At 42.1% G+C, this 144,179-nt stretch overlaps 1 protein-coding gene across 5 annotated transcripts; it reads right to left on the reverse strand.

Moving 5' to 3' along the window:
- Positions 1 to 832: 832 nt before the first annotated feature.
- gria1a (glutamate receptor, ionotropic, AMPA 1a) lies at positions 833 to 76,934 on the reverse strand. 5 transcript variants are annotated; one of them, XM_073486846.1, is made up of 16 exons: positions 76,847 to 76,934; positions 76,566 to 76,700; positions 55,153 to 55,392; positions 51,109 to 51,293; positions 44,246 to 44,299; positions 40,874 to 41,032; positions 40,193 to 40,360; positions 39,131 to 39,235; positions 38,540 to 38,650; positions 33,681 to 33,887; positions 32,084 to 32,529; positions 16,903 to 17,101; positions 15,254 to 15,501; positions 10,183 to 10,297; positions 3,756 to 3,890; positions 833 to 1,000 (listed from the first exon to the last, which is right to left on the reverse strand). In XM_073486846.1, the coding sequence occupies exons 1-16, from the start codon at positions 76,932 to 76,934 to the stop codon at positions 833 to 835; spliced, it is 2,763 nt and encodes a 920-aa protein (XP_073342947.1). The 5 variants fall into 5 exon arrangements, with proteins under 5 accessions (XP_073342947.1, XP_073342946.1, XP_073342949.1 ...); XM_073486845.1 differs by lacking the exon at positions 10,183 to 10,297 and adding an exon at positions 10,909 to 11,023; XM_073486848.1 differs by lacking the exon at positions 833 to 1,000 and having other exon boundaries at positions 3,621 to 3,890; positions 32,084 to 32,163; positions 32,239 to 32,529.
- Positions 76,935 to 144,179: the final 67,245 nt, after the last annotated feature.

Here is a 144,179-nt window from a genome sequence, read left to right on the forward strand (position 1 = left end):
GAGAGAGAGAGAGAATGGTCATATGGCACAAAGACAAGGCATGATGTGTTAAATGAGGTGTAGCAGCAATGCATGTTTGTTGTAGCCTGGTTAACAGCGTCAACCTTCAGTCGAGCGTAAATCAAATCAGACTACTTTTGACTAAGCTCTTTGCGCTATTACAACAGTGTAAACCATTCACTATATCATAAAAACTGGCTATGCTACACAGAGCACGTTGTCCTTCCGAAAATGGCGTGTAGATGTGAGAGTGAAAGAGAGCGGGAACGTCCCAAAACAATATCAAATCGTCGTCACAAGTGTTCGTCCTCCTCTGCCACACATCCGTGCAAAGACGTATTCCGTCCGCCATCAGAAAGCATCTAGGTAGTACAAGGTCAGCAGTGGAAGTGAAGATATTGCACACGCAGACTAACGTCAACAGCTCCATCGAAATGGCACAGCGCAGGCGTCACACCGAAGATTAAACTTTTTTCCCCCACGTAAATGAACACTGTAAAAAATTCAAAAACACGCCCCCCGGTGACGGCTTCTTTATTGCAGCACATTTCCCTTCTGTCCCCCTCCCCCACCCCCGATATCTCTTTGTCAAACATCCATTTATTTAAAAAAAACGTTGCGAGTCTCTGTTCGTGGTTTGAAGGAGCGTTTTTTTTTTTCGAGAGTGCATTTTGGCAGTAAGTTAAGTCTTATTCAAGTCGGGCGCGTCGACAGCCAGGAGAGTAGATGGGTCAAACCGGACAGCCATGATTTTTGAGGTCATTTAGAGTCTCGTGCTCCGTCTCCTGCCCCACCCTGCCTATTCCTCGCCGCCAGCACAGTCACGTGATGGTCACATGCCGGAGGCACCCAGTCCCATGCTGGCGGTGTGGCTCATGCAGGGCAGCGTCTGAACGGTCTTGGGGAAGTCGTGGGTGAGGATTCGTCCGTTTTCGCCGCCGCTCCCGTTGCCGCTCATCCGGGTCAGGGTGGAGCAGCGCATGGCGTCGTTGATGGATTGCTGTCGGGAGCACACAGATTGCAATTAGTCTACATGCCAGATTTCAGTCTCATACACACATTATCTCCTAATCAAGACAAAGAGATCTTATGCAACAGTTAGAGGTAGCAGCGCACAGATTTATCTGCAGAATGCGCATAAGCAGCTGTTTGTGTCACTATGTGAATGTGGTGCTGGCACGCCAAGAAATTCAGGAGCAGAATGAGCTGTTAGGAGTCCTAGGGTGCTGCTTTTCACCCTCTTTATCTGGGCCTGAGTGATAACCGCGGGTGGTAAACCGTGCTGCTGGCTGATGTGCATCAATGTCCTAATTTGTAACAGGAGGAGCAGAGCGTAGTGTGGGCAGTAAGAAGGGGAGCTGAGGCTTCACTCACTGCTTTAATAGCTCCATTCTCCAGTCTAGCGCAATAAAAGCCACTGGGCCCGAAAGCCGACGTAATGATGTGTGGCGCACATGTGCTCGTTTGTGTGTATGTGCCTTTTTGGTGCCTCGCCCGCATCCCCTATTCTATAGCTGATTAAATTGGTCATAGCGAGCGCAATCTGGAGCAACCGGTGAGTGCGTGGGGATTGGAGATTTACACCGGCCTCTAATTGGAGCGGGGTTGTTGTTTCTTTCTCAAGCCCAACAGTGAAAAGGCTAAGACTAATAGGGCTCCTCAACAATCTCATCAACATACGGATCAGGTGTCTCTTTGTGGGCTGATTAAAACATAAGAGATTCATGTAGAAGATCACTCCTCGTCTCGGTCCTGCCTTTTTCTTTTGCTGTTTACACAAAGAGCGGAGCAGCGCGGGGCTTTGATGTTGGAGGAATGAATCGAAGGGTTGTCTGTTGTAAATTGATCCACGAAGCGGGATGACTAAACCTCACATCTCCCAGCGAAGTATTACAAGCAACAAGTCCATGCCTTCAGATCTCCCAACACACAACAACTTGACTTAGACTGTTCTAGGTTAAAGCAGTGATGGAACACATGTGAGCCGCACCGGGCCTGCCTTATGGTATACATATAAAGGATGTTCACCACAATGGGCCCTGCATTTGCGAGACAGTCAGCAAACAGAGAGGAAGGAGCAGGGGAGAGGTTTGCTCAGAGCGACAGAGTAGATAGATGTACCACTGTGATTTAAATTGCCTTTATACCTGTGCTGCAGAGGGAAAGTTCTTCGTTTGTGAATGTGAGCTACGAGATCATTGTAATGAGTGTCGTGATGGGACTGAACTAGAAGACTGAGAGCAACATTTTTGTTGTTATGTTTCCTTTGCTTAAAAGTTCAGATTCTACATTATTCACCATTAAAATAATCTGATATACATGAAATATTTATATTGCATATAGTCATTGTAATACAGTGTTCTTTTAGTGACATCCAAAGGTCATTTTAAAGGGACAGTTCAAACCCAAAACCAAAAATACATATTTTTCCTCTTACCTGCAGTTCTATTTATCCATTTTCTTGACATATCGGCCAGAGAGCTGTCTGCCTTCTTGTTAATATAATGGAACTCGACGGCACTTGGCATTTCAGGAACTCGATAGCGGCGTGTCTTTCCAGAAATCATGGCCTGGATACTCAAGAGAATCTGCAGACCTCGTTGTGAGCAGTTTCATGTAGGAATCTTTCTGAAGCCTAAATTTTCTCTGCAGTTCTGTGGTTTATCAATCAAGTTTATGAACACAGGCAGATCGCGTTACACATGCTCGTTTCCTCTATGAAACGTCAGTATCCTCGATACGCTGCATTATTATTAACTATGAGGCTGTGTACCCCCTGGTATTAACATGTGACATTGACGGGTGATCCAATCACAAGGGAAATCCAAAACTCACAACATTTTGCGATTTTTTAAGGGAGTCTGGGGAATTTCTCTCCCTCTTCATCTCCTTGCCGTTGTTGACTGGAGTTGATCTGACTGCTTGACCTATAGTGTGCTGGTGTTCAGGTTTGCCATCTGCTGCAGTGCAAAATGTTCTCAAATTGCAAATTAAGTTTTATAAATTTCAAATTATTGTTACTAGTATTATAATAATCCTCCTGTTGAAAACTGCTCACGACAAGGTCTGGATTTCTGGAAAGAGACATTGCTGTTTTTTGAGTTTTCAAGTGTATTTTATATGGACGCTCCGAGCACCACGAGCCAAATGCCGTCTACTTCCATCATATTCAATCTACAACAATTACAACAATCTAGAGGTCTAAAGAAAAATATGTAGTTTAGAGTTTTCTGATTAACTCTCCCTAGAAAGCCAAACTGATAGAAAAAGCAATATGCTAACAACCCTAAATGCTAACACAAGGAAAATGATAGGTTTGTTCAGCCACTGTGCTTAAAATGTCAACTTTAAATAAGTAACAGGCATAATGGCAATTTTAAAATCAAGTGATTCAACAGCACTGCAGGAGATCAGTGATGTAAAGACTGAGTGGCAGAGGAGGAGAGAGGTACAGGAGAGCGTTTGCACTGCGGTGGAAGCCGTGAGAGGCCCTACTGTGATCACGGTTAGATGGGCGGGGGGGTGAGGAGGCGGATGTCATCAGCATCATCATCATCATCATCATCATCATCATCATGGCTTGATCACAGCATTTCCTACCCCGTGGCTGTGCTCTGCCCTTATATCTTAACAGTGTTGTTGGCGTACAGGCCGTAGCTCTGCAGCTCTGTGTAGGGGGCGCTAGCACCACTGTCTAAGGCTGAGCAGTGAAAGGCCTGAGCGGCTGAGGCAGCAGCAGCTCGCGCGGTGGACACCTTCATTCGGCGCGACTCAGTCCTGGACTTGTAGCAGAACTCCACCAGCGCCACCAGCATGGCCAGGCCAAGCCCGCCGATCAGGATGTAGAAGACTCCCGCCACATTGCTGAGGCTCAGAGCGCTCGTCTTGTCCTGGAGGATGGGAGGGAAGCAGGGATGGACAGGGAGGGACAGGGATTACGGTTAGCCAAGGGGTGAGGAGGGAGAGTGGCAACAAAACAAAATTCTGGAGTTTTACACACATGTGACCAAAAACTGAAGACAGACACACAGACTCTCACACACACGTACTTACAGACTAACGTTGGTTTTACAAACAGGAAGTGCAAGGACTCAAAAGTATCAGAGACACAATCAAGAGCATACACACAAACACACACACACACACACACACACACACACACACACACACACACACACACACACACTCACATCTAGGGTACAAGACACACACATAACTCCACACAAACAAACATTAACAATAAAACATATTTTAGAGGCCTGTCTCACAAAGTAGGATTTAATATGTTAGCTGGGAAACTTTGGATCAAAAAGTTGGGATGCTGCGTAGAACGTAATGAAAACAGAATGCAATCATTTTCCATTTAACTGTGTTTACCGACAGCTCTGTGTCCCTGAGCCCATGTGGTAATATCCTTTATACCGTCTTGCGTTTCACAAAGTGCTGAACCTCGTCCCATCTGTGCTTGTGAACGACTGAGCCTTTCAAGAAAGCCCTTTCATACCCAATCAGGATACCATCACCTGTTACCAATGAACCTGTTTACCTGTGAAATGTTCCCAACAGGTGTTTTTGGAGCTTTACACAGCTTTCTTTTGTTTTCCCTGTCCAGACTTATCTGAAACATGTTGCTATCATCAAATTCTGAATAAGCATACAACAGATTAACAGTTCTGACGTTATGGCATCTATGTATAGTGTTGCAACGATATATACTGAAGTTAGCATGCTAACCAGCTAGCCCTGACCCATCCCGATCAACCCTCTGCTAGCTGCATAGCTAACTGAGCTAACTAGCCAATGACAGCTACAGTAAGCAACAGTTAGTGGTCACTGCAATGATACACTGCCTCCTGTTTGTTTTTAATTCGACAAGGGATCAATTCTTACATATTGCACCTTTAAGCTGATTGGTAAAACATTAAATATATCGTCTTTGTAGTGTTTTCGATTGAGGATATGTCAACAAAGATTAGCAAGTTATCACACTCTGTTTTATTCATGTTTTCACACAGCGTCCCAACTTTTTTTGAATTATGGTTCCAGTTCTGGCTTTTCAGTGTCACTAACGATGAAGACTAGAACGGGAAATATCTTTTGTCCAGGCTAAGGATCGAAAACACATCAACTTTGAGAAAAAACTCAGCAGTTACTGAAGTGTGGAGGACTGAACCTGCTAAAGTCAGAAATAAATATATAAATGGCTAAATAAATGAATTAATATGCCATTGAATGCACCAAAAATAAAATAGAAAATAAATGTAGGCATCAATTAATCTATAAAATGTGCCATAAATAAATATTTCTGCTTTAATTAGTTTATGTATTTATTTACCTTTGTATTAATTCAATAATATATTTACTTTCCCATTTAATTTTCCATTTTATGTAAACAATTATACAGAAATAAACAAATACATACATTTACAGAACAAGAATAAGTACAATTGAAAATGTAATGTCATATCAATTCATTCCTGACAGTTTCAGTCCTCCATACTAAAGAGCACAGTGATTCTTTGACTTTACTGTATTACTCTGAGGATAATTATTTGATCAGAAATATACGTATAAAAGGTTTGTAGTACAGTCAGAGCTCTCCTCTGGCTATAAGACAGAGCTTCTAAGAAAACATTAAGTTTGAAGTAGAAACGATGCGAGGGTACAGTAGAGAAAGGTGTCATCCGTCAGATTTATGATGGCACCGCCTGATACGCAATGATAGGTCAAAACATCTATTAACATGAATAATAGGCTTCCATCGGACTGCTCCCTTAACTTTTGTCACATTAAACCATGTGTATTGATAAAATTATATCATAAATCGTCTGTAGTACAGCTAGTCTTCCTTTCTGGCTATAAACCAGGGCTTCTCACAAAACAGAAAGTACAGTGGGTGGCTGGAAAAGCCATTAATAAAATCTACTCTTGCATATTAATTGCATCGAAATTCTCTCAGTGCCTGGTTAAATGTAGACTGTTGGACTCGTATTCCATCACCGCAGGAACAGAGGATATGAGGCGCCTTCGTGATGACACTGTCATCCAAATAAGACGTATTCTGACGGCGCCCTAATGACGAGCAGCCATCAGACGTTTTAATTTAAAAAGGGAAGAATGTCTGCATGCTGAAAATGAGCTCCCAGTGATTTATTCAAGCTACATTTTGGTCACAGGCCTTTATCAGGCCTTTTTTTAATTTAACAAATCGTACTCCTGCAGTGCTCCTCTCCACGTCAACTGAAGCAACATTAATGAAACGTCTGAATGTTCGGTTTTTTCATACATTTATTCATCCTGAACTTTCTTCTTGATAACGGAAAGAGACAAACCTACTTGTTTTTTGTACTTATTCCAGGCTACAAATGAAAATGTCAGCCACATTATTAAGGCTTATTTATAACATTAATGGTTTTTATCTGTTGTTACTCTTTTACTTATCTTCTACAGCTTTTTATATCCTACTTGAGTATATTTGTGCTGGTCTTATACTAAAGTCAGTGCTCTTAAACTGTAATGTAATTTTGCAGTTTGTTGGATGCATCACCTTTTGCATGTGAAGATAGTTGCTAGTTATCGTCAATCATGACTGTTACATTAGATCAGTAAAACCAGATGCTAATTCAAAGACTGTATTACATTTGTGAGACAGGCCCCAGATGTTGAAAACAGATGCTTATCTAAAATTTTAATGACTTTTTACGCAAGTCTAAACATTTTACACAATACCTATATTAACCCTTTTAAGATACACATGACTGTTTCCTCAAAATGTAATTTCGTGAGGGAAGAGGTACAGGTAAAGTGCACAAACACCCCACGACACATGCATTCATGCAGCAACAACACAGACACGTCTTTAGTTTAACATTGCTCCTTATTATGGGTCATTGTTCTCCATTACAGTGGCACCCACTGACATTGATGCCTATTTATAGTCTGTAATGAAATGGAATCACTTAAATCAGTCAATCTAAAGGGCTCTCGTGGAACGATGGGGTCTAATGAGGATGTTATTTCATATACGTTCGGGGAATAAGGGAATGAATTTATGCCACGTGGAAAGCTATAGTTCTGTGAGGACGTTTTTTATTTGTTCTGATCACTTAAATAGCACCCATGTAACCCCAAGGGCAAATTTGCATTAAGATATATTAAGTCTGTATTTTATCCCCGTCACTCACTAGCATTATGTAATGTAAAAAAAAGGTTTTATACAGTGCATGTGTGACAGACTATGTGCCTCGGAGGGCTAAGAGTCTGCAGTTCTGCTCAGAACTCTGGCTGAATTTATGTTTATTCCCTGGAGCAGTATTCAGAAAGCTTCCTAGAGTTGGTCCTAGTGGCCCACTTTCGAAATGTTTTAGAGTCAATGTGTGTGTGTTAAAACTTCCTCCTTAAAAATATAATTAAAACCAACCAAAGGAAAAAGCTAATGAAGTGTCTCGGCCCTTCTCACAGCTAATAAATGTTTAGAGTAATGAGTTGGAGTTGTTTAAGAGAGTCAGGGAGTTTTTCTAAGCACATGATAACATTGCTGAAATTATAAAGTGCCACATATTCAAGCTGCGAGCGCTGCTCAGATATTTAAAGGATAGCTCATTCGCTTCTGGCTGAGAGTTAGATGAGGACATTGATACCATCCCTCTGTGGTGAGTATAAAGCCAGCGGCCCGTTAGCTCAGGGCAGGGCTCTCATTAAACTTTCATCAAGAAAGCAAATTTTCCAAAGTTTCAAATGATTCTTTTAATGTTCCAAAACACTTATTATAAACTTTCTATACATTTTTACTTTACACTGATTTAAAATGTCATAGTATATCCAGACTTAGACAACTTGTTACTACTGCTCACATGTTTTGACTCCTCGCATTAAGTTGAATGAAGAGCTCTCAGCTAATATTTGTATGTAGTGTATGTACACTATGTACTATGTACTGTATATTCCCTGGACACTGAGCCCGTTGTGGCACATGGTTTGACACCCCTGCACTAATCTCTATAAACGGATATCTGCGTATGAATGCAGAATCTGTAGGAAAGGGGAAACATTTGGTAACAGATACGTTGTAGTTTCCATTTGACTAATATTGACCAATCACGTTTGAGCTGACTTTGGTTGCATGCAGGTGACGAGTCCGTGTGGAGAGCAAAAGAGATGGATCGCACCAGAAATGCAGTCTCAGAACTCACTGGCTATGGTCTGACGAGCTTTTGGTATGGCAATGCTTTTAAAAAACATTAATCTGCATCTGAATGCAGATAAATTCAGAGTTGTCCCTATCAACTCCAACCCCAGTCTCCGGTCTCACGTTGCTAATTGGACTGTAAACAATGATCATCACATGGAAGAAGAAGTCCTGGCTTGGATATCGATTATCGATATCTACTGGCCACACTGGAAGCCCTGAAACAATGCCCGTCGCCCCAAGAGGCTGAATAGTCAACATACGATTGCTGATGGGTTTTGAGATTGCTCCTGCTATAAAGAATTAAAAAATAAGCAAGGGAAAGAAAGAAACAAATCTTGACACCTGTAATGACAGGATCAAAAGGCCAGCTGACATTTTAAACAGATACAGAGATACCTGAGCGAAAGAGCAAACGCTTTCCTGTCAGGAAGAGCTACCAGTGGATAACATAGAGAGCGAATGCATGCAACCACATTGTCAGACTTGGTATGGCTCGGGGTCGATCTAGCAGATTGACGGGGTTAGCATCCATACATGCACACTCGACAGTGAGACAGTTGGGGTAGGATTATTATTGGGGCCAGAATACAAAGGTTACTCCTCAACATGTTTGAAGGGTTCAGCAAAGTCCCAACGGCCTAATGTCATCATCTGTCTCCCTCACGTCTGTCCCTGTGTCTCTTCCTCCTCTTTCTCCTTGGGAAGGAGTTGTAGTCTAACAAATTGGTTTCAGAATGATTCACATTCAGACTCAAGGTTATCATCACACTTGATCTGTGTGTTTGTGTCTGTGTGCATTTGAGGGTTTGGACAATCTATTTTAAGAGGATTTATCCCACCAGCTTGGTAAGTGTAGTCACTATGTGTACAACAAGCCAAAGAAATCCACCACACGATATTTATGTAGGCACACTGGTAATGAACATTAAATCTCTGACAACACAAGCTAATCAGTGGGAACAAGTAGACTCCAGAGTACCACTAGAGTACTGGCCCGAATGTAAGACAACGTCTCTTCTCGAAGTCGTATCGCATCAGAATACCAGACATGTTTCTGCATTTACAACAGCAGATGTTTGTTCGACTATTGCAACGGCTCACGTGCTGCAGAATTGTTGCTTTAAGAGTAGGACACAACACAACACATGACCAGTAGCTTTTGGGGGCTAATGTTAGCAAAGCCCAGATACAGTCCATATTACTATGTGCTTTATAGCCTAACATTAGCAACCAGTTCTCCTACCCCTCCAGTCTGCACTTATATCAGAGGAGCATAGCCAACTGCAGCGACCTCGCTGCTGGACCTTAGTTTAATTTCAGCATCATGTAGGCTACCATTAAAAAGTGAATGCAACATTGAAATAAGTCAGAATTAGGGACTGTCATGCACAAATCAGCATTCATCATGTAGCCCTGACACTTCACTGTACCCCTCTCTCCCAACAAGAATCAGGACACCCTTCCCCTAGAGTGGTTAAGTGACCTTTCTGCACTATGCTTTTGCATACTGGACAGCGTGGTCTTCTAACAGACCCGTGGCCACAGTGGCTGCTGTTCAGCAAAAGTTACATCGGCTCACTTTAAACTATAGAGGTTTTCTGCTGCCTCAAGTTAATGTTACAGCAGACTTGGATTGGACAGTCACTTGTCAGGCCAAAAACACTTCTTAATTAAAGCCGAAGCCAAAGCGATTCAATCAAAATATGTGCTTCAGTAGATTTATGAATTGGCTTTGCGTCATTTTCAATTAATGAATAAAATAACCCCAAAGTTTAGATGATTGTATACACAGTGTATCTGCCTACATTGTTACATTCAGTGTGCTCGTCTTATGTTCGGGCCAGTTCAGCAGTACCGCTAGAGCCACATGGGGAGAACTGCTCAGTGTGACAAAGGCTGAGGGCTGGACTTGGGGCTGGTCTAGGATCAGGGCGGAGGGGGGTTGTGCTGGGAGGTGCTGTGAGGTGACAGGGTTCGGGTTGGAGACTAACCTTTCTTCCGGAGTCCTTGCTGCCACACTCCCCTTTATCGTACCACCATTTGTTTTTCAGTTTGTCTAAGACGGCTTGCTCATTGAGTTTCAACACCGCTAGGTTTACTGGGATTCTTCCAACCATAAGGAAATAACATAAATAACATATTATACCATGTTATTTTATGTTATTCATTCAGAAACAGCAAGAGCAGCAAATACATATGCACATACGACTTAGCACACACAGCACACACACACACACACACGTTTATATAAAACATCAACATCATTAGAAACATCAGAGTCAAAGTGATATGCATTAATACTCCATCTAGCTTGGCTGACTCCCTAAGGCAGTAGATGTGTATTACTATATCACTTGGGGTAACCGGCACACTGCTAACCCTCACTTATGCAACACGGATGTCTTGATTGTACTTTTTATCATCGAGCACGAGGGGGCGAGCTGATTTAACACCACACATTGATCAGTTTTAAATAATCGTTGTTCCTTTTGTTCAAGCAGGAGAGACGACACAAATGTCCCCCTCTGTGCTTCTCAAACTCGGCCACCGCTGGCCAAATAATCACCCCCCCCTTGGCACCTCTCCTTTGCCCTTCGCCACACCACAGAAAGATTGAGTGTTGCTTGAGTGGTAGTGCAGCGTGGGCCTGCCGGTTACCCCCTCCCCACTCCCAGTGGTAGCGGGTTACCCGCAGGGTTTATCAAACTGGCTCTGACCTTGGAGTCCCCGCCCCCGCTGCCGCACTCTCCCTTGTCGTACCACCACTTGTTTTTCAATTTGTCCAAGAGGCCCTGCTCGTTCAGTTTTAACACTGCCAGGTTTACTGGGTTTCTTGAAAATAATGTAAAATGATAGCCATTAGGAGACACTCTATGGGACAGATATAAAGAGATTGGTCGCATGGTGGTGGTGATTATGACACACTGACTTATACAATTAGAAACTCCTGCGTGACTATTGATATGAAGCAGGAGTACTGGCTTTGGATGCACATGTTAGCTGTATATCTGCGATGGGGCTGAAGTGCTGAGCACCCATACAGTAGCAGAGTCAGGTTTTACCAAGCAGGGGCCTCAGAGGCAGGCAGAGCAGACACTATAAATGGAGATGCCTTGGATGCGGAAGTCTGTCTACAGATGGTAATTTGCTTTCAGTGGCACCAGATTCAGTGGCATACAGATTGCTATGGTAACGAACCTATCAATATTCCACTCATAACGGCATCCTGGTGAATAGAAGCCTGTGCTGATTAATTTACAACTATCAGCGGAGACAAATGCAGACAGAAGCTTTGAATGTTAACTGTCAGTTTGTTCAAGTTGTTTTCTGAAAGGAAAGCCGTGCGACCGACTATGAGCCACCTCACCCGAAGCATCTCCCCGAGCTCTGCTCTCTCTCTCTGGCGAGTGTGTGTGTGTATTTCCTATAGCTGGCTGGCTGCAGACAAAGACTCTCTCCATCCACAAATAACCGAAAGGCAGAAACTGCAATCAGACTTTGCGTAAAAAGGGGTCAAGATTACAGCCTTTTGTCAGTCTTTTTCCTTCGAATCAGCGTCTATTCTTCTGTGGAGCAACAATTTAGTTTGGTGATGTTCTGCCTTTCTCACTAGCGGAGCAGGAGAGCCTTTATCCACAACTTTAAGTGCACAACACAGCTGTAGGGAACACAGGTATCCTCGGAGCTGGTAAAACCTCTGAATTCTTTCTCAGCCCAGTGGAGTCAGACAGAAAGAAAGAAGTCACAGTGTGTGGAGATGGATGATCCGGCGACCTGCAGGTGATCGGTTAGTTTGGTCAGTTAGTTTGTGCAGATGTCAGGGAGGTTTCTGTGCTGTATGTTAGGTGGGATGGGGTAAATAGGAAGGCATGGGGGTGGCAGGACATCATACATGGAAGAAATGAGGCAGAGAATATATACAGAACATTTAATAGACTGAGTCTGAAAGCAGGCAGTCAGTACATCCTGTAAAATGAAGAGTTAAGTTACTTTTTTTTAAATTATTTCAAAGTGCTACTTTCAATCAAGCCTGCACTACAAACTGAATATTAGAATATACATATGTTTTCATAAATCCAGTAGGGATGTGCAGATCTGTCGGATTGGTATTGGCCCACTGAAATTAACAAGTCACATTAATTACTGAATTATTTTCAGTTCTGCTCTGTTCTTTTGCTGCAGGGAACTCACTTCTGTTCCACTTGAGAAGCACAGTAAATGCATTTTTATGTGAAGACAGTGGTAAGCTTTTATTGTGAAAGCAGAAGTGTTGGAAGTGTCATTCCCAGTTTGCTAATGTGACCAAAAAGTGATATATTTTTCTTAACGCGGACACACTCAACTTTTCAAATCCCTTCCTCCTAGCAGTTCCTTGTGGTATTACTTTTGGCACGGCTGTCACAAAGACAGCGTTAGCAACATGGCTACCACTAGCAGCCTGGGAAACACATATCAGCGGGGGAACAGATCAATTCCAGTTCTTCCACAGTTGAATCTGATCACATCACCAGTCATTTTAAGAACTACACGTGTTACATGCATTAGAAAAGATGAACGAGCTGGCGTGCCTGTCCTCTGTCTGCAGGAGTCTGCAGCCTGTTTGAGGCTTTGGGCACAGTAGTGCTTTTATCTAAACGTCAGTAACCTAACATGCTCGCAATGACAATGCTAACATTCTGTTGTTTAGCAAGTATATTAGGTATGTTCACCATGTTCACAACAGCTAGGTCTGTACAGCTAGGTCTGATAGGAACAGGTAGGTATTGATCATAAACTAACGTATTGGACAACATTCATATATTCCTCTTACCTTTAATCTTGACTATTTAAATCTATATTTTCCATATTCATGTCTGGAAGGATCTTGTAATATGTACATCATTTCTTAACCTTGACATTAGTTGAAAGTCTCGTCCGCAGGCCTCACGCCACACCCATCAGCGGCTTGCGAGCCATCCTTATGTCTACGCTCCAGTGCCTTGTGCGAGCGACGCTGTAGGTTGATGTAAGTAGCTAGTCAGCTTGTTTAATACACTTTACTTTCTTACCCTCAGAGTTGTCTGAATCTGATAGTGTCTATGGATAAATGTTTGAAGCTAACATTTGCCTGGCTGCCTTTTCATTTCCAATGTTGGCAGAATAGCTACCTAGCTGTACTGTTGTAATTCCCTCTGTTTGATGAGTATATTTGGTCATATTTTGCTTCGAAGCCCTTATTTTGATTAGCTTGGTCCTGGAAATTCCAGATTGTCATGGTATAATTCGCACTTTAAATATTAATAGTTCTTAAAAGAAATATGGTGTAAGAACATCTCTATTTACACTTTAGTTATGAAGTTATGTTTTAGTTACAGCCTCATTTGAACTTAAATAAGATCACCCAATAAGTTCCACACAGCAAAAGAACATTTCCTTTTTTCTTTTTTCTTTTTTTTTAAAGTGAGCAGATCTTTGCTTGGTATCAGAAGATACCCTGTGGATAGAGGATTGGAATATAGAGAAAAATCGAATCGTTGCTAATATTCATCTGTGCACACTGATGCATCAACAATGCACTGCAGGTATGATCGAATCAACTCTTTGAAGTCATTGAACATTCACTCATGCCTGAGTCCATGTGAACAAGTCGTTCTGCTTCAGCAAATAAAAATGTTTGAAGCGTTCCAAACTCCCATCTTTTAATCCGACACTTGAAGTCCTGAATGTTCTTTATTCTGTTCGTGAAGCTCAGTATCAGACATGTGTGAATGGCAACCTGAGAATAACATATCGTTCTGATAACAATTAGCAGAAAGAGAGAGGGATAATTGGGCCATCCTCAGCAATCAGCAGTGCATCCCATTCCACTGTTGTAGGTTTGGGCCAATTTGTCTTTACGACTTTGGGAGCAGATTCATTTCACCACTCGTCTTGTCAATAATACAGCACTTGCTCCCTGTATAAAATGTAATTTGGATGGAATTTAAATGGAGCCTGTAAACGGGGTAAGACATAGGCAGCATTTCTAGCCAACGCGCTCTGACCTTTGGCTGTCAACCAAGGTGGAACCCCGAATGAATCCTCAGCGAGTTTGAATAAAATCTCCCCATATGGCTCGTTTCATTAAAATGAATGAGGCCTATTAGAGATAGATTAAAAGCTTCAGATGCCACCAGCTCCTGTGCTCTCTCTCTCTCTCTCTCTGCAGTTGCAAGAGAAACACGAATGGGAAGTTGGTTAAGGTGTTAATGTAATGTGAAAAGACAGCTGCTGCTCTTGGACACCGATGGCAGAAAAGTACATCCGCTATGAATAATCATTCATTACGTCAATTATCACATTGAATGTGGCAAATATAAATTCAACTCAGCTGACTTCACATTCAAGGTGTGAGCCCTGGCGTAAGTGGAAAAGTAGACATATGGGTTTGGTCCTTGAAGCTGTAATCCTGCTTCAAGGGCCCTGTTGGTTTGTAAGAGGCGCATTTACATTTTGTATGTGTGTTTCTGTGCGTTCGAGGGGGTGCTTCAGTTTGAAAGCACGCCGCATGAGACCATGACAAATGCTCATCAAGCAGGTTTAGGATGTAATTAGAGGGCAGCAGGAAGACAAGTGTTGCTTAAAGAGGTTGGGAAATCTCACAGTCATACTTTACACTTATGCTAGCGCTCACAAGTCAGCTATGAATAGGTTTGCTGCATACATTAACTAAATATGCAGACACGAACAAGCGTCAGTGTTGATAATGCGCATGATGAAGTTGTAAATGTCCTTGTGAGAGCATGCAAACACTGAAAAAAAGAAAAAGATGAATGACGTTCTGTAAAAGTAATGCCATGCCTTCTATGTTTCATTAAAATGCATTCAGATAATGCAGAACACAATGCAACTACTGATATGTTGTGTTATTGTGATGAAAAGATACATAAATGAATCAAAATGATTGAAATGAACATGGTGCAGGAACTGAGGGCGATGGAAAAATCAACAGGTGACAGATGATCAGACGATGCTCATGCACAAGCTGCCAATAAAAGCACTGGGAGGCTTTTATCGAGCCACGCTGCAGTGGCAGGGACTTACCTGAGAGGGGAGCCCTTGGGTGTGGCGATGCCATAACCTTTAGAGTCGAGGTTTCCTCCCACCTTCATAGTATCGCACGGTTTCCTCTGCTCTATGTACTCGTTCATTGTGGACTCCAGCAGGTAGGCATACTTGCCCTTGGACTTCCTGACTCTCATTACGCCTTCGTCCGTGGTCTTGACAAACACGGACGGGTCAGCCGCCTTCATGTAGGACCACATCTTCTCAAACACAGCGATTTTGGACCTCTGACAGCCAGAATTGGTAACAAGAGAGAAAGAGGCGATGTCAGTGGGAATACTTTATCTATCTTTATGCTGTATCGTACTGTGTTAGTTATGATTTGTAAGATTAAACGTAGGTGCTAACTACAAACAAAACTCATTACATCATAACAATGTTATGTGTTTAAAGCTGGTATCTTGAAGTAAACATGCATGTAACGCTGTGATCCTACCCTCCCACTGAAGTTACACAGTGCAGAAACAAGTGATAGGGGGGCGGAGTGGCTGAGACAGAGACACCATTCACCCTTTTACAAGACACTGTGCTATTAACATGATTCTGAAGCTGTTATTTTAAGGTAAAAAAAGATACATAATGTTGCTTTAAAATGCCAATTTCTACATAATGTTGCTTTAATGTATGTAAATTCTGTCATAAACTCTATACGGTAGTTGTCATTTTTACTTACGCTGGATTTAATGCACAGGAAATGACACATGCATGTAATCTAGCATCACTATTTACAATTGTATCTCACTGATATCAGCCTCACTGTTTACTGTGAACTGTCCTGATGCTGTAGTAGAGCTGATTAGAACCAATCACAATGCTTGTTTACAATAACTTGGGGGTAGAGAACCCCTACGTCACGGAGGCTCACATACAATTTAATTTTCTTTTTTTCATGATGTTATTTTTTGAGTAGATACATCTCATTCATCTAAAATGCTTGTTTGATGCTTATAATAACACTTTGACTAATGTTAGATTGGAGACCTTGGGCCACAGTTTTAGTATTCCTAAAACTAGACTGTGAATTTTAAAAGTATTTTATTTTACTATAAAAAAGTCAGGAAACCAAAACTCAGAATAACCAAGTAAAGTATTAAATATAAGTTGTATGAGCTAAAAAGTTTTAACAACTTAAAATCATTAGTATACTCTACTTGGTAACTTTGAGGTCATTGATTTCCTTGATTTTTTTAAGTTATGTTGTCAGATTTCACAGCGTAGGCACCACCTTTTATAAACCTGGCACCTACATTACCCACAATGCAAATAGCCACTGCATAACATCACTGGAGGCAATTTATCAGATTACTTGCAGCTTCCTCTGGTGCCACAAAATGCTTTATACTGCTGTTTTCACACATGCAGTAGTACTCCCAAGTACCCAAGACCTGTAACGAGTTGTCTACCTGGAATTGACAGTTGTTGCCGTCAATGCAATGTTACGTTTATTTGGTCTTTTAAGTTTCTGATAATGCAAACCCAAACTTCCCTAGTCCTGCTTCCTCACAACAAAAGCATCCTGCTGGTGAAGCAGTGGGACTTTATTGCGAAGGTAATGCAAAGTATTTGTCACACATAGTGAAGCGTTTTCAGCGATGGATCGCACAAATGTTCTAAAGTCGGCTTCTCACCCGGAAGAATTCTTTGGTGGAACCGGCATCCAGCGTTCCATAGGCGATCTCTGTCTGCTTGGCCAGATCCTCAGCACTTTCTATAGGAGACACCATCCTCTCCACAGTCAGGAAGGCAGCCAAGTTGGCAGTGTAGGATGAGATGATGATGAGGGTGAAGAACCACCAGACGCCTCCGACGATGCGGCCAGACAGAGAGCTAAAAAAACAGGACAGGATGTTTGCTTGGTCAAAAATATAGATAAACAGCGGCAGAGTGTATACATGTTCATGTATATCTTCAATCCACGACGGCTGATTCCAGCAGAAACAATTTTATGTTAACAGAGGCACTCGGAAAAATAAATAGCATCATTCTGTTTCTTCCTGGCCAATTTTGCAGACAATCAAGAACAGGAATCTAAAAGCCTTGTGATGTTCACACCATCCAAATGACCTACATTGCATCACACTCCCTCTGCACTCACACACTCTTCTCGTTCCACCATGCTTGGAGAGCTTAGCCCAATGTGCTAAGGAAAGATAACCAGCTCCACAAAGGCCCACTCAGCTTCCTGCCTGCCAAATTAATCTCACTTTAAGAAAGTTGCCAATATGTTTCATGGAACCACGCACATTAATTGTTGGGGATTAATAGGCAGAGGAGAACACTTAGCCACTGCTCTAATTGCACTTAAAATAAAAAAAAAACAAAAAAAAAAACAACTGGATGATTTGTGAGCAAAATCCCCTGAGTCAAATCCCCCGTCTTTCCTCTCCCTCTCTCTCTCTCTGTACATCTCTTCACCTCAAGAGAAGCCAGCTTGAGCAGCAACAGCAGAAATCATGTTGCGTTACATATCGGGTCCCCGAAAAGCGCACAAGGCACAGAGCGGCAGAGCTTACGCAATGAAAATGACACAAATCTGAAACAAAAAAGGCTTTCATGATTCACCTTTGTGCCGTCAAGCCAAATGGAGCGTGAACATGAAGGCGAGATTAAGTATGAAAAAAAAAGGGGGGAGAAGCTAAAACATAATCATTTAAGATGCTTTTCAGATGACGGGTGGATGATGAAAGAGCAGCCGGGGAGCGAGTGGAGAGCAAACACAGAATGGATGCCGAGCCTTTGAAAATCAGTGGGGAGAATGCAGAGCTGTCTGCAGGGTGTATGTGTGTGTGTGTGTGTGTGTTTGACTTGTTCACTGATCACTGTTCAAAAGGGGTGTGGGTAAGGTTAAGCTTTTTCTGTGCCGTGAGGAAAGCAACATGCTTCTCTAAATACCTCAGTGCATATTTAGTACTGCAGCAAGCGATTCACAAGCAAGTGGTTGATTCTCCTGCGTCAAAACTCGACATCTGAGCTCCCTACAGTTAGAGAACGAGAATCCACTTACATTCACAAATTTACAACATTTCGGTCTCCAGACCTGCTTTAGTTTAAACTCATATGGGCAAAGAACACTGGTATCATACAGTATGTATTTACGTAAACGAGACTATAATAAGCTGCAACTTAATTATCAGTTAACCGATTAATAGTTTTGTCCAAGGTAGCATCTTCAGATTTCTCGATTGCCCGACCAACAGTCCAAAAGCCCTTCACTTGAGTGAATTTTGGGCATTTCTTCTCGAAAACAAATTGATGACTATCAGTCGATTATCAAAATAAAGTAGTTACCTGTTCATTTTTTGTCAAGAAGAACAATCATTCATCGAGCCTGACACTGTATTCATTTATTTACCAGTTTATCAGACAGGGATAACACATATAGGCATTGTTACATCTTATTAAAATGCAACCGATGCAACGTATACAGGACTTCTGGCCATGGCTGATTTGCAGTCCTTGTCCCTGGTTAGGCTTTTGGTGTGATAACAGCATCACACCAAGAGAGAAGTGCTAATTGACACCTTTTGGCTTAAGAATAATTGATAATTTCTGACATCTTCTCGTCTTTTCAGGAGCGGATCCAACATATTTTTTACCTGAAGGTGGTTTGAGGACTGAAACATTGCAGATAAAATACGTACAACTGATCGACAGCGGGCAGGATCTTTTTGATTCTTTCACAGTTATGGTCACCTTTCTGTGTGCACGAGCTTTCTGACATTGTTAGCTGTGCAATAGCTATACTAACCACTGGATATTTTTTACAAGATGTCACAGCATTTTCCAGCCATGTTTGTGGCAACAGATCCAGGCAAGCCGCAATCTTTCCCTAACCCTAACCAAGCGTTTTTTGCGTCTAAACCTAACCAGATCCGAAACCTGGCAAAGTCACAACATAAAACTGAATATTAAACCCCAAGAAACGTCAAGTTACAACACAAAGAAATGTAAAGTTTCAACATATCCGTGGTTTGCAGAAACTTAAATTGCCAACATTTCTTCTGGCGATTGGGTGAGGGAAAAGAGACAAAGTGTGTTTGGTTGGAACAGCAATGCAAGTGTGAGAGAGAGGGAGAGGGTGAGAAAGAGAGAGAGAGAGAGAGACATGGCAGAGATGAAAAGTAAACTAGATAGTACCACCAGAGGCTGACAAACTCCTTAGCTTTGACTGCTGCTGGCCTCCAGAGATGGCAGTAAACAGCTGTCTAATCCTTCTCCTTCAATCGTCCTTTTTTTTCTTTCCCTCGCTCTCTCTCTCATCTCTTCCTCTCCTTTTCCTACGTCTCCGCTGTGCTCCCTGCCTGTCTCCTCGTGTGCTGGGGGGTAGGGGGCTGACAGAGGCTTGTTTCGGGCCAAGACAACAATGGCCTACACCTCGGCACTGACACTGATGCATTCAAGTATGCATGCACACGCACATCCACGCGCACACACACACACGTACATGCATACTTTTTCTTCCTGAGGACAATGTGTGAATGTGTGCAAGAGAACAACCGGGTCACCATTTGCTGTGCTGTGTGTGTGTGTGAGAGAGAGAGAGAGAGGGAGAGAGAGGGAGAGATGTTTGTACGGGTGTGTAGGTGTGTGTTGGTTCTCCTGCAGCAGTCCTCCTCCCTCGTCGAGCAGAGCGACTGGCAAACACAGACCTGTTTGTCTCTGTTTGTTTCCTTTTGAACTCGCTTCCTTTGAGCCCCCTTTCCGCTCCTCATACATTATTGCACAGCAGCCGACCTCGGCGCCTCGGTAAAACATTAACTAAGCTGTCTTATTACAGTGAGGGAAATCTTCCAAGCAGCACTGTAATTTCAAGTAGTCGTGTTCAATTCAATAGGTCTCGTTAAGGCAATGATTAATCAATTATTCACTCTGCCTCTTTTATTGCATTAGGAAGAAAAGGAATAGTAATGGGAGCAGCAGAGGCTCGAGCTCAACAGCAGTGATGTATCTGCAGGAACGCGATGCAACTGCGTGCGCACAACGCTGGAGCGGAGATGAATTTTCATCACTGATGTAACAAATAACCATACCAAAGGAACGCCGCTTAAAGCTTCTAAAGCTCAAAGATCTGCCCTTTTTCTCTTTTTCTATTGGATTAAATTTTTAAGACATCAGTCCCAGCTCTGGGATCATTTCAGTGATCAAGTTAAGATTAAGAGGGATTAATAAAAAAAGAGTCATATCTGTAGTTCAAGTCTGCTTATCAAATGTAAATGATTTCAACTCGCTTTTTCATTTTCTTCCTTTCTTTAAGTGTGTTATATCGGTTCTTAAGCATGTAAAAGGTCCTGAAAGTTAAAATGCCTTAAACCCGCACCAACAGAAGCTCCTCTTTCCCACAGAAAACACTGCTCCTGAAACTCCTCGTCGGTAGTCCCGCCTTTAATTCCGCGACTTCCTGACATCACACTACATCGTCATGTCACACATTTGCACGAACGAAGCCTATATTCATGGTAGAAGTGAAGCCGACTGGAAGCTGAAAACACAATAGAGCTAACTGGAGACATGGTGAGCAGTGCGGGCGCAGGCGTGTGTGAGCTGACTAATCAGAGGAGACTGGGTATTCAGGAGGCGGGCCTTAAAGGGACAGGAGCTTAAACAGAGCATCACGCGTTATTTTGAGCAATAAAGCATGTAACCCTAATCTAGTAGTAACCCAAAATAAACTGATGAACCTTAAGATGTGCAACACAAAAGTGACAGTCTGAGAAGTACTGAACATTACCCTTTGTTGACAAAAAAATAGATCAAGACATCAGAACTAGCTTACTTTTTGGCCACTTGGGGGCAGTGCAAAAAGGTAATGCTGACATATCATCAACATGTATCAAATGTTAGCAAACAAGTGCTTATTTAAACATGCAGCAAATATTAAGCAGAGTGTAAGTTTTACTTCCCTTCTGTCTCTACCAACCCCTGAGGGACATCTGTCTCTCAAGCTGCTAAACACTCCACCATGTTAACCAGCTAGTCAATAACTTTGTCCGTCAGCCGTTTAATGCTGGGCAGGTAGTCCATAGTAGTTTCAATAGTCACAGTCTATTAGTGTTCTTTGGTGAAACCTATAGGTTACTTAAGAAGCCCTGGTTCTCTGAGTAACATGAGTGCGATGGGGGAGCATATCCAATCCAACAGAGTGTCATCAAAACAATAGCTATGAGAGAAAACAGGCCAACTGTTGTGTTTAGAAACGGTGTTGATGAGAGTGGTGGGACTGAACCAGAACAGTGAAGTTGTGGGCTGAAATAGAAAAACAACGAGTACAGTATGTACACTATATGTAACTACTGTAGTACATGCTTGTGCGCTCACACGTAGCAGTGATGGACAGCAAAACGAATTGGACAACCTCTCCCTCTCATCTCTGTCAGATCTTCATCCTTTGCTATATGATCTCCACCCACAGCTCCCTGAGAATCTGCTGTAGCACTAAACTCTCATTAGAATTCCCCTGGCTGGCCTCCTCTATTCGATATGGTAATTAGCAATGACTAATGACTTTAGCAAGTGTAAAAAATGAGCCAGTAATGGCCATATTACAATGGATTAGGAATTACAGAGGTTTAAATGAGAAAGAAAATGGTCTCTAATTATGGTGTGATTCTAAGACAAATCAGGGATGGAAAAGGAGTTTTCTGCTACACTGCTTTTTTTGCTTCTTAAAAATGAGTGAGACAGCTGTACGTTCTCAGTGACTGGGCACAGCCACTCCCGACATGTCTGAACGGACAGGACTTGTTTTGTGCAAGTCAGTAGGAAAGCCAAAATGAGAGTGACAGAGGCTGGTGGCAAAGTGGAGCCTGCAGGCAAAAAGGCATGCAGAGAAGCAGGATGAGCTCCAAATACAGCACACAGGTAGGCACACACACATGTAGACTCAGTGCAGTAACAGAGTCTTAAGTGCTAGGAAGCATGTGCTGACTAATTGGCCACTGGTGAGGTGAGCTGCAGGAAACATCCTCAGCAACCACAGCTGAGATGTGAAAATGATGACACAGCTACAGAGAAAATACAAAAACATAACACCAGATGTATTTATATCAAGACCGCATGACCAGATGAAGTGAGACTGTGTGTGCGTGTATTCATGTGCCCTCACACAAAGTCCTCCTCGGGAGGTTCAGCCACATAAGTAGTAAATATCGTTATGCTGTATTGGTGGGCACATCAGACAACAGAGTCAAGGGCTACTCCATTAGTTATGTCACACAGAGCTTTACAGAGGTGTTTCTACATTGTGTGTATACAGCGGCTGTATTCTCTCTAAGAGTATCTACAGCCACGTTTCCACCCAACGCACCCGTAACTTTTGGTTCAAGGGACTACTTTTTATGACACTAAAAGGTTCCTTCAGCACATTGTTGTCCCACAAAGAAAGGCCAAATTAGTCAACAGATATATTGTTCAACAACGATGAATGTCGGTCTGTCTTTCTTATGCCACGTTGATGTGCCGGAGCACAATAAACAAAACACACTTTGTGTTTTGTAGCTGCAGATTTCTAAAAATGATGGCAGAAATAAAATCCTGCGAGTGCTCGACTGATCATAAATGTTCAGGCCCATAACCCCACTCCTTCTTCTTGTACATTTTTTTTTTAAAGTACTACCCTCTGAGCAGGGACTTCTGGAGTGTAATATAAGGTATCTGGAACTTAAAGGGCAACTCCACAAAATGTACACATTAATGTGTGTCTACAGGTCTCTCAGACCATACTGCTGCATATGTGAAAAAAATAGTATGAAGCCTCTTTTTAAATTGCTCCAGTGAAGTCAGTTAGTAGCTAAGTTGCATTGTGGGTAAGGTGCCAGGTTTTAAAGTACTGTCTAGCGTTACACTCCTTTAACACTGTTGGACTCATTATGGACTGTTTAAAAACAAATATTTAAAATTGATACACACATTCTTGAACCTTTTCGAAAACTGGTGCCCACATTACCCACAATGCAACCTAGCCATTGAGTGACATCAGTGGAGGCAGTTTATGAGATAACATGCAGCTTCCTCTGGAGGCACAAAAGGTTTCATGCTATTTTTTTCACATATGCATGAAGTACTCCCCAATACCTGTAAACACACCTTAAAGTGTAAAACTGACAGAGGTACCCTTTAATTCCTCCAGAGGTTCCCCGTCTCTGGGATGAAAACAAAGCTTTAAGGTCTGAAAACATGCCGCGATGATTTGAATGATTTAATCTTGATGTGTCGCTGCTGTTTTGTCATGTTTGCATGAAATTACGGCAAAAAATGTTTCATAATTTATTCGTCACTCAAACAAAACCTTTATTGTTCTACCCATATTTTCCACACACATCTCAGCATCTCAACAGCTCATATCACAGGACTTTTGTTAATTAATCCTTGGCTGCATGTAACTGTTATGAGTTGATAAAAGTTTTATTAAGCTCTCGATTCCCCGCAGCCTCCTCAGTGAAGAAAACGCCTGTTCAAAACAATGTGGGCATGTCAGGATAATTAACCAGAATAAAGTATTTATAAACCTGATTACCTTTTTATGTCATCCTAACGCCAAATAGGTCACCGTGGTCCCTGAAACCACAAGCAAAAGGGCAATTTTGGTCCTCTGCCGGGGTTTCAAAAATTGAACTGAGCTCTGCACAGACACGCCAAATTGGTTTGATGTGCAACACACAATGCTTTTAGTGCAAACCTGGCCACAGAAAAACAAAAGACACATTTTGCAATTGCACTTATCTGACACTAACGGTGTGTTTGTAGCTTTTCCACCACTTCATTCTGTCTGTCTCTGACTCAATATTGCTAAATGAGGCTCTGGGGGATGAGAATGTGTTATGGCCAATATTGTTGCAAAGTGGTGGGTTTACTTTGTATTTTGTTTGCTTGTGCTTTTGTTTTGATAGGCTCACGACTGTTAGATTGTGTCTTTTCAAAGCGCTTTCATCTTCAAGGCCAAAATAACATGCGAGCTTTACGCAGGGAGCAAGAAATAATGATTTATTAAAACATCCCTCTCTCCCCCTCTCTCCCCCTCTAAAGGTCAGCATTACCATGCCATTGAGTTGAAAAGAGAACATTATGGTAATGTTGTTACCAGCCTGCAGCAGCGACACCAACAGCTGCTTATTACACTCATTCAAGTAGGCTACGGAAAATTTGACACAAAGCATTAAGATTCAAAGTGCTATGAAATTGTTTAATGTGCGTTTGTTTCATTTAGAAGCAGCCGAGTTAAGTGGCTGCTTTGCAACATATGGCTCTTTTGAGTGGTTCTGCAACAGAACCCAACAATTTAAGCTCCCGGGCCATTTCGAATGTCGCTGCCGAGGAATCGATATGATTGAGATATGACTGTAATAACTGTATGTTCGGCTGTGCACGCTTTCCCACTGAATGATATCACGGATGCTGTCTTAGCCTCATGTAACCTGAGAGAAGTCAGCGCTGGTGAGCTGTGAGAGCGCTCGCTACGCGCCCACACACATACGCACAGCCTCTTAGTCACTCCGGCAAGAAAACAGGCATCCGAACACAGATGCACCACAACTGAAAGTCAGTAGCGTCGACACAAATACACAGTGACTTATAGTTCATGAGATCTGGCCGGATGAAAACACCAAAGGGATGACACGCATGTGCAGTTTTCGCCGAGCAGAGGCACTTGATGTGAAGCTGCACCGCTCCGACAGGAAAAATCTGTGTCTCTTTACGGTTGCCATGGCAGCACACTCTGCACTCCAAACAGTACAGCTGAGCTGAGAGAGACTTTAGTCATCTCACTTTTCCTCCTCCTCCTCCTCCTCCTCTCCGACTCTCTGTCTTTCTCTCTATAAGGGCATCGAGCTCTATAGTAGGTCAGAATTGCCATTTCAGAGTGAAAACTCTTCATTCTTTCAGCTCGCAGGCTCGCACGCAACACACAGCAGCTGACTGATAGGCCTCCGAGCATCACAATGCACATCTTTCCAGTCAAACTATCGGCATTGTTGACTTCGGTGCAGGTAGATTTCCCATGTGGCCTCGGGGATGGCGTATAATTCATGGTTGCGGGAGAGACATTCAGATCAGTCACAGCTTGATTACAGCATACCCCTCTCTGCTGCTGCAAACATATGTGCGCCTCTGCGTTTTATATGCAGATTTGAAAATGCATACGCCTCTGAGGGGCTGGTGTCTTTGTCTATGTACAAAGTGAGATACCCCAGTGAGATCCTCTAGGGGGGTGTGTGTGAGTCTCACTAGTTTCTGCTAGTGAGCGAGCATGCATGTATGATCAAAAGTTGCCTTCATGCAATTTCCAGATAAATAAAACATAAGTGATGCCGTGAACTAAACTGAACCGTCTCCTTATGAATAAATGATTCCTTCCTACCAAGTCTTCCCCAACTGCTTTGACAGCAACTCACGAACACACTAACAAGTATTTAACACAGTGGTGTGTAACACAATCTAATTACTTGTTGTTAACGATAATACGACAACAATAACGCAAATTGATACCTAATTGATATCTGTGCAAGATCAATAAGTCGCTTGTATTCACAATATTCACTTCTCCCCGGGGGCTTGATTAGCAACTGAACAGCCACTAGCATCAGATCATACAACACACCAGACAACATTACATTTATGACTCGATCGTGTTTGTAATGCAGGGTTTGGCTGCATTACAAAAAAACGGATGGGAGATTTTTTTCAGAGACACGTTAAGAACAGTGTGTAAATTTAGGTAAGAGGAAGAGAAACACCTGCTATGCAACAAGGTGAGTGTCTTAAAATAAATGCAAACACACGTACGGCATCAACAAGAGAAATCTGTAGGAATGAAACTGGTCGAAATAGCACCAGCAACGGCAGTGGTGAGTTATATCTGACAAGATAACATGCATTATTTTGCATATTTTAGCTCATGAACTTAACTGTAACAATTATTTTTTTCCACTAGTTGGACAGCCAGTGGTTTCCATCCCCATAACCCAAAACATGAATATCAAAGCAAAGAGAACTGAAAACTTCTGTTTTTTTCCCTTCATTTGTCAAAGTTCCATTACCGTCCAGCGCTAATGCAGTTTCAAGCAGGGACCATTTTGAGAGCTCTACATGGTGGTGCGTTCAAAGACACTGACATCTAAAATATAACAGTCCCTGTTCAGGGTAGCATTACTACAAGCCAAATATGTAATGTTGAGAGAAAGCGAGCGAATTAAGCTAACATCAGCCCCATGAGCTGGTTGAGAAGGCAGAAGATAAACATTCTCACAAGTTGATGATTCATGTAGAAGACGTGAAAATACAGAAACAGCTTTGTTCTCGTAGGCGTTAGTTAGTTACAGTATTGTAAGAAGCCTATGACAAAGAAAAACGTGGGAAGACTTTGAGGATGAGGACTAACTATTGTGCCGGCAAATATAACGCTATGCTAACATTGGCTGGGGTTCATTGAGAGCGTAAACTTCCCCAAATCCTAACAGACAGTTGGACAGAGTTGCTAATGTTAGCTTAAACTTTGATAGCACACATTGGAGACTACAAAGTGGATGTGCATCATCACATGTAGCCCTAATGCAAAATTTATTGAGTAAATGAGGTGCTTGGCCTCTGAAGCAGAGCTTGATTAATAAAATTAACATGTGGAAAAATCAAAAACTTGCCTGGTTGTAGCTGCGATATAACCGGACAAGTGTTGCTCAGGTTTAGGTGTTGTTGGAAATGAGTACCTACATGTGTGTACATGGAGGCTGCAGTGTTTTGCCCTCTCCTGTTTTGAGCTTCAAAGAGGTAAACAATCATCACTTTATGACAAAAAACTCAGTTTGAGAAATGCTGACCCTCCCCGGGTTACCATAATACACCACATACTCAATCCATTATTGAATGATTCTGGCCGCCAGGCTGAGAAATTGCTGTTGTGGCGGCCAGGGTGTGAGTGGCAGAGCTGATTTATTTCAGTCTACAATCATGTAATGGGAGCGACGCAGGCGCTGAGGAGAGGAGACAACTCCATGGGGCCATCACGTACGCACACACACACACACGCACAAACACACACACACAGACATCAGACATAGATATAAACACCTCAAAACACATTCACCGGAGGAACATCGTGAACCCAGGTCCTGTTACTCAAATTCGCTTCCAGCCAAGATCTCGCACCCGGCAAGCTTCGCACAGAAATTGAGAGACAAGTTCAAATCCACAAGGTCAACACCGATGCAGACTTCTGAATGTATATGCTGCTGCTTCTCCTGTACTTTCACTCTTTCTACCTTCAGCTAACACGCACAAGCCGTTTTTTTCCGGTTTGCCCCCGTTTGCCGTAAACTATTGGAAGTAAAATCCCTCTCTGGCTCTTAGTAAACGGATTTTAACCTCCTTTTTTCCCTGCAGCTGATTCACAGTGAAAGTATTCCATTGGTACTTCCCCGAGTAATGGTCCCATTAGATTTTGCAATATAAACAAGAAAATACAAATGTGAATTAATTGGGGCAAAAACATCTTTAAATATTGCACAAGCTCCTTAAATCCAAGCCTAAGGCATCATAACATGCTTTAAAATCTGGATGTGATCAGCATTTCTGATTCTGATCCCAGAAGCTGCGCGAAGCGACTACTGTACAACTTACTAACGCCAAAAATATTGTTATCCCATATGCCAGGTGAAACAGGAAGCTCCAGTGAATCTATGAGATGAGAGGGGATACGAGGCACATGATAAATTCTTACACAACCACCGGAAGAGGCAGAGTGATCTGCAAAGACCAGCGGGCAGAGCAGAGGAGAGTAGAAGAGGGCTGAAAAGAAGTGATTGGGAAAAAAGTTAATGGGTGGACGGGATGGATGGAGTTGTGTGTGTGTGTGTGTGTAGGGGGAGGAATCACTCTCAGAGTCCACCTGTCTGCAGAGATAAACACAGGGAGGGCCCAACAGCACGGACTGGGGCTTATGGGAGGGCCTGACTGACAGTGCTGACATTTAGAAAGAGCGAAGTAAACAAGGTCTCACAGAGAATAAATAGCAGTGGGAGCAGGGTGGCTAACACACACGCACACACACTTAAGTACTGTACACATTAATGCATCACGTCAATATATAAATAAATACACACATTTATGAGCACATGCACACACACACACGGAGCTGCCAGTATACCTTGACGCAGACATGCTGTCAGGCAGCAGACAAAGAAAGTGGCAATAAGAGCTTAACTTTAATAGAAGCGGTACACACACACACACACACACACACACACACAGGCAGACGAGGAAATTAAACACGCCTACTGATTAATCCAGGACAGAGTGGATCGTCAATGTTGTTCCTTGGCCTTTTGTCGCCGATTAAATGGAGAAGCATAAAGAGTGAAGTGCTTTGAGCTGCCTACCTCCGAGCTGAATGCACCTCCAGAACATTCTGTTCTCACCTCTTACTTAGAAAAGGCTCAGCGACGAGCGCTTTACAACCACCTGCTCTGCAAAAACGTCACCAAATTCAGCAACAGGATGATATTTCACACATTTTTTGTTCGTTAATGTTCTTTCACAACAAGGCTATAATAAACCTCAAATCAGTGGTTGAAAGTATGGTGCTGCAAAGTTTTGAAGTCTTTTAACTAAAGACCAAATAAAAATCACAGAAATCATTTCTATTGGAGTGGATGTTTAACTATTCAACATTAATTTGAACACTGTTTAGATAAAAAATGTACATGCAGCTCAATGAGTCGACACAGCATTGCTTACATGCAAATTCTTCATTAATAACTGTCAATTAAAGGGGCTCTATGTAACAATTTGTAGCATTAATTACTTTTTTATTGGCCAGATGAGAGCGGATTTAATGTGACCTGTAAAAGGGCACCTTTCCCCATCTTGCTAAGTTGCCTATACGAGCCTGTGTACGATTTGTTTAAGGTGTTTAATGCTGCTGAGCGCCACGTCTCAGTGCCGCTAACAATGAGCAACAGAAGCTAATAATAGTTTAGAAATGGAGTCCGCTAATGTCAACTAACAACCGGCTTCCTGTACGACACAGAAGTTCCACACAGCCCATTTAATACAATGTTGTTCGGCATAATGAGTACTTTTGCTTTTACTTTCTGTTATAATCATATATAATATATTTGAATGCAGGCCTCCTTATCTTAATTTGATATTTTCTCATTTATGGTGCTCGATATTTATTTTATGGTATAACAATTATCTAATAGTGTGAAACTAAATTCTAAATAAAGTCCAATTACAGAGTTGGAAATGGGTTAAGAGAAAGTGCATAAGGTTGTAAATGAGCTTAGACCAAAAATATCAAAAGAAATGAGCACACGCTCAGATGCATACGAGAACAAAAATGTTCCCACAAAAGCCTTTCTGGATTAAAAAAAAAAGAAGAAAAAAACTAATTCGCTCAAATCCCAGTAGCCCAAATGCAATGGCACACTGGGCTCATGTGAAACAGAACATGTGAGGTTACAAGTGTTGCTTTCATCTGACAAAACACAAGCAACACCATCACATATCCTCTTAAATCTAGCCGAGGAACTCAAAACGCTTTAGGAAATACATCAACACGCACCTCCGTGTGTTAATACACGCTGCGCTAACTAGAGCAACTAGGTCACCCAAATATTCAAGGGGAAGATGTTTCCTTCAGGGCAGCATTCAGCAGGGTGAAACATTCACTGTGTTGGTTTTTCAAGACACCAAGCAGACTCAACCATGCTGATCGCTACACAGTGGACTGCTACACCTGCTTACCCACTTGTGATGTTTTTTTAAAAAAAAAAAATGCTGTCGCACTGACTCCCACACTGTGTTCCACAAAGACACAAAAGGAGACAATGAGAGTCACCTTGGAAGGACATTGGAAGAAAAGGAAGATATTTGAATCAAGTCCTTGGAGGAAATGAGTCCTTACAGCTGTCACCCTTCACTGATGACACAAAGGAAATCTTCTGTTCCACCTGAACCTATTTAAATTAACCAATACCTGTCTGTGTGCACTTAAATATACCACAATACTTTAAGTAAAAATAGGTCCTGTTTCCTGACGAATAAAACAATAACTATTTTATTGCTACTGTTGTCGCATTTTGCCTCCACTTTATCTGTAAATGGAACCTCAGGCCGACTGTCTTGATACAGTTTTTACAACCAATGATGGACAACAATATGCGGCTACTTTGCAGTCAAAGGTGGCATGAGCAGAATTGCCTCGAGCACAGGAACAATCTGTTTTGTCCTCTTAAACTGAGAAAGGTCTTGCATCAGCAGACACTGCTTCCCCCCGAGCAAAACAAATGCAAATACTGTGCAAATATGCATGAACCCATGTGTGGTCAAGCCCACATACAGATACACAAATCCACACACAACAGAATGCATGTGTGTGTGTGCATGCAACGATGAACCACTGGGAACCAACAATATGCGGATGCATGGTGACATTCTCTCTGTCTCTGTTAGGCGTACAAGGAAATCGATAGTTATTGCCGATGCATTTTCTGGCTGCAAGAGAAGAAGACTCGGGACAATGGGCTTCATCCTGCAAGAGGCACAGAGTCTACAGGCTACAGAAAATGGTAAATGTCAGGTGAAGGCCCGTGGGAGTAAGGATCCAGTACCTACATCATGTACTGCTGAGCACCTACGTGCTGCCTGCAGGCTTGTAGGTGATTTTCTCCCGTCTGATATTTGTGTAAGGTAACAGCAAAGTGAAAATACATTTTGTAAATGTCACAAGATGGAAGCTGAGATAAAAAATGTCGGGAGTGTCACACATTGCTATAATTTCTTTAACCTTCAGCAACTCAATCAGGGAAGGCTGACTGAGCACTGCTGCTATTTCGCAGTAACACCCCTTGAGACAAATAACCACTTTATGGGAGCCTTGAAGCTCTCCCATATTGTTGGTCACTGATCAGCTTACTGAATATGATGCAGAGGTTTGTTCACCTAAATTACAAGATAACATGTCTCCTTACCTACATCTAGTTGGTGGTTTTATTTGCTCAGGCTTTGAAGGTATCCGACTCAAAGATTTTGAGATTTTTGAGATTTTCCCCAACACAATGGAGTTGAATGCACCTATACATAATGTACATGTAGCTTAATGTTTAAAGAGACAAGAAGCTCTGTGTCTGTCCATGACCTAACCTGTCTCTGCTGGTTCACAGCTTACAGTGATAATACTGACATTATCTTCTCATCTCCTTCTGCTAGTCCCTCTGGAAAGCTCAGAAAGTCGACCTCAGTGTCTCTAATTTCAGACACTTAATGAGATTTTTAATTGGTGACCTTTTGAGAATGGTTTCATGTCACAGCTCATGAGAGCACTCAAGGGGAGCCAACTCGTACCACTCAATACTCACACCAGGATCCTTCATAACACTCTGTCAAGGGGCTGGTATTTACATTTACCCGCCATATCGATAGACAGACAGATTGTTTTAAAGTCTGCAAACACCGGAGGAAGCAAAGTTTTTAATCGTCCGAGGAGTTCTCAGATTGTTTCTACCACCACAGGAGGACTCTGGAGACAGGAGGATTAAAACGCAATACGCTGCAACATGACCACATCATAAACTCCCTCCGCTGCTCTTCATCAAACTTTTATCACCGCTCTGTATGACAAGTGACTGGCAAAGAACAAAATCTCAATAAAAGAGCCCAACTGAGTTGAGCAAGAAAGCAAAGCAGCATGCTGAAGCGTTGGCAGACAGAAATATATTGTACGTAGGTGGTGCTTAGTGTCTCTTTGTGTACCAACAAACAAAAGCAGACTCAAAGCACCGTGGACGCTTCAAAATTTGAGGCCTGTTTGTCTCTTACCGTGGTGAAATATCACAGCCCTGCTGCATGAAGGCCCCCAGTGAGAACCAAAGGGAGTTGAAGATGCCGAACTCATTGGTCTGCTCAGGACTCTGCTGGTTGGGGTTCTGCTGCGCCGGTGTCTGGCCCTGCTGCACCCCATTGGAAGCCGACGCCTGGGTGGGAGTCTGCGGCTCACCTCCCTCTTCATAGTCCTCAGCGTGCCACTCGTACGGGCTGAACCGACTGACGAGGAACAGGACGACGCTCACGCCAATGTAGGCAAACACAATGCACATCCAGATCTCGTAAGCCAGCGGGTCCAGGAACGAAAACACGCCAGGTTTGGATTTGGTGGGTTTCTTGATCATGATGGAGATACCCAAGGACATGAAGGGCTTGGAGAAGTCGATCACTTCTTCACGGACCAGGGTGATGGTCAGAGGAGCCACAGCCACATCTGCTTTCTGTGGGAGGGACACAGAGCAGCCAGCCATGTAAACACAAGTACACAACATCATCAGTCGGTCTGTCTTTTAAGGTCTACAATGTCTGAATGGGATTAGAACGTTATCAAAACACCTATAGCAAAGATTCAAGTAAAGACTATGTGTAGAATTTTTTTGCCTCACTGGCCCGATGGCTCCATGAATGGCCATGTAGTCATGGCCGAAAACCTCAGCCATGCTTGGTTTCGGTTGCAAAAGTATGAGATTTTCATACAACGGTATACCTGGAAACCCTGATATGACTGCAACTATATAGGGCCAATTAGCAAATGGTAACAACAATGCTAACATGCCAAACAGATGGGTGACCATGGTAAGCATAAAACGGGGTAAACATCAGCATGTTAGGATTGTCATTGTGAGCATGTTAGCATGCTGACATTAGCATTTAGCTCAGTTGTACAGCTGTGCCTCAGCAGAGCCGAAGATAGTCTTGCCCGTGCCCAGGAAAACATGTTCTCCAAAGGCCTCCTGAACAGATTATTTTAAGGGTTAGACAGCCCTTTTGGGCCTGGGACAACTGACCTTGTTTCCCCTCCGCCTGTCAGCTGCCTCAGTGCAGCCTCACAGAGCATTTAGCACGGCTGTAGACATACAGGTTGTGTCCGAAAGAGAGTGAGTTTGCCATTTTGTAGCCTGGATGTAAAGTAGCAGTTATTATACCCTATATAACTGACGCAAATTATTCCACAGTGCATAGTGAAAAGTAGTATGCAACTGATGGTGACTAACCAAGCATTATACACCATCATGCATCGTGCTGGAGAGACAATAGAAATGACCTGAGTGGTGTCCAATCTGGTCTTTTTGACACTACCACTGAGGAGAGGGGGCAATCAGCACATTTCCGACTCTGCACAAAGTCACTTTAAATGCGGCAAAAGATCAAGACAGACAACTAAAACAAAGACTTAACTTTGGTTGATTGGGTTTTGTATACAGTATTGTCAATTTAGTCAACGGTCAACATACTGCATCTCAAAAAGAATAATCAAATGATCACATTCTGCTTCATTTATGTTTCAAACAGTGTCCCAACTCTTTTGGGTCTGTGTTGTGTATCCATTTTTAAATGTGCAATAATCCAACAAAAAACTCTGTCCGCTCACCCCATACACCAGTTCTCCCACCATGCCGTTCCACATCTTGGTTTCCGGATCCCTGGCTCCATATTTTCCGTCTGAAACAACCTTCAGTTTGTACTGGTAGCCCACATGTTTGGCAATCTCCGCAGCCAACTCGACAATGTAGCCCTCGTACTTATCGTTCCCCGCAAGCTGCTCGTGGTTCTTCTTCAGCATCACATATGGAGACTCCTGTTGGATGGAGGACAACCATGAGTCAGTTTTATTTCAGTTACATGATGCAAACAGAAAGTCACTGATCAGTTTCTGAACACATTTCTGATTTAACTGCTGCTCAAGCAAAATGCACAGTGATAACCATCACTTCCTGACGCAGGCTCTTGGGAGTAGTACACCTTTGACAGCAGGGCAGTTTGTTAAGCTAATAATGTCAAAGACAGCATTATGAGTGATAATAAAGCTTTAGCATGTAGTTAAGTTTTTATATTACTATTTAAGCAGTTTGGAAGGGATGTTATGGATGCATTTTATGCTTCTGTGCAATTCATCACATGTCTTTTTACAACTTGTTCATAGCTTAGGCTTCGGGAAAAAAAAATCTTACTTGGCGCAATATACAATCGTGCCAAGAAAAGGTTTGAAAGAAAGGATAATTGTAGGATATTACAAGGTATTATTTCAGCTTTGTTCCTCGAAGGTGTGGTGTGTAATCCAGACACAATAGGTGTCTAGGTATGATCATTACAGCAGCATTGCCGCATTGAAAGGAGAGTTGATAACATCATTACAGCTGAGAAAATATCAGAGCTGAGATGAAGTATCTGTGTGTGTGTGTGTGTGTGTGTGTGTGTGCTATATAGACGGCGACAGAGACATTGCTGACCTCTGCTCCAGACCGGGCTGCTCTTCTTGTTATATCATATCAACATTTGTACGTCTCACACTGATTGGGTGTACTGAGAAATCACAGCTGACACGACACCTGGGGCTCCGGTTTACTTTCAGAAAAATGTATTTCATAGAGAATTCCAGTCAACTCGTTCTGAATTGTCCACCAGCACTTGGAGGGCCTCAATTCCCACAAGTTGTTATGTGTGCCTGCTTTTAGCTAAGGCTGTGCTGAGCTGAGCAAATCCTGCCATCATATTTCATCAGGGTCTAGAGGCGAGGGGGGGGGTCCTCTGTGTGTTACAGTTATCTGGGTTCTCCTGCTCTTTATGGTTGAGGTGAAGGTAATCATTGTTACACATGGAAACCCGAGGCCCACTGGTAGGGAAACGGCACCCGAGGGAGATGGTGGTGAGAAAGGTCTGGCGTGCGCCACTCCGGCAGGGTATGCACTAGCAGTCACAGACACACACGTGCGAGTGTGCATGCATGCCCTCACGCACATAGACACAATCACAGTTGAACACAGGCACACATGCACACAGAGACATGGCACGGCATACACAAGGTCCTGCTGGACTCGGTCTCATTGACCTCCAATGGTTCTACTGAGATCTGCTGTCACTCAGCTATGCTTAATATAATACAGACACAGGAAAGAATTCATTTGAAACACATTCAAACTCACAAAAGTATATAATATGTTTGATAAGTTTTACCATTAGTAGAATTGTCAAAATCAACCTATTTTATTCCTCTGATGAGACCAATTTACCTCGAGGGAATTTTACAAATTACATAACTTGCTCTGGCATGAAAGCATATCAAAATAACTGCACTTATTTTAACACTTGCACACAGCGAGTACTCCATTAACTCCTAGCATGGCAAAACTAAAACCGAAAATTCTGGTCATGGCCTGGTTTTAGTGTAAAGCCCCGATTGTGAAGGCACCGAGCTCGAGTGCTCCATTAAACATGTTCTGCTTCACCCCTCTGGATCTCCTGCTAACCCGGGCCTGGTCTGCATGCGCAGGCTGGGACAGCAGGGATTGTGGGAAAGCAAGAAGTGTTACCTTCACGTTGGCAAAACAACACACTCCCTCAGGCAACGACTCAGTGAGCACAGAAGTTATAAGGTGTAAAAACTCTACCGCTGCCCCACAGCCCAATGACTGTTCACACCTTATCTCTTCTCTTAGGTTCCAAGACAGAGAACCAATTTATCTTCCTGGAAAAGGGGACACTGATAGGAGATTATGTCAGAGAGAGTTATTTTAGGTCCACACTCTTGGGAGACTGCAACCTTCGGGTTTAAATGAGGATTTTCACATATTTTTAAATTAGATGCCGATAGATTACATGTTAAGTTTTGGATGGTAGGCTCCCACTTTTCTGTCTGATGTTCCTCCAAGTCCTGTAAAGTTTCCCTTCATCAACACCACCTGTCGTTTGACAAATGTGTTAGTTCCAATTATTTTATTTTTGTTATTACATAAATAGTTATATATATATGTTTTAACATTATATAAAAGTAGATAATGTTGCACAATGTTTTTATACAATCTAATTCTCAATCTCAAAGGTGCAGTATGTTTTTTTGGGAAAGAAATTTTAATCAGAAGAGAAAGATGCCTTATCAAACTAAATAAACAATCTCTCTTTGTTTTCATGACTGAATAAACCGAATAAACAAACTGATCTTAAAGGACAACACAATCTCACACTGTTTTACTTTGTTTATATGTGGCGGACCCTGCCACCTATCTAGCTTCAAACAGTGTTCTGGGGACCTTATTATCCTCTGAGAACAGCTTGTTTATTCAGTTATGGACAAAAAATATATTTCTCAGTTTGTATTATTACCTCTTTAATATTGTAAATATTAAAATTCTTGGTTTGAATTTCTCCTCCAAAACTACATAGTGACCCTTTAAGGTTAGTTGCAATCATAAGTATTATTATACACAAAAACTATTTCAAGTATTTATTTATTTAATTTAGCCATTCAACTGTTTATTTGGTTTATTTCATTATTTATTGTTTTCTAATTAAATCATTTTTGATGTTGCCACATTTTCAAATCGCACAGGACTTCTTGAATCACGACTGAGAAAACTTTTATGACAGCTTGGGAGTATTCATACCTGATTACTCACATACAGCAGCTGACCCTGAACACACCAGATGAGCGCAAAAGTAGCTTAAATTAGTTTTTATTGAGGAACATTATCTTACCCCTTTGTGAGTTAAATCAGGAGTAAACAAACTGTGCAAGCTAGGCTACATAGCTCCTTTATAATCAGCTGAATTGGTTTGATTAGTTTTATTGCTGGGTTTATTTAGGAACGCTCACCATCGCAGCCATTTTAGCCCCATTTTGTTGCCTCTGAGGCAATTCTTCCCCCCCAAGTGGGAAATACAGTTAACATCAGAGATTCCCCATATCTTAATTACACCTAACTTGCTGACGTGAAGTTTTTCCAACCAGGGCGCTTGTATTTATGGTCTGCATGACATGACATGAATGCAGTGTTACATGACGATTCACATTGTTAATGTCACCATTTATTGTTGCATTAAGCTGCTTCCTGCTGACGCTACAAGGTCCCTGACTGAAAGCCTGCCTCTTTAAAAGGATTGCACAGATTCAGTGCTGCTAATGCTTTTTCCCCCATTATTCCATATTGTCTCTCAGCTCCATCACCTCCACAAAGCCTTTATCTGGTGAGGAGTGAATTTCTCTTAAGGGAAGTGCATAGATGAAATCTTTTACCCTATTAAACCCACACAGTGAAGAAGAGCTGCGCACACATTGCCCTGCTGGACCTGAAGACTGCAGCAGAATTTCTAAATTCAGCAGTTTTTTACACATTTCATCCATATATTGGACAGCTACATCTGCTACAAGTCCTACAAAATTACATAGCTGCAGCGATTCCCACAGATAAAAGACATTCCCACATGAAAGAAATATACCAGGAGCACAAAGAGAACCAGCGCCGGGCTCGAGGCATCTACAGACGTCTCAGTGTTCTCTGATATTAAATTTTCAACAAGATGCAGACACACTGAACATCCTGTAAAGGTATACTACCATCCTTATGACCCTTTACTGTATATGAATCAGATATTGCTAGCTGTGTTACTTTCTTTTAAGAGAATGTCATGATAACCTAGCTGCCATGTGAGCTGGACAGACTGAATCTTTGCCAGCGTGTTCTCAAACCTTAACAGAGCTCTGTCTGTGTTATTTAGGCCAGGAAACTCACAACAACCTGGACGAGTCGCGTCAAACACCCTGATGGTAACATCTGAGCCAAATAAAGAACATTAGAGTACAGAGAAATGAAGGACACACTGACACTTCACAGCCTCAGAAATGAGTGTTTTCCACAGCTATACAGTGCCTAATAACTACTAATATCAGTGGCAGACTCAGTATTTTTTGATGGGCAGGGTTGAAAAAAATAAAAGGACTGTATGTGGTGGGACACCAGCACCAGAAAGCCATGATGCATTTATGGTGAAAGGGAAGGAGTTTTAAGTTTTTGTACTCAAGTATTTTTTCTTTCTCTAAGTTACTTTTTAACGGCAGTAATCTTGTGAAAAAATACTTCAGCCTTCCAGACTGATTCCTTGTGTCTCTTCGCTCCTCGTGCTATCTTTCATACGTATTTTGAATTTGTGCAGTAGAACTCTGCGATCCTGTAATCTGGTGTCCCCAAGACAAAACTTGTTACTTGTATTGTACTTGCCAAAATACAGTGATTCTGATTCGAGGCAAGCCTTAGTCCAACAGACAGAAGTTCGCAGAACAGAGTTGGGAAGGGAGCGAGATATAATCACAGATGTCTGCTGAACTCTTTCAGGGGCCTGAACTTTAAGGAACTCTATCATAAAAGAAAATGAAAAATGTTACCCTTCCTTTCTCTGTCTCTCCCCTCTCACACACACACATAAATCCCTCCACCTTTCTATTTTACACGGACTTACCAAGATAGTGGTGACTATGTAAGTCCTGTTCTGCAGGCCGTAAGTGTCGTTGCTGCCTCTCATGAAGCTGGCTGTAGTCACGTACTTCTCATCTTCATTCCAGTAGCCGACCTAAGACAAAGAGGATACGTCACAAACCAGGGCCAGTATTTACTGCTAACAGTGACAAATTAAATCAAGCAATTTAAAGCGAAAGAAATCCACATGAACACAGTGGACCTCTTTAGAAATGACAATCACACATGCTTTAGCAGAAAAGCCTGTCATTATTTTTTCAAATAATGAAAATTGAGGCAGATTGTAGGATAAATCCTCGTCTCTGATTGTTTTTTTCTGTGATTAATCACGTGATCACTTGAGAGCTGCACTGAAAGGTTACTCTTTCACATCAGCGTATGCATGAGTAAATGCGTCTTAATCTGCAGTCGGTGAAGAACTATTTTACTCCTAAATTGTCTCTTTAGATCATTCGTAATTGCCCATACTTCTCTTGGACCTAAAATGGGCCACAGTGTTAGTCCTATAAAAAGCTTGCGAGCACATTTCTCCAACAGCAAGAGTAAACATCTTAAATTGCCGCCTCAGGCGTACCTTCTTGGGTCCAGAGGGCGCCAGTTCCATGACGCTTACAGTGTAGTTGGTTCTCCGGCCTTTCTCATTAAACTGAATGTGACCGGTCAATCCATCAATACGGACCTGTAACGGTGACACAGATGAGTAAATAATGGCTTCCGTGAAGTACGTCATTCATACAGACAATTTTCTTCATGTCTGCGCTGGAAGCAGGCATTTGCATGTCACGCTTACACACGATGCATGTTAAGGCATGGCTTGTATGGGACTCATTTGTGAAAAGCGCCCGGGTCCCCTCGGTGAATGGCAGACGGACAGCGTGCGTGTATGTGTACAGTGCAGCGTGTTTGTCTTGGCTGTGTGATGGAGTTAATTGAGCGAACATGGCTTCAATCTCCAGTCTATCCGCAGGCAGATGGCTAGATTGACTCTGAGCAGGCCTCTGCACAGCCACTCTGCAGACAGAGCCTCGGGCTGCACACACACACGCACACACACTCACACACATTCGCACACAATTATATGTATGCCCTCGCAAATATAGTGCATTAACTATACGTCCATACTTCATGTAAATGATGTTCCAGAGTAAATTAATAACATATTTGACTCTTAATTGTCTTTTTAATTGGCAGGTCTATTTATGCAACATCTTTTTTAAATACAAATTTAAATATAATAAATTACTCATCCTCATACATGCATGAGTGTCTGTGGGTCTCCCCCGGGAATGAGAAGTCTCACAGCCGGCCCAGCATTTCTATTTACATAGCCAAATATTACATTCCTAAACTCAATTGCTGATGTCATATTTCATGATGATCACGGCGGAGTGTTATTGCCTGCAGGTTTTGTTTACTAGCCACCATGTCACATTTGATACTGGAGATCTCTCCTACGACTTAATGTGAACTTTACACGACAGAATGAGACCTAATCTGTTCAGCCAGCCCTAACTCAGGAGCTGTTAGCCAATGTGCCACTCAAGAATTTGCCCAAGTGTGTGCGGGTCGGTGGCTATAGCTGCACGTGTGCGCACGCATTAGCCTTAGCGCGTTCCGATGTATGATGAGCGCGGACCTGCTGCAGAGCTCTCTGGATGTCTATGCCCTGTCCCCAGGGAGCTGGTGGGTTTGCAAGACACTCTCCAGCGTTGCCCCTGCGAGAGATGTCTATCCTCTGTCTCCTTAGGTTCTGGAAGGCTGTGGACATGACTTTCACCCCGTCGTATGTCAGAGCGCCCGTGTACTGCGAAGAGAGAGCACAACATTAAAACAGAGGCACTTATAATTTTGTGATAAAATCTATGAATTTTAAAAGCAGCTTCAAATCCTCCAGCTTTGCTTTTACACCCACTGACATTGTTTCTATTACTTTAAGTTTGACTTCCACACAAACTGTGTGTAGATTTGCAAACAGTCCTCTGTCTCAGCTGGTTGTTACGGCAAAAATCAATAATCATTTCACAGCAGAGATCCCAGATCTGAATCACCAATCTCGGGTCGGATCAAGGGTTATCTGCCCACCAAATTTAATAGAAACCCTTTCATAACTTTTTGCAATATGCTGCTGATGGTCACAAACAAACTCACTGACATGGGAAATAACAACCTTCTCGGCTGGTAACCAAAACCTCTCACAGAGAATCGGTTATCATGACTCTCTCTGAGAAAAATCATGACTTAGCTTAGCATATCTTTTTAGTAGCATATCCTGTACGACCTCTTTTATTAAGAAAGAAGAAGGGAAAAGGAGTCGTACTTTGAGTCCACTCTTGGGCACTTTGGAGTCTTTGTTGTCGAACTCCATCCACTGCTGGACGACACGGCTGACGCTGGGCTCAGAGTTGTTGACGAGCTGGAAGCCGGTGATGTTCGCCCCACCTTTCCTCAGGTCTGTCAGATCGATGTCCAGGAAACCCTGAGACAGGAAGTGGGCAGGCAGAGAGGTGAAGTGAGACATTCAAGGCAATAGTACGTATATGCAAATACAACTAGAATTTCATTTATAAGTGCAGTGCACGATTACCTTGATCACATGCAAAGCAGAATATTGCACACACAGAGATATTGCATTTCATCAGATTCAGGCCTACTAGATGTTTTTTAAGTGAAGGACATTTTGTAATAAGTGACCATGATATCTATCTCGATAGATATCATCTATCTCGATAGATATCATGGTTTGGATTCGACTTCTCGCACTACAAAACCGATACATCAATGATACAGACAATGATTTGGAATGCAGTCAGGAACATGAGAGATGATCCCAACATGGCCACATCAACTCAACTGACAGGCGGTCCACGCATCAGTTTAGGAGACACAAGACAGATCTGCGGGGTCACTAGTCTTCATAGATTCTTTCATTTAAAGGGAAATAATGTTTCTGAAATATTTTGACGTTATGTCAAAGATGTCTATGGATTGTGTCACAAAGATAGCTACTGAAATTAGCATGCTAACCAACCCCTTTGTCCCATAGGTCCAAAGCTCTACTGAGCTTAAGAGCTAACATGTACAAACAGACTACAGTTCGCATCATTTAGTTACTCTGGTAAAATTCTGCCTCTAGTTTTTGGAGGTAAAAATTCAACAGTTGGCAAATTCTTACATACTGCAGCTTTGAAGGATTTTCAGAGGCCTAAAAAATGTGCTAACTTTGAACAGAATGGCACTCATTATACCCTGAGAAATGTTAAAGTTAACTTCCCTGGATCCGTCCCTTTATCCGGATCCGCACCAAAAATTAATGATCCTCCATCCTTTATCCAAGTTCCGTAGAAATCTGTTCAGCAGTTTTTGTGTAATCCTGCTGACAAACCAACCGACTATTTTCTTTCTATTCAATCATCTTGTGACTCCCCTGAGCGGGTCACAACCCCCAGGCTGTGAACCAGATCAGAGTCAAATATATACTTTGTATTCTGTATGTATTAGTGCAGCACTAATTACTGTTTGGTTAGCAGATGTTATTTTCACCTTTTGTTGTTTCTCTTGAGAATTTTACAAAAAAACATTATTTTGGCTGAATTGGTCCTGATCAGTGACGAGGTGTCAGAGTAGGCACTGCTTCGTTTCAGAGGGTCACAAGCCTAAGCGGTGGCAGTTCAGCGGCCTGGCATTAGAGGGTTATTCTTCAGAACGTTGTGTCTTATAGTTCCTGTTTTTAACTCTACCATCAAAAGCGCAAGGGTTAATAGCATAATGAAAACGACAAATCCTCCTTTTTACTTAGAGAGGTTATCCCATTGAGCGGGCTTCATCTCTGTCTTTTTCCTGAGGGGCAAAAATGGTGAGAAAGAAAATAAAAAAAAATTCATTTCATGGCTGGAGCAGGCCGGAGCTAATCTCCGATAGACTGAGTCCTCATAGGCTGCACTGTTAACAAAGGCAGGATCAAAACCTTATAGGCTACTGTGAACAATTGAAGGGATGCCTCAGGCAGAGTAGAATGGAGACAGAAGCGATTTACTGTAATGGTATCTCTCCTACTTGTATTTTTTCCCCTGACTATTATGTGGAGACGACGGCTGTTTTTCAGAGAGCTGGAGAGGCAGATTCGGTCTCTCTGCAGGCTGCCTGTCAGCGTGGGGAGAAGAAGAGGCAGACGAGTGGGGAATGGGTGGGAGTAGAAATGCCGCTGGAGGGAGGGGGAGCAGATTTGTCTGTGATTTGTCTAAAGATTTAAGAGCAAACTTTTTGACTGATGAGAAGAAAAGGTGCCCCTCCGGATCGTCTCCCACTCGCCAGGCATCCGTCTGACAACACACACCTTTCTATCCTTTCCCTTTCTTCTCTGCTCTGATGTTTGTTTCATGTCGTTTGAAGCTTCGGCTCTCTCTCGGCCACGTTTCTTTACTTCAAACTCTCACTTGTTTACACTCTCTGATCTTCATATCAAACGCAGTAAAGACAAATGGCCGTTAACTAACATAAAGTGCAAACTGTTTCATGCCCCTCTGGTTTTGGGGAGGGTCCGCACGGTGACATGTAGAAAATGAAGGCGAGCTCGAGCTTCAGAAGACAAATGCGAGCATAGAAAAAGGGTGTTGAGTCTCCTCAGCCCCCTCCTCTCACCACCGTCTCCCTAATGTACCTGTGTGTGCTGCCAGGTGTCCATATTTCTCGGCTGAGCAGACAGAGTTTGTGTTTTTTTTCTGCTCCATGTATGAGCTAATGCAGTGCAGTGAGCTGAAGAGGTTACTATAGAAACTAGCTGTTGCGAGCGCCGGACATGGAGGGGGGTATTTCCGACAGATAATTTAACCACATTTGAGCATTAACTCAAAGTCTTTTTACTTTTTCTCCGTCGCACTGTGCTTTGTTTTCACACAAACAGCAGCAGACGCACACACAAGTTAAGTCAATTAGAGACGTTTCTAAAAAAGGTGCAAGGACAAAGAAAAAGTAATTATTTTTGCGCAAACCTTTTAATGGAGCCATTATAAATGACTGTGGCCACTTTGCGTATCAGCTGTTATTAACGTCCGAGCCTTATCATTTTAAATTAAATCTGGCAAACGGGCCAGACAAGAGAGATTGAGCCAATCTTAAAGTCCAGCAGTGAGAGATTGTTCACGCCAGCAGCTGCATATTAATGCTGTTATTAGTACAGCTGCTGCTGATGTCAATTTTCTTTTCATTTGGTTGCATTTAGTGAGTCTGAGCAGTGCTGTAGGGGCCTACATACCATTTGCGCTAAGAAAATGGCAGCAGACAAGGAGAGCTAATGGATATAAGCTCGCACACATTGGCTGCCTGAACTTTTTCTGTCACTGTGAGTCTGCAGAGATTTCTGTCTGACTGTCACACGTTTACTGTTAGTCGACTACTGTGCGGCTGTTATGTCTGCAGGCTTGACAGTGCAGCAACTGAATATATGATGTAGCTGAAGAGGAAAATGGGGATGAGAGAACATAAAAGACATAAAACCCGGTAGTTTTAGGCTAAATTATTCTGCACATGCGAGTCTATTAAATTGGCAATAAAGTACTGAAAGTCTGGAATCCTGTTAAGAGCCACGTTTAATAGCGACGCAGCTTCAACAAGGGATGAAAGTATGTAGACGAGCATGCGGAAATTTTTCTAAGAAAATCTAAAATGCAGAGATATAATGATGATTTCTTACCAGGTTGGCCAGGATGTAGTGGTAGCTCTTTGCATTCTTGCCTTGTTCAACAATCTGGAAGACAAGGTCAGAGGAGAGAGGGAGAATAAAACGCCTGTGATACACAAACCAACCTCCCGCCTGTGTGTGTTTGTGTGTGCGCGACTGAGAGAGAGAGGTTTTGACATTGTCTCAGCAGTAAACCTGCTACAGTGTACAGTACTTGACCTTGTGCAGGACAGAGAGAAGGCAGAGTAAAAGGACTGAGCAATGAACATTTGATACAACTTAACAAAGATCTCCTTTTAATACCTGAGTAAAATGTCAACATGTCAACAGATTATAACTCTATATAATATAATATCCTTTCCTCTCCTCCATCCCCAGTAATGAATGGTATTACTGACATGTACTGCAGAGCTGGCCCGACACTCCCACGAAAACAGCAACATACAAAGACCGCCAGCAGCTAAACTGACGAATTCACCTCAATATCATAATCATGAAGGCATAAAACAACCAGAGCTGAAGAGTGAAAAAGCAAGAAATTAAAGTTATAATCACAAAACAATTAACAATTCAATGGAAATAAGAAATAGACAGGGCTTAAGTTGTGGCGGACCCTGCCAGAACAGGATCAGGGGCCTCCCAGACTGGGACCGGCACCTATTTGATCGGACCTGGCACCTTCTTTGTCACTATCAAAATCAGTAAATACATTTTTTGTAATATTCGATGTAATCTATTCTGTTCTTCTTTTATTTCCCATCGAAGTGACTCCTAAAAGCCGCCTGTCTGCATATTTTGGATGCATTTTAAATCAGATTTAAAAAGAGACATAGACAGAGAGAGAGAGCGTCTAAATATCTAAAGCGTTAGTGTCTGAATATTTTGGCATATGATCATGTGCTGTGCTGTGTTATGGTTCAAGGAATATAGCTAAATTAGGACGAGTGTGTGTGTGTGTAGGTGCGAGCTGTCCAGAGTACTGAGACATGGCGGAGGAGATGATGGAGAGACAGACAGAACATGTCACTTAGTTCAGTTTCTTAGCCCACTGCTTTCCGTGCCCTAATTTCATTTCTCTCCACGCTTGTAGCAATCCAACACACACAGGAGGGAAACGACAGGAAAAAGAAGGGACAGTTAACGAGACAAAGAGAGAGAGAAAACAGTGAATAGCTGTTTCTATGCGCCTCTCAGTACTGATTTTGAGTGATTATCACGAATGCTGTGATTAATAAAAGTAAATAAAAATGCTTTATTTGTGATTTACAAATTAAGCACTGGAAATACAGTCGAATGAGCTGAATGCACGCTGTCAATTCGAATTAATCTTACTTAAAGGTTTACATTTGAGTTTAAAACATTCAGAAAATCAAAACATTATCAACAGAATGTGACGAAGACAACACTTTTGATGCTTTTTGTCAAAGTCGTCTATGTATTGTGTTGCAGAGGTATCTACTCAAGTTAGTATGCTAACCAGCTAGCCCCCGGCCTGAAAGCCTTTGTCCAAGCAGTAGTCCAGCTAGCTGCACGGTTACTGGGCTAAAAAGCTAACAGTAGCAGCAGTTCACATCACTCTGGTAAAATGCTGCACCCTATTTTTTGGGAGTAGGAATTCAACAGGAGGCCAATTCTTACTTTAAAGCTGCACCATGTTGTTTTGGTGAAGACATTTGAATCAGAAGAGAAAGATCTTCATTGACTGATTGTTTTTTATGCTTAAACAAACTAAATAAACAAACTGTCTTTGTTTTCATGAATGAATAAACAAACTGACCTTAAAGGACAACACAGTTTCATACTGTTTTACTTTGTTTATATGGGGCGGACCCTGCCACCTTTCTAGCTTCAAACAGTGTTCTGGGGACCTTATTTTCCTCTGAGAACAGCTTGTTTATTCACTTATGGAAAACATAAATATTTCTTCTCCAAAACCACATAGTGCCCCTTTAAACAAGCCTGAAAACCATAAAGTGCAATAGAATGACTATCCCAAAATACTACATCATTTCATATTGAAAAATCTGTCTGTGTATTCCAAAACACGCTCTTCTTCATCCTCTTCTTCATCCTATCAAACTACGCACAGTTTAGTGCCTTGCTGCCTCACGCTGGTGTAGAAACATAATTGTTTACCTTGTTGTAAGGTGATTGTTTTGAATTAGCGTCACTCAAAAACAAAAGTGATGATAAGCGCATAAAGTTAACTAATTCATGGATATCAGGACAGCTAGAATAAACAGTGCACATTACATATTCCACTTCATATCCTCTCGACTTTTACGTGTCGTAAAAATTGCAATCAGTCATCAATTTGTAAATGTAATACTGTTTACTATATTCGCCTCCCTCCCCCTCCTCTTTACTCTACTTTCAATATTGCTTCCCTGAGAGCTCTGATTTGATCTTTGATCTAATATTCAAACAACTATGATATATTATCCTAGTTCCCTGGAACTCCAACGTGGTCTAACAATATCTTCAAATAATAAAGTCAGTCAGCGCTGAACTGTGCCACAAGCCCCTCTCCCTCGCCTACGCTCCATCTCTCTTCTGCCTGCACTGCTGTCATTCTCTAACTGCAGGCGTCGCAGGTCAGCCGAACACCGAGGGTCAGGACAGTTTGAACATTACGGTTAGGGGGTGTACTATGGTGCCAAAGCTGGTTTATTTATACATGAAATGGGCACACTAGACACCACTTTGACTGACATTTGAGTGATTATGTGACGTAAGATGAAAAAAAAATAAATCTAGGCCGGTGGCACTAAAGGCAAGCAGTCTGGTCCAATGCCTAAATAGAGAGCCTGCTGTACTGTTCAACAAATACGTGTGTGTATGTGTCGTCGAAACACACTGGGCGGTCACACAGCAAAAGGCAGAGTGGGCATCACTTATTCAACGCCTTGCATCCAATTAATAGCCCAAGCACAGCGGACAGAGTCTGTTCAGGCACTACGCATGACCTCACACATTTTTCACTCGCGAGCGTTTCCCCTCATGTATACAACAGGGAGTGTACTCATTTGTTTGTGTGTGTGTGTGTGTGTTGTGTATGTGTCTAATGATGCTGTAGGTCATGACAGAAGGTGGCATTTGTTATTAATGGTGACCCCGGCACAAGGCGGGCCCTGCGGCCGGGCCCCAGGCAAGGAAAAACTAGAAGGAAGGAAGTGGGGGGGGGGGGGCAAGCACTAATGCTGACACCAATACACCCGACACCGGGGGAAAACGCACATTACTGCCACAGTGGAGCTTCAAATGGAAATGTTTTGGATGCGAATAGCTTTTTAATTATACATGCAAATTTGAGGAGTCACTCAGAGTTCATCCCCAAGAGAACGGGTCACTTTTTTTGTCTCGTTTTTTGAGGTAGCTCTTCTGTCACAATGAACGTTCGCCATCAATATTCAGCTTATACGAGGAGTCACCCTCAGGATACTGTCGGTGACATTATCGTAAGAGAATCTGTGTACTGTATCAGATGAATGAGATGAACACAGGGGCGAGTTTAAAGGGCAGAGGTGTGTGTGTGTGTCTGTGTGTGTGTGTGTGTGTGTGCCATTGTTTGGGTGCAGAGAAACGTGGAGGCAGGGAGCAGATGATTGATGGTGGCCGTCTGAATGGAGAACTTCTCAGGCTCAGCTCCTGTAAACTGGTGAGAACTGATGCAATAACCTTAACTGAAGACACCAGGCCATCAATAACATTCACACGGAGCAGCCATGTCCTACACATACAGATGGGGACTGTGTGTGTGTGTTGTGAACATCATTAAAGTGCATGTGTGTGTTTTTTTTGTTTTTTTTTGTACTGGAACAGAAGAAAACTATACAAATTTGACAGAAAACAAATAAATCATGTAAGTGACATAAATGAGCAGAACTATACAAATGAGAAAAATTGCCTGTGTGGACAAAGTGGTTGCGGGTGTGTAAGTGTGTGACATTAATTGGCTGTCCCCCTTAGTTACTGTTGCTATGTCTGTCAAGATTTTCATTCTCACACAGCACATATGCATTCTTGGCAGACATTGTGACTCATCATGGCGGACGAAGCACAAGTGATACAAATTTTGTTAAAGGATAAGTTCACCCAAATATGAAAATTAAGTCATTGTCAACAAGGTTGAGCCCGCTGACGCTTACAGCTACAGTGAAGATTTCAGCTTTGTAAAGGGTGTAAACGTCTTTTCAAACCAATTTGGAATCTCAGGGCTTTTGGAGACTTATGCAAGCTGCACAGAGCCGTTTTATGAGCCATTCTCGGGTCTTTTTTAACGTTTTAAAACAAGTCCCTATTAGGGTTAGGTGATATATAAAAATTTTCCAACTGGCCACCGTCAGCCCATCAATCGGCGATTGCCAATATATTCAATTTTTTTGTATTTAAACTGGACCGCAACCGGCAAGCCAATGGAATGCAAAGGTATGGTACCGGCAAAGGACTCTAACACTACCAATTTGCACGAGCGTTTGTGAATACACCATCCTGCTGACACTGAGAGACGCTCGGCTCTCACCAAATCAGCGCTTCATCCCTGCACTCCTCAGCGCGCAGGGATTTATGCCAGGAAAAAATGGATACGAAATGCTGCGCGTTGCATTTTTCAAACTGTTTTTGAACTTGCGTATAGGTTAAATGTATTCCCAACTATTATACTCCTGAGCAACTCCTCGCCAACTTGCTCAGGCAACTTGCACACAGAGCCCCGCTCCCCAGGCAGTCTGTCGGCATTTCTTTACGCCGGTCAGTTCTGCTCCTCTCGACTCCTTTCTAATCACAGTAAGACAAAAAGAATTAGCCGATAGTCCAATCGCCCAACCCTAGTCCCCATCTACTTCACTTGTTTAGGAGAATGCTGCAACACTGTATGCCTGTGAAGCTCCATAAATGTTTTGCGGACTACAAAACTTCACCTGACTTTCCATCAGCATGAGGGTGAGTAGATAATGACAGAATTTTTGGGTGAACTTGTCCTTTAAGTGTCCCAGTAAGCCGTGCCAGTAGTGAGCCGGCGTGCACAATACGACGACCCTGAAACTGGTTCACCTAAAAGGAACGCACTCATTTTTATTGTTATTCGAAACACCTGCCGTTCCTGCCAAAATGTCTGCTCTGTCACAGTCTGTAATAACGGTGGCTGCTTCACCACTCATGTTTTTATTCTAATATTTGAGACAATGGGTGCTTGAGTTCAGACACAGCAGATAAATGCAGCCTTCTCATTTCTGGCTGGTCACCATCAATTTCGCTGGCTGGAAAGACAACTGGCACCAGCAAATTTCATTTTGACTTTTTAATGTTCGTTTTACTGTAAGCAAGAAACCCTGAAAGAGGTCTGAGAAGGGCAGCTGATGGCTACAAGATTGATACCACACTTAAAGACTGAAGCAAAAAGCTGTGTGTCCTGGCAAAAAGTCAGCGTCATCACCAGTCGATGATTGATGTAGAAGAAACAACTAAACAGCAACCAAAGAAACAGTTTTGTTCTTGTTTTGCAGTGCAGAGATTGTTAGTCCCAGCATTATAAATATGATGAGTAAAAATGTAAGATCAGATTTTTAATCAAAACGTAACGTGTGAGAGGTGCAATAAGTAAGAGTTGGCCACCTGTTGAATTCATACTCCAACAAAGGCAGGAAGCATATCACCAAGGTAACTGCTAGCTGCTGCTAACTGTATTCTATTCTGGCTGTGGCTGCCGTTAGCTTGTTAGCTCACTTAGCCATGCAGCTAGCTGGACTACTGGGGGAGTCTTGGTGTTTACACCGTTATTCCAGGAGCTTTGGACTGCCGGGAGAAAGAGGTTTTCAGGCCCGGGGCTAGCTGGTTAGCATGCTTACTCCAGTAGATATCGCTGCAACACAGTACACAGTGTCTTCGGCATGATGTCAAAACTGTTATTTCTTCACATTCTGTGGATCATCTCTAGTTTATTTTGGTTTTACATATCGCACCTTTGAAAGAGAAAAGGCTTTTAGGTGGAGGACCTGCTGGGATTGCTAGCCGGACAAAGCTGCTAACGTTACTCCAAACTCTAATAACAGGCCTGGACAAGTCAAACAGGGTTTTTTTTTTGTTTTTTTATGTAACCTGTAACCCCACAAACTAATGCAGTTAGCAAATGAAATGTTCCTTGGACTTGGAAGTAACCCTTGGTTACTACAAAAGGTAGTAAGCCAGTTAGCCAGACATGCTAACGATGCCAGCTAACATCTGAGCAGACTAACACTCTTTAATCCACTGCTTACACTTTCGGAAAAGGCTACAAAACAGACTCTACCTTACACTATACAGTATGTAATATAAGATGTACAGTTGATGTGTGCATATTAAAATAACTATAAAGCTTCGCCTGCAATACCTTATTTTGATCATGTAGCTACGATTGGACAATCTCTGTTTGGTTTGGCGAACAAGCAATTGTGACGCCAAGATCCTTCTCCTTTCAACAGTACAGAGGTGAGTAACTGATGATGCTATCACAGACAAACTGCCGACTCCAAATGCCAGAGCTGCGTTATTTATCTCTCCTGTCCTTGATGCTCCGGGAGACTAAACACCACACCAGACCACCAACCCAACCCCCACTTTCCATTTATATCCACCCCCGTCTCTCCTTTGTTCATCTGTTTAAAACATGCACAACCTTGTTCTGAAGTAGTGCTTTCAACTCCTTTCAAGTTTAAGTATGTGTCCAAAAGGTAATTTCACTGACAAATGTGACATTTCTACTTTGGAGCTAAAACATAAAAATACACTATGGTTTTATCAAATCATGAGGTTGCAGTCTTGAAGCTGATATTGCGCTACATATTTGAACATAATTACATAATCCCCTATCATAGCAAAAACAGAGAGAAGCTCTTCACCTTTTTCAGGATGCCAGTGAGCCTCTCAGTCTCACAGTCGATGATTATCTGGCCCTCCTTCCTCTTGTCCAAATCCTGGAACACTTTCAAGAAGGAGGCCTCCGTCATGGTCTCCACGTTGACCGAAGTCACCAGCCAGTTCCTCTCCGCCGCTGTGTCCAGAACCTTCTGCAGCACTGACAGGCCTGGACAGAAGAGTGGAGGAAGATAATATATTTGGGGATTGCAGAAAGTAGGAAAAGAGGAAATCTGGGAGAGAGACATTTATAAAGTTCTGCAAAAAGATAAATGAAGAGATGAATGACTTGTTGGGATTCCACTTGAGAGCAATTCTCAAGTGTCTGTATTCTATTAGGCAGCATGAGACATAAATTATGAGCAGGTTAATCTTATACTGTGTGTAGTGGCGTTATGAGCTCAAAGATAAATTAAAGTAACTCGAGAACCAAACAGAAGCTGTGCAGAAAACCAAAACGCTCTTGATAAGCTTATCCATCAGAATCCCCCCGTAGCGTCAGTGATATAGCACAACGAGTGGGACAGTCCATTAAGCACATTGACACGTACAGGTGTGCTTTTCCAGCTCGTACAGCGGCGGGCTAAATAATCACCACTTTCACGCTAACAAATAATCAGCCCGTGCATCATCGCGGACGACACACTGAACCAGCTTTACGTCCTCCGAGCGCCAATTACAGGCGGGGCTACTCAATTACACTGTCACCTATATGCTGCTTGAGCATCATGGAGAAAGAAGGTAGAGCAGCCAGTGAGATAAAGGCTCATGCTAAGACAGGAAATAAAAGGCGATTAGAGAACACATTGATCTTGAGCTGTGATTTACAATCTGACTCACTGTTGTACTCCTTCGCTGCTGGCAGTGGACCAATCAGATTTCTCTCGAGCTGGCAGCCACAGTTGTTTCACAGAGTAAATAAAGTAATTTCACCCGCAGCAGACTGGCAGCCATTACCCAAATGAATTATAGCAATTACAAAATTTAGAAATGTAAACTAATACACGATGTTGCCGTATTTGTTTTGCTTCCACTAAGCTCGCAAACACCGTTAAAGCCACCGTGGGCCTATACATGGTGTGTTTTGCATATCCTCCATGCTTGTTTGTTCATATTCATACAGGCTTTTAATGCACTGTGAGCAAATGTAAAAATGGCTTATCTACAGCAACAACAACACCACCAAAAACAACAACACAGACTCTGTCAAAAGCAGGATGAGAAATGCAGTGACAGCCTCTGAAAGATGATTGCCTGGCCTTATTACAATGCACACCAGCTGCTCTCCAGGCAATTCATGCTGGCTGTTTGACACCAGGTCATTAAGCAACACAAAGATGGATGGCGTTTCGCCTCCACACATGACCACAATACAACACATGTAAATAAATTAGACACCCTGAAAGCTGGTGGAGGTGCATTGCTGGAAAGGTGCATGGAGACGTATGGCACCTTTCACGGGGTCTCTTTCCTTACACTGCTGCCCGTGAGTGAATAATCATGGTCCTTGGTGCTGACAGATTTAATAGTAGCTGTGAAACTGATGATAGGCATGGGAACAAAGGAGGCAGTTAATCACGGCCTTGAATAAGGCCAGTGGGTCCTGAGGAGCATCGACAACTGTCTTTGAATGGAGTCGAGTCCCTGGTGCCGGGACTTCAGCACCACGGACAGCACCAGGCAAAGGAAGCCTCCGTCCCACTTACCATTTATTCCTTCTTTTAATCATCTTAATTTTTCCTCATGTCATTATGTGTTTATTTTATTTGTTAGTCTTGTTCTGCATTATGTACATTATGTTCCAGCACTTGAGCATACAGCTGGGCAACAGTCAACAGGAGCTAAAATTAGTGCTTGTATCTCATTATCGCTTCGTGTTGAGAATGTTCTGTACTGTACCGTATCACAGACAGACCTGTAGGCTGAAATATTACATTCCTTCCCCTCTCTCTTTCCCTTTTATGGTCTCACTATGTTCATACTGAATATCTTCTCGCCTTTTTTAAAATGTAACTATGTGGCTGATGCGCCCCTATAAATCAGAGCCAGCCTGACAGGGAGGCCTGTGGGATTGGCCAAGGTAAATATGGTCCTCCAAAGGCATCCTGCAAGAGAATAACATCATAATGGAATCTGGCTGTCATAAGCAACCTTCTGGCCAGAGGCAATACATGGAGACCTGGGCACGAGGCAATCGAGAGTAGAGAAAATGACACTTTGGGGGGGAACAATTTCCTGAATATTGTTTATGACGGGTTTAATGGGCTATCAAATTTGTTTTCCCGTTCTCTGCGTTTGAAAATAAAAAAAAGAAAGGCACTTTTATCAGTCGATGCAGCGCGGAAAAACAAATGTTAATAGGAAAAAAGGGGAACAATCAAATCAAAGTTCCTGAGATGTAAGGAAAGTGACATTGCATATGGTATATTTGTATTTCCCTGTCAACTTCAGATGATGGATGAAAGCACTGGAAAAATGTGGAAATATAAATGCATATCTAATTTCCACTGGAAATTAGATAACTTTTTATTATTATTATTTATTTGGCCTTTTGTGGCTTTATTTATAGAACAGCTGTAGAGTGACAGGAGGTGAGACAAAGGGGGAGGACATGCAGCAAAGGGACACAGGTTGGATTTGAACCCTCTGCACATGGTGTGCATGCTCTGTCTATGCACTATTATCTACAAGTGCTTTAAAAGAGAATAAGATAAGGTTAAGATGCTTTGATAAAAGAAGCACACACACACATACACACACATACACACACACACACACGCACTGAAATACCTCACAACTAAATACGATTTTTCTTAAAGGCTTAAAATAACCCGGTAGGAGGGGTGACTACAGCATAGTATCCAGGCAACAGGAGGACTACTGATACCGATTCCACTGGCTTCATCCCACCCCTCAATCACACAGGGGTGACCCTGAGCACACACACACACACACACACACACACACACACACACACAACAAACAGTTTTGCAAGTGGATAATAAAGGGATCACAGGGGATAAAAGAAATCTGAGAGACATGTGTGCCGCTACGGCCATCATGGATCAATAGGGCTGGAGACGACTGTGAAATCTCCACAGTCACTGCTCGGAGTGACATGATGGCATCTGTCTTTTAAAGCTGACTTAATTTAAGCCTGTTTACGTCTCTCACACAAGTCAGAAACACCAGCAGATGAAAGTTGCAATGAGCCGTCGTACTGTATGCATATTCAAAATAAGCAAAGTGTGCTTGCTTTTGGACACACACACACACACAAAATACACCCATCTGAGTCATGCTCCAAAACCCACAACACCTGGGACAGATGGCATGGCATTATGGGAAGGGTATAGCTGATTGGCTAGAGAGGAGAGGCAGAGGAGGAAGCAGGAGGCTGACAGGTGTGCTGCTTTATTTCTGCCAGCCTCTGCAGGAGTGTTATTAAGATGTTTAAATTGAAGGCTACAGCCCTGCCTGTGTTATTTTTTTTTCTTTTGGCATGCTACTGACAAAGGGACATTTGCAACACAGGTTACTGCTGAGGACAGCTCAATGAGAAGCGTAATCTTTTGTTCTATTGTGTGATTTATCCGCTACTCAGTGCAGGTCAATGTTTCTTCTCTGTGTTCTCCCTCTTTCTTCCTTTGGCGGTCTAAAATAAATGCTCTGATGGCTGCTCATTGCTGCACAATGGCTACAATTGACCCTTTTGCTGTCGCCATGGCAATATGAAGACGGCTAATGGTGGCTGCTTTAACGACTGGCTCTGCCTCCAAACGTCATCATGTGCATGTAGCGTAGTGGAACTGCGTTTTAGAAAGAAATACCATGTTGAAATTTTAAATGTAAGTGAGGGTGATAACATAAGAGAAAAACCTACATGTATAATCCTTTTCATAGTGATGTGGCAAAGCTACAAACGATTTGTATTTACCAAAGACAAAGATGTCCACTAAAAATGATGATACCAAACATGCAGTACGATGTGAAATGAAATAAAATGGAGGTGTGCACGTGTTTCCTACCCGAGTCAGAACTGTACATGTAGACGAACTTGGTCCATCCGTAGTGGTCGATAACTCCCACCAGAGCGTCCTGGAGCTCAGGCCTCAGCTGGATGACAAACTGGTTGGCCGTCTCGATGGGAAAGGACGGTGTGACGAAGCAGACATGCAGCGCTCCACAGAAGGACATGAGCATGTTGACTGTCTTCCTGTCATACAGGCCGATGATGGCATACACACCCTTGGAGAACTGGGAGCAAACTGCCAGAGAGAAAAGAGAAAAAACAGGGACATGGAGAAGATTAGTCTCTGAACTGATTACAGGATTTTGGAATATTTGTGTCCAACTGAAAACCCTGAAAAAAAATGAATTTATTTATTAGTTTATTTATTGTATTAAATATTTTTTATTTTAGAAAATAGAAAATGTATTACAAGCACACTTCAAGTTCAAATTCAATGGACTAAAAAAAATATACTAATTTAACAATACTTCAAGTGGTATTTTAGTGTACTTTAAAGTGTGCTTTGTTGTAAGTCCATTGTAAATTGTACAATATAGGTATATATTAGAAGATTTACAAACAGTGCACTTTAATGTTAATTTATTTTAGGTTGTACTTCTGTGTACTTCTAAAAAATATGCAAAATTTCAAGTACTTATAAAAGTCATTTACTGTACTTATAGAAAGAATCATTTTTATGTCCTTTGTAATTCACTGTCAGTATATGTCTTTTGAAGTGTACTGATGACTAGTCTGTCTACAAGTATACTCAGGTATGCTAAGATTTAATATACTTAATATATATATTTTTTTGCAGAAGTGAAAGTAAAGGCCGGGGCTGTTATAGTGAGCAAAATGAAATGAATACAATGACTTCACATAGTTTCACAAGGAGGCAATTGCTACTTTGGTGCACATCAAAATGGTGCAAAATCAAATGTAATAAGAATTGTCGGATGTGAAAATGTAAACTTGTTACTGTAGATTTAACTGCATAAACAATCCATTTTGCACAATGCAATAAAATCAATGACATTTGAACATTTGTTACATGACATCTACACTCTATGTAGGCTTGTAATGATTTGACTTGAAATTATGACCGATAGATTTCCTCGTGTGGGAGGGACAAAGATGTATTGAATTAAAGCTAAAATTATTAGTCACACAATTGATTTAACGGTCGATTCCAGCCTTTCCAAAGTGCTGCTTTTCCTCCATCTTACAGTCAATTCTAAGCGCTGTATCGTACGGTCAAGTATATTGAATATGTTGAGTGTTAAACTTCTAGTCGAGCAGAAAAAGCTATCTGGGGACATTCCCTTGGGCTCTGTGAAATTATGATGTTCAATTTCAGTATTTCTGATGCTTTGCAGACCAAACAGCTAATCAATGAATCGAGAAAATAATCATCACAAGTCTATAATGGAAGTAGTCGTTAGTTGCAGCCCCATATCAATTAAATTGAAGTGAACTAAGCTAAATTGATTTCCAGATAGTGTGAAAGTTTTCATCATGCTTTCATCTAACACCTGAACACCCAGATGTATAAAAGGAAGATATCTCTGATGGGAAAAAGTGGGGAAAAAACTGAAAACATAGAAAATGAGATATCTGTCATTAGTCACACTTCGTTAACCCTTTCAATTCAAAGCTGAGTCATCACACAGTGCTTTTGAATTTTCAGTTGAAAGCAGCTCTAATAGCTTTGTCCATTCAGCCACTCTGTGGCACGTTTATGCAAAGCTGGCCAGTTTTGTCCATCTGTGAACCACCAGTCTGTGTGTTTGCCTTCAGTGAGAGGTGGAGGAGGTGAAGGCAGATTAGGCGTAAAGAGGTTAATCAATGCATCCCCGGGGTTCCATTGACATTTTACAGACAGCTGGAGGCGGCGTCCATCTCTCATTTGCTTTTTCCCCCTCACTCTCTCCATCCGCCCATTGTCTGTCTGTCTGTCCGTCTCTAACAGACTCTGACTCCTTTTCACACCTTCTAATTTCTGAAAATAGCTCGTTTATGTCCGATGCGTCTCTTTGGAAGGTATATCCTCTGTGTGCTTTCAGCATGGCATGCTATCTTTGCCCTCGCAGGTCTGGCCTGGGCTATTTTCTGCCGTGGCGATGGGTGGGCCTTACTTATCTCAGTATTTACCAAACAGATTGAAGCCGCTGCCTGTCCCCGTGCAAGGGCCAGCTCACCGCTAGGAGCTGAGGGAAAGACAGTGAGGGGATGGCCCGCACCCAAAACGCCTAACCTGTCACAGACCTGCACCCTCCGGGCAGGCACGTGTGTGTGTGTGACGGAGATAGAGGGAGGGTGAGAACGGGAGAGAGAGGGAGAGAAATTCGGCAGTATCACATAAAAATACATGTGCACACACATGGATGCACACACACATATGCAGCCTCTAGTGCTCCAAAAGCCTGGTGACTCACCCTACTTAAAGCAAGCCCTGAAATAGACATTTTGAGCCTCGCCACACTGACTCAGTAACAGAACTATCTTTCCTTCACGGCCTGCACACGGTCTTGCTATTAAATCGACACTCTCTCCGCTATTGCTTTCCTCTAGCACACATTATATTTCCCCTTACAATTTTCTAGGACCAATTTCAGCAGTGGCCTCCATGTTCTGCCTGGATAAAAGGTAATGAGAGCTTGTTTGACTTTTTGTGCAGTGTCCCATTACTGTGCCCTACAGCAGGCTACCATGTTTCACTGAATGTGAGTCATTTTTTCATACCTACAGTCTGTCTGACAAAAGAAAAAAAACATATAGCCATGTGGCACCAGCCGCCTGCTCCGTGCTGGCAACGATTACCATGCGCTCGTCTAATTCGACATGAGCACGACACAGAACATTAGTGTAACTCAGCAGTCTCAGGTCTGGTTCGGACGGCGATAGAGGAGCGGCCTGTTGAGCGTGTTTGTGTGCGCGAGCGGCTAGTTAGCGCCGCTCCACACGTGTAACGACATTTGAGGCAGGGATGAGAGACCTAAAGTGATCTTGAAGACCCCAGCAACACCTGTCCACCCTGGCACAACGTGTCTCCTCGCCACAGTTACAGCTGCCATGGTGGCAGGACTGAGGTTGCCTGGGCAACAGTCAGTTTCTCTGGCAGGGATTACAGCAGCTCAGAGCTGCTAAAGGACTTTTGGAAGATGAAGTGGGAATTGTGAGTGTTTGGACATTTTGTCATAATTAGGTTGCCCCTCAAGGAATTAGCAAATTTGCAAAACTGACTTGGCTTTGCAGAAATCCCTCGATAATTTCTAAAATAATGAACGATTTGCAGCACATTTTCACCGCTCCGCATTTTTTATTTACACTCACAACAAACCATAATCATTTCCAAAAAGTCAACAGCAATCTTCGACGCTTGCATACAGATGATGCAGCAAAGCTCTCCTGACTTTACATTTTCACCCTTTCCAAACTTCTTCTATGAATGAACAATAAGTTGATTTGCATTTGGCCAAAGAGGTTTGGGCCGCGGGAAACGAGAGGAAAACTCCTAAAGGGACTGATGCTCGCACAGCAGGAGGAGCTGTCAGAAACAACTCACGCAGCTACTGTGTTCCCTGTTCTCTGTTTCCTGTGCCCTGCAGCTGTTCCTCTGCTTAGCATGAGCCAAACATCAAATGACAGACGTGTCTGTGCCGGCTGTACAAAGAGGGCGTGTTTGTGACAGTTGTTGCTGCATCTGAAGCTGTGGATGATGGGAGGGCTGTGAGGGCTTTGGTAGCTGCATCCTTCGTACTGCCCATGAATGTTTATAGCCCAGTACAGAATCACACAATGCCACTGGGACATCACTGGTTCACGTCTAAAAACAAGAGGTTGACCTGATGACTACATTAATCATGAAGCTGTAAAACCAAGGCCATATACTTGAAATAATGATGGATTTAAAGAACTTTAAAGCTGATTCTATTGTTAGAGTCTGAGACATTTATAAGCACTTCTAAGACACTTCTTAACAGTCACAAACTGTTTATAGGCCCAAGTTTGATTTCATCCTTCTGTTATTGGCAAAAGCCAATAAAAATAATCTTTTAAAATTGAGTTAAGCGCAGAAAGAAGAATTTCTTAACTTTAGAATGGGATTGTTTTTTCTAACTACAAAGTGTAGTTAACTGTGTCATGGTTAGTGTTTTTGATTTAGCTATTTTTTGTTTTATTTTGTAGATGATATCCTTGCGTGTCATGTTTTGCTTTCTACTTCCTGTCTTTGTCTTTTTCCCACAATTTTTCCGTGTACACCTGTGTTTTGTTAGTGAATGTATTCCTGTGTATTTAAGCCTGTGTTCTCTCTTCGTTGGTTAGTTTTCTTGTGTTCTCCTTGATGCCTTTTTGTTGCTTGCATTTTGGATTTTGGATGACTTCATCTTGTTATTGAGGCTTGCTTTTTTGTTGTTCAACCTGCCTGCCTCTGTGTGTCTTGCATTTGGGTCCCCTTATTGATAATATTAAAAAAAAACTGTTAATAAGTGCATGGCTAATTGCTAATAAATCCATAATAAAGCATATATTAAGTAAAGGTTTAACAATGACATAATAGGTAAGGTTCTTAAGCAGTATATTTAACCTGTTTCCGTGCTTTTAGTCTTATAATCTAACAAGAAATGTGTCTATGATGCTATTATTAACACTTTTTTTAGCTGTAGACAGGGAACAATAGCCTGATATCAAAGTGAGAACATTTGACTGGGCAATATGCAAATACAGCTCTGTTTTTTGCCAGATACATTGGCCAACTGTATCAGTCAAAGGTATCAAGGTGCCCTTGTGCATGGTAGCTGCCTCCCAGTTGCTCCACTGGAGCTGATTGCCAACCTGTGCACAGGCCTGTGGTATTACAGAGCAGCTCCTTCATGTCGGTGTGTGTGATTCGTTTTTCAATATCTCTGCATTGCTTGATACGTCAAGAAAATCAATACAGCTGGATTGAATTGTACCGTGTGCAGTAGCAAAACAATTTTTCAAATGTATTTTTTGGGGAAGTCAAACTCTAACCAGGTTTCAGAGAATCAATATAAGGATGTTGTTTTGAGAATGTTAGCTCAGTGAACACATGTTCTCTGAACTCATGGGCTTACTGTGACCGCATGCAATCCACAAATGTTCGTAAGAATGTTATATACGTTATATGCCTCCACAAGCACACACACACACACAGAAGGGACATGGAGTTTCTACTATTTTCCTCCCCTGGGACATGCATGCCATTATCCTGTGCAACATTAAGGTCAGCAGTACGGAGGGAATTTCACAGCAGCAGGATGCTGGGTTCAGCTGGAGGGAACGTACTGATTGGAGGGTTCTTGTTCAGCCATGCATAAAGGTCCTTTTTTAATAGAGCCCCTCTACTGAGGACTGACATGTCAGGTGACTCCACAAAATAGGACATCCGATTAAGTTGCTCATCTTATCCGCTCATCAGTAATAAGCCATTCGCTATTCTGTGTATTTTTACAACAAAACTTTTGTTTCTGTTTTCCAAAGATATGAAATGAATGTTTTTTGTTTATTTTTTTGGGGCATCCAGGGACAAAAAACATAGACTGGAAGAGAGAGCAGCTGAATCCAGCCCAGCTTTACTCCACCTCAGTATAACCCTGTCAGATTGATTCCCAGAGTCACACACCACCTTCATACAGTGAGTCTCACTCCAACTACTACACACCTGGGCTTATGTTGTCCATCCAGGGTCACCTTTATACCACAAGACCACGGATCTCAGACTGATCCCTAGGGAGCTCAAATCTGTCCTTTTTCAGTCAAAAACTGGTCGCAAAATGAGACACAACAAGGAAAACCACTGATGCTATATCAAAGGTGCAATGTATAAGAATCTTTGTTGGAAACATTAAAAAATATCGACAGAATGTGAAGAAATAACAGATTTCATGTCATGGTGTCTATGTAGTTTATCACAGATATTTACCGAAGTTAGCGTGCTAACCAGCTAGCCCTGGCCATTAAGGGTTCAAAGCTCCTGTGCAGGCAGTGTAAACACCAATACTCCCCTGGTCCCTGAGTTCCCAGTCTGTATCGTTAGCTGCATGGCTAATTTCGCTAACAAAATGTAAGTTAGCTGGTGACTCTGGTGAAATGCTGCCCCCTATTTGCTTTAAGTATGAATTCAGCAGGTGGCCAATCCTTAAATATATACCGCAAATATTATTTTCATAATCAGTTAATCATTTTTGTGATTAGTCAATTAATAATTTACTTAATAACACAACCAAATTTGTTGAAAAATGCCTTTCACAAACTCCCACAGCCTGAGGCAACAACTACAAAAGTCTTTTGTACCACTTGTCCAAAACCCAGACGTACGTACAATCACAATGAAATAGGGCTGCAACTAGCGATTATCTTTTTAATTATTGATTAATATGTTGACCATTTTCTTGACTAATCCATTAGTTGTTGGGGTTTTCTTCCAGTGGACAAAACATGATATAGTGCCCTATGGGTGCCCTTCAAGTACCCTTTCTGCATGCTGGTGCCGCCCTCGCACACAGCTTTTTATTTTTTTCGCCCTCAAACATCTCGAGTCCACCACTGTTTTCATAAAGTGAAGAAATCAGAAAATATCCACATTTGAGAAGCTGAAATTAGAGAAATTGGACATTTCTGCTTAAAAATTCATTAATTATCAACAGTTGACGATTTAATCAGTTATTCGACTTGTCATTGCAGCTCTTTTATGTTAGAAAAGGGAGAAAAAAATTAAATCCTCACATTTGTGAAACGCAACCAGCAAATGTTTCACATTTTTGCTGTATAGCTTGAATCGATTAGTTGATTATCAAAATTGTCTCAAATTGGTCAACTAATCAACTTCAACTTTGATTGATTGTTCAGCTCAGTTTTTGCAATGACCCATTTTTTTAAGTCCTCATAATAGCCGGCATCAAGAAATGTAAACGTAACATTACACATTTTTTTCCCACAATAAATATCCACTTTGACCTCATACAATCACCCAAAACATTGTCAAAAATTGCAAATGTTGAAGACCTTGCAAGAGACTCTTTTCATATGAGCCCTTATGTAGCCACCACTGTGAACCTAGGTTAACACGCCAACGTGAACCATGTGAACAGCGTATTTAGGAACCTCCGTTCACCCTCATTCCCTGTCATCTCTCTACTGTCAGCTTTCTAATAAAGGCATAAAATGCTCCCACAAAATAAATATATAAATCTGAAAAACCTAGTGCAGGTATGAAAGCAATTTTTCATGTTGGCTGGCAGGCAGTTCCTTTAGTTCGCTGGCTCATAATCACAAGGTATGCTATACTATCTTGTCCATACTTAGTTTAAGGTATCCTTTTGAAAGACAGAAGAGGGCTGACAGTAGCAGGAAGGTTGCTGTCACATCAGGCAGTAATATACACCACCTCAACAAGGGTGAAGGGTCACTCAATCAACCACAGAGCCCTTTGAGGGGGGATAAACACATCTGACACCAGACACTGGAAGACGCACACAGTCATCCTCCACTCAGCCACCCATGGCTAATAACTGTCAGATGATGTGTGTAATAAAAACAGAGAGCATGTTGTGGTCCCTCAGGTCCCATCCATCTTCCGGGGAGCTAATCAGCTATGTTAATGAGAGGCAGAGCAAAAGAAGTTGATATCCGATTCGCTCACGGGCACATGCACGTGCGCTCAGGAGCTGCTTAGGGTGCAAACGCACCCTCCTCGACACCTCATCTCAGTAAAAAAAAATGTCTCGCTGGTTCTGATGAGAGAGCGTCTCACACACAGCTTGTGCCTGTGAAGAATCCCTCAGGTGATGGGCGGGGGTGGCCTCCAACACAGCATGACTCACACAGTGCAATCAATCCGCTTCCATTCAGAGGACAGGGACCCGAGGGACGGAAACACACAGCACCAATAACGTGGATCTGCATGAATGTCCCCAGACCTGACTGAGTAGGAGGGTTTTCACTCTGGGATCTCCGGCTAATGACTTGAAATCTATTCTGGAGATGATTCATTCAACGATAACACGTCAAAGAGATCCTTCAATCGAAGCATATTGTCAAGAAACGCAAAACAGGTTTTAGAGGTTTAAAGGTGGAGGTTGGTTTTGCCTCGCTACCTTTCTACCTCTCTTGAGGACCCATACCCCATGGAATGTTGCACTCCAGAGAGGTGCGCTCGCTGTTCCCTGGAATAAACAGCTTTAGCTCCCCAAGCTTAAGGGAGATTTAGTACCTGTGCAAGAGCAATAAAATCGTGTTTATGTCGCTGCTGGTACCAGTGTGTGTGGCAAAAAAGAGAGACAATAATAGAGAAAAGGGAGAAAAAGAAAAATGTGGAGTTGATGTAGAGGTTGAGCTACTGAAGGTAGACAGAAGGAAAAGTGAAGAAAATAGAAAATGACAGGAAGTCTCTGTTGAGCTTCTCTTGAGCTTCCACCACTGGGGATAACGGTGATCAGAGCAGCTGACCAGCCAAACAGATCTCAGATTAAAGCCGGGCAACACTGAATACTCATGGGAGATTATATTACTTGAAACAGGGGGTAATTGAAGGTTAATAAGGACGAGCCAAAAAGCAAGCATGTCTTGGAAATGTAGGTGAGAGCGGACAGAAGGTGAAGCCGGCTTGCTTGAGAGGAGAAGAAACAGAAGCATTAGTGTCTGAGAGGGGAGATGATAGGGAGACTGCTGCGAACAAAGAGAACAGATGCCAGCCTAGCAGTGGGAAACATAGGGACCACACTGCGAAATCTAGATTTCTCCTATTTCCTCAAAGTAATAAAACAATGGCACGGCGTTGCCTCATTAAATGGGTAATCGAGGGTGTGAGAGCACTCCCCTCAGCTCCCAACATCCTGTGCCTCACTCTCTAACCCTCTCACGCTAGGCCATTGTCTCTCCTCCTCACTGTTTTGTCGCCATGTTTCCAATCTGGTTTGCAGAGGAGCCCTGCCGCCTGCTGAATAAATGCTTACCTGGGCAGCGGGTCAGAAACCCAGCTCAGACCAACTCCTGTCAGGGGGTATGGAAACTCCAATTATCTCCTTAACAATCATCCCTTAGCAATTATCTCCCCATCTGTGTATCAGTGTCGACAGGTGCAGAGGGACAGTTGCGCTCACACACTTCCATTTCTCTGACAGAAGAAGTGATGGAGGTGGATATGTGGAGCAAGAAGAGACGAACACACAATCTGCATGCTAATTCATTAGGAAACGTTGTATAAATTAACAACTGTCTTCGGCAAATTCCAGCCGAGCCGCTGGGAAATGAGAGGAGGTGTTCATGATGGACCTGAGCAGAATCTCTGAGTTACAGCCAGAAACGCTGCATTTTCATTTTCTTACAACAAACAACTAGAGGTGCAAGTAACAATTATTATTATTTTTTGATTAATCAGTAACACTGAAAATGTTTTTAATGTCATATAACACTGAAATGGCCGTCATAATTTCCCAGACAGTTCCTCAAGGTTACATCTTTATAAAAGAAGCAAATTCTTTCATTTAAAAAGCTCACATTTCACACTTTTGCTTGATTATTGAAAGTTTTATTGAAAATTGTATTAATGGAAATTCATTTTCTGTTTGTTGACTAATCAATCAGGCAGGGGTAGGGTATGTATGATATATATTCTTAGCAAGCTTAGCAACCGTAGCACAGCCAGCCTGTAGATCTGGGCATTAGCCTATACAAATAATTTGGAGGGTGTTGTTTTATTAATACGAACAAAACCCAAATCACAAGAGCAAAAAGTGTAGGGAATGAATTAAACAGTAGGCTATGTTTATCTGCTGCAAATGTTAGCATGCAGGGCTAACTGGCTAACTCCCTGGTAATGCTAACGCTAATGCTAATGCTAATGCTAATGCAAAGTTCTAAACCAACTCTCATGAAGCTAATGATAATGAACTAGCAAGCTAGCAACAACAAAATATGCTCAAAATATGGTTATTTCAGCCGACAAAATCAAACATTTTTTTGAATTTTCAACAGTAAATCTGTCACTGTTACCATTGCAAACTGTATGTGTCCTTTGTGTGAATTAAGCAGCAGGCTATGTTTATCTGCTATGACAATAAGCTGCATATGTTGCATGCGGGGCTAACTGGCTAACTACTTGGTAATTCCAAAAAAACACCAAAAGTCCACTTTTCACAGCTAGCTACAACAAAATATGCTCACGACAGGGTCATTTCAGTCAACAAAATTGACGGTTGGCAGCTAGAACTGAGAAACCTGCTTTAATCCACCTATGTCTGAGGTCAAGGAGCCTTTGTCTTGAAAAATGTGTGGAGGAACAGTGCGAAAACAGAAAACTTGCACTAGTTTGTCTCAGTGAAACTTTTAAAATTAGCCACAAAGGTCTGACACATCCATGAGACATATCGTCATGGAATTTAATGTCTTATTGTCCAACCGTAATGCCTGTGAGTGTGTTTGGATGTGTGTGTTTTATCTTGTTTGCTTTTCCGACCTCCAGCAACATGGCAAGGCAGTCATTTAGTACTGAGAGCATCAGCGGCTGTGCAGTTGACAACAGCAGTCTTGTGCTGTCATCGTAAGAGCAGTTACACCATGTCTCGCTGTTTAATATGCTTGTAGGCTTTGTTCCTCATTAAAGTACACAGAAGCTCCCGAGATGTGCTGTACGACAAAAAAGAGGGACTCCGCTTCTGTCTTTGCTGCAAAACCATGACAGCTGCCGTCAGCCGGCGCTCGCTCGTCCCTCCACCCCGCTGCACAAATCCTGGTCCTCATCCCCGAACACATTGTTTTCTAATTGCCAGCCCCACACGTCTTAGCTCAGACCTCCACGTCCCAGCTGCCATTACCTCCAGGGACGACAGATTTGTTTTAAATACTTGGTGAGTGTGCATGCATACAGAGAAGGGTTCGGAGCAGGCTTAGAAAGAGGAGAACAAATAGAACCAGAGTGGACACTGCCGTCGGTATCGCGTGTGTGTTCGGAGGCGTGTGTGTGATAAAGACTGGTTTCTTGTCAACACAACCGAATTGACAAACCTCGAGGCACCGGCTCGCCATCAGGGTTACTTTTATGTGGCGAGTGGTTCTTAGAAAATGGTCATGCAGCGGGTGGGATTAAATGACAGGATGCTTATTTTCCCCTTCCCAACCATTTCTGTCTTCCGTCACCCCTGCCCCGTGCGCACATCCCCTCTTCCTTTCTTTTGCAAAGCAAAAAGGGCACGCGCAACACAGAAACAATCTCTATCCCCCTTCTGCTCCACACTCTATCACTCTGCTGCTTGGGGAGCCGTTTTGGCTGATCTACATTGATTGCTATGGGCCATTCTCTATCCCTGGCGCTCCGGAGCAAAAAATCCAAGCCTTCTCATTCATCAAACTAGCACCTGCCAGACTCTAGCCCTGGAGAACAACCGTCAGTTGTTGTTTTTTTTTTCCTCCCCATTCTATTTGTTTTCTCCTCGACAAATAACTGTCATGTCCCAAAGAGTCAGGAGGGAGCGGTGATCTGCTATTCGTCCAACTTGTTCAATAACACGTCGAACAGTCGGTAATCCCTCTGACACGCATGCACTGTGGAAGTCAGTCACCACAGCTGTACCTCAATGACTGACACGGTAGCTACACAATAAAATACAACACCCCAGAGCCTCACTGACACCAGCCACTGGGTCTGGAAATGTGGCTTAACCTCCACCCCCCACCCTGTTCCTCATAACACATACATCCCAGCTGAGACACTCCTTTCAGTGGTGTTGTTTGCCCCTGGAGGGTGAGAATGGAGCAAAAAAGAAAGAAGAAAATGTAAGAAATACAGAATAAAATGTTGGATATTTATAGCTTCTAATTTTAAGCATTTCAGTGCTTAACAGAATTGGTAGAAATGTCTTTTTTTTAGAGATATTATTACATATTTATGCTTATAACTCCATGGAGTGATAGCTTTGGAAGTGTTGCATTGAATAATACATTAAAAGCATCTGCTCCAGCTCAGTCTCTTGTTAGCTATTGTGTGTGTGCAAGTGTGCGACCACACAACTTCACAATGCAGACTCACATGTTCGCACCCATTTCTGTTTAGTTGTTAGAGCAAGAAACTACTCTGATGAGGAAAACTAAAGGCAACTGTGGCAGTAGCCAGACGCACAAGGAAACATAACATGGCTACAATGGTTTTCTCACGCATGTTGAGGGATGGTGGATGGATTTTTATAGTTATGGCCAACATTTTGGTTCTCAACTCATTGAAGCAATTGATAAGATCTGGCAATACAGCTACAGTGCCACACTTAAGTCCAATGGAAAAAAATAGTATGGCATCCAGTAGAGTGCATACCTCCGCCAAGGCCCAACAGCTCCCTTTTATTAAATCAACTTCACACTTCATCACAATTGATAGCCTCACACAAAATTTGAAACCACCTGCAACTGCTTGACCATAATTCAAGATAGCCAGATTTAAGATCTGCATCAAATTGTACTCACTCATAGATACCAGCCAACTAAATACACCTCAAGATCCATGCGTAACAAAGTATCAACAAGTGATTCATTATCACTCAATGTTGAAGAAAATGAGAAAACTTCCTGGTCCGTCCCCATCCTCCTGCAATTTTTTGTGGAAATCTGTTCAGTAGTATTTGTGTAATCCCGCTGACAAACATACCATGCAACCAACCAACCAACCAACCAACCAAAAAACCAATAAACAAGGAGATCAAACAACAAACAGACAAACAAATGGACAAAAGTGAAAACATAAACTCTTTGGTGAAGATAAAAACAAAAAAGACGAGCAGTCAGCAAAGCCGACATTTAAGTTAGGTTATCTAAAACAGTGATTTCCAATCTCAGGCTTGGGAACTGCCCAAGCGGTTGGACGATAAATCTGAGCAGTCACAAGAAGATTAACAGGCTAGGAAAAAGAACATTTATCCTACAAGAAAAAAATCACATCTCCAAGTGAAAAAATATCCTCTTTTGGTTGACATAGTCATAACCCACTAACAGAAGCAGTGACTGTGTTTGAAGGGTCACAAGCTAAAAGGTTTGGAACCATTAATCTAAAATAATTTATTTTGAGGTAAAACTGAAAGTAAAATCACACGGAGTGCAATAGGTCAAAGTAGAATCAGAAGTTTGGGTAATAATTGGACCATTTCCTTTTTTTCTCTCTTTCTAATTGGTTTGGTTAACCCTGGGGTGTGTTTAAAGTCTACCCAACTGTCTGTGCCCGGATCTCAGCACTTAACTTGAAGGGTACAATGTTATTACTAGTCAAAAAGGAACGATGGACGAAATTACAGAAATAAGCTGTAATAACCTGGAATTATCCTTTTTATGTTGAGTCACACTTCGTCTCTTTGCCTCTCAGAGACTTTCGATGAACATTTTATTTCATAAACTTTGACTTGCAGATTTAGCATGGTACGTGAAAAGAAATCAAAACGTGTAGACACCAAGCTCAACTCCCTGATTCTTCTCATTTGGGAGTGATTGATCCTACCAGTGTCCAGCTATATTTAACATTACACTACCAGACTAACTGCAGCTTTTTGCTCAATATTCCCTGATTATCTACATCGATCTGACACCGCATATTTCTTTGCGATAAATGGGGAAATTTTCTCCTCTGCAAGCAAAACTTAACTGAAGACATCCAATTTGTTTGATATCTTCATAATTAAATTCAACACCATGAAAATATAATTATAACTTTAATTGTTTATACCCGTTATTAAAAGTTAATTTCGCTCGCATCACTGATAAAGTCTATTTCCAACCCTTTAGGACTTGATTTACCACTGACGTTTGACCACCCCTGGATTTGACCTCTACCTGTACACTCTCTCTGTGACAAAGAACTACATACATCCCATCACCCAACAGTAATTCATATCAATCCTATAGGCCTGCCCGGAGGGAAGCAACCCCCCTCCTCCCATCCTTGCTGTATTGATCAGCTCGGCAGGCCTCTGTACTCAATTCATTGATCATGGCTGCCTCGTAGATCTTCCTCCAGTCCTCTCTAACCGGCCTTCATAGACCCCAGGAAATACTGCTGCCTATATCGCAGTGACAACACAAATTGTCTATTCCATGAACACTAATTAGTCTCTAATGAAAGGTTTATTATCAGGGCGGCTGAACTGGACACAAAATCAAACGCAACCGTGCTAGTGACTCACAGCGCTAAATGTACATATAATTCAAATTCCATAGTGTGAGATGTTACATTTTGTTGCCAGGTGCAATATTCTGCAGGCAGTTTTTCAACCAAAAATAGCCAAAGCTTAGCCTGAATCTCACCACACACATGTAGGATATCAAAGAGAAAAGTAGATAATACAGGCGTGAGCCTGCAGGGGATTTGACATGAAGCTAGCGATTCAGTGACGTCCTTATTATAAACCAAGTCAATAGCAGATTATGGTAATGTGATATCTAACTGAGGGGGACTGTGACTAATATTCTCCATGTACACACAGCATCCCTAGCAGTTATTTTTAACCGCAGGAAACATGTAAAAATGAGTCAATCCAGCAAGTGCTTTCACTGAAATTGTGAAAACAAAGGCGCATATAGAAAATGAGCCATGATCCATACAAACAAGTGCCGAGAACGCAGGTGTACCAGTTGTTTTGTGTATGTGAAAGCCATAAAGAAGACAGGGGAATGCAAATGAGCTCCAGTATTCAGTCTCACATTATGCAGACAGTGTTGCCGTCGTCATTACTACCCTGATGACTCCACAGGCGGGAAATAAGATGAATCACTTCACCATCAACATTCAATGTTTCTATCTCTTATGTTTTGTTTCGTCTCTCCTCTTCGTTTTCTCATTCACCTTTGCCCTAGTCCACCCAACTCCCCGACCTCTCGACCCTTTTCTCCTGCTCATCAGGCAGGTGCCAGCAAGTATGTGTGTGTGTGTGTGTGTGGTGGGAGGGCTTGCTTGTGGAGGAAGTGGCTAGTCATAAGAGCCAGCTGATGAGTATCACCCTCATCCGGAGCTCCATTCATACCCGTGCACAAGGGCCCATTCACCCGCTGCTTTTCACACTTGTGGGCCCCAAGAGCCCCGGGCACGTTCCCACACTCACACACACTTACAGAGGTGAACTGTCACTCAGTCAAGACATCCTACACAGATGCCAGAATGGGCACCCAGATGCATACACACACTCCTCCACTCGGTCGCATTATAAAGAAATCCAGGAATAGGCTGCTTTTCTCATCTGACTCATTATAAACAGGCCCTGGAGCCCTTCTTTTCCCTCAAAAACATGTCTCTATAGCCTCCACATCCAATACTCTGTTAGAACGAGTGACACACAGCATGAAGAGGTGTCACTTTCATTCAAGCCGTCTCCCTCCGCTGTGAATCTTTCTGACATGCTTGTACCACAGCCCACCATCATACCCATGGACTGCAGTGATATGCGTGACACGATGAAGAAAAGATGTCATATTTGATGGCATCGTGCAGAGGACTGAGAGGGGTGACTAGATGGAGGGAAGATCTGTGGACATCCTGAGTGCTGAAAGTGACAAGATGTAGTGTAAATCAGCTAAAAACTGAATATTGGCAGTGAGCCCTGATCAGATAATCAGTTTCAAGATGTTTCCTGAAATCTTTCAGACCAGGAAAGATCTGTTTTTATACTTTTACCTGATTGTTAAATGGATTTTGAAAGCAATTAGCTGATTAAAAAGACAAAATAAAAGCAGTAAAGAGAAGGTACATGCTGCATGTGAGCTATTTGAGTCCAAATGGCCATATTGTTCTTTACCAACCTCCTGTATGTTTGCTGCTGCCTCTCCACTCAGTGTACGCTGTGACTAAGACATCATTGTGCTCTCTCTCCCTCTCCACATCCCTCTCTGCTGCTATAGGCACCATATTTGATCCACTAGCGACATCCCTGGAAATGTTCAGCAGCAGCCTGACCCTCATATTCACATCACATTCCCTTCCGAGCACAGGACCATCTCATTAATGAGGGCATCTTGGGTGTGTTTACATTTCATTACACAGCTATGCCTGGCTCCCTGGCCTAAATGGCTGGGGGGCGAGGGAAGGGTTGGGGTGTCGCTAGGGATTGTCCAGGTTTCTGCAGCTCTTATTGTATTTTCAACGATATCCTTGCAAATTATTCACACTATAAAAACAACTCTGGACAGAATGAACTTCATAAAGTCTGTGTTTTTTATGGACAGGTAGGAGAACTACACTAAATAAAGGGAAAATGCAGGGATATAGGCGCTATACTCTAACAGACAGGAGTAAATTTTCTTTTAGTGATCGGGCTCAACATTCAGCAGCAGCCAGCACTTAACGTCTATAAATCTGCATTGGTGCTGCTGCACATAATGCTTTATTTCAAATCCAATTCTGTGCTCATAACTGCATCTCATAAGAACTGCAACAACCACATTACATTAAACCTCTGTGGTAGACGTGGAGATTTGCTTACTTGTTAACATGTGTTTATTTACTTTAGCTCCTATATACTTTGTATACAGCTGTTCTTTTGTGTAGAACTAACACCAACAAGGGGGCAAGTGTGTGTTCTCTGGTGTTGTAACAGAATTATGTAATACATAAATATCTCAGAAAACCATATAATGCCTCACCCCTTACCAGACGTTTATGGCCATTCAACATTCAGAACCAGAACATTTGAAGGTTATACAGAGTCAGTTTGTAAGACTTTCTTTAAATTGGTTAAATCTAAATTGATCCTTTGAGCCTTCAATATCCATGGGCCCAGTTATAAAGAAGACTATGACCTTAACAAGGGACAGCGCAGATGTTGAGATTCCAGTGCATGAGAATTGTCATTAAGCTGACTAGCGACAGAGATGAGATTGCAAAGGCGCAAAGATGAGGTGAGGAAAGAGATTACAGAACTGTGCTGTACACAAGTGCAGTGTCCTTGAGTTTTTAAGATATTAAGTGAAATAGAACAAAAAATGGAGCAACTCATGGCAAGCAAGGCTGATCATCGGCTGAGGGTTTCTACATTGACAGAGGAGGAGCTTAACTTAATAACGGTTCCAGTTCCAAAGCCACGGCTTCATACACTACAGAGTACTAGAATGGGGGACCAGAAAGCCAACCAAACTGCAATAAAGGTGGAAGGTGGACCCCCCTGAAACCCTGGAACCTAATGAGGTGCCACTGAGTCACATTCAATCTTTAGTTCCGGCAACCCAAGCAGTCATTAAGTGTGAGGCCTGGGAAGAGATGAGGACATAGATTAAGAGCAATGACCGGTGCTGACACTGTGGTCGAAGTTATCCGGCTGCAAAATGCACACTGAAGGGAAACTACAAGACATTAAGCTGCAGACATCTCTTAATACAACATGATGTAAATGATAACTTGCCAGAGAAAGACAAGACACAGCAAATACGCCACCAGACAAAGACATAAATACAGTCGAGTAGACTCTCTGTGTAAGGCGTTCCTTGGGGAAATGGAAGGTTTTGCTCAAGGTTGCAAAGATTCAACTGACTCATGGAGACAAGCGTATGGAGGCTTATACTGTGATACCTAATGGGACTGAGAGTCAAATTCTGTCACACAGTGCGGCCTGTCGACTTGGATTGGAAGGAGAACCTGAAGAGTTACTCCTCCACGCAAACATCGGGAAAGATACAGAGACCATTCACAGGGCTACAGGGATCTTCGCAATCTCTGGATTGAGAAATCTCTCACGGGTAGAGCCCTGGGTCTCGCAGAGCAAACACAGCCCATCGCTGCTCCCCTATTGTCTCACTACAATCGCCTCAAAAACACCAAATGAATTGTGAGCAATGCTGCATAACAGCATATCAATTCCAGCTGGTGACCTTTGTTGTGTGTCATGTCCCCCTTTCTCTTACCCATTTCCTGTCTACCTCTTCACTCTCAATCTTTTCAATAAAGGTGAAAATTTACCCCAAAAAATATGTAACACTGCAGCTTGGCAAAGATTTTCTTTACCTTATCAGACCCACAGAGCCTGTCCGGATAGCGCCCCCCATGGATGCCCAGCAAGTCAAAACCCATTCAGGCTGGGCATTACAAGTACCTTCTCAGTGGGAAAAAATGTCCAGCAGTGTTATTTTACCTCCTTTCACTGTCCCTCAGCTGTCACAGCACCAAAGTTCTCCAGACAGGACAATTAGGCTGTCATCATCTTTGAGACTAAGACAGTAAGGGTGGACGCTGATAGGGTACGCCTTTGTGCCACACCGCTCCTGCGAGTACAGGGTATTGTTCCCTCACAAGCCCCCAAGATTGCAACTCTGCCACTTCTCAGAAGTACGTGAGGTGGTTGATCAAAAATCCTATCCAAACTCAAGCATTCAGGGCTGTAATTCCTAAACTGGGCTGTGGTTACATTGTTAGATTGCAGCCTGAAGAGGTGAAGCACACTATGGAGCCCAAACCAGTTAGTGCAACACAATAAAGGAGAACAGATCAGTATTAAACTACTAATCCCAGAACCAGGGGAAGAAACTAAACACAGTTTTGTGAACACAAGTTGGCCATCTCCAGCACCAAAATGGTTCTACCATGTGAGACCTCTCCCTGCAGATAAGACTCTTCTTTGGTTTTTATGGACAGATCTTCAGAAGGAAAATACACCCAGAGTGGCAGGTGCTCCAATCTGAGACCACTCACAGCCCATGTTGACCAAAATAAGTACTGTAGAACAGTCACACAGTACATTTGTTATCACAGCCAACCAAGAGAGTGTGTTCGTGAGATGGTGGAAAAGTAATTTTATGTGGGCAACTGTCTCTAGAAGGGAGAAGGTTTAGAAGAGTCCAAAGCCTTGGCAGTGAAGCCTTGCAATCTCTTGGCCACTGGAGGCTTCAACCTGAGGCAGTGGGCGAGAAGTAACCCGTCTGTCCTCAGCCACCTTCCTGCGGATGCCAGATCTACCAGCAGTGACGTTTGGATGAATCATGATGATATAGAGTCCTATGAATCCAAATTTGACTTTGATTGGCGTCAAATGGACAAGCACCATCCCACTGATGACACCATGATCACCATGCAGAGTATCTGTAAGATTTTAGCGAGCCACTTTGGCCCCTTAGGGTATATTGTCCCAACGTCTGTGAGACAGGAAAAGAGAATGTGAAAGAGAGCCCAAATATGGACACATCAGAGAAAAAGAGAGACATTCATGTCTTTAGCAACCCATCAGAGAGTTGCTCACTTGTTCAGGTCACAGTCCTTGCAGCAACATCTAGAGTAGCACCAAAAAACAGGAGTCTATCCAAAGGCTAGAACTGTGTACTGTTTTAACTGGTGCCCAATTAGCTCAGGTGCTGAAGACACGGCTCAGCTTTCCAATCCGTCAGGTTAAGCTGTGTCCTGGCTCCTCCACCGTCTTAACTGGGCTTAAGGCGAGTCGTGCTACTACAAGGTTTTTGTTAGCACCCAAAATCCTGGAGCTGAGGAATCACGAGGACTGGCAGTACTTGGATGGAAAGAACAACTCCACAAACGACAGCTTTTGTGGCAAGAGACTTGTCAGGCTGTCAACTCCAAGTTGGTTTGGTCACACTGGCCTCAGTTTCTCCGGCAGCCACCTGACGAGTGGCCAGCAATGCCGATATCCTTCCCAGCAGCTGGTGAGGTTGAACTCAAGTAACCTACCGTCTGCAGTGTCATTTCCAAGCTCCACTTCCCCGAACATTGTGCTAACTCCTGGTTTCTACTGCAAGCTCCTCGCACTATACGACCATAGTGTGTGTCATATATTTTGAAGTGAAAATTTGAAGTTAATTAATTTTCCAATGATAATGTTTGTCCAACCGTGTGTAGATATGGAGATTTGATGTTTATTAGGGTTTGTTTTCTTTAGGCTCAACGTGCTTGGTTTAGCTTTCCTTATCTGTTATTTTGTACAGAAACAAACTAATCAACAAGCAGACAAATAGAGTGAGTGTCTGGTGCAGTGACAGTATTCAATAATCAACCTAGAAAGCATTTTAATGCGTCGTCTCTACCAGACATCTGGCGCTATTCAACATACCGAACCAGGAAATTTAAAGGTTACAGCGAGGAAGTCCTTCAGATTTGCTTTCTCTCTGAGTCAGCCATGTGTGTATTTCTTGTATTTGTATAAAACTGCATCATTTTTTCCCCGCACATTGTTGATTCTGTGAGCTACGATTGATAACTGTGACTGCTTTCAGAGCCAGCGGATATGGAATAAAGATCCGTTTTTAAATTCTGCACAGGTTTCAAAGTTGAGATGCAACATTCAGTGTCTGAAAGAAGTAATCAAATGTCTGTCACTGAGGCAACATCACACCCGTGGCAGGGAGACAGGAAGGCTGGTTGTCAAAGGGTATCTCCTGGAAGTGTGCGCCTTCACGATAGTGAATGTGAGTGAGCCACGGGCATATTCAGAGGAGTCGAGGATGGAATGAGGAAAAACACGGCTGAAAGGTCTCGAGGGCGACCAAAATCTTGTCAGAATACAAAGGAGGGATAAGTGCAGGGTTAACGAAGAAGAAACAATTTAGACTGGCATTTCTTTTGTAAAGCTCAGACATGGAGTAATTGTTTGTCTGGTGTAATGGCACACATTATCACCCACAGGAGAATGGCGGCCCCATTGCTCAGACCAAAGACTCAGGATAATGATTTTTAAACTTGTTGACCATAAATCTGGCGTCCTGCTGCCAACATGCCACTTTTCTAATCCACGATGTCACAATTATTCCTCACATGAATTAATTAAAGATTTAATAAGATGTGGCTGTTACAAATCCATATATAGCCCGCATTAATGAAGATCGGATCAGCAAGATCAGGCAGGTAATCCTAAAGTCCTCAAAGTTGAAATGTGTATTTTTGCGTGTGCCTTTGTAAAGGTTTTAGGGGGGAAGAGGTTTAATAGTGTGTGTTCAGCCAGAAAGAGATAATCGGATTGTGATCCGTGGCTAATTAGAAATGCATTTAAAGTCGTTTCCCCTCTTTGTTCACATCAGCCTGAGAGCCCTGATCTGCGCCCTGGCTCTTTGTTTTCCACGTCGGTTTAAGGATGGAAAGACGCATAGGGATCAGTGGCAGCCGTTTTAAAATTCACATGGCTGTAAAAGCTGATGTTATATGACTGTAGGATCTGATGCTGCTGCTGCTGCAGAGGCTGATTTGAAATCCCCGTGGCTTCTCCCGGAGCGCAAAATCACGGTGCAATCATGCCGAGGAAAGCAGTGACAAGAAGTCCTTCTCGGTCCCACGCAACAGTTAAGAAACCCTACAAACACACACGGATCTTTGCAGTAGGCCTAAAATACTGTACATGCGACTAAAGCCGGTGCGGGTTTAACACCCGTGGAGTTTTTACGCTCTTTACGCAAGTCGATACACAGATCGAGAGGATGGAGGCTGAATGTGGGAAGATATAAGAGCCTACTTACAGGCATATGTCATGGAGAAGCTATTCCCCATCTTGACCATATCCACCTGCGGCACCAGTTTGGGGATGTCCTGGTGGTGAGACAGGGCGAAACGAAAGACCTCATATTCGTGCGATTCGGTTGGGAACAATCCTCCTGTTGAGCAGCAAAGAACGAGGAGTTAATGTTGGACACAACGGACTCACCGGGGGGACAGACAACGAGCAGAAAAGAGACACGAGTCAAACTTGAAATAGAGACAAGAGACAAAAAAGCTTCTGACGCGTGTGCGCCATTCTCACCTATATTGATGTTACTTGGGAAACTTGAGCTTGAACCCAAGCACATCCCCAGTAAACTGGTGTAGAGGATGGTGAAGCTTCGCTGCATATTTCCTTTTGCATTGGCGAAGGGAAAAAGAGCCGAAATCCACGCATAGGTTTGTCCGTGTTGTGAAGTTCAATGCCCCGCGTCTCTCTCCCTCCAAACTCCGGTCGCCTCCTGTCAGAGCAGCGTTCACAGCGACACGGAGACAGAACAGCGAGGCGGAATTTCGCAATGGCGAGAGGAGGCACCTTTCTCTCTCCTCTTTCCCCTCTCTCTGCTGATGCTCTCCTGTCCTTGGCTGCTGTTGTATGAGACGGAGAATGACTTCAGCGTGAGGCGCACTGTAAAAAATATGCCCGTCTTTGGAAAGCTGTTGAGTCTCGATGTGGATTTTTTTTTTTTTATCTCTCTCTCTCTCTCTTAAAACAGCGTTTTTCTCTCACAGGGCTACGATCTGATTCCACTTGTTCCTTGTTTTTTTTGCTTCTTTAAAGAAATGCCTGCACAGAAGTGTCACAGCAACAAGGCAGAACAGAGCAGATCGCTCACAGAGGAGCTGACAGATCGTCCAATCACTAATATTTAAGGATCCGTCACGCACAGAGAGCAAATGGCATCATCGGACCTCAACCAGCGACGTCTTCACCTCTAAAAAAAACAAAAACAAAAACAAAAACACTTTCACACTCAGTGCTTGAACATATAGTCTAACTGATCCATCCTCCAGGTGAATCTGTGGGTATTTTTTGCAGTGTGCACCCACAGGTCCCTCAGGAGACGCACGGGATTTCACGGATGTCCATTCATTCTCCCGCACTGCAAGAAGTATCCACGTTACTACCCACAGCATGTTTATGACGTGCTTTTATTTTGTAGTAAATAAGTGTTTGCATTTTTCAAAACAATAAAACAGAAAGAAAAAAAAAAAAAAAAGGTGTTCACTTGTGTCAGAGGGTGAATTCCCTGCAGGTCACACAATCACCCAGAGGAGCAACAGCACAGTGAAAATACACTAATATTAACTACTATATTATTTATTATAACAATTTAGACCAGTTTAATGGGATTTTCTTTTTTAAATACATGTTTATTTGATGTCACTCACTTTTTTGTCTGTTAAAAATGTAGATAAAGCAAGTGGTGGAACAACCATTGTGCAAAATCGCTGTAATCCAACTTCTATAAATTCCTCACATTACATTATGATCTTGAACCATTCATGCAGTGTTTTAGGATGTTTCCAAGGTGAAGAATGAACCTCAGTTTTTCATACCAATGTGTTCAGTAATAAATGGACATTTCATGATAATTTATTACGTTTGAGAACCCCTGATATTACATTTGAATTGACTTAAAGCTGTGGTGACATAATGAACACCTCATGTGTTTTGGCACCATTAAGAGGATCCATTTAAAGGGGCTCTGTGGAAACTTATTGTGCTGGAAGCCGGTTGTTAGTTTGTGTTTGCCGACTCCATTTCTAAATCGATGTTAGCTATTGTTGCTCTCTGTTAGCGGAGCGGAAAGAGGCACTCGAGAAACATATATACAGTTACATCCTTTGGACTGTCGCCGAACATCTTTTCAAGCCCTTCACAAAGAAATCCACAGTCAAGCAGCGGTAAACAACTTAAACACATCGTACACAGGCTTGTGTATCACAATCAGCTCACGTATGACCATTAAAAAAGGGATTAATACATGTAAATTGCTACAAATTGGTACATAAGGCGCCTTTGAAAAAGCAAATGCAGTCAGAAGTGGACTAAATCTAATTTTCTTGCTCTTGGTCCCAAGTCCAACAGTGTAACATGTTTGAGAAAACAATCAGAGGTCTTAAGACTTAATCATTCATTCTTGGTCAGTCATACAGGATTAGACGAAACAATACATGGATGAAAATACCTCCACTGGGGGATTATTGCACTTTGTTTTCCACTTCGGAGTGTGATTTTAATATTAGTGGGAGCTGAAAGCAAATGTCCATTTGAAATGAAAGTTTAAAAAAAGAGAAAGTTTTGGCTGTTTTAGAAAGGGGAAAGTAGACAATGGAAAATGGCCTTACCATTCCAAGATTCATCCTTCAAACCGGTTTGCTTTTTAAATGAAATTTCAGAATTGTGAATGTGAAAGAGGCCTTTTGCTCTGCATGCTGGCCCTGCTCCCTCTCACACAGTGCAGGACTGGCGGGCAGCTGATAAGCGGGGTTATGATTTAAACCATGTATTTACAGACAGCTACAGCCACTTATTCCCTGAAGAAAAGGTGCATGCTCCCAGGCTTTTGTGCACGCTGCAAAATTACCAAACACTCGAAATATTCGCATGAGATTGATCGCGACCGCACTATGTTGCGATGCCCTGGTGCTTGTTTAGAAAATGAAGTGGTAAATCCGGCCTTTGACACAATTAGGATTTTGGGATGAGCTCACTTATCAGACCAAGGCAGGGTACTTCATGTTTTTTAAAAATCACTTTCCCCACTTATTGTTTCCACAGTATGAAGGCAGGCATTAACCCTCTTCTCCCACAAAATGAAATATAGAAGATTAGAAGCTTATGCTGAATTATATTTTCCAGTGTTTCCAATCAAGCAGAAACATTTCTGATACAATCTATGACTCTGGCTGCAGCGCTTTACACTCCTGAGCAAAAGAAACACAGGAAGTAAAAGGTTATCTAATTTATGAATGATGGATGTCCCATAAATACAGGCCAGAATGGTCAATTTTACTTGCCTTTGTTCAAAATGATGAGGGTTTAGCTCAAACATGAATGGCTGGGCAGCCTTTCATTACAATACTTCAGTTTTTTTCTCTGCGTGTGAGGCTACATTTGATTAATGCATATTTTTCCCACCCTGTTTCATAGTGTCTAATTCAGTGTGTTTGGGGGTGTGTGTTTGCTCGCAGTGCCCCATGTGAAATGAGTGCCATGCGGTCTTTTTTAAAACCCTGATTAATGCAAATACATCTTAGAATAGCACGAGTAACGACGGCTAAATATTCTGTAGTGCTAAGTAGAGGAATAAAAAATCACGGAGCTTGTTGTTCTAGGTTAAAAATATCATCGCCATCAGACAGACACTATGTAACAGAAAGAAGGGAATACGCTGCCTTTCTGCTCCTAAAGATGTCTTCATCATAGATTATAATGTGAGTGTCTGTCTGGGGTTTTTTAATAGAAGTCAATATGAAGAGTATAATGAGGCTAATCCGTCAAAATCTGCTGGTTCCACTCCAGTTTGAGGGAGGAGGGGGGAACAAAAAAGAAAAACCTCACCAGCGTGTTATTCCTATAATTGAGACACCGCACTTGTGCTGTCAAGTCCTTGTGTACGTCACACTGCTGGAGGCACAACTATAAAAAAGTATGTTGTTGCATAGGTGACAAAAGAACAAAAATATGTCAAGCAGGGCAAGGAGTGGATGTGGAAAAGCGAAAACAATGTCAACCTGCCATGGATAGCTCTCCAGGGACGACCACAGGGACTACTGTCAGTGAGAGCAAAAATGCTGGTAGGGATGTTGTTGGATATGGCCCAAAAATTCATGGTTCAACTGTTTTGTCATATTTGCAGAGAAGCATTGCCTAGTGCGGCTAAATTCATCTACACCTATATTTTTGAATGCAAGCATTTTAGGTCTCTTATGGTGCTTAAAGGGACAGTTCACCCCAAAATCAAAAATGTATATTTGTCCTCTTCCCTGTAACATTTGTGCTGTTTATCTATCAAGATTGTTAAGATGTGAATATCTGAGTTTTGAGAGATGGCTGCCTTCTCTCAAACATAATGAAACTAGAAGGCACTCCGATTGAGGTGCTCAAAGCGCCAAAAAAAATACATTTGTAAAATTAATCCGCAATGTCTTTTTCCAGAAATCATGACCAGGTTAGTCTACTCAAGATAATCCACAGACTTGTTGTGTGAAGTTTTATGTAGCAGCTGTTTTCTTTCCCTATCACGGCATCAGTAGCCCCTTTTAGTTAGAAAATGCGCCACGTTTGCGGCCAGGTAAAGGCTGCAATTTGCCGCCTTGTCTTTGTGAAACGGAGGCGTAATATTCCTCCTTTTCAAAAAAGCCGACACGGGGTAGGCGTAAACATGTGACGTGACGTGAAGCACTAAGTTGGGCGTCTTCTTCTCCCGGCGAAAGCCACGTCGGCTAAGCTCCTCGGCGACCTTTTCGTACAAGATGCTATCTTTCACAGTCCCCGTGATCTGATTGTTAACTATTCTCTCGGCTGTGATGGTTAGCATCTCCTGGATCTCAGCGGCTTTCCAGTTGCTCATCTTGACGTCCACGGATGAAGTGATGAACTGATTGCTGTGATCAGCTGTTTCCCGCTTTTAAAACTCCCGGCTGTGGCTTGCACAACAGTGCACATCTTCGACGACTCTGCCCATGTCACGCAATTGCCGGCACATTGACGCCTTGGATTTACATAGCAACGGAGGCGGCAAAAAGTGTACCCTCCGAGGCGTCATATTGGCGGACCAAAACAGAGCCCCAATATGCCGCGGTCTGTCTAAATGCGCGGACCTAGCCGCAAAAAGGACAGTGTGTAGTTCAGAAGAAAGAATATAGTTCCTACATGACACTGCTCACAGGAAGGTCTGCTAGCTAAAGAGCCAGATATTAAAAACAAAGTATGCAACTACCTAGTAAACATAGTCAAGCATTTAGCTAGCTACAGAGCCAGATATTAAAAGGTCAGTAAATATTGCACTAACCTTTGTAAAGTGGCCTCAAACATGACTCCAAAAAATGTTTATCAGTGTCTACAGGGTGTGAAAACTACTGTATTTGCTAACATTAGCCACAGCAACATAAGCTATGCCTATTGTGCTGTATTTGTCAGCTTGTTTTGGTCTTTTTCTGTCCCCTAGGGGCCAAAAGTTCTGAAGAAGCCATAACACAATCAAATGTCTGTAAATCTTTAATAGATTAATCAGGTAATTCAGTCAATCAATGAATGTAATAGCCTATTTTGTTTTTTCATGGCCTGCAAAGAGTCAAAATTGGTGCAAAAGAAGGCCATGACATGACAGCCCTGATTTTAAGACATCACAACTAACCACTAACACAAAGCATGCTTGGTTAACATCGTGTTACAGTAGTAGCGGTAGTTTACAGTGTGTTAAGGACATTGGCCTTGGTAAACTGAATAAGACAGGACTGAGTGTCTTATTCTGTTGTTGTTTATCTGATCTCTGAGTAAATCTATGAAAAGAAAGAAAGATAAAAACGAGCGTCCCAAACATTTATTATAAATTTCACCAATTCTATGAGATTTTCCAGCCCATTTGCCTCTGAGGAAACCTAACTGTAACAGACTCGACCAATTGAGCGTGCTATTGTTTCATATCCTTCAAAAACAAATCAAAAGAAGCATCTCGAAATGCAATTCATAAAGCGATAGCGTGAGAATCGTCCTCCCATCTCTCTCAATGAGATCTCTCGGTCGTGCAGCAGTGATCAATCTTCATGTCACACACAGAAATCAGTAATGGATTCTGATGGTTTTGGCTTGTTACTCGCTTTATCTGCACACTTGATTACAGCACTTGTTGACTGACTGACAGACACTGTGGCAGTACACCAGCCTTGGACAAATGCCTGGCATTAGCACAGAATCAATAGGAAGCAGACCGGCCCGGACTCAGTGCATGCCTGATTTCTGCCCTGTACCTTAATTGGGATGAGTTATTGACATGTGGCTTAATTAGACAGCCCCATAATCGATTTAGCGGGTCTGCTCAGAGAGGCACTGTGCCTTTTAGAAGTAGGAGAGGATCAGGACTTTTGAAAACACTGACAATCTTAAAGTTGCATGAGAGTTCACGTGCCATGTGTATGAAAGGAAGGGAAGGCGTCTTTAGTCCTTTAAGCATGTCTTTGTCATGAGTGGTAAGAAACATTTACACATAATGTTCTTTGTGTCATTTTAAGCACAGAAAAAATAATTTTTCCATGTGGCATACATTTTTTTAATTGTTTTTCGTAAAGGATAAGGCAGCTGATGTTGTGCTTTCTTACTGGTAACAGATTCCATGAAAAGACTAAAGCCAGCCATGTGTGAGTCAACCATTCCTCTACCAGCCTGCTTTTTGTGTGCTGTTGAGTTTTTTCCAGCAGCAGGACATTGTGTAAGGGATCGGCTGTTCCATTGTAACGACCCCACTTGACAATAAACATGGGCACTATTATCATCCTTTGTAAGAGCTTGAGTTTTTTTGGACAACTATGGAGCTCTAGAGCACAGAAGCAGGGATAAGTTATCAGGCTTTGGCTACTTTAACTTGTTGCGAGGATACTTTCTTGTTGGTTATGGTCTTTTCATGGCAGTTGTTGACAATAATACCACTTTTCCACCAAGGTCTTTACGTTGATCATCAGAACCGAGGTGATAAAACCTCGGGTCTACTGCAGAGTCAATTGATCGGGTGTAAATGCAGAGTGTACACATTCCCATTTCCAGCCTTGGCTGGTATTTATGTTGGAATTCAGTAACTTTGTTCCCTATAAATGTATCTGCACTCCCAAATGCATTCCTACACAACCACAATGTAGCTTTAGAAAAATACATAAAAACAAACATGTAGTTATGATTCGCAGCAATTTTCAAGTCTCTATAAGTTTTTTTTTATATACTTTTATAAGAAAAAGAACTGGAGAGAGTGTTTGCTCTGCCTTCCTCTTTGATATTTATACCGTAGTGAATTGAGTGGAAATCAGTCGATGTCTGTAGGAGGAGGAAAACATTCACAGCAAGAAGCACGACAGTAGTACTGCACTGTAGCCAGTGAGCCACACCATGCAAAAACACCAGCGCGGTCCTTTAAGGCAGTCTCTGCCTTAGGGCAGTTTTCAGTTACCAAATTATGCAAAGGTATTGCAGATGGTCACACTTAATATTTGTATCAATCAGCCTCACATCCCCAGAGAGGCTGTTTATGCACAGAGAGCACAGTCAATCAGATAATGTCAATAATCACACAGGCATACGGTACAAAGAGAAAAACATTAAGTGGTGTGGGAAATAAACACGCTCCCTTCCTGCCTGTCCTGTTATTGCTATTCAGGTGTTCTCTCTCTCTCTCTCTCTGGCTCTGTCTCTAGCTCCCTCGCTCTCATGTGCTACCTGCATAATTGTCTTTCCCCTCTACTGGCCGCGGGGGAAGTGGAGCTCTCCCAACGTTACCGTGGTAATACTGATTGATGGAGTCGATACTTGTGTGGTTCCAGAACATCGAGCATCACCGCACACAGACATGACAAATTTCAGGGAACAAATTTTAATGGCCTGATTAATCCCTTCTGGGGAAATGGAAATATTGTGAATATCTATAAACTCATGAAGGACACAGAAGCGTACAATAGGACCACACTCAGGGGGCTTTTGTGTCCATTGTTCAGCTGCACAGACACAAGGGAAGGATGACGAAGGGGAAATTCACAGCTACGGCTGCCGAACAATGTGTGAAAGGGAAGTCATTGATAAATCAGCCAAATTTAAATTTTTCGTGACATGATTGGGAATTCATCAGTCTCTAAATCCTGAGAAATTAGTTTCACTATTCTCTTCCTGATTGATAGGAACTCACTGTGGTGGAATGGTCACACGGTTGACAGTAATTCAGTGTAAAGACAGTGTATTGTGTTCAAACCCATCTGAGTATCCGTAACCTGTCATTCAGACTTAGAATCAAATCAAATCAATTTTATTTATAAAGCCCAGAATCACAATCACACTCACGCTTTCTGACCTGATGTTTGTCATTGACCATGCAAAAAGATTTATAGCAGTATTGTGTAATATATCAACCAACAGAGAATCTTATAGGAAGTAACTTCTTCGTCTAATGATTACTGCTTTGTGTACTGGTAAGGAAAAGGAGTAAAAGGATTCCCTTTTTAACAGAATGTTAAATGCATTTATATGTTTTACATTAATAACTCAAAAATGCTTGGAAGTATGTGCCCCACTATGAAACTATATATCAGGGGTTCTCAAACGTATTACTCGGAGGTCCTCATCTGATTTTAATTGAAGATCAGGGGTCCGAAACAATTTGCAATAAAAATATAACATTTAATATTCTATTAACTGACGTCACATCTTTAACATCTCAAGTCTTTAGTGATTATATCTAAAAATGCTGCAGAAAATCAACTTGAAAATTATAGGTTGTACAAGAATAATAAAAAAATAAAAAACATATTAATATAATATGTGTCTGTGTAGAAATAAACAGGATATTATAAATATATTAAAGGTGCAACATGTCATAATTGGCCATCTGCTGAATTCATACTCAAAACAAATAGTGGGCAGCATATCACCATAGTAACCGCTAAATCCCGCCTACTGTAGCGGCAGTTAGCTAGTTAGCTCAGTTAGCAATGCAGCTAGCCATCGAGACGGAGTGTTTGCGGTTACATCGCTGGCATGGGAGTTTAGCATCGGGACGGGGCTAGCTGGTTAGCATGCTAACCTCAGTAGATATCTCTACAATACAGTACAAAGATGTCATAAAGTCAAAACTGTTATTTTTCACATTCTATTGACAATTTATTAAATCTTTTTGTCATGTGATTACATATTGCACCTATAACATCTAATTATTGAAAGTGCTGCTGTGAAAGAACAAGAAAGTCATGGTTATTTTTATTTTTTCGTGGCCACCTGACTGTAGATTTCTGAGTTAATGAGGTGCACCTCAACGCACCATGACTTCTATGATGTAAATACAAGTTAAATTAACCAAATTTGGTGGACTGAATCAAATAATTAATAAAAAAGTGAGAGAGAGGCAGAGAAACTTTGCTTATATCACACATACAGAGGCGTCACAATTACATTGAGACTAGTGAATAGGGAATAAGAAGGCCTCCCTTTTCACAGCACACATTTTGACTCATCATAGTATGAAAAGCACAGGTGTTACTAATAACATTAACAATGGCTCTGTTCTATTCAAGTGCCTCAGTAAACCATGACAGTGTGACAGTCAGCCAGCATGAACAGAACCAGGACCATTAAACTGAAGCAGCCAGCTAATCTTGTTATTTATATCCGTGCCTTTCATACAGTGACATGTCAAAATGTCTCCTGTAAAAAACACCTACTAGTAACTTATGAAACTTCTCTGAGCCTGTACGTCAAAAAAGCTTTCAGCGAGGAAAAAAAACAAAACACATTCTCTTCTCTACTGTTACTGTTTGAGACCCGGTGAACTGACGCCTATTCAAGATTATGTATGACAACTACTGCGAGTCCTGCGTGTAGCTGTTTCCAGCATTTAGAGTGGTCAAATTAATTATGACACCTTGGTTTAATTAGAATAAACAAATGAGACTGCTTGTTGTTCCTTAATTGCTTCACTGAGGTGGATAAAAACGTCTTGTTATTTACATAAAACCTTTCAGTCCCTCGCCCATCTGCTATTACAAGAAAACAACTGGGGGGAAATCATGTTATTTGCTTAAAGTGACAACGAGGAACTTTCAGTTTTTGTTGACCGTCATGCCCCTTTTGACCAAAGCGGTACAATGTTTTGTAAAGATCTTTGCTAGTGACTGCAGGATGAATCGTGATGAGGCAACGTATTTATATGTGATTTTATATGTGATATATGTGATGTGATCTGAGCACAGGCATCAATAATAACTGTATAAAAATAGCAGTCTTTTCACTGATGGTCTCGGTTGCTGTCACAGGTCGTTTATGATCATCAGAGGAAACACAAGACTGTTTCATAAAAACTTCCTCATAGGCACTTTAAAGGGGCACTGTGTAGTTTTGGAGAAGAAAATTCACCTCAGAATTTTGATATTGAAGATATTAATGAGGTACTACGACAAAGTCAGCAATATCTATTTTTTCCAGAACAACAAGCTGTTCTCAGAGGAAAATAAGGTCCGCTAGAAAGGTGGCAGGGTCCGCCAAATATGTTTATTCAGTCATGAAAATGAAGAGAGTTTGTTTATTTAGTTTATTTAGGTGTGAAATTCAGTCAATGACGATTTTTCTCCTGAATGAAAATTTCTTCCCCAATCTACACAGTTCACCTTTAAGTACAGTGTCAGTTTCATTAGATTTGCTTTTTGCATGTTCCTTAATGATAGCAGGGATTCATTTCAGGTGAATGTCCTGTAACAACAGTAAATCTGAGGGGGTGCAAATTGATATGTTACCTTGCTGTCTCACTATCTAATAATTTTGAATAGCAAGCCTGCCTTATCTGTGTGAATGTTCTGCCTCTGCTAACAAGCATTTAGGATCAATCAAAACAAATTAACGCTCGGCACGGCAAACAGGGTCAGCCCAAATGAGATCAGACACGCTTACAGGGACGGCCAAAGGAAAATAAATGATTAATGGGACCTCGAGCTGTCAATCTCGCTAGCCAGTGTTTACTCGTGAACTGCTTTCATTAGAACCATTTGAGAGTAAAAGTGGAGGCGGCTGCATATGATAATAGTGGTCTTGACTGTTTGGCCAGAGGGAAAGAGAGGGAGAATAAAAAATATAATGTTCAAAACTTTTTTAGCCAGGTGGACTGTAATTACAGCGGGCATCGGAGGCCTGAGAGTGATGAAGGAGAAGCAAACGCTCTGGCCTTTCAAATCTTCATTAAAAATAGAATAAGAAACATTTGGATGCAAAGTAATTAATTTTCTAATCAAGAAATCCCTCTGAAAGCTTTGAGGCTGGTTTGAGTAACCACTCTGTGCCTCTTTATTCCTCTGTCTCACACACACACACACACACACACACACACACACACACACACACACACACACACACACACACACACACACACGCCCGCAGTTCAATATCATGGCTCATGTGTTGCAGTATACATTGCAGGCGATGGAGCTGACAGCTCCTTCCCATGAAGGCAACCACGCATCACATATTTGCCCAGGGAAATCAACGCTGGCCCAATCAGTTTGAGCGTTTGTGTGTGTGTGTTCGTGTGTGTATGTGTATTTATGTCAACCTTTACTGCCGCAGCTGCACTGTGTGCTGTGAGCTCGTTAAATCAGCAGCTCTAATGATCTCAATCGCCGCCGCCTGATGCAGTCTGACTGACTGGATACTCGCAGAGAAAGTCTTGGTAAGTGGGAGAGAGAAGCCGAGGTGGAGAAGGTCAGTGAGGAGTCACGGAGGAGAGACAAAGGGAGGGTGAATAGAAAAACAGCAGAACTTGAGACATTTCAGCAAGTCCAAACTCCTCACACTCCTCACACAACACTCCAGCTCGGTCACAACCATCTCTAGCAAGCGAAGTAAACACTTCATCACACTCCAAAACATGACTCTTGGTCAAACCGTATGGAAAAATCACACTTGCTCGTTGCCTGTTAAACACCGCAGCCTCTCATCTGCAGCTCACATCTCTCTCTGCTTTGATCACACGGCAGAACTGTTTACAGCAACACTCAGAACAGCGCTTTCCCCCCAGGTGTCCTGCGGTTCGGTTGGAGTTATGATTCAGTGGTGAGCTTGATAGATAGCAGTCTGCTGTTGGGCTGCTCGAGCTGTGCGGAGCAGACAAGTGTGAGTAATACAGGTGAACATTCCCACCGTTACTGGGTCAGCAAACCAGGTCACACACACACACAAATAATAAAACACAAGAAAATGAAGGAAACATCTTCCCCGAGGTTCTGGTAGTTGTAGTTTGTTATCTGCGGACAGAGCCAGACTAGCTGTTTTACCTTGTTCCCAATCTTTATAAATTACAATCCCTAAAGGTAGTGAAGGCGATTCTAGAGAATGACAGTTGATCATTGAGTCTCATTCGCAGGTCGTCAAATACCGACACTTTGGGTGAGTGTTCGGCCCGAGATTCTAACCCAAAGCGCTGGTATTTGACAGTATTTTTTCCAGAATCGCCTTCCCTATTTTGAGGACCACCGTGGTAATGGCAATTCAGGCAAAACAGAGTTTCTATTGTGTCTTTACAAGCAAAGAAAACCAAGAATGTCCGCTTTATCTTGTTCCATTACTCTCATAATAAATCCAGGTGAAGCGCGAAGCAGCAGACAATAATGTTCACTTTACATTTGTAGTAACTTTTGGCAAAAAAAATGCTGCGTCATTTCAGATGCTGAAATCCTCGTTCATGCCTTCATGACTCCTAATGCACTTTTCTCTGGTCTACCGATAACAACAACAAAACACATCACATAACACCTACATTTATATCTTTACATCGGTTACCACTTCACGCAAGAGCTGATTTCAAAATCCTCCTCCTAACCTACAAAGCCTTAAATGGACCGGCTCCCTCATAGATCTCCAGCCTTATTTCCCCTTATACTCTATCACGTCCTTTGCGTTCCCTTAATGCCGGATATTTAACTGTTCCCCGATTCAGTAAGAAACTCTTTTGGTGGTAGAGCCTTCGCCCACAGAGCTCCAGTGCTCTGGAATTACCTACCACTGCACATTCAGGAGGCGAGCTCCGTTAACATTTTCAAATCAAGACTGAAAAGACATCTTTTTCCTGTTCACCCTGACCTCTCCTGACTTCACCAGCTGGGAGCTCAAATCACCGACTGTTCTCATTTTCAATCTGGTTAACGATACACTGTATGATCCTTGTTTTTAATTACTCAACCACGTTGTCTCATTGACACTTTTACCTGTGTATTTGTGTGCATTTTAAAATTTAATTTACAGAGATGTACGACTTAAATAAACTGAGTTGAATGGACAGATGTTAAAGTGGTATTGATATCTTCCGGCTTTGATCTAACTCTTACCGAGAAAGTGAAAAAGGCAAAAAAAAAAAAAAAAAGAAAAGCATTCCTTTAACACAACACACTAACATCTTCAAAATCTTTTATGTGTAAATAATTATGGATTTACTCGTATATTTCTTTGTAATTTAAAAGATACTGTTGTGGTGGGACAAAGTAAAGAAATCGAGCCCTTGGGTATCACTGGATACTCACACAGATTCCCATGGTTTAAACTACAATGAAGCCAATCGAGCTCTTCCATGAGCTGATGAGCCCAGAGTATTGACTAATGTACTATGAAATGCTGGGGGGTCAGCAGTGGGACCTGTTCGGAACAACAGACGGACGAAATCTAACTCAGTCCTCATAAAGTCACAAGAAAAAGGTCTGCGTAGGTTTGTGAAGGTCACAGCACATTCTGGCTGCTGAGAAATCAATTTCCTTTTGAGCTAAAATGTCCCTTGTGTTTTATTGACCCATATCTTTCAAGTCCCCAACCCCATTCTCTCGTCACCCCGAGTGTCTTATAGTGCCAAAAACGGAGAGTGGCAAAGAATGGCTGTTGAATGAGATGGAGCAGCGTGTCGCCTATGTATCCATACCTGCTCATGTATGTCATGGAACTGGATTACCTTCTTGTGATATGAGTGTACCGTGTACGTTTTGCGTTACCTTCACAGGATGAGCTGCATGCTTGAGTGAATTCTTTTACATGTGTGTGTTTGTGTGTTTGTGTGTGTGTGTATGTGTGTGTGTGTGAGAGAGAGAGAGAGAGTGCATGTGTGTCTCGGAGTGCTGAATTTGTGCTTTGCTTTGAAGGACAGGGAAGGAGGGATGGGGAGCCAATCTGTTCCTCTGCAGATTAACTCTCTCATTCCAGACCCCTCTTTTCTCCAAAACACCCACTATCTCCAGCGTCTGTCTTTCTCCCCTCCCCCTCACCTCCTCCTCGTCCGCCTCCTCCCTCATCACTCCCTCCAGCTTCTCCCTTATTGCTTCCGTATACTCTCAGTCTCTCTGTCAATCAGGCTACCTGCATGGGCTCCTGTGTATTTGTGTGGGAGAGCGATGAATCTGTAACCACGGAGGCGGCGTTCAGATCCACCCCCGTTTTGAGTGCGCATAGCCTCGCCTTCAAAAGCTTCTCTCTTCAGAAAGGGGCAGCGTGAGAGAGAGAGTGAGGGGACGGAGTAGAACTGAGGCCACAGGCTGAGAGGAGGCGAACACTTCCACTGGGTTTGGCCGCTGTGAGAAAAAGGCACCCACTTTTCACTTCATTCAGAGCAGAATGAGTGGAACTGAATGGGAAAGGCGAATATTGTTGCCTGTCCAATTAGCGGAGCATCCAGCCGCTTCCTGTCTATTCTGCGAGAGGCTAAGAGCCAGTGTTTACAGTGAGAGAGAGGCGGAGGGAGAATGAGGGCATGTGAAGGAATGAACAACACACCTTCATGACCCCTGGGAACTCCTCGCATCCCCCAGTCAGGCTAGAACGAGGAGCGGTGAGGAAAAAGGAACAATTCAATGAAAGGGTGAAATATGAATAGGGCAACCTTGGGTGGAAGTGCTGGTGTTGGCGGATGAAGAAAAAGAAAACCCAGTGGGGCTCTGCTAGCTCTCCCACGCATTTCTCTGTTTTAAATTGTTAGTCAGTCTTTCTGTAATTGAATTCGGTGCTCAAAAGGGAAAAGAGATAGAAAGACGGAGGGGGCTTGGACAGGTTGGGGGTAGAGGTGCTGTAGATTGTGTAATACGCAGCGGGAGATGCAGGGTTGGATGAGCAGAGTCGAGAGGAGGTGTAGGGAAACAGCTAGGGTGCTAGCACTCTGCGTGCTTTCATTAGCACTCTAAATGCTAATGAATAAGTTCATAGCTTTGAAGATGCAGCTATGTTAAATATGCATGGGTTATCCAACACAGTGCATAGAGCAGGGAGAAACAGGAGAAAGCGGAAGGGAGAGTGGAGATAAAGATAGAAGGGTGGGAAAGGAGGTGGAGGGGAGAAAGGAGGGAAAGGAAAAGAGGAGATCGGGGTGTCCTGTCTCCTCTTCTAACCTCTCTCTTTCCCTTCCCTCTCCTCTTATCTGCTCTCCTTCTCTTTCCATTATTTCCATCTCCACTCATTTACTCTCCACTCCTCTCATCTCCATCCCTTCTCTCTCCCCACCTCTAATGGGACATCATTTCTTTGTCAACGACCATATGAAAACCCAAAACATCCTCGTGGCAGCACTTTAAGAAAACTAATGAAATGAGAATCACCGTCTTAATTGTGGCAAATAAGAGTTAGCGTGACTTTTCATAGTGCTCTCGTCCGCTCTCATTCCCGCAGGGACAGATGCAGAGTCAGTCATTAGTGTTAAGTCAAAAGACATTAAGCCAAGCTGCTTGTGGTGCAGTAATGACCCAGCAGTTTGAAGTGATGACAACAGCAACGAGGGACACATCTCAGCGGAGAACGGCCTCATTTTCTTCTTCCCTGCAGGAAGGAAAAGTGTAGTGTTTGGTTTTGGGAAGCACTACTAGACAAATCTCGAGTACAGACACACACACTCGGTTAAGGTCTGAAAATGACAGAACACAATGACAAAACACCAGACTTCATGTACCATTAACATTATCTGCATTTGTTGCACGTTCGAGGCCTCTCATTTTCTGTTTTGCTCTTATGACTGAACTCTGCAACACAAATTAAATAAATGCATGTATAATGCCATTTAATTGACCATTATAGTGTGCTGGTCGTTAACAGGTTAATGGCTTTCCATTAATACCTCAGCAAAAAGAGGGGGGGGGGGAGTTGGAGGAGCTTCTTCAATTTGATTTCCAATTAATATGTATGAGTAGACCTGTATGAGAGAGATGAAATGAAGACACATTATCGGAGCTGAGCAGTGGTGACAAAGCTATCTGATGACTTGGCTTGAAGAGGAAGTGACCACACTATTAATGGTCTCACCACTGATACAACAGAGCAAGGAGAAAGGTAAGGCTGGGTACGTTTATTTGAATAGCACCTTTCAACAACAAGGGAATTGAATGTGCTTTAAATAAGACTTAAAGGCATTAAGATGCAGAGGAAGGAGACATAGACGAGGTCTGGGCTGTTCATAACATAGTCGAACCATTTAGTGCTTCATAAACCAATAGTAGTATTTTCAAGTCTGTTCCTTGCAACCTAATTACCAGAATAAATATTAGCCAAGTATGTTTCTGCAAAAACCACAGAAAAGTTAAAACTGGACTTTTCTTTGTGTTTCAACTTTTGGTTTGTTTAGGTCGAATTTTCTATTTCTCTCCTGTCACAACACTGTGCTCACGCTCTCTTTAGGTTTAGGCACAATAACCACTTGGTTAGGGTTAGGAAAGCATCATGGTTTGGCTTACAATACCTGTTTTGGTTCGGCACGATCACGGATGGAGATGGTCTGGCTTCCTGTGAAAAAAAACAAACAGTTTTGGTCTCTACAAAAATGAAAGGAAAGCTTGTAATGACACCTCCACCACCTTCCCCTCCACCTCCTGCTGCAACAGGTGGCTAATAAGCATATAATGTGAACATTATATGCACATAACAGCTCTGTGTTTGGTATACATGCCAACCTTGGACGTATCTGTGGTTTGCAGATACATTTACCATTGACATTATATCCTGGCCACTGGGCTGCTCCTTGACCAACAGAGAGATAAAGTAAAGATCTGAGAACTGGATTTACGTGATCTACTTTCCTGGTTTTATTGAGTTTTCCTGGTCTGGCAGCAGCACGAATCAGCTGTAGCTGTCTGATCAACTTTTCACAAAGATCTGTGAAGACAGCATTACAGTAGTCGAGCCAACTGAAGACAAACACATGGACACATTTTTCTTAATCCTACTGAGACATAAGTCCTTTTACTTTTTGATGTATTCTTAATTAAAGCGACAAAATGTAACTTTCTGGAGAAAGATAGTTGATTGTTGAGTCTCATCCCTAGGATGATCCGAGCCACCAACCCAAAGCATCAGTATCTGACTATCTGGGAATGAGACTCAACAAACAACTATCTTTACCAAAGGAACCTAAAAAAGAAGGAAGGGTCATAGTGTCACTGAATTTTGCTTTAATGAAAGAACACACTGGAGTAGGAGTGGGTTAACATCTGATTTTTTTAATTGACACGCTGTTCGTCCCTGTTCACAGTTGAAGTCTCATCAGCGACAGTTGGTCAGACCTGCCCTGTTTGGTCAAGATTTTATCAGCCCTGTCATTAACTACATGTGCTCTTTCATTTTCTGGAGGCATCTCTTCATCAGAAGTCATACGACATAGATATGTTGGGTCTTGGTGTGTTTCTCCATGTATCTCCCATAGACTTCAATGCAGCTGACACCACAGTCTGGCACCAAAGCGAGATTTGGTGATGTAATGACCCCTCCTTCCTATTTAGGTTCCTTGTTTTTACCCATGAAATTCCACTGTATTGCTTTAAGGTGAGAAACTTTTGCACTGTGCGTGCTCAGTACACTTACTCAATCCTGTATGGGACTACAGTCACTTGGTAATATTGTTATGGAGATCTGTGTGTTGCCTGCATACTTGGTAAGATACTTTCTTGTTTTCTAAAATCTGAGCTAGTGCGAGCATGAGGATGTTGAACAGAAGAGGCCCGAGAACGGAGCCTTGGGGAACTCCACTGTGTCATTTTCGTATGCTCAGATGCATAATTACCAGTCCACACAAAGCAGTCCCTGTCCTTTAACTAGGGCTCAAACACGCTCAGAACTGTGCCAGAAAGTCCCACTCAGTTTTCCAGTCTGCCTGTATATATGCTGTAAGCAAGGAAGAACAGAAGGAGCAGGGGAAGAAAGGATGGGAGAGACGAAGGGATTGAGTCTAAAAACAGGCATGCTCCTCATGGTTTCAGAACATATGGTACACAAAGCTGGATAGGTGACTGCTGAAACATGCTGATGGCAAGCATGAGAACCAGAGAATCTAGGGATGTTGGATAAAAGGTTTAGAAGTTGAGCAGAATTTGCATACGTAGGCAGTGGGAGCAAAATAAGACCCTACACTTCAGCATAAATCCTATGCAATGTGTCGTTTTGCCGGTGGAATACTTTGATGTCAAAAATACAGCGCTTACTGTAACATATTCTATGTAAATGATAAAAACACTGGAGCACCTACTTTTTTTTACCCATGCGTCAATATGGATGTTAATGACCAGCTATTTGTCTACTCACACTTGACAGCATTAAAGCACATTACTCCTCCATCTGCACTGCTGTTCTCTGTGTTATGAATTATGCTGTTTAAATGGGTTCCCTCCTTTAGAAGAGCTCTGGGCAGGGTCTGTGGAGAGGCATCTAATGGCAGCTAAATGAATTCATACCCAGATAAGGCGTAGGCTGCAAACACAGCAAAGCAACAACAGCTGTCAGAGATAGAGAGAGAGAGAGAGAGAGAGAGAGAGAGAAGGGGGGAGCAGCAACAGCAGAGGAGAGAGTGAAAAGGGACCCGAGCTGGAGAAAAGTACAAAGATGTAAAAACAAATGGAGTGTGTGAGCGGAAAATGAGAAAAAATCGGTGCTGTGCTATCTTGCCTCTCAACAAGTGAGGAGGTGTGTGGGAGAGAGCAGAACAGGGAGTGACATTAGTTGTGAGGAAATCTATTGATTGCCACAGCAGGCATTATTCTCTAAGTCAAGAGACTAAAGCAAATAAAGGGGGGGGATGTGATGGATGGCATTTGATGTGATTTTGAATTTCTCCTCCCGGGGACCATTCATTTGTCCCAGGTTGCCGCACACATATGATGGCTAATACTCGAAAACGTACATTTTTCCACATGCCATCCATTTACCAGTGGCCTTAAACAGTGGCGCCAGAGCTGTTGTCACTCTCTGTTAAGCCTAATAGGAGGAAGGAGGAGAGCGAGGCAGGAGTAAAGATGAAATCCATTCATTTCTTCCTGGAAAGATGTGTACTTAGCTAAACTGCTGTTGATGTGCATTCACGTTTTAGCCCAGAGTGAGCAGAGATACGCCAGAAGGGAGAGAAAGGGAGGCAGAACATATACCAACAAATGAGTAGGGGGGTGGCAGCTCGACGATTGAGGGGAGGGGAGGGAAGCATTTATGTATGATGGATGAGAGGTGGAGAGGGTTGCAGACTGTCAGATGTTCCCTTTATCTCTCTTATGCGTTTTTGATACGCAGAGTGAGGGAGGGTCGGACAGGGGAAGGATGGGAGGGATGAGGAGCGAAGACGGAAGGCGGTGATGGAATAAGGGGAGGGGGAGCAATGAGGGAACGGAGGGGAAGATGCTATCACATGTGTTACCTGGCAGAATGTAGCCTGCACCTCTACTCATCTTTAATGAGGCCAGGAGGAACATTATGCAGATGAGCCTTAATGGAGCGTGGACTTGCCCCGAAGCAGGGTCACCGATTACCACGTCTCCCTCGTCCTCCTCTTCGTCTCCCCAGCTTCTCTCCCTCTGTCCTCGTCATCCTCCAATTCATCTGCGTCCTTATCTTCCCCCTCTTCTTTTTAATTTTCTCCTTAATGCCTTTCCTTACTTCCTAATCGCCCCTCAACTCATCCTTGTGTTTGTTTCACCGGCCCATCCTAATCATCCCATTCTACTTTTCAGAAAGTGAGACTGTGTCATCGATCTCCACTTCAGACATGCGGGCTGATCAGAAGATGAATAGGGCCCTCATGATATAAAGATGGCATTCAATGCAGAGAGTGTACTTTAAACAAGCATCTGCCGAGGAGAGGAAGGAAAAGATGGGGAAAACACAAGCAATGAAGAGGAGGAAATGAAAGAAAGGGAGTCATGGAGAGGATTCGGCGCGCCTCAGATGGAATTTCGAGGGCCATTCCTGAATGATGGCTCATCAAGCTTCATTCTGCGCGTCATATCTAATTGCTTTTAGATCTGTTCCTATGGAAACTGCAGTTCTCCTCTAAGCTGCTGAGGGGGGATGTTTCATCACCTATTCTCATGGGGGTTGGTGCCACCGCTACACGTATGGTTTGGATGAACACTCTACATAACAGAGGGATAAGCTCACTGGGCCACAGAGGACAAGCATCACAAACCAGAAGAAGATATGAGAACAGAGAGTTGGATAAAGGCATCACATTTCATATACATGGACTTATTGAATGCATAAATTGTTGTCACATGAGAATGCAGAAAAAAAGAGTGAATATGCATTGGCTCGCATGTGCACAAACACTTGCTTGTGTGTATATGACATGTACACACTTGCACAAAGAGGCAATCCCCATTGGCTGACAAAAAGATGACTTCTTTATTCAGCTGCTGGCACACAGCACAATAACAGCCTTTGAGTTGCGCATGAATCTAGGAATCTTTCATCGGTTATATCTCGGAGCCACAAAATAACACTCCTGCTGCAATAAAACTGTTTGCCTCATTGTATGTTATGTGATAATAGTCGGGAGGTGCTATTACAGTGGGTTTGTTTGAGCAGATGTTATAGATTCTTGTGCTATCGCCTCTCTGCAAGCCCATTCTTTTATGTGTTTCTTTCATTCTCCTAGCACAAGCGTTTGTTGTTATGCAGCCACCCCCTAAAGTGATGGATGAATGTTTACTGGTAATTTGGGCATGATTGATACAAAAAAAAATCATGCTTCTTTTCAGGGGAAGAAAAACAGAAAAAAAAGCATTCATCCTCCACTTTTGTTTTACTTCAAAATGCCCTCGGAGTTTTGTTTCTTGCTTTGCTGCAAGGATGTCAAATATTTCCCATATTTGCGTAAGCCGTATACAGTACACTCTTGCCCTTGTTCATCTTCAGAAATGACAAATTTGTAGTGAGTAATGCCGGTTTAATTGCAATATCCCCCCCAAAGCCCTGAAGCAATTTTTTTTTTTTCGACTTAATATGCCTAGTGGGGTGTAAAACTCCAGGGTGGAAGGCAAATTGCAGTAATGTGGTTTTAGAGACTAAATTACCAAACGTATTCAGTTCATTTTATATACAATAGCATAACTTTGTGGTAATGGTAATGTTATGGTCATAGCTTCTCCGTTTGTCTTGCTCACTTATGGTTTTTGAGTAGGTTATGGTCTCAAGGAAGGTGAAGGGGTGTTTTTTGGGCAAACAGTGATTGTATCTGTATCCTGCCTCTGCTGCAGTCCTGGCTTAAGATTCCCACCCTATAAATTATGCATGGCTCTCTAAATCATTTGTTGGTTAACAAAGAGTAATGAGGCTGATGCTTAGACTGATAATTAATCTCTTAATGGGAATCATGTCACTATTTTTTGCTGCCTCAGAACTTCAGGTTGAACTGGCACTTGAGCCACCAAGTGCCAGTCAAATGTAGGAATTTTCACTAAAAGCCCTGCCTGAAGATAGTTCAGTCATGTGTTCAGTCCTTGTGCAGATAACAGTACATGCTGTGGCTCGCAAAAGAGAAAGCCATAGGGGCTTCCCCTCTCCTACATAGGGCTCATTTCCTCTGTTGATGGCCCTACATCCATGCCTCCATGAGCAGCATCACAGAGGCGGAAAGTAATCCCTTGTTTTTGCAGCCCTCCCTGCGATTGGCCACTGTAGTCTGAGAGGGTCATTGGTCGCTGTACAAGAGCACTTCATTTATTTCCAGTCCTCCTTGTGCTTATCTAAGCCACTGGGACTGATGATGAAGGAGGAAACATGAGGGCTTTCCAGCCTCAGCCCCATGGTAAAGTGTTTGTCTGCCTCTGCTTTCAGGGATTCCCAAAGTTTGCTTTCTGGATTGCCTTGTGTCCTTTCAAGAGAAAGCTGGCTCTGAAAGACGAGATGCCAATTAACTAATGATCAATTTGAATAAGATGGCACTGACAATACACACTATTTCTGGTAACCAAGAAAATAGGAGATGGGAGGCATACTTGGACTTGACCAACAGAACACTTGACTTTCACAAGGATTCCTCCACTGGCCAACTGGTTTACAAAGATACACTTGAAAACCACTTTTATCATGTATCAGTGGTTCCCAGGCACAGCAAGTTTCCTCCCCTTTACCTTTCAAGGAGTAAAGCAATTTACTGTTGGCTAGTCCCTAGTGCATTGCACTCAAAGTGCATGGACACAGTGCTCAAGCCCCTGTAGCACCCGGGCGGTAATGCCTGTCTACTTCCAGCTCAATACCCTCTTTTTCAACTTAAAAGAATGAGTCAAGTTACATACACTTACAGGCTGAAGACAACCAGAGCCGTGAGTGGAACGTAAAAAAAATTAAACTTACGTGTTTGTAACTGAATTAGCGGATCCACTTTGTAAGCGATGAGTCTTTAAAATTACTGCAGGGATTGAGACAAGTCCTTCACTGGGTTAAGACACACCTTCAAGCAGGTAGCCCAGTTGTGGTGGAAATGCAAAACCCAGGCCGGCAGTTGTAATGGAAAAACGGCACTGGTCACAAATAGTAGCCACATGCGCCCTTGTTCATAGCAGCATTATGGGGTACATGACAAAGATGCAGCTGCTGCTGGTCCTGGTCAATCCCCCAAAAACTAGGGAGTGTTGTCTGAAAGCATTGGTGCATTACGCAGCCTGGAACAGTGTTTTAACTCTTGGATCATTACAAGGAAACTTTTTTTGTTTTTAGATTGTCATGTGCAGTGGTACAACTTACTCAAGGTAAGCGGGTCCACGATTGAACAACAAAAACTGGTTGGGCTTCCAGAATTGGTCCAAGGAGACAGGAGATGTTCCAGTGGGCTTCTCTGTTGCTTCTGCATCCTTGTTCTTGCAGTTTCTACTTGTGAGAGGTCAGCTGCACATCTTGTTTATTCTTGTAATGATCAACGTCTGGGGTGTGATTGTTTTCACCGCCCTCTAAATTTGTTCCACTTGGGAAAATTAAAATGCTTTAATTCCTCAGAGGCAGTTATGGTTTATGTACTGTCAACCAGCGTGCAGGAATACAGTATTTGTTAAGAGGAAGAGAAACTCTTTCAAAGGTAGCATCTTTTCCCTTTCTTCCTTCAGTTCTTACTTATTTTATGTTTCTCTTTCTGTCCTTTCCTTCTCTGTCTCTTTTTGTCTTCTTTTCTGTCTTTGCTTCCTTTCTCTGTGCGTCAACCATCAGCAGTCAGCTGTTTAGATAAGCTGATGTATAAATTCCCCCAAGCCCTTCATCATGGCTGGTTGCCTTATCAAGGTCAAGAGAGTGCTTTGCAACACTTAAAGCATTTTATCGGCATATTATCCTCGTGAAGAGGAAGGCGAGGAAACAAGCCTGTGGGCTTGAATTCACTGGCAAAGCTTATTAAGCTCTTTACTGTTTTTGATGACAGGCCATGAGTAAGTTTAATGTTCCTTGTGCTGAAGCTCCACACAGACCTGAGGATCATTAGAGTCTAATCTTCAGCCCCTAATCCCTCCGTTCTAGAGTGTACTGGCCTCGCAAGCTAACCTTGTAGCTATGCCTGCTCCCAAGCAAATCCTCAACCTTGACTTGGCTTTGTCTGTTTTTACAAGAGCCTATCCCAAGGCTTAGCCTTGGCCTGGACTAAAACATCAAAAGCAACAGTCTTCCTCACTCCATCTTGAAGTGAAAAAGCGATTCAAATGCATATAAACACACAATGCATGTGTGAAACTCAGATCATTTTGCTTACCGAGTGTATTTACTACTTCCCGGTCAGTGTGGTTGAGCTGAGCATGAAACAGTTAATGGTATTTGAAGCCATGGCTATAATTGCTGGTTTAACAGAGCCAATCAACAGGGTGGTTAATGTAATGGAAATTAAAAACAAAACTGTTTCTTTGATGTCTGTCTTCTTAGCCTGACAACAGGGAGTGAAGGTTAAAACCCAATGAGCGCTGTCTCTTAACAAGAGGCTCTTTAAAAATCAAGAGCAACACAACTAGGAAATATAACACCAATCAGGACAGAAGGGATAAACGCCTCATTACATTTTAAAATGCAGTACAGCCTTTGAAGAAGCATAAACCCAAGGGTATTTGTTCAGTTGGAGGTCAGAGTCTGCGGCTGGGGTGATTGATTTAAAAATAAATAATGCTCTTACTGTGTCACCATGAGATAATTGATGTCATTTGTATGTTATGGGCATTACTGAAATGATCGTAATTATCATCATCATCACTTCTGTCGTCATCACAATTAATACTCTCCATGTTACACGCTTAATTACTACTAATTAATAAATCTACTGTATTTCCCTGTCTTCCCATGAGTACCCTAAGGCTGGCAACAGCAGCAACCCTTAATACTAATGCACTAATTTACAAATGCAGTGGCAGCTGGTGAATTTTTCTCCGGGGGGGGCTACACCAAACATCAAGCAAACATACACTAAGTATGGTAGCACAGCCCTTTCTTTCTTTTTGCAGACCTTTTTTTAAATAATAAACTAAATTATCTTATATACAACAATTTGTTAAAAAAAAAAAAAAGTACCTCGATAAGTGTGAAAAAAATCTGATGGATGGATTTAAGCTAACATTACAATAAATCAAAAAACATTATATAATGATAATATATAAACACTATTTTATCAATGTACGTGTTTATTTGATAGGCACAATGCACGTTAACATATTGCAACCACAATAGGGCCAAGATCAATACGTGCTGCCGACTTTTCTGCACAACAGAGCAACAATACAATTCAAAACATTGTTAAAGACCAACACCACACATGTAGTTTTCCAGCTGGGCCCAGTGTGCAGCTTTTCTTGCCGAGCTGCCGCTAAACAACACTGCCGCTTAGTATCCATTGACTGTATTTTCATTCTGCCACATTTTATGACACCACAAGCCACTCGCTGTCTGTTGCCACCCAGAGGTTGGTTGCGAGACAATCAGCTGCAATCAGATAAATCCCATTTGGGCACTGGAGAAATGCACTTATCGAACTCCTTTCTCTTGTATGGAAGAGGAGCGAGCTGCTTATAACAAGCTGTACATAACGTCACCTATGACTAACTTTAGATATCGTAGAGCATTTTTAATCCCAACATGTTCTCACTCTGCGTCAAATACAGACGCTTGGTCAAACTTCAAACAAGCTTCAAACTATGACACTCTACTTACTCCTCTAGCTACAGTTTAGCAAGTGAAGAGCTTGGCAAAAATACATGATATGCAACGTCCAGTTAAACTGCCTGATAAAGCTTGCTGATTAAAAGTTCACATAAACATATTATGACTTTTGGACTGTTTTTAATGTAACGGTCGCAGTTTGATGAGGGTTAGGTTTAGGAAAAGATCACACAAGGGGTTAAAATAACTACATTCCGGTAGGAAGTGTTATAACTCAAGTCATGTAACGTAACTGACGTAGGTACGTCTCTCACATAAGTTACATTATTCACGTACATTACCTTACTTATGTAACATAACTTAAAACGAATTCTTTGGTCATAAACAGGACATGAACTGTTGATTCCAGAGAAAAAGTCCATTGTATAACCCATCCAACCACCTCCGACTTTTATCGCTCTTTATACTACTGCACTTGAGGGACAAACTTAGAAGCATGGAGCCACTGACCAGGCTTCTGTATTTGGCGCCTTGGGAGTGACAACGGGCTGCTTAATTGCAGATTATAAATTTTTTGCACTAACTTTATAATCCATCCATCCCTCCATCCATCATCTGTAGCCGCTTATCCTGTATAAGGTCGCAGGAAGCTGGAGTTTGGTGAGTCTACGGAGGACTTATGTTTGTCAAGTGTCAGGGTGGAGTCAGTCCAAATTGCTTGCTACGGGCCACGAACCCTGAGAATTGGGAGCTTGACAGACAGACAGTTACAAAACACTTGGACAGAAATTAAAGGAGGACAACACTGCGAGTATACTGTATTTAGTGGATCCAGGTGAAGGGAGCTGTAAGGCTCGCTACACACCAGAAAACAAAGACTGGTGGATGGATAGAGATTGGAGAGGCAACTGTTTTATCTTTAGTAACACTATTACCTTTGGGAGTGGAGTCAGACAAAAGACCATGTTGCTACTGAAATCAAAAGGGTTCATCCTCTCTAAAGTGGTCTAAAGTTCAAAAGTTTACTTCAGTATACTTTTCAGGCTTTCAGCTTGCTAGACTCAACTCTGTGTCGATGCTAAAAGTTCACCAGTCTACCAGTGGTTCCCAAACTGGGGAGCAGGCACCCCATTTCATGGGAGGCACACATTCAGAGGGCAGAGTAGACCCTGTTCAAAGCAGACATTTTGACTTGTCAAAGCAGAAAAAAGCACATGGGTGACATCGCCATCAGCAATGCATGATATAAAGTGTACCAGTAAGCCATGTCAGTGTGTGACTGGAACGAGTTCGCCTAAACAGAATGCAGCCATCATTAATGTTATAAATTCCACCTGTGCTTTTCCTGCTATGACAAGTCAAAATGTCCGCTGTGAAATGGGTCTTTATAGATTGAAACTAAAGTTGGAGTGACCATTTTCACAGGTGTAGCTAATTATATTATATTTGCTGCATTGCAATGCAATAATTGCTGGAGAGGAGACGTAATTATTGTAAATATTTCCACCTGTGCCTTTCTGCTCTAGCTGGTCCAAATGTCTGCTGTGAAAAAGGTGTGGGAATCTGATCCTTTTGCAATTGATAAAGGAACAGGTCTGATGCCATCAATCAATCAATCAATCTACCTATCTATATTTGTACAATGCCAATTCACAATTGGCATTATACAATTCACAATGACAATGAACATCTCATGACACTTTCCAAACTGAGCAGGTCTAGACCATACTCCTATACAGATTGAGGCTATTGTAGCAAGATCTGGAAAAGGACAGACCTTTGTTACCACTTTCCCCTGTACTGTTTTTATATAATAATAAGTGCTTTATTATTCCCCACTGACAGATTAAATTGAAATAAAATTGGGGTGGAGGGTGATTATTTTTCCCTTCTAGAGGGAGGCATGACAGCTGTATACTGTAATTTAAGATATACTATGACATTTTTTTCAAGGATTAGAATTACCACAGACCATCGCTGTGCTATAATACAATATTAAACTGAACATCATGTTCACAAAATGAGAAAAAAAGTCCTGCATCCGTCTCTTTATCTGGATTCGCACCAAAAGTTAATGGGGTCTATTCTGGGATGAGACCCATCCTGGAAATCCGTTCAGTAGTTTTTGTGTAATCCTACTGACAAACCAACCAACCAACAAACAAATGGATGCAGCTGAACACATAACCCCCTTGGCAGAGGTAATTAAGTGACATTTAAACAGTCCTCTGTTCTCCTGACTTCCCACTTGGGGTTACATTGACCATACATTTTAAATGTAAACCTGAGAAAATATGTCATCCCACATTGGACTTCTGACAATGTTCCAGTGCGCTGATCCTGTAGTTTCAACGTTTCCATGGTGAACACACCTTTTTACACTAGCACGAATGAACTGACTGAAAAGTGAACGTGCTGTAATTTAGTGTAATTTCACAGCAAATTATTCACATTATCATGGGTATATTTTATCTGCTTGAGAGGAGGTAAAATCCCTAAACAGATTCATAACACCTAAAAACACAGATTCCCTTTTCATCCTCTTCAGTTATCCTATTTCTGCAGGTACATAATGTGTACACAGTCCTCCCACCTGGGACCTGTCATATTTATGCCTGAGTAAATACACATGGCATGTATTTTCTCAGAGTAATAAAAAGCCCCATCAATTATGTTGAATCTTAATGACACCAAAAAGGATACGTGCACGAGTGGTTTGGAAGCTCTATGTTTCTCCTGTATCAGTATGCTGTAGGCAAGTGCTCACTGCCTCTTCATATGCATCGCCCGTACAGTACAATAATTCAGTTTGACTTGAAATCAAATTCTAGCAATCCATTTATCCCAGCTACAGTATTTTTGTTGTGTTAATATGAGGCAACGGTGCTGAAGGTGCATACATCAATTAACGTGGTGAGGACAGGTTCCAAGAGATGCTGGTAAGTTCACAGGTTCAGCCAAACAGTGCTTATCTCCAGCTGGCAGCTGGACGTTGCAGAAATAACTCAGTTTAATACCCATGGCTTTTGCGTGATAATGGCCGCACTCCTGTCACGATGGGAGACTTGTCACCTCTTTAACCCTGCAGCTCTGCTGCAAGCTGCTGGCGTTTAGCTGGAGGAGGAAAAAATTATATTGTCTGTCCTCAACTACCATTCATCCCACCTCTCATCAATCATATCAGATATAACATTTCCAAACGTTCCCCTCTATTCTTCTCCTGATTTGCCTAATGGCAATAAGGCTGAATTATTTCCATTTGAAACCCAAAGTTATTAGTCAGGTGTACCCAGCCGCACACCTCCCTGCCGTGTCACACTGCCATGACTCAAAGTCCTGCTGCCGCTCAAGCCAGTGGAGTTCTGGAGAAGCTTTCATTAAGCGACTGCAGCACAACCTCTCAGGAAGAAAGACAGCTTGGTGACTCATAGCCAATCTAAGTCTGTCAAACAATATTTGGTCAGTTGAAAGGATTTCAATCCAGCTGCTTTCAGACGTGAAAGCTCACCCCCAGTACAGCAGAGAACTTTGAAAAGCTACACATGACAAATCTGACAACTCTTTGTGGCAGAATTGTAAAAGTTTCTTGTAGCAGGGCGTTTGGCACTCGGTCCAGAGGAAGATATCTTAAAGGACACTGGCCAGGCTACAGACTGGCTGTAGATGGTGCAGGGTTAGGGTTAGGGTAGCCTGTTGCTGTAGTATCCATGATTTCACCCATTTAGTGTGGTTACTCCTCATTTTTCTCCTCCGCCTCTTCACCAGTGCCATCTGCAACTTTTCATCAGACATATTCACAATTGGGAGTGGCTACACTGTATTAGCGAGAGTGGTGTTAAAAATTGCAGTGGTTTGTATATCCGCAGAAAGGTATTTCCTTTCAGGCAGGCGCAGAACGTACAACCTTGTTGGCCGTCAGCTGTAATCTTTGCGGTGCGTTCAAGTGCAGCTATTTGGTGGAGACACAGGAGATGTGGTTTGAGGCAAAAGTCGGCCTCCGTAGCAGCTAGTTCTTTGATGTCAGTTTGGCGTTCAGGGCCTTAAGTTCACCAAAGTGGAGTGAAGATGAGTACTTGCTTTGCCACCAGAAGCGAATGTTATATTGCCCATTTGCTCGCATGGAATGGGAGTAAACCCAGATAGCAAAATTGTTGCAGCCCAGATCTGGCCCACACCACACACTTTCATCCGGCCCACATTCCCGTCGAATGATGGCTTCCGGTTTATTCAGTTCACTCTTGGCTGATATGTGACCATGCTATGGCCTGCTTGTGGCTCAGATCTGGCAAACAGGAGTGGACCGCCCATCCACACGGTATATGGGCCGGATCAGGGTGTCTGGTACTATTTTGCTACCTGCAACAGGAGGCAAATTTTCAACAATTTGGGTCTGTGTATGTGTGACCGTAGCCTAATGGATCAAAGTGGATGAATTCCGATTCATTTGGCAATTCCCTGACCTTTTGTCTGACAAAACCGTCAAGTCCAAAGGTTATAAGTTACCAACACTTTAGTCCATGTCCATTTCTTCCTTTCTGTGATCTAAGAATAGCAAATCGTATGTCTTTGGAGACTAAAAATATATATCACAACCTCTAAAGTCTCATAGTGGAGCGTTTAGTCTTATATGAAACCACAGACATGAGTCTAATCTCCCATTATTTTCTCTGGTGAAAAAGCACCACATTAGAAAGAGTTCAAGGGTCCATCGACCTACTAATAAATGTTCCACAATATGAAACAATCATAGTGGCATGTTCCTTTTCCCTCTGATTACCATCATTCTCACCTCAGGCTTTTTATTACTGAATATGAGGGCTGGTAACATATCAGTGAGATAATTTAATTGACTTGCAACCATTCCTCAAGCTGAGCATGAATCAGTGATCTAACACACCAGTCCAAATCACTCATGATGCATCCTTTCTGTTTTTATCTCCAGGGTAGCTATGATTCTAGACTATGCTTTTTTAATGCTCACTTATCATGTATGGACCACAGAGCAATCTCCCCCGATTTACATTTACTGACTGCGGTAGAGATGTCATCAGAATTAATCTGTGCTTATCACTGACGATGCCAAAGTAAGATCTATGATGAAAATAGGAGTTTGGAAGAGGGCCGAGTTAACTGCTTTCTATGAAACTCAAAGAAACAGTGTTTACGTCTGTTGTTCTGCTTACCGACTAGAAGCAATATGATATTAATTGGGTGTTCTGTGTGGACATCTTCCTCTACTGCTCTGCCTCCCTCGAGCACTTTGTGTGTTTTGTTATACCCTTAAAACACACACACACACACACACACACACACACACGGCTGATAATGACTGTGGCTGGTGATCCAATTCAATGACTATTAGGAGACATAATGTGTTGCTGTCTTGTGTTGTTCCTGTGCTACACATAAACCACTGTGCTCCCTAATACGTACCTATGGGAGGACTGATTCTCTTAAGTAACTCAGTTTTGTCAAGCTGTCCTGTGGAAGTAAATCAATACAGGAGCTGTTCACTTTATTCACTTAGATGCCTTTGCCGGATAGCTGCAATTAATTTACTCACTGCAGGAACCAATCATCCACAATTACACCATATATTTTAACCATGGTTACCTGCAATTACCTGCATTATTGCCACTAGCTTAGTCCAAAACAGTTAGTGTTAACTTATACATTCAAAACTGAACCACTGGTTCCAACAAATGTAAACTATGGGCCTAAATCACGATATGATAAAACACTACATAACTGCACCGCAAGTGCATACAATAGTTGCTTTTTCAGTTAATATTTGAACTTTGTCAGTGCTAAACCTGAATGGTTCGTTTAGCCTAACAAAAACCTGATTCCTGTTTAGCATGCAAGCTAGCAAACCATGTTAAACATAATGCTAGCAGCTCTGTGGGGCTGTTCTTAGTCCCCGTGATGCTAACATTAGCATTTTAGCATGCTCACAAAGACAATGCTAACACCCTGATGTTTCGTATGAATAATGCTACCATGTTCACAAACTAAGTTTTGTGTTAGCATGCTAATACTTGCTAATTAGCACAAAAGACAAAGTATAGCTAAAGCTGATGGCAATGTCAGTAGTTTGCCATTCAAGGGTGGGAAAAAATCTAACTTTTTACCTAATGTAAGCACAAACAAAAGTCAGGAGATAGCCAACGTTATTATAATTCATCACAGAGTATAGCTAAAGCTGACAGTAACATCATTAGTTCTACATTTAAGTGTTGGAAAAGTCACACATTTAACCTGAAGACGGCAGAAGAGGTAAAGTCAGGGGACTGTAAATATGTGTAGAAACTTAATGGCAATCCATCCAATAGTTTTTAGATATTCCAATGAGAGCCAAACATGCGGACCTCATGTTGGTGCAGAGGAAAGGTGAGGGCATCGCATCGGTAGCATTCATTGTTGTGAAATCCTGAATGTCTACTTATCCGATGAAAATCCATCCATTAATGACTGCCATAGCTCGATGAAATCACACCATTCTGCTTTAGACTTGAGGCAGGATGATGTGCTAAAGCAACAATGAATGGGCGCAAGCAGATTTGAGAACTTTTTGCAGCTAAGGCTGATTAAACCCCTTGTGGATCATGGCCAGCAAACACTCAAGGTAGGCAGGCAGTAAGCAATTAGGCCTATCGTCATCCTTAATCCATGTGATTACAAGCAGTTAATTCAGCTCAGAACTGTATGGATCACTGTACAATATTGTGCAAGCCAAAGAACAGTTTTATCTCAGTCAAAAAAAAAAATCATTGACACATCCACAAACCATAAGTCATATTGTCCATCACTAGCTAGCAAAAAGGACATTTGATGGCCCTTGTATTGCCTAGTATTTATATAATCATCAATGTGAGTCTAGTCTTCTACCTTGTGTGACCCTGACTAACCTGCCTGTGTAAACTTAATGGTGATGGAAGCTGGACGACACCTGAACATTGACTTCTGCGTTACCCAACAGTCAGTCTCACAGACCCTATGACCTGAACTGACCATTTGAAAGATACCCTGCCTAAAAGCCTCAATTAGACGACTATGAAGCGTGGCTGCAGCGAGGAAGGCAAAGCTATGGCTAATGCAATTTCATGCACGACAGTGGTCTCTGCAGCTGAATTTATACTGGGTTCCACATGTGAGAAAAGTGCAGTAAAAAGACAGACAGATAGGAGCAGCAATAACGCACAGACAGACTGAGGGCGAGGAAGCCTGAGCAGACAAAGATGTTTTACCATGCCAGATCAAATTATTGAACTCCATTTGCAGTATTATCATTGCAGATTAACATTTTTATGAGTGTGTGAAATTACCCATGAACGTCTATTGCTCCGCATCACAATGAGGCACACAAGGCCCATTCCGTGAAAAGAGGAACTGAGAATAAAGAGGCGGCTTTTCCACATTATCCAGTTTTGAGGCAAGGTCTCATGAGTCACTGGCAGGTTAAGGCAGTGAAAACTTTTGCAGGCCTTTAAAAAGATACCAGTCACAACAGTCAAACATCAGACCGCATCAAGGTCACCTCCAGACATTTATAACGAGCTCCAAAGGTTGCCACAAAAGCTGACTAAGTTTTTACAGTCTTAACAGTGCCAATAAATCCAGTAACTCTTTGTCCCTCTGTTGTGTTCTTTCGCTAGGAGTGAAAGTACGAAAGCTGAAGAACTTAAAACTGCTCAGACCAGCACTCCTGATAATGAACGAAGACTTTTTCATGCACTTCATGCAACTCTTCATTCACTGATGTCTTAACTTTCACAGCTCTCAATCCTTGGAGAGCATTGGCTGGACCAGATGTACAAACAAAATGTCCACAGTCCAGCTTTGCAGGGTGAGTGGATTGTGAGCCAGAGGAAGTTTGTCTTAAAGCAAATGTGGGGCAACATACTGCTTCAACAGCCTGAGCATTACAGTGAGTACTTTAAAATGCTCCTGGATAATCGTGTTGCTAGTTTAAAAACAAGTGTATCATTCTCCCACACAAGAGACCCTACACACAGAGAGATAAATATATCTGCCAACAATCTGAGGCTTGTAAACATAAATAACAAGGACAAATATATGCTTACTTGAATTGCCAACCACTCTGCCAGAAAGGCGCGCCAAACACTGAGATAGTAGGATTACCTTGCTTCACGGCGTATGGCTGACATTAAAACACATTTGAATGATGGAAACAAAAAAGAATTTCATTCAGACATCTCAAGACGTTCGTGTTAATGTGGTAACTTTAAAGCAATGAGATCTGTGAAAGGATTTGTATGGGATTTTACAAACACCAGACCAGTACTGGGTTGGTGTAATCACCCCCCCCTCCCTTACTGGCTGTGAAGCAACTACATTGTAAAAAATGTCTTCTTCTGCGATGCTTAAAGGTGCAAAATGTGAGAAATCCAGTTTATAATGTTCAAAAATTAAAATTATCAACAGAAAATCAAGAAATAACAGTCTTGACCTCGAGTCGAAGATGTATAGGTATTGTGTTGCAGAGATATGTACTGAATTGAGCATGCTAACCAGTTAGCCCGCAGCCATTTTGTACCTCAAGAGGTTATAGTCCGACAGTAAACAACACCAACAACTCCCCAGCAGAGTATAACTTTGACAGGGTGCCAATTTTTACATATTGCAGCTTTAAAACAATATTTTTCACTACATTCAATGATGTGACTTCTTGCATGTACCACCAAAGGTACCCAAAACAATACATTCCCAAGGAGTTATTACTCCAACATAACTTAACCTAAGGCTTAACCCCAACCATGGAGGGCAGAACTGCAGAAAGCCCACTCTGAAACACTGTTTGACAAAGAAACTTTTGACTTTGAAACAAGACTGGCAACAAACCAAAATGCAACTACTGATACAAAATGGCTCTTTCCTGTTAGAAAGACCATAACTATGGAAGACTCAATTTGAATACATCACACTGGTGCAGCCTCATATTTGCTGAGAGTGAAATTCATTTTTTGCACAGAATGAGCACTGTGCATCTCATCCCCGCTTCCTAGACTGTAATCATTCCACGAAGGCATCTCTTCTCGTGGCCATTTGAGTATTGCATTAACAACAGGACAAGACTTGAAAAACTACATATCTGTCCTTTAACCAATCCATAAAGCAGGAGATATGGCAAGATCACTTGTTTGCCTGATAAACAGTAGAAAATCACTGAGGCCCCAGCAGAACGGTGCCATAAAGCTTCAGTGGGTCCAGGATCAATTTTGCCAAAACGGAGAACAAACAACAGTGCCGGCCAACAACAAAATCTCAGGTTGTAAGATGCCTGCATGCTTGCATGTTTTCGAGACACGCTCCATGACTGCTGTCACATATGATTTATGATCCTTTTTGCCTCAACACATCACTATTAATCACTGTCAGCACGATTACTGGCCATCGCTTTGCATTGCATGCGGCTTTTCCCTCCTTCAGGTTAAATCTATGTTGTTTTACCTTCACGGTATAGAATTTGATTGAGCAAAAATGAAAAACTCAGACCATGTTGTTCAAAAGTGGCTGGATCCACACAAAGAATTGTGACATATTTAATTTGCGTGGCGAGCCAGCAGTGTGTTCTGAAAGACTAGATGCTATCCTGTTGTTGCTCCCACAGTCAAGAAAAGGCAAGGCTGCTTTGTTAAATGCCTCAGTGTTGACAAGTGTTATGACCGTGAGCAGAATTGAAAAGCCTAGTAGACAGATTTCATTCAGCACACACTGATGACTCACGGCCTCCGTGAAGTGGCTTCTGATGCCATGCACCCCAAGCAGTTCAAAGGGGATGAAAATATAACTACAACACTGCCTCCATGTATTCGTTATTTTCAAAGGACTTTGGCATGGTAGTAGACAAAACATCTGTCATCAGGATTGCAAAGGGCTTCAGATAAAAAAAGACCCATTAGAGACAATTAACCTGAATCAGGACTTGAAGGCATTATGGGATATTTATTGTCTATACAAAATAAGAATTAGAAAAAAAACCTTGTAAACAATCATTTGCAGATATTGCTTATGGAGTGGGAGCTGTAACTCTGACTCCTCCTGTCTTTGATCTACAGATCAATATTCGATTAGGGCAAGGCTAGCCACATCTGTGGACACACACACATACAAAGTGCGTGGCAGAGTCGGGCAAACAATGGATGAACCAGGAAGAGATGGATGAGCCGGCAGAGCAGGACTGCTCTTAAGGTCAGGACTGGAGATAACTCTTTCATTATCCGCTCTTTTTGTATTCCACTCCTTCTAAATGACCCTTTTACAGGTTTCCTTTGTGCTTTGAGTATGTTTTCCAGGATCAAGCACCTCTTGTACACACATTTAACAAGGGGCACCGAACCAGCTAATGCATGGGTATAATCAGCATGATATATTACACCGAACCAGCTATGCTAATAAGGTCATTCATTAAGCCATACACTGCATTAATTAACAAATTCTTTAATGACTTCACACAACACGCGGTTTCTATTAATTTGAACTCTGTGTTGTAAAGCATTGAAAGTCATTTTGAGAAAACCATTTTATACTCATTAAGATGTATATTTATTCATAAAGGTGTGCCAAAAATAGATCATGCGGTCAGTGGGGGTTTCTCTACTTTTAAGTACTAAGTATGCTTGAGTTGTTACACTCTAATGTAGCTACAAGCACACAAACAGACAGAAATACCTCTCGGATAACATTATACCAAAGGACACATAACTATAGCCAAACTAGCGGCTTTGTGAGGGCCAGTGGTGCTTTGAGCTAAATGCTAACATCATCATGCTGACAAAGTGAACTTGCTGATTTCCTTCACAGTATAATGTGTTCCGTGTTTAGCGTGTTAGCATGCTAACATTTGCTAAATAAAAAACAGAGACTTCGACAGTTGTCAACCTCTTTCACTCAAAAGAACACCAAGCTCATGGTGGCGCCAGAGGAAAACCCAAATGACCACCAGAGTTGGTAAGATCCATCCTACAAAGACCCCGAATGTCTTAAATTAAATGTTATGGTAACGCATCCATTAGTTGTTGAGATATTGAATTGAGTGAAAGGAAAACCCAACTGACCCTGAACAGTTGTGCATGCTTTGTACCTGGATGAACCTCGGTCGACTTCCCTGTTTCCTGTCAAACTTACATGTGCTATGTGTTTAAGTTTGTTTTTTATCGAAAAGAAAACAAGTTGACAAGATGGTGAAAAAATAATGTTGGGTTTAAAATGTTTAGGCTTAAATAGAGTGGATTAGGCTGTAGACCTCACCATCAGATGAACATCAACACCATCACCAAAGACACCTACGTGTGTTCAAAGATAACGCTACAATGTAGAGTCACAATATATAGATGCCACATTCTATAATCACATCTCAGGTTAGGTAATATGAGCAAAACACTAGCTAAGTGGCTAGCTAACGTAACGTCATCATCAGCAACATGCTCTGTAGTCAGGAATAAACACATAGAGTACTTTATTGATCCCAAGAAGGGGAAAAGGATCAATGTTGACTGATAATCTGGTCATCCTCGGCCTCAACGCAAAGAATGAGTGGCTTCGCTTGTTTTAATTCAGAGAGGAATGACTTGGCCTCAACTGTTCATAAAACTTAACATTGTGGATATTTTGTACCTTTGCGTACTGTAGTCCTTAATGTCTGCTTCTTGAAGCTATATTTTATGACAGAAACACTGCGGCACCCGGCATAATGGGACCAGCATTGTCGTTGTTTGTTATTGTCAAGCTTGTCTGACCTAGCGGGCAGTACTTAGGATCAGTCAGTTACATTCATTTAATTAGTTTACATGTGGTTTCTTTTAGTTTGATACGTATGTGGCTCTGAATAAATGTCTTGTCCACAACAGCCACATATCAACCACACTCACACACGTACAAGCCATGACACCATGTCTAAGTGATTCTCCCCCAGATGCCAGCCTGAGCTGAGTCCTCGTTGCTAATGCATCACATGCTCTCCTCGACACCGCTGATCACGGCTGACTGGCTGGTTGGCTGACTGCTCATCCCAAAGCCCTATGTTGGGATTGAACATGCTGGCATCAAGCCGGGTGCCTCCTGAAGACATGCCCCTGCATCAATATAGTTACCATATGTGTACCATCCTCACTTTTTCCTCCGAAGTTCAGAAAGAGACCTTCCTGGGGGGAGGAGGTCGTTGTTGAGGGAAACAGAGTGTGGGCTGACGGAGTGAGGATAAAGGTAGGATGGATAGATGCTGCTGCCAGGACCTGTCAGCGGTGACAAATGGATGTTGCAAAGATGAAGCAAGTAAGACATTAGAGAACAGTGATGTGGTGAATCACCGGTATGAGTGTGTGTGTGCGGCTGTGTGTGTTTTATATGTGCCTGTCTGTGTGCTTTAGTGACTGTGTGGGTGAATGAAAGAGAAAGTGTGTGTGCGTTCGCGTATAGGTGTGTCCCAAGCTGCAAGGTGCCAACCCTGACAGCGGCCCTCCAAGACGGGAGAGTGGTGGGAAATTGATTTAGGTGGTGTCTGAGGGCGACAGAGATGAATCTGTGTGTCTGATTACAGGAGAAAAATAGCAAACACCATGAGATAGAAGTGGCAGAACAAAGAATACCAGGAGGGAAGGGCAGTCAAAGGCAAGGGCAGAAAGATAGGCAGAAAAATACACAGTTTTGAAGAAATGTGTTAAGATGATCAAATAAGATTAGTAAAAAAAAATAAAATAAAAAGCAATCAGTAAGTAATGTATACAGTAATGCCATTACTTTTTTTCATAATGAGTAATGTAAAGCCTGATTAATGTTTGAGGCAAAGGGGTAACGTGGTCCTGTCGTGGATGTGTACAGCAAAGGTTTTCATTTATAGATTTGTGTCATCGATTGACTGCATCCCCCGTAACACTGGGTGGCTGTGGGTGGCAGACAAAGAGAGAGTGGAGATCGTCGTGAGCAGGCGGCTTGCTGTTGATATGGCTTACGATGATACGACGACGATGTGTGTTAGCGTAAAGGGGAAGTCTTTTTTAAAATACCCTTAATGTTGGCTTCACAATCAACAATCAGGCAATCATAGTTGTGGTGGTCCCTAGAGCACAACTCAGGGGCCACTGTACATTAGTTGTTACATTTAACAGGAGGCATACGCCAGCTATGACGTACCCAATGTAGCCTCGGAGCCCATGCACGCAGCTTTTTTTGGTACTGTACAATCCTGTGATGCATATGTATATTTAAAGCTTAAAGTTGCCGTAAGTGTTATTTTCTTATTAAAATACATTCACATTTGGTCGGTAGCCCATGTCTCGCCTCCTCCCTCCATAAAGAGACAGTCCTGTCTGCTCGGGGAACGCTCAGAGACAGGAACCTCTCGTTACCGGCAATGGAGAAACAGGGTAAGCTACCAACTCCAGCGCTCCTGGCGATGGCTTGTACTACAAAACAGGCCAAGCGATGAAAAACACTTGAAGAAAGAGGCAAAGTGATATGCCCTTAAATAAAGAAAGTAGTTGTGTAAGTGTGGTGACGTAGAGAGGAGGGAGGGGATTGCTAACTGCTAAAACAGACAGACAGACAAGACAAGATAATGTTTGAACCAAGTGCTGCTACGTGGAGTCACTGGGGCTAACCTTAGCATTTAGCTCGCTTTTGTTGGCAATACAGTAGATACAAAATGTAGGCTGGCTGTGTGTTAAACCACAATATATTGTTTCCTGTTTTTACACTTGTTACATACAGACTGTGTAACTCAAGGGTGTGGAGGCTTAGTATTTTTGATTTATTCAGTGATTCATTGCATATTTTCAAGTAATTTGCACTGAACACTGAAAACAATCTGTCATACTAGTGAAAAAAAAAAATGTTTTAATTCATCTTCCTTTCTCAAGTTTTCCACAGTTTGAAACTTCACAGTTTATTTAACAAAAGCTAATTTCCTGTGTCATCTTAACTGGCGAGCCAGAGTGTCAGCAGATGCTCCGTCCTTTCCCCCCACACATAGAAACATATGGCTCTATCCACAGAAGTGCACTTGTCTGAATATTAATACGATTCCACTACAGAATAACCCTCCTCACAAGAGTCCTGTTTAACTTGAGTGAATACTGATGGCATGCATTCAAAATGATTTATCCCATAGCTTAGGGTGCTAAAGGATTGAAATGACAGATGCCCCCATCTTAATATTATCACACTGTTGCTTCTGACAGGCAATTTCAGCCATCTGATTAAGCTTTTATTGTGATGTCCTGTTGGTTCGTCAATATTCTCGGCATCCTCTCATCTCGTTCCCTCATAATCACTTACTCTTGCTCTTCTTCCATCTTCCTCTCTGTAGTCTAATGCCTTTAAAATTGATCTGACTAATTATATATCATTAAAAGCACAACTTACAGTAAACCATATCTGCATCTGGTTTGATTTCTGGCATATGTCTATGTTTAATGTCCCCTTCATCTGCTTTATAACTATTTCCTCTCTTTCACTACCATTTCCCTTTGCCTGTTGTTGCCTTTTGAACAAGCTTGTATTTTATAGATTTATTTCAAAGGTTACATTTCTTTTTAAATGAATAAAACCCAAGAGTTTTACTTCTTTTGCATTACTGGCCGATATACAGTAACCTCCATTCCCCTTTCCAGGTGAATGCACCAGCCAAAATAAAGTATGTGAACATTCATCAATGTAAGATTTACTCCCAGACAAGCCACCAGTGACTCATAATACAGCAACTTATTTCTATTTAACAGAGTCACACCCCTGTGACTTTTTTCCCTATTTTCGGGAGCGGGGTTGACACTTTGCCTCACTTATCATGTTGATCACATAAGCATGATGAATCTCCTCACTCTGTTTTGCGGTCAGCCTGGCCAAGGCTGCGACTCTCTCCTTCCCCCGCCTCAGGCAACCCATCTGGGGACACTTCTGTTGGCCTTGGGGTCTGTTTGGACTGGCCAAGGCTCCTCCAGCCCACAGATACTTACGCAGTGTTGGCTGAGGTGAACACATCACGTCCTCAAACTGTCCGCACTGCATGTTCCTTCACCATGTATGTATCAAGTTGGAACTGATCCCAGATAATTCAAAGTAGTGGTTCATGGTATGAATTCATATTTTTGAAATAGTCCATTCTGGGAGAAGCAAGATAGACATTTAAGCTTGTAGTATAGCTGATCCAACACCCGAATTTGGTCAGGTTGGTAAATAAGTCTTTGCATGTAACTACTTTTAATATTTAAGGTGCAATATGTCAGTTTTGACATTATAACATTCATGTTTTGTGTTGCAGACATATCTGTTGAAGTTAGCATGCTAACCAGCTGCCTCTGGCCCATCCCAACGCTCCTGGACTAAACACCAACACTACCCTGTTGCTTATAGCTTACCAGGCTAACTAGCTAACGGCAGCTACAGTCATCAGCAGTTAGTTGTTACTGTAGTGATATGCTGCCCCCTGTTTGTTTTGAGTATGAATTTGACAGGGGGCAAATTCTTACATAATGCAGCTTTAAGTGTAGGGAAGTCCAGAAAAGGGGTCAAAGATTGAGGTTAAACCATAATTTGTTTTCAGTACAGGAAGCCTCCTCATGGACATGCCCTTTACCGACCTTTACATCTACTTGCAGGAAGGGATCAAAGCCGTAGGCTCATCCGGGCAAACCCAGCTGTTTAATACTAATAGCACATCCACACTTTGACAAAGTCAAATTCACCTCCTGAAACTAGCCAGGGATGTACACAACACAAGTTATCAAGTAACTCAGCAGGAGCAACCATAGGCTTCATAATTATATGTAAACCTTTAGGCTCCATATCACTAGTCATACAGATCTGACTGTGAGAAGTCTTAGTTATCACAGAATGTGGTCTTCAGGCGTTAGTTCATAGCATAACTGTGTCAGCTACATGTGAAAAGACCTATACATCTGAAAAAGGTCACAGCTTCCCTGAAAACACAAACACCATGACCTGGAAAACGAAGCAAGACATTGTTAATCCAAGCTGAAGACAGGAGAAATGATATGAGCATCGTTGCTGCTCAAGGCCTCCATTTTTTAATAAAATAGAAATGGAAAGCGAGCAGTGTATTTGTGCCTGTTCCACTCAACAAATTCAGGTACTTATTTAAGATTCCAAGAGGTTCATCAGATTGAGAAAATATGATCTTGTGTAAATTGGAAAAATAAATGGAACTGCTGTGAGAGAGAGGCTAAAGGTACAGCATCCTTTGAATTAAGTGCTTGCATGGAGGCACATAAAGCCTCTCAAACACAAAAACCTTGGGCTTTCAATTGATGATGCCCACTAGAAGTGAACAGAGTGAGTAAGAGTGCGTTTGGTGACGTAGCCGAGCTATAAATACTGTATTCCAAAGGCCGTATTGACATTTAGGTGCTGATTTATCTGAGAGTCTACCTTTGGTTTATGAGGTCTTCACCACTGTTCACAGGCAGATGTGATGTTATCAAACCCCCCCCATCTCCTCCAGTATTGTGAGGAAGTATGATGTAATGGGCACAAATTGTTTCTTTTTTGGCTCGCACAATGAAGCAGTCAGGCAGGGGTTGATGATATAATAGTCTATGTGATACCCCCATCATGATGGCAGTCACGGTAGCTATAAATTTGGTGAATATTGGTGATTTAGAGCGCTCCTGGTTATTGAAGGAAGACTCAGTCAGTTTCTACGTAGAGTATAGTAGGCGACTGATGGTTGCAGTGGATGGACACGAAAGCTCCAGATTTAAAGGTGCAATATGTAAGAATAGGCCATCTGTTGAATTCATACTCAAAACAAATTGGGGGCAGCATATCACAAGAGTAAGCGCTAACTGCTGCTAACTATAGCTACCTTTAGCTAATTTGCTCGGTTAGCCGTGAAGCTAGCATTTTGGACTAGCGGCTTGGGAACCAGGGGAGTGTATGTGTTTACACCTCTAGCGCAGGAGCTTTTAGACCGGGATGGGCCGGGGCTAGCTATTCTTACACATTGCACCTTTAATGATAAATGAAAAAAAAAAAAACGATGAGTGACCGCATCAGAAAATATAAGGTTCTTTGATAAAAGTCGAAGTGTACATAAAAAAGGACAGGAAGAAGACAACTACAATTCCCAAGGTGCATTTTGACAAGGGACATCCAGAGACCGAGCTTACATTTCTGTTACGTACATCGCCAATGACAGCTAAAAGCTTAAGAGTACACCTTTTAGAGCACTGATCTGGATTCTGGGTCAATTTTAGGCGAGTTCTGGGCCCGACTGCAACACCTACTGTAAACTTGATGAATTTGCATCACAATGGTAACAGAAAGATCCAAAGGTACTGTAGCATTTACAGCCATCTGCTATACCGAACAGAAAAACATGATTTCTTTGAAACAACATTGAAATAATGTTACAATATGCAGAAGACTCATGTGTTTCTCTGATGAGAGACACTAAGGAGAATATCCTTATAAGCAAAATGTTAAAATGTGAATTCAGAGTGGGGAAAAGAAACATCTGTATCTGTCGGGGCAGGTAAAGTCTCAGTAAAGGTCATAGACTTCTTCACTGAGATCCTCGTTTGTGGAATGGCATGAAGCTAATCACAGATACTGTATACTTCCATTGCTAGGTTACAGGAAGGGACTTTCAGTGCTAATAAAGCTAACTACTTCTTTGCCAGGTTTGATGAACATGATTTCTCTGCTGAGCTTGAAGTCTCTCCCTGAAGGGGTCTAATGGTATCCCCAGCCCTGCAATAACAGTCACCTCTAATGAGGTCTGCTCTCAGCTGAGAGGGCTCAGGGTGTGTAACATAAACGACACCACTGTTGCTTAAGTTATAGACTACATCGCGCCTAGACCCCAGTATGTGAGGCTTGGGGGAGAGGTATCTGATACCATTGTTATCAACAAATGCGTGCAGCAAGACACGTTTTGACCCCTTTTTAAGTCAGTTTATGCCTCTGACTGCAGACTAAGTGTGGTGTCTGGCTGCCATGATCAAAAATTGCATGATGATTGCAGTCATGGGTTACTTCCTGCAACCACCTAGCCTACCAACAGGCCGAAAATGGGATTTTCAGATGGTGATGGAAACCACGTAATTCTAAATGTAAGAGAGAGGAACTCATCATTTATTTTAGGGGAAAAAAAGGCTGCGATGAACCCTGTACTGAATAAAGTTCTCATGAAACGGCTAGTGGGGTGCTATTTGCTTAGGCAAATTATGTTTTTCCTGTCAAAACTAGGGAGCTAGGGAAGGACTTGTTGCGCATATTAATTGGTGTTTGCATTAGCCAATAGCCCTGAATGTGCATTATTAGTGGCTCCCAGTTAACATGGCCGAACCAGGGTGGAACAACACAGCCTCAAAGAAAATGGAGGCCAGTGTGGCAACAAGGAATAAAGTACCAAGGTGGTTTTCTTGTCGGGTTGCCAGCTACACAGATAAACAAGCTAACGGCAGCTACATTTAGCAGTAGTTAGTGGTTACTTTAGCGACAACCTACTGGTACATTGAGAGGCTGGTTAGCAGCTACTTTAGCGACAATTATAGAGATCCTGAGTTTGACTTTATACATCTCGGCATTCCAATAAATGTATTTGTTTATTTGAGTATACACCCCGGAGTTCAGGATGAGTCATCAAGCATACAGATATATGTGATGGTTTTCCTCTCAAAAGTACCTCAGTGTCGGTCTGGATAATTGGCTGGATTGAAAGGAAATGCTAGAGGCATTTTTTAAAAGGGCTCAGATCTGGCTTTTTTTCCCCTGATCGTTTCATGCAAGCAGGTCACTCCTGCAGGTTTTTTTCAAGCATCCTCTTTTATGCCTTTGTTTGTTTCTAGTGCAGTTTAAGCTCAGCGGACATGAAAAGGATCATTGGACTGACCGGGAGAGTGACTTGACTGAGCAAGGAATTGGACGGAAGCTCACGAGTGTTATGTAACATGACGATTATCTAGTGTATAATGTTTTAAGCCAGCTGAAGCGCTCTTTTAGCCACAGCATTGTTGTGCCAAGGTGATCTTCAGAGAGATTCAGGAAGTCCTTTGTTCCTGCTTTGTTGAAGTTTCTTAACGAACGGCGTCACTGTCTCTGTCGATGATGAAGATGATGATCTGATGGTGAGGATTGTGGTAATGTTGCTCATGATTATGTTGATGTAATACTGATATTGTAACAACCTGCACCATGCAGTATGCAGGCATAAAACATATTATTGACTATTCCTAGTTTTTCCTTTTTAATTATGGAATGTAACTGGGCGATATGAGGCTGGACACAATATGACCCTGAGAGAGAAATCTCAGAAGGGTTACAGGAGGAAGGATTTAAATAATGGATTTATTTGCTTTTGTGCCTTCTTGACTTCCTGTCACACATGTTGCAGTTGATAATGCAAACTATAGCCGCTGTCAGCAAGACTGAAGCATCACCGAGGTCACAGAGTTTTTTACTGGGAGAAGTTTCTCTCCGCTGCCTCCAGCCATCACTGCTGTGGCTCGCGCAGTGTTTACTCCCTCTCTTCCCTCTCTCTCTGGCTTGTCTTCATTACGCTGCCAAGAAGCATATGGCTCTGTGCTGACATGGTAATTATATACATTTCCACCCCATCTTTTATTTTCACTCCCACCTTTTTTTGTATGTGTTGACCTGCATGTAAAACACCCTGAAGAGCGTTCTTATTGAAAATGAAAAATGTCCATAATTCTTCAGATTGATGCTTGAACCCATTCAAGGCTAAAACACATTGATTGCAGTTAGCTTAATATCACCATTTTGCTAATGAAAAGAAAGCCAGAGCAAATTGAAATTCTGAATTGATTGTTTTTTCTTCTTGCAACCAGTTTCCATGGTAGAAAAGGTAATAAAATTGAAATTGTCATAGCTAACAGTGATCATTAGATGCACATAGAAAATGGCGTAACTAATTTTTGTGTTTAAAGCTGCATGTGGAAAATCTGCAGACAATAATGTTTTCTAGACATAGTCAACACAAGACATCTGTTCATATAAGCCTTTCTGAGGGGGCTTCTCTCTCATCTTTTTCTGTGAAGACAATGAAAAATATGTACATGTTGTGTTATATGTTGACATCAATATGTTGAATAAGCAGAGACTTTGTTACGGCTGATCCATCCAGAAGGTGGTGAATTATTCACTGTTTTGTTGGCAGGAGGCCTGGGTGGGGATGAAAGGCCTGGCTTCCACCCCGGGAGGGCTGAGGGATGGGAGGGAAACAGCTCGCGGTGCCTTGCCCTCCAGCACTCCAAGCGCCGAGCTAGCTTAGCATAGTCAGTGGTCTAGCAGCAGTTTGTTCATTAACGGTCCCTTGCTGGGTGACAACATCCAGTCAGTGTCAATTAGACAGCAGCAGTTGAACAGGTGGGAGTGTGACTGCTGGGAGGAGAAGAATCATTAGGATGAGCAATGAATGCCAGGAAGTACAGCAGCGAGCAGTTGAGGTTAGCGGCTGATGTGATGAGCTGTGGTCATTGGCGCCGGTAGCATTTCAACTATTAAAGTCCACTCACAGCACTAATAAGATATAAATAAGATTCATTAAGATTTTAAACCACCTCCATCATTTCCTCTAAGGAAAGCAAAGACGAACTAACATTGCCTGACCCCCAGTTTTGAAAGAAGGGGACGGAGAAACTGGTTCAACTGTAAATTCTTGTTTCCTACAGTTTTTTTCACAACCTCAAAGTTCCCCAACAAAGAAAAACAAAGTTCTCACAGGATGAAACGATTACAAATTTCCACACACGTCTCTGCACATCTGCTTTGGCATGTGGCTCTAAATACTACATTACCCATGAGCCTCAGCCACAGCTGTTATCGTACATTCATTTAAGGTGCAGATTGCTTTTTCAGTTTTCTAAAAAGCATCATCTTTGGCTTCTCCTCTTCATTAGCAGCACATGTAACAGAATTTTAAGCTCAGTGACTGGATGCTTCTTATTAAAATGCACACCGGGAGTTGTAGTGAACTTTTCAGGCTTCTATCTTTCACTTCAAAGAGCCCAATAGTTTCTAACCAAACTGGGAGAGTTTCGTGTCAATGGTGGTGCTCCCACTGCCAGTGAGTGAACATCATCCATACAGAAATGCTGTACATTAAAGTTTGCAGATATTACATTTCTGAAGTCAAAATTATGTTTTCATGAGAGTATAATGGCCTGAACCTAAGAATGGTTATGTTTTTGCAACCTTAGAACGACTCTCTTATATTTGCAGAGGGAGCAGTCCTCCTCCACAGAGTCCGCCATGTTGTACCGCCATGTTTCTACAGTCACCCAGGACAGACAAACTGGATCTAGAGATGGCTGTTCATGGTTTACGATTTTGAGCATCCACCATAGGCGAGGGTGAGATGAGGGGTGTTCAGTTACTGGCAATCTGTAACATCAAGGCTAGATGCCCCTAAATCTTACACACTGGCCCTTTAACTGACATCATTTTTACTTCCTTTTTATAACCTGCGCTTAGGTTATAAATTCAGGTGTCACCAAAGTCAAACTGTATAAACACAGAATGAATATCACAGTATGCCCCTCTACTCATTTCTGTTTGTACACCCTTGATTCCTTTCCTCGCCTCCTCTCCTCGCATCTTAGTCCCTCCCCCCCGAGATGCGAGCCTAGGAGGTGAGGAAGAGATAACAAGGAGAGGAGAGGAGAGGTAACAGGCGTTTAATAATGTGTGATTCAACTGTATCATTTGTCCATTGCTTTGTTATCGCTGCCAGACGAGCATTCAGCGTGCATGTCAATTTCTAAATGCACTTTTAATTCAATTCACACCATGAAATATTGTGAGATAAGTGACATCAAGGTGAAATGTCATTGAGGAATTCAGTTATCCAAATGGTGAAGGGCAGAAAGTTGGATTGTGTACCTGGTCACCTTAAACAACTAATGCCGTCATGGTTTTAGGGTTTTTAGTTCAGTTATTTCCTGTTTTATTTTAGTAGTGTCTCACTTCCGCCATGGTTTGTATATTCCCGCTGTGTGTTACGCCTCCTTTGCTCATGAGTGCCGAGAAAAGGATACACCTTTGCATGCTTGCTCATGGCTCCTTCTCCAGCAGGCCTCCTCACTCCTCGACATGCATTCTAGGAATTGAGACAACCTTCAAGATGGCATACTGAGATTGATTTCCGGTTCACAGCTCTTTTGTGTTTAGGTGTTCGGTGGGTAGAAAGTGGCCACAGTAGCCACTGTGCTTTATGGACGCTTTTATTACACCCTCCTCCTTCTTCACATCTGTGTTTGTGACTTCACTGTGTCACAATGGTGAAGGGAACACTCTGTTCACTCTGAAATAATGTCGCTGCTCTTCAAAATGTGTGCATTACAACATTATTCTGAGAAGTATTTATAATTTTGTTCTTTGTTTTTATGCTCTTACCCCCTGTGGGCTTGAGTTTGTCATTTCCTCTTCTACAGAGAACAGCAGCTATGGTGTTAGCTTGAATTCGGTTCGTTATAATGGGTTCCAAACATGAGAACTTTTCACAGTGGGGAAAAAAGTAATAAAACACCCACAGAAGCGTCTTCGTGCCACTTCGGCAGCATAATCCACTTTTCCACTGTCCATCCGTATGCTCCGTATGTTACCATCATTGTTTTGCCAAAATATGGCTAAATACACTGCTTCTGTGTCATTCTTCTGCAATCCTGGAGGCTCTGAAGTATTTTGGTGAAAATGTGACTCTTTGGAGCATATTGAGCACACAGATGGACAGCAGAAAAGAGGATTATGCTGCAGAAGTAGTTTGAGCAGTTTCTATGGACATGTAAAAAGTGACTCATTTGAAAAAACATACTACTCACTGTGTAAACCGTATTGTTTCTGCTCTTTTCTTTAAGGACTATGTTGCATAATGACAAGTGCTCATTTATCTTTTAGTCCCATTTTTCTTTTCACTTCATAATACCTGAAGCCTTTTCAAAGGTTCCTTCTCAGCTGAGGTGAGTGATTAACATCCTTTTTTTAGCTGAAAAACACAGCTGTTGAATAAACGAGGACATAAAATATGAGTAAATGATTAAAGGTCCTCTGAAATGAAAAGTACATCATTTTTCTCTTACCTCAAGAGCTATTTATCAATCTGGATTGTTTTGGCAACTTAAATTGAATATTATTATTATTGTTATTATTATTAGATAATCGGTTTCCATATTTTCCAAAGTAAAGTCAGCCTTTAAAGTTTACAGTGTACTTGGGTAGGGTTAAGGCAAGAAAAACTACTTAGTTAGGTTCAGGAAAACATTCTGGTTTGGATTAAAATCACTACACTGTAAATTTTAAAAGTTGACTTTACTTTGAAAAAGTCAGGAAACTGATTACCTCAGAATTACAGTAAAGTAAACTGTTAAAATTAAGCAGTACGAGCTAAATAGTTTTACCAACTTAAAATTATTAGTCTACTTTACTTTTAATAGTAATTTATTTATTCAAATGTAATTTTGGGGTAATCGGTTTCCTCCTGGTTAAATGTACCTATGTTAACTTCCGTCACGTTATATATGACGTAACTGTAATACTTAAAATAACCCCCCGTTGGACACGAACATGAGCTATGGCCGACATCTCTAAAACTCTGCAACTCACTCAGAACAATCTAGATGGACAAACAGCTCTACAGGTAAGAGGAAATATATGTAGCATTGATTTTGGGGTGAACTGTCCCTTTAAAGCAATTTGTTTCTTTTTAAAATGTAGGTATTTTTCTGTGAAAATCTGTAAAACAGAAAAAAAAGAGAAAAAAAGAAAGAAAATGATGAGCCTTATAGTAATTGTCGTTTAAATAACCTTCAGTAAAGAAGATAAACATGTTTATCCCACAACACCTGGTTATACACACACATGTACTCACACTTGTACATTTACAGGTACATGTACACACACAAAGTCCTTACCCTTACAGGAAATGTAATTATCACCTGTCGAAAACACAGAGTTCACCTGCTTTGGCTCAGAGACAGCCGCCCCGAATAAGACTGCCTCTGTAATGAGATTTTTCTGATGGGTGTTCAACGCTGAGGTCGACCTCGTTCACCACCTTACCCCTCATTTAAACCAAAAATCCATCTGCACGGTCAAAGTGGAAGATTTTAAAATTAAGCGTGTGATCGCTAAATTGGAATACTTATCTTGGTATTTTTCATTTTTCCCCTTTGAGCTCAGTTTCCATTATCTTTGTCTCGAGAACTGTCGGCACATCAAGACTTCACCTCATGTGACGGCACTTAAATACTCGTTTTTTTTTTTTTTTTAGATCGGCTGCTCAGGTGAGAAAATTAAACGCTCGGAGCATCTCGCTGTAATCCCGAAAGTGTGGCGAGAGTCAAATAAAGTGAACCTCTGTGCACTTACAGAGGCCTTGTTTTTTATCACTGAAGCAGAAAAAAGAACGAGTATGACATTTCCTACATTGTTAACAAGCCCAGCAACACGTCATTGCCTTTGGCGAGAAATGCCCTTTGTGTCTCCTGAAGGCAGTCCGAGACCTACGTACGTACTGTACATCAGCTCCTATTATAACCCTTAAATCAGAGCTAGAGGGGGTGATGTTACGGATGTTTGCATAAAGACCAACATTACAGTTACATTAAAAGGAGATTGTTTTATACTTAAAGGTGCACTATGTAGCTTTGGGGAAGACATTTTAATCAAAAGAGCTCCACTGCCATTTTTTTTCTGCCTAAACAAATGGAATAAACAAACTGATCTTAAAGGACAACACACTTACTACTACGTCACTTTGTTTGTATTTGGCGGACCCTGCCACTTTTCTAGTTTCAAACGGTGTTCTGGGGACCTTATTTTCCTCTGAGAACAGCCTGTTCATTTAGTTATGGAAAAAATAAATATTTCTGAGTTTGAATTTCTTCTCCAAATCTACATAGTGCAGCTTTAAGTTGCATATTTACGGTTTAAATACGATTTAATCAGATCCTATAACAGCTGTTTGTTTTTTCCATCCGCAACTGCCGTTCCTTCTTGTCCCACCATTATGCCTGCAGTCGACATACACTCAAGAAAATATGTTTTACATTTATTCATGACCTGTTTTCATTATTCAACGTGTGTATACGAGATTATTAACACCAGTGGGCCTCCTCCTGGATCATCCTTGGATTCCTCTTTCTCCAATCCCCACCTCTTCTCCTGATGCCCGCTGCCCTGCAGAGCATGTAAATCTCACCAGTAAATATTTCATCAGGGTCGTGCAGAGTTTCCCTCCGCTCCGGTGAGGTTAATAGAATTCGGAGAGCGTCTTTGCCATCAGGATCAGTCTAATTAAATCAGGAGGTGGATGCTTGCAATGCCCGTTTACCTTGTGCCATACTCTCCAAAGATACTGGAGGTAAAGATGAAGAGGGGCTGTGATGATAACTGATGGGAGAGAGGATCTGAAACCGCTCTGGAAATAGATTTAAGGCTGTCCTGTTCCTGGGCAGATTGTTAAATGAGAGTGCCTCTACTAATGGTTTTAAGTAGTCGTTTGGACAAAAGTCTTTTTTTTTTGTCAGTTTTCCTAAGCGTGTTACATTGCTGCTCTGAGGTCTGGATACAACTTATGATCCAAAAGTCACTCATCACTTTCACTGAGGCAGAATATTGATTTGTATTTGACAGTGATTTATGCAGTGAGATAAAACACACTCCTGGGTCTGGCTTGGTCTGACAAATTCAGCAAAGCATTACATGGCTCCAGAGAACAAGTAGCATTTAGGAGTATTACATAAACAAACACGAGGAGTGCACTCAGAGTGCAGACAGATCTCCACCAGGTGTCTGACTGAGAAACAGAGGAAGTGGAAATATCCGAGGTAACAGATGGTGAAGCACCGACTGCAATGGCCGATGCAACCAGCAGAGACTCGCAAAGTTTTTTGTGGCTAAAATATATTTTACAGTGTAAAATACCGTACTTAGTACAATATGATATATCTGTATCAGCTTAATATGACAAAAAAAAACACCTTGTATCATGCAGATTGCAGATTTAGTATGTTATAGGTACAACAATATGGCTGTTTACAGTTTATAATGCTACTAGTATGAGACAGACATGACGTAGATATGATACCAGTTTTCAGGGTGTGCTTTCAGCTGTGAGTTTGCTACTTGGTGACAAAATACATTCACAAAATGTCAGGAAAGTGAAATATATATTTTTTTTATCTATTTTCCTGTACGAATAAAGAAAAAAATACAACCTTACACCGTCTGAATTCAAGTTTCTCTCTGTTACCAAACTGGTGTGTCTTCTCATCCATAGTCATGATCAGAGCCGCTGTAAATCACCTCTGTACTGAACCCCCGGTTTTAAAACTAGCATCTGTCCGTCTCAGAGGTTGTGTTCATCCACCTTGTTGCCCTTAGTGACGCCCTCTGTCATTCTATGCAGACTGCCGCCAGCTTATATAGCCACTTAGCTCCACGGCTACCTTCACCTTTGTGTTGCGGCTCCAGCTGGATATACTTGGTTAACTAAGCTGCTAGCTAATTGCAGTGAGTCACTAGAGTCAGATATCCAATATAGTGAGCAACAGCAGGTGGTTACACCTACCCTTTAAATATTGAAGTTCTCTATACTTTTCCTCATTAAGTTATTTATAAATAAAGGTTTTACCAACTCAAAACTGTTATATTATTGTCAGATAGTAGTGGGAAGGTTTTTTTTTTTCTAAAACAAGAGATTGGTCGAAAGAAAATATTCAGCCCAATAACTTTTGTACAGTCCCTTTAAGTATGACAGAACCTAATACAGGGAAAAAAAAGAGTACTTCAAATTTGATGGGAGGAATAACTGAATCCCCCTAAAACTATCTAGGGGTTGGTCATCCATTATCATGGCTACAAGAGGTTAGGGAAATGAGTAGAAAAAAATGATGTGAAAAATTCTCGAGGGAGTAATCAAGCTGTTTTATTTTAGCAGGAACAATCCAAGAGAGACGGTTTTAATTTCCAAATGCCCCACAGCACTGACCCAAAATTAATTGTTCCTTTTGCTACAGAGGGGGACCCCTTGAGACAGACAGTGGACCGTAGGAAAAAAAAAAATCCTGGGTAATTACACAAGTGTGGAGAACTTTCTGTCGAGTGGGAATCTCAGTGGCTGTGGATTATGTGAGTTTAATGGAAAAGAGAGCTGACCTGAGGCTGAGTGTTGACATACAGGACTGCTGAGGCAGAGACAGCTCTCACGAATCAGGAGTGGCAGCGGCGCTGGCAAATTAAGAGCGTGTCTCACAATGAGACACCATTAACGGTATGTGGTGGGAAGGTGTTTAAACGTGCATCCTTACAAATGCAGGCAGTATTGAGGGCAGACGACTGGGTCAGGAAGGACGTCTATGGGCTCAATATGTAGAGGAAAAAAGTAAATACTGGCGCTTTTTACACATTTCCTGAAAGTAGATGGTCAGATACACAGTAATAAAGTTGAGTTCAAAAACAAGGTTCAGATAAAGCACTTGGAGCACAGTGCAGCTGTGAAAAATTGTATCTTTATGCAGGCGCCTTGCAGAGATAACTACCAAAACAAAACAATTAGCCCACTGGAGGAACTTTTCCACGAACCCAGGAACCATTTTAGCAACTCCGGATCAAAAGGTCTAAATTTAGACCCTCAGCTTCAGGCACTAGTTTCAAAAATGTGTCACTGTACCCGTGAGCAGAAACAACCAGAAAACAACAGAACAGCACCACATTGCAGACAGGTGCTCTGTTTTCTGTTTTTAGTCTCCCTTCCCACCTCTGCAGGTCTCCTCTGCATCATTTAATTACATCCATTCAAACACTGTACCACAGTAAATAACAAAGAGCAGCACATGACTCTCTGTTGTTGTTTCACTGTGTGTGAAATTTGCATCTCAAACAATGCTGTTGTTTTTTAATCTGGTATAGGACTAATGTGCCTAATCTTCTGCACAAACAAACGCACACAAGGGACTTTTAGCTGCTGAGTTTAGTGTCCGAGGCTCCGAGCGGCAAAATGTTCTATATGGAGGGTCACGAAATGCTAACTCAGCAAAATGATCCGGCTCCCCACGAAGAGCCGGAAATCCCAAATCACTAGCAGCCGCGTTTGTGGCGACAAAACCGGTATTTTAAGCCAAAACATGATGTGTTTTTTTGTCGCTAAACCTAACCAGAGCATAAGCAAAGCGTTGCAACATGAGAACAACTGAAAATTAAACATAAGGAAACGTCAAGTTTGACGCTGACTTAATTCACATAATGAATTTGCAGAAATGTACTTTACTAACATTTATTCTGGCAATTAGGTTGCAATTAACCTGTTTACCTGTGAAATGTTCCATACAATGTTTTTTTTCACAACTTTCAGAGTCGTTCTTTCGTTGCCCCTGTCGCAACTTGATTAAAAAGTGTTGCTGCCATCAAAATCAGAATAAGCATACTGTGAATTTACAAAAATCAAGGACCTTCCACCACACAGGACTTTCATGCAGGAGACCTGCAATTAACACTGACCTTAAACCCAAACCATCATCTTTTCCAAAGTCCCTCTACTATGGTCACAAACTTCCTCTAAAGTTAACGACACCATAGTTACCTTGTGCAGATATAAGAACATTAATAACATTGACATTAGCTTTAAGGGGGAAAACAGGTTTTCCAGATTCTATTGATATCAATGTTCTTGTATGGGTTGGATCTTTCAGCCTGAGGCTAACATCAGAACATGGTGGACGACACAACAATCACAGAAGATAAACAGTAAATTATCCACTCACAGGTGAGAACAAACAGTTCATTAGTCCACAGGGATCACTGACTCTTTACCTTATGCGAATGCTCTTTTGCTTGTGATTTTCTGGTGGCCTGAGGCAGCAAGCTCAGATATTAAAGTGGACCGGAGCAGCACAAAGAATGCATTGAGTTTCATTCTACAGCAAACACACAGTCGACAGTGCAAAAGTGGTTATTAAATGTAAATGCACAAAGTCTTGACGTCCTGATAAGTGAATCCGTGCTTTACATAGCGGTGCTTATCTGATCAGAGCTTGATTATTTCTCATTTTTAAGAGTGAGTTATTTGATTGATAAGAACTTCATGCAGCAGTCAGAAGAAGAAGATAACACACAGAGCAGCACTGAGAAATAACAATAATGACTAATCATATCTGATTAGCAATCAGGGAGGCTTTACAGTGACTTTGGCTGTGTGTATTTCATACACAGTCCTGCTGTTTCTCCTCACTATATTGGAGATAGTCCAGCAGAAACACAAAGTTTCCATCGCCTCTTCTTCTTATTGCTTCTGCAATACAATTGCTCACAGCATTGGAATAACAGATCACCCTCATTTCACACACACACACACACACACACACACACACCCTTCTTCATGTGATTTTCTGTGCCAGTAGCCTCCACAGTCAGCTACTGAGGGACCATCAATGGATGACTTTCTATGTGTTTGTGTATGTGTGCATGCATGTCTATGCAAGCCATTTAGAGCTGGCTGGGGACTCTGTGCTTACAGTCTCTGAGTATCACTCTTTTTTAGGATGCCTCCTGGAGCCTCAAATGCACTATTGATTTGTTTAGCCAAAATGTTTTTTTTCCTCTCTTCTCATCTTTCTTATCTCAAGACGATGCCATGTGCCGGGCCTACGTCTCCATATGGAGCAACAAAAACCTCTCCGACAAAGACAGGGAACATCGGTGAAAAATAAAAATCAGGGTGCAGTAGCAGTTTGGCTCCTGGTGAATTTTGGCAGCACAGAAAATAAATGAAAAAAATGAATCAACATTTCCTGGTGTTGTATAATCAGTTTGCTCTCAAGAAATAACATGCCACATTCCCTTAGTCTCCAGTGAGCCACAATCTGTGCTGAGGAGGAGGAGATGGTGCTACAAGCTCACCTATCAAGCCTTAGCTCGAGGCTTTTGGAGACTTTCTGTTGTCTTTTAGAAAATCCTTAAAGAGTACATGGATCCAGAGCTGTCACCGCAACTAAATCAAACACAGCCCATTCAACCCTCCCTCCCCGAGGTGATGTGATGTAAGGGAAAGGTCGAGCCGGTGTTAATAGCTTACAAATCTCTGTCGCCAAACCCTGAGTGAAATATAGTCGAGTAGTAGTTGTAGCAGGGATGTGTGGAGTTTCAGAGGATTTTCTCAATGAGCTCATTTTATTTTATCAGGTCGAAGTTGGAAAAAAATACAGTGGACATCCCCCGCTGTAATGATAATCCTCAAATGATAAGTTAGTAGTAGTGACACGCCATTAATCCAATAAGAGCTCATTACTGCGCGTATCTCCATTTGCATCTGCATTATACCAATTAGGGGAACAAAGCGATTCTTCCATATCCAAACCCCTACAAATGAATTAAGATCATCTGATTACACTGAAGCGTGTGGAAATGTATACTGTCAGGGTCCCAATGACATGAAAAGCAAGCATTAGTAATGCTTTACCAGCCGTGGAAGCCTAATCTTACAGTCATTGTGGGGAGAACGGTGCCTCACCATTAAACAATCTAATAATAATACTACAGTAAGAAAATGGAGCTACCGTCCATAACAATTGTTTAACAAATAATGTTAACTTAATGTACTTACAAGTACTTCTTTCATGTAATTAATAGTTGGAAACAATGCAAGTGAGAAGCAGACAATGCCACACCAAGTCTCTCGCAACGCGACGCGCCGCTACCAGAATGCTTTGCACGGTTACCTACATAGACAATGAATGGAAGGCATGAAAACAACAGATCCTGTGGACACGTACCTGAGGGGAAAACACAGGCTTAAATGCACAGAGACTAACTAAACAAATAAAACACAGGTGAGCAGAAAAAAAGGTGGGAAAAAGAGAAAGACAGGAAGTGAAAAGCAAACATAACACATGAGGGAAGAACTTACAAAATAAAACAGGAATTAACTGAACTAAAACCCCAAAACATGACAAATTATGAATATTATTCTGCCAATAGATCCTCCTTAATCCTACACACTGGACCTTAAAGTAATCATGCAGGAGTCGGTCTGAGAAATTGTTTAAAATAGGCTTTAAATTTCTTCCCTGAGTAGTTCGATATAAACAAGAAATCTCTTTGTTTCCTTTTTGATGTGGATCCTTTCCAGTAACTGCTTTGATTTTTGATTATGACAGTAAAATATCAAACAACACTCTTATAAAACCTATTTTGATTAATCCTAATATCATTAAAGACTCTTTTCAAATAGTAATTTGTTCACTACATTAAAGTACTTTCTTATACTCTAAAATCTCAATAAATTAAAAGTGCACTTTTACTAATTTTGCACTTGTCCTGTCGATGTTTGCTATGCACACATGGCTGCTTCTCCCAATTTTAAACGTCCCTCTGCTTTTAAACTTTAATCAATCTTCAAAAATCCACTTAAGAATGTTTATTTTATAGTCCAGCTCTGGGCTGCACTGCGGACCTAGTCGGCTCTCCGCATTCCCGCCCAGTGAGATGGAAAGTGAAGGCTAAAATAAAAAAGTTCTCATTCATTTCATAGTGTCTTAGCTCATTAGCATCAAGTTGAAGACTTCCTCTGTAGCTGCAGGTCAAATTAACCTGATCGGATAATGTGAGGCAGGGAGTCATCACGGAGCCCTCAAGGAGGCCCGTCTGAGGGCTGAGAAGGAGAGAGGAGGGTATCAGGTGGATGTGAGCGCAGTGGAAGCAGCCGTGAGTGTGGAGTGGCCCGCTGACCTTCATTAACGTGTCTCAGCGAGCTATGGCGAGCGGTGTGCTGTGCGATAGTGCCCGTTTGCCCACACAGGAAGGGAAGACGGTGATGAATTGCATCAAGGGAAGGAGATAAGGCTGTTATTAGGGCTGTTTGAATCAAAAATGGGAAAGTGGAGAAAGAGCGAGGGAGAGGGGGAGAAGATTAAACACCACTGCAGGAAAACACGTTTCATACAAAGAAAAAGTGACAGTGACACGTCTTCCATTTGCCTCATTATCAGGTGAGTCAGTAGCAGGCATGTAAATGGGCTGGGGAAATCTCCTTTTTAGTGTCGGTGTCCTCCTTTCAGACCCTCTCACACGATGTTTTTATGGTATCTTCATGCATACAAAAGACGTAAATGAGACAGGAGCAGCTCTCATTCTTTGTACTGTCAAACATGGCAGTGATAAAAGGAGAAAGTGCACATGAGACTGTGTGTCTGAGTCTCAGTCTGTGTACTTCGACCCTGGAGACTCCCCTGAAGCAATGAGGTGTGGGGAGAAATCAAACTTCATTAGAGCCACAAGCAGCGAGTCCAAAGGCGGGCCGAGCAGGCAAAAGAACAGAGTAGAACTAAACTACAGAAAACGTGTGATTGATTACCTCCCTCAATCTTTTTACTGTTAGTTTAACGACGGAACTTTATCTCAGGTTTTAGTGATAATTGCGTTGTTAATCAAGAAAAGTTAATTCTCTTGTTACGTGGTGAATTTAGATTGTAATTGTGTGTTTGTCGTGACATCCGACAGTTTTTATAATGTAATGCAGAATACAAGATAAAAATTACTAATTAGTATCAGGATGGGGTTATTTTGCATGGAAGCTTTCTGCTTCTGAATTTTAAAAGGCTAAGAGTTTACAGCTTTGCTAAAAGCTCTGTGAGGCTGTACCAACAAGTATCAGCAAGATAGCAATAACAAACTTGCAATGTCTGGTTACTCTTTTGAAACAAAGGCACCAAAACTACTTAAAACATTTAAGAACTACTCTCTTTAAAGTGCAGTATGTAAGAATTTGAACTGAAATCATTAGCTGCCCATAGCTGCTATGCTAGTGGTGTAAACACCAGACTTCCCCAGTGCTCCACACTCCCAGTCTGGATCACTGGCTGCATGGCTAACTGAGCTAACTAGCTAACGGTAGCTACAGTTAGCAGCAGTTAGTGGTTATTCTGGAGATATGCTGCCCCTATTTGTTTTGGGCATGAATTTGACAAGACACCATACTGACATTATGATTTTGCTGAAAGTAACTAACTCCTTCAAACAATCATCATCAACTGCAGGCTTCATGCAGAATTCAAACCCTGTTCTCTTGGGTGAGAGTCCTTTGAATGAACCAACCGACCAACCTCTTCCTTAAGTGGGATTTCTGCCAGTTCATTCTACGTTTGTCCTTTGCTCTCGTCATAACCCCCCTCCCTTCTTGTACTGCACCTTCATACCGGTGTGTGCGTTTTGCACCCAGGTCAGCCAAACCATGACGCTCATACATTGTCCTCTTGTGGATCTATTACAGGCTTTGATGTGAGACTGGCCTGGCTGTAAAAAAGCCCAGTGATGCTTTGAGCTAAATGCTAATGACAGCATGCTAACGTTCCGATCATGCATGACATCGCCATCCCTGGACCACAGCGCTAATGTGGCTTCAAAAGAAACTTCGATAAGCTAATTAAAGTAAGAACTTGTTTGAGAGTGTTAAAGAAATTATTGGGCAATTTCCATCTCCTTAAACAGTCTCACTGCAGTAAAGTATGCATCCCTACAGCCACTTAAAAAATGTAAATGTGTTTTCACTTCTGAAAAGCAAATGTTCTCATGTTACTGTCATTCCGCTTTATTTCATTAATCTGTGTGTGTATGTGCTTCAGTGCTTGTGATGTTTAATTTTAATTGTAATGGTTTGTTGTTTTATATCTACAGCAGTACTACTACATGCACGAATTACATGCAAGCTGGCAACATTAGCAGTGAATCACTGGATTGTGAAAATAATAGGAGCATCTGTGACGTCCTCCATATGTTACTGGTAGTGCGTGAAAGCTCTGATTTGGGTTTGCCAATTGCTGCAAACCTCGCGGTTAATGGAGCCATAAAATACAAATTCAGGTAAATCTGTGGGTGTCTGGGTGGAGCTGAGTGTATATCAGTTTCCTGTCTGTCAGGCAGAAATGCTCAGTAATGTTCTTTAAGCCAATTTAGTGATATATGTGTACTGCAACAAAGAAACTCATCCCCTAAACCTGCATTAGAGGAAGGGAAATAAGCTGCTAAGACCATAACACAAAAAAAAATAAATAAATAAATAAACAAATGCTTTGATTTCATATTTCATGACAGAAGCTGGGATTAGTTGAAGTGCAGCTTAGTGGTTGTCATGCATGACGTCACATGTGTAAGTGGAACCACCGTTGGAAGTTATTTGAGCATTAAAAAAACATTTTTGGTTCATTATAGGTGAATCCAAGTCTGGATTTTATATTTGTTTAAGGTAAATCTGATGATTATCATCATACACAATGGTGTACTGTACATGTAAATGCGTATTATGGAAGGTTTCATTCTTTTTTTGTTGTGCCTACTTTTCAAAACCTGCAGCTGACACCAGTATAAATCCACTGAAACTACATGTGTTCACTTTTCTAGTTGTACGAATGATGCAATGATTTTCCTGCATTTTTCTACATTTAGTCTACTTTTGCACATGTAATGAAAACATTCATGTTGCATCTGAAGAGCCTCTTTGACTTTTTTTGGAGCATTTTTGTCAGGGAGATGGGCCTGTTGATGTTGGCTACAAGCACCTTACACCACTTCTTGAAAAGCCTGGATTCAAGAGCACAAAGCATTTCACGATTGTTCATCATAACACATAATACGTCGGCAAACAAAAACACATTGAAGCTCAAAAAAATCAATCCCTGGTTCACAAACTGAGACAGCATAAGTTCTAAGATTTCAGATTTTGTGTGCGTGCGGGAGTTTCTTTGAAAAATGTCCAAGTGCAGCACTCAGAGAGAAAAATGTACAATATATCAGGGTATATGTTGGCTCTAAACCTCTTCTCTCTATAAGAGTAAAAAAACACATTTTGAGACTGTGCCAGCAGGCCGGCCAACACTTTCTACGTGATGGAGCGTTGCCCGCAGCCTTGGTTTGCCCTCAGCCTCTCTGCAGCCGGCAGAACTCTGATCAGAGCCTTTGAGCAGAGAAACAAAGAGATGTCTTCCACCGATTACGGGTATAACAATTTTTCTTTTCACTTTCAACTCTCATATGACTAAGCTGGACTCCTTGGGGCATTAACTCTGACAAAGCAATCTCTTTTTATTATTCACAGGAAGCTAACCCTTCTGACTTTGAACAAGTCTCGTGTGCAGCCTTTACTTTTTAATACGCGCTGTGCGAGTGGTGTGGCATTCTGACAAACAGCCCCGTTTGGAAAACAATGCACACGCAGAGCAACACACTGAATTTCACCTCCTCACTACCATTGATCTGTCAAAGCAGTCAGCGTACCGGGCTAAGTATTTCTCTCCATTAAGAAATCATGAACCATCTGCCTGCTCGGCTGAAACTGTACATGATGTGAGGGATGCCTATCATGTTATGCTTAATTAATGAGGCATTGTGCGCTTGCCAAGGAATCACACTGCCGCAAAAAGATAATAATATGCAAATGTTCCCCCGTTTATGTAAAATGGGAACTTCAGGGCTGTTGCGAGCGCCAGGTTTGTATCGACTGACTCGTATTTAAGACGTTCAGGTGCAGAGAAGAGATGGTGTTCAAAAAGCAGACAAGGTGTTATGTAGAGACATTTCATGAGAATAACAGTTTGATTGATGACACAGATAGAGGATGACAGTGAATGACACAGAAATGCAGCACCAAAACATCTTGCAGAAACCTGCTAGAGACGGCTGCTTCTCCTCCAAGAAATCAGACAAACTGTCCAGGATGGAAACTGGCGAGCACATTAAACCAGTCAATCAAAAGAAGCACATTCGATTAAACTTACTGTTATTTATTTTTGTAGCTCCGCTTATTGGTTTTTATAACTTCGTACTCCCCAAAGTAATTGATAAGATCTTAGACTTGGCTTGAACTCAGACTGTCTTGTTTACAACCTGCTTGACGGTCTAACCACTCGTGTTTGTTCCCTGATTAGGAAACATTTGAGTGTTCACAGCTACAGCAAGTACAGTAGGTGAGTGTTGAACCAGGAAGTTGTGCTCTTAAGTGTGCTGGATGTTTATCATGGACAGTTTGAGTTGTAAGTTTAGCCTCGCCTTTTTTTTTTCTTATTCTAAATAAGTCTGACTAAACAGGGCATTTGTTGTTAGCCTGTTTGTTTGCCTAATCGTTTATGTTTGTTGCCTCATTGGACCTGTTTTCAGCAAATGACTGCCTTTCAACATCTCGGTAATTAGTTTGGTGAGTACAAAGTTTTGGTATAAATGACGGATCCGTTGGCCCCTGGCTGTGCTGTGAGACAAAATAACAGCATGTCGTGATTTGTTTTGACACTTAAAAATGATGATAATAGAACAAATAGACAGAAAGAATATACAGTAGGGTTGCCCCGGTGTCGAAATGTTCCCAACAACTGATAAGCTCGTGACAACACCGTCATCACCAAAAACACCCGGCTTTATTCAAGAGAAGGCGTTCGCTGTCTACAGAGCGCTGTACTGAGTTACTGCTAATTCGAACCGAACATTTCCTACGGACATGACGATCGCTACGAGGGTTGAGCGAGAACTTGGCTGTACATGTACAAATATTGTATTGTTTGTGAGTACGAGTATCATCTGATTAAAATGTGTCAATATCCGTACTCACGAGGGAGGAAAATCCACGTTGGATGAACTGACTGTTCATTCAAGTTTATAAAAAAACCTGTTCTTTAAATAGTTGTCAAACACATTGATCTACAGCTCAATTCTGAGGCTGTTCTGTAAATACTCTTCTAATAAATAATAAATATAGCAACTTCTGATCAGCCCATATCAATTTCAGTCTTAGATTACACAACTTCTGGTCAGTCCCAAGTACTAATACAGATTAGCTGGTCGAGGAGATACAGATAATGGAGTTGCTCATCCCTAAACATTCAAATACGAAGCCAATCCACAGTACCTGAATTGTAACAGTTAAAACCTAGAGGTCACGCTAACTGCAAAAAAAATATACCACTACTACCACCAAACCATGTGCAGAAAAAATCCATGTAGCAAGACGCAGAGAGTACATGAAGTTTTGTATCGATGATATCAAGGAAACTGGCAGAAACATTTTACTTCTCCCCCGAAGAAAGTGGGATAACAAAGTTTTGAGGGCAATTGTAGTAAACAAGTTGAAGGAAACAACTTCTTCTCCCCTGTGCCCTCAGTACAAACAGAGAAAACACTGACAGACAATCAGATTCCCCCCCCACACACACAGACACACACACACACACGTCAAGTTAATGTAGACTGCAATGAGCCCCTCAGAAAAGAAATAGTCAGCTCGGTGAGAAGCGATTAGAGCTCCCTTTGGTCGCCATGGTGTTACCGATGATTGATGTGATTAATAAAGCTGTTGTCATGGCGCCCTCTATGCCGCTGAATGCAGGCCAAAAGACATCGAGGGGGGGAGAGAGAAAGAGAAATAGGTAGAGATAGAGACTCTAAAGGCACTCATGTGTCTAACCACTGTGATTTATCTTTTCACAGCCCTGGGACAAACTGCACTCATCAGATTATTATTTTACACACCACATCGCCTCCTCCAACAGCATTAAGATATAGCTGTCTTCACCAGGAAGCTATCAATGTTGACTCAAGTCGAGCAAATTTGGCTAATCAATTTATTCATTGGATATTTACTCAAGGAGTTAATTTGGAGCGTTTTAGCCTTCAGGTATGAGGACGCAGAATCAACGTCCTGCACTTCTTTTCACATAATGTCTGAGAAGCCAGGCAGTTCAGAATAACCACACTTCAAGATTAAGTAATGCTTCACTTTGGTTTCCACTGATGCATGTCTGAGTGCAAGAAATAGGGTAATGGGTTTGGTCAGGATTCTTGTTAAGGCATGCACTAATTATCGCTGAACACATGCAGTGGGTTTTTCACTCTGGCATCTCTCCCTTGCCTCGTTCCCAGGTCCACTGAATTTCTCTGTTGAATAATTCTGTTGGGCTGATGAGTGGTGCAAAAAGTGCTGTAAAAGACAGCCAAATTCTTGATGTCACCTTCGGGCTAACCGCTGTTACATTAGCTTCTGTAAATCAATGCAGTCTCTCATTTGGAAATTTCTGCAGCTGTCTCTCTAAAAAATTGAAACATGTTCGTTGGATTTACTGTCTGTGTTCTAAAATGAATGAGCACTGACTTAAGCGCTTGCTATCAGATGTTTAAACCTTTGTGATCTGCATTTATTGAGTTTCCACCTTATTCCTTGCCCCCATGAGACCTTGCGTGAATTATGGGCACGACTTCCAGAACGTCCTTTCACTTAACCAGAACTGGCAGTTCCCAGTGTTAACAGGACGCTAATCCTAGAGCGATTTGTACAGTGTATCATTCATTCATGAAGATCTAGGTTAGAGCCTTAAGTGAAAGCACTATTATTATTGCTTTTCCCCGCTTAGCTAACACTGCTGATGTGCATCAGCTATTATGATACTTTGTTACTTACGCTAGTAGCACTGAGCACCAGAAGCATCACCCATAATTGTACTAAGGTACTGAGGTAACTTGGTTTCTTCCACCAGCGCACTCCTCTACTTTTCGTTTTTTTGCAACGATTTTGCTGTAATGGGTAAAACGGTGCTCATTGAAGACCATTAAAATAAATTAAACAACATGGCATATTGTTGAGTGAGGTTACTGGTACTTTCTGGCTGGAATTTGAGCATTTTGCCTCAAAGGATAAGTGCACCAAAAAAAGAAAATTCAGTCATTACTGTATCTACTCACCCTCCTGCAGATGGAAAATCGGGTGCAGTTTGGTAGTCATGCGGATTAGCTCATGCATCCACTTCAGACAAGGTGCGCTAAGGCTTTTAGTTTAGCAGCTATAGTGAAGATTTCCACTTCACATAAGGGTGTAAATAACGTCATTACAAATTAATTTTGGGCTTCCAGAAACCGGAAGTGCTGATTTCACTTGGGCTCTTTATGGATTCATCTTTCTCATACTTTGGCTCAAGTTTACTTGAGATTATTGATTGTGAAATGACTGCTCTTGCACTCTAATACCTGGAAGGGTAAGTCTTACTTCACTGAGCAGGTTGAAATGGAAGAGGTTTTCAATTTGCTTTGTATGTTCTTTGACATTTCAAAAACCGGGCACCTTTTATTTTTTATAGGTACATAAAAACACAGAGGAGACTGAATCCTAATAACTTCTTTCAGGCATCTCACTATAGAACGGTGCAACACTTCGGTTTGATCGATATGAGTTTGCCTTCGTGTCTCAGCAGCACAGAGCCAAGGGAGATAACGTCATTCACAAATGGCGGCATGCAGTGTAATTAAGTAGGAAATTACCCAGAGGTCAGCTCACACCTGGTGGAGCTGAATAACTGAGATAACGATGGGATTGTTTCAGCTTTGATCTCTGCTGCTGTTTAACATGCTGTCCCCCCCCCCCACCGTGGTTTTGGGCGAACTCTGAGAGGAGACGACGACGTCTCGGTCCGGTCTTGGTCCGGGCTGAAAGTTGCTTTTAAAGATTATTTCCCTGTAGTTTATCTGTCACCTCTTCATGAGTCATCAGTAATCGCTCTACACACAATGGTTTCTTTTAATCATCACTGAGAGGCTTCACTTTGCCTTGATCCATTACACCTTCTCCATTGAACATGTGCTCTCTGCAGTTCATTAGCATGTCTTTTTTTGTTTTGTTGCATAGAGATAGAAAGAGGCTTATCTAATGCATAGAGGACTATATTTTAAATCACACTGGAGATGGCTGGGCTGGGAAATGAACAATGCGGTGCTGTTGTATTACTACAGACGGGGGTGGGTATGATGCGCCTTCCAACAGAGCACCGGATGAAATGAAAAATATCCTCTGCAATATGCAATAACATAGAAAACCCAACCAGATATAGATGTAGAAATATCATCTCTGCACAGTTTGTTAAATCAAACCTGCAGAACATTTTGCAGTATTTGCAGCAATATACACTTAAACTACATTAATGGTGGTCTTCTGTGAATAATCTCTGATATTAGATGTTTTTATTGTATTACCAACGGTGTGATAACTCACAACGGAGCTAGAGGAGGACAGAAATATTGTAGCTGATGCCGCTGTGACACAAACCAAATCAGACATAGCCACAGGGGAGGGATTGGGATGCCCGAGGTCCACCTGCCTGTGAATGTAGGCCACTGGGTGAGAAGAAGGGATATTCTCAGAGTGCTCTCCTCCTCCTCCCCTCGCGAGGAAGTAGTCCTAACCGTTGGCGATTATTACAGGCGGCGTGATAGGCTCTGCTCCTCTGCTCTGACATGTTAATATTACATGAAACTGTTGGGGATGACAATGAGCCTGGGGCGAGAGGGAGACATTGGGATTTTTTTTTTTTTTTCCCACAGCGAGATTCACCTATTTCTCTTTGCCCCTCCATCCATCCCAGCGACTTTAAATAACTCATGGCCTCATTATCCAAATATGGGAAAGCACAGACTAGCATATAATTCATTTGATTTTGCTCTCTTTATTTCATATCCCGTCTTGATGCAATAGACGACAACACACATTATTGTAGAGAGACAGTTGTATATTCGTGTCTTCACAAGGTGTTTCATAAGTGTTTCTACGAAATGTATTGTCTGTTCTGACGCATCATTTATTTCAGCCAGATGCCGTCATACAGATTGAGCATCTCTATTCTTACGAATGCCAAGACAGGCAAAGCAATGACATGATCTGTCTTCTTTTTGTTCCCTAAGAGGAAATGAGAAATCTTTTAATAGAAAAATCTACAGAACAGAGCTACAGCAGTGACAAAACTCACACAGACAATTAAGGTACTTTAAAACCCTGACTTCCCAATTGCTGATTTGTTTTTCTGATCAAAAATTGTCCTCTGAGTCATAACTACAGAGGAGGATTAGGGCCACTGTAAAAAGTTCTGATTTCTTTTGCTCAGAATTCTGACTTTAATTTCAGAATTAGTTTTAAACAAGAACAAGTTTTTAACTTGTCATAATCCCCTTTCGCACATAACTCAAGTCATCCACTGACAGCTGTCTGTAGATCCATGAGTACAGTTCCAACAGGAACTGCTCATATTTAATTCGGCATACTTTTACTGCCGTCAATTTGTCTTGATGTTTTTCTGAGTGGAGGCCCACGGTGTAAAGCGTTCAAGAACCCTCCGTAAACACCTCAGAATACTCAGAAATTCATTTCAAACTCACTTATGATGAATTAACATTGGCGAAATATTCCAGCGAGCCTACAACATCCAACTGTTGCATTAACAAGAGCCTTCTTTTGTTTTTCATCCCTTGTATCCTCTCCTACACACATTTACCATTTCTTTCTTTGGAGCCACCTCTCTCTCCCCTTGCCGCTCTATCTCCTGAATAATCTCCCCCATCCCCGCCACCTTCCTCCCTTTCGCCTCAGCTTCTTGACTCATCCCTCCAAGGACACATCCCCCAGGTCATTATCTTCTCTCTGCTAGCATAAATTTAAAGCATATCTACACGAAACCGCTCATAAACAAGAAATGCCCAAATGTACTCTTGCTCGGCCTGCGGGGTTCCGGCGTGTTTGACGGAGTCAAGTGGAACTACATTGATAGTCGTTTGTCTCTCCTGACCCGTGCACGTGCCCTTTTCGCAAAATGTTGATGAACTAATTCTTATCTGTCATTTTTCTCCACGCTGTCCGAGGCAGGCCCACAAAGTGCGGAGATGGTTGCAGGGGCGAGCAGAAGGCGTCAGGGAGGTGGCTTATGACAGCGACACAAAAGCACTAGTGTTTAGTGAAGGAGGTTGTATCATACATTAGGCTGCTGCTGCACTGGCCTGCCACTGAGCTGAGGTAACCATGGCAACAGGCTGCTGGGAGACAGTGGAGCGAGAGTCAGCAGGCTGGAGTCAGTGGGCCTTCAGCTTTTTGAGCACCGAGAGAGATTAGCTCAGAGCAAAAACGCTAAACCTCACACTACATGCAGCGCTATGACGGGTATTGATGTTGGAGGAAGTGGAAAGTAAGAGCAGTGGGGATACACAAAGTTTTTCAGGCAAGGATCCAACCAAGTTGTTGACATCAAAGCACTTATGCGAGCGCATCCTCTTAAACCTCAACGCTCGTGGCAGTATGAAATGTAAAAATTATGCAGAAGGCATCAAGACACAGAGAGCATGGATAGTACAGGAATGAAGATAAAACATCCAGTGGTATGTCAGCAATCAGTGCAAATTACATCATCTGTGAGCATTAGATCAGTCCCAGAGATTAATTATATTGTTGGGAGATTTGCAGTTCATTGCATTGATGTGTGCAGCACATTGCCATGGCAATAGAAAACAATGAGCACATGGGTGATAAAAGGAGGAGATCGGTGCTTACATAACAAACCAAGGGCAAGACGAGAGGGAGAGAGAAGGCTCAAGAGTGAGAGGAACAAGGAGAAATAAATCGATCTAGGCAGGAGCCAGGAAAAAGAGAGGAGATGAAGACGGATATCGGAAATGTACAGAAGTAAAAACAAGCCGGAGACCGATTGATATCTAATCCCTCAGAGAGCTTTTAGCCTAGTTT

Source organism: Pagrus major, chromosome 18 (genome assembly GCF_040436345.1).
Source record: "Pagrus major chromosome 18, Pma_NU_1.0".
NCBI lineage: Eukaryota > Metazoa > Chordata > Actinopteri > Spariformes > Sparidae > Pagrus > Pagrus major.

Coding starts and splice junctions, on each gene's coding strand:
- gria1a (XM_073486846.1), bottom strand. CDS start 76,934: ATGCAGCGAAGCTTCACCATCCTCTACACCAGTTTACTGGGGATGTGC. Junction 33,888..38,539: donor ACATAGTCACCACTATCTTG/GTAAGTCCGTGT, acceptor TCCATCCAACAG/GAGTCTCCATATGTGATGCT. Junction 15,502..16,902: donor CCACCAAAGAATTCTTCCGG/GTGAGAAGCCGA, acceptor TCTGGCTGTCAG/AGGTCCAAAATCGCTGTGTT.